The sequence below is a fragment of the Osmerus mordax genome, chromosome 24, assembly GCF_038355195.1.
Source record: "Osmerus mordax isolate fOsmMor3 chromosome 24, fOsmMor3.pri, whole genome shotgun sequence".
Taxonomy (NCBI): Eukaryota; Metazoa; Chordata; class Actinopteri; order Osmeriformes; family Osmeridae; genus Osmerus; species Osmerus mordax.
In genome coordinates this window covers 7,796,054-7,932,979 of record NC_090073.1, presented here as the reverse complement: position 1 = coordinate 7,932,979, position 136,926 = coordinate 7,796,054, and the positions used below count along the sequence as shown (strand labels likewise).

The 136,926-nt window shown below is 48.0% G+C and overlaps 11 protein-coding genes across 14 annotated transcripts in view; 7 read left to right on the top strand and 4 right to left on the bottom strand.

Moving 5' to 3' along the window:
• The first annotated feature begins 2,477 nt into the window (after positions 1 to 2,477).
• On the top strand, positions 2,478 to 4,606 carry lrrtm4l2 (leucine rich repeat transmembrane neuronal 4 like 2). The gene is made up of 4 exons (XM_067228501.1): positions 2,478 to 2,481; positions 2,994 to 4,124; positions 4,165 to 4,225; positions 4,282 to 4,606. The coding sequence occupies exons 1-4, from the start codon at positions 2,478 to 2,480 to the stop codon at positions 4,604 to 4,606; spliced, it is 1,521 nt and encodes a 506-aa protein (XP_067084602.1).
• A 10,230-nt stretch (positions 4,607 to 14,836) lies between these two features.
• On the top strand, positions 14,837 to 18,803 carry vsig8b (V-set and immunoglobulin domain containing 8b). The gene is made up of 8 exons (XM_067228112.1): positions 14,837 to 14,920; positions 15,304 to 15,395; positions 16,249 to 16,418; positions 16,620 to 16,821; positions 17,195 to 17,347; positions 17,724 to 17,846; positions 18,029 to 18,167; positions 18,308 to 18,803. The coding sequence occupies exons 2-8, from the start codon at positions 15,323 to 15,325 to the stop codon at positions 18,546 to 18,548; spliced, it is 1,101 nt and encodes a 366-aa protein (XP_067084213.1). The 5' UTR covers positions 14,837 to 14,920; positions 15,304 to 15,322; the 3' UTR covers positions 18,549 to 18,803.
• A 1,081-nt stretch (positions 18,804 to 19,884) lies between these two features.
• tas2r202 (taste receptor, type 2, member 202) lies at positions 19,885 to 20,862 on the top strand. Its single transcript, XM_067228498.1, has one exon. It carries the CDS (start codon positions 19,885 to 19,887, stop codon positions 20,860 to 20,862), a length of 978 nt encoding a protein of 325 aa, XP_067084599.1.
• Positions 20,863 to 21,864: 1,002 nt separating this feature from the next.
• On the bottom strand, positions 21,865 to 44,158 carry dock5 (dedicator of cytokinesis 5). 2 transcript variants are annotated; one of them, XM_067227658.1, is made up of 51 exons: positions 44,018 to 44,158; positions 40,547 to 40,630; positions 40,262 to 40,302; positions 40,112 to 40,167; positions 39,776 to 39,872; positions 39,271 to 39,419; positions 38,992 to 39,127; positions 38,716 to 38,873; positions 38,353 to 38,434; positions 37,939 to 38,068; positions 37,308 to 37,380; positions 36,854 to 36,996; positions 36,567 to 36,692; positions 36,124 to 36,248; positions 35,865 to 35,963; positions 35,572 to 35,644; positions 35,171 to 35,274; positions 34,699 to 34,879; positions 34,482 to 34,579; positions 34,299 to 34,388; positions 34,091 to 34,191; positions 33,815 to 33,949; positions 33,614 to 33,725; positions 33,380 to 33,450; positions 33,153 to 33,259; positions 32,922 to 33,058; positions 32,703 to 32,798; positions 32,442 to 32,540; positions 32,016 to 32,186; positions 31,615 to 31,715; positions 31,457 to 31,515; positions 31,026 to 31,180; positions 30,774 to 30,859; positions 30,007 to 30,163; positions 29,775 to 29,815; positions 29,599 to 29,689; positions 29,339 to 29,458; positions 28,646 to 28,735; positions 27,802 to 27,906; positions 27,124 to 27,265; positions 26,811 to 26,892; positions 26,638 to 26,722; positions 26,436 to 26,522; positions 26,153 to 26,329; positions 25,875 to 25,958; positions 25,623 to 25,760; positions 25,222 to 25,385; positions 24,623 to 24,770; positions 24,365 to 24,515; positions 23,857 to 23,975; positions 21,865 to 23,711 (listed from the first exon to the last, which is right to left on the bottom strand). In XM_067227658.1, the coding sequence occupies exons 1-51, from the start codon at positions 44,058 to 44,060 to the stop codon at positions 23,628 to 23,630; spliced, it is 5,583 nt and encodes a 1,860-aa protein (XP_067083759.1). In that variant the 5' UTR covers positions 44,061 to 44,158; the 3' UTR covers positions 21,865 to 23,627. The 2 variants fall into 2 exon arrangements, with proteins under 2 accessions (XP_067083759.1, XP_067083760.1); XM_067227659.1 differs by having other exon boundaries at positions 24,623 to 24,767.
• A 5,583-nt stretch (positions 44,159 to 49,741) lies between these two features.
• On the bottom strand, positions 49,742 to 52,416 carry neflb (neurofilament light chain b). Of its 2 annotated transcripts, XM_067227910.1 has the most exons (5): positions 51,309 to 52,416; positions 51,022 to 51,146; positions 50,497 to 50,861; positions 50,361 to 50,411; positions 49,742 to 50,330 (listed from the first exon to the last, which is right to left on the bottom strand). In XM_067227910.1, exons 1-5 carry the CDS (start codon positions 52,413 to 52,415, stop codon positions 50,215 to 50,217), a joined length of 1,764 nt encoding a protein of 587 aa, XP_067084011.1. In that variant the 5' UTR covers position 52,416; the 3' UTR covers positions 49,742 to 50,214. The 2 variants fall into 2 exon arrangements, with proteins under 2 accessions (XP_067084011.1, XP_067084010.1); XM_067227909.1 differs by having other exon boundaries at positions 49,742 to 50,411.
• A 360-nt stretch (positions 52,417 to 52,776) lies between these two features.
• cenpe (centromere protein E) lies at positions 52,777 to 67,725 on the bottom strand. The gene is made up of 51 exons (XM_067227944.1): positions 67,626 to 67,725; positions 67,244 to 67,353; positions 66,893 to 66,982; positions 66,669 to 66,787; positions 66,467 to 66,586; positions 66,286 to 66,367; positions 66,125 to 66,192; positions 65,970 to 66,044; positions 65,820 to 65,871; positions 65,638 to 65,725; positions 65,420 to 65,549; positions 65,201 to 65,320; positions 64,937 to 65,077; positions 64,419 to 64,560; positions 64,195 to 64,294; positions 63,753 to 64,104; positions 63,601 to 63,657; positions 63,340 to 63,507; positions 63,180 to 63,254; positions 62,987 to 63,055; positions 62,767 to 62,898; positions 62,475 to 62,652; positions 62,210 to 62,364; positions 61,819 to 62,109; positions 61,546 to 61,692; positions 61,227 to 61,467; positions 60,670 to 60,749; positions 60,398 to 60,544; positions 60,147 to 60,216; positions 59,806 to 60,050; positions 59,601 to 59,711; positions 59,054 to 59,467; positions 58,860 to 58,955; positions 58,693 to 58,776; positions 58,466 to 58,561; positions 58,186 to 58,374; positions 57,995 to 58,078; positions 57,704 to 57,787; positions 57,500 to 57,595; positions 57,283 to 57,363; positions 57,036 to 57,170; positions 56,581 to 56,775; positions 56,278 to 56,487; positions 55,672 to 55,884; positions 55,126 to 55,329; positions 54,742 to 54,918; positions 54,453 to 54,562; positions 54,129 to 54,226; positions 53,657 to 53,795; positions 53,270 to 53,562; positions 52,777 to 52,910 (listed from the first exon to the last, which is right to left on the bottom strand). The coding sequence occupies exons 1-51, from the start codon at positions 67,679 to 67,681 to the stop codon at positions 52,843 to 52,845; spliced, it is 7,077 nt and encodes a 2,358-aa protein (XP_067084045.1). The 5' UTR covers positions 67,682 to 67,725; the 3' UTR covers positions 52,777 to 52,842.
• A 520-nt stretch (positions 67,726 to 68,245) lies between these two features.
• Positions 68,246 to 72,498, top strand: ddx51 (DEAD (Asp-Glu-Ala-Asp) box polypeptide 51). Its single transcript, XM_067228068.1, has 16 exons — positions 68,246 to 68,436; positions 68,559 to 68,881; positions 69,020 to 69,207; positions 69,308 to 69,458; positions 69,585 to 69,730; positions 69,817 to 69,888; positions 69,996 to 70,102; positions 70,193 to 70,301; positions 70,384 to 70,523; positions 70,648 to 70,849; positions 71,070 to 71,185; positions 71,428 to 71,544; positions 71,651 to 71,752; positions 71,848 to 71,911; positions 72,096 to 72,230; positions 72,364 to 72,498. The coding sequence occupies exons 1-16, from the start codon at positions 68,414 to 68,416 to the stop codon at positions 72,388 to 72,390; spliced, it is 2,022 nt and encodes a 673-aa protein (XP_067084169.1). The 5' UTR covers positions 68,246 to 68,413; the 3' UTR covers positions 72,391 to 72,498.
• A 437-nt stretch (positions 72,499 to 72,935) lies between these two features.
• Positions 72,936 to 106,946, top strand: cabin1 (calcineurin binding protein 1). The gene is made up of 39 exons (XM_067227854.1): positions 72,936 to 73,085; positions 73,239 to 73,275; positions 73,564 to 73,656; positions 73,796 to 73,909; positions 74,018 to 74,152; positions 74,293 to 74,473; positions 74,622 to 74,751; positions 75,047 to 75,196; positions 75,302 to 75,606; positions 75,842 to 76,013; positions 76,105 to 76,238; positions 76,462 to 76,679; positions 76,864 to 76,936; positions 77,061 to 77,248; positions 77,338 to 77,475; positions 77,608 to 77,802; positions 77,904 to 78,149; positions 78,374 to 78,527; positions 78,898 to 79,013; positions 79,226 to 79,387; positions 80,498 to 80,704; positions 81,018 to 81,163; positions 81,356 to 81,617; positions 81,885 to 82,055; positions 82,501 to 82,590; positions 83,133 to 83,296; positions 83,432 to 83,652; positions 85,515 to 85,574; positions 86,145 to 86,324; positions 86,551 to 86,954; positions 88,724 to 88,837; positions 96,833 to 96,996; positions 97,182 to 97,278; positions 97,400 to 98,122; positions 99,806 to 99,880; positions 103,372 to 103,633; positions 104,798 to 105,010; positions 105,194 to 105,396; positions 106,098 to 106,946. The coding sequence occupies exons 2-39, from the start codon at positions 73,273 to 73,275 to the stop codon at positions 106,260 to 106,262; spliced, it is 6,828 nt and encodes a 2,275-aa protein (XP_067083955.1). The 5' UTR covers positions 72,936 to 73,085; positions 73,239 to 73,272; the 3' UTR covers positions 106,263 to 106,946.
• A 5,109-nt stretch (positions 106,947 to 112,055) lies between these two features.
• Positions 112,056 to 115,357, top strand: tbx16 (T-box transcription factor 16). Its single transcript, XM_067228269.1, has 9 exons — positions 112,056 to 112,181; positions 112,447 to 112,603; positions 112,721 to 112,823; positions 113,366 to 113,530; positions 113,931 to 114,077; positions 114,181 to 114,251; positions 114,349 to 114,440; positions 114,565 to 114,781; positions 114,904 to 115,357. Exons 1-9 carry the CDS (start codon positions 112,166 to 112,168, stop codon positions 115,355 to 115,357), a joined length of 1,422 nt encoding a protein of 473 aa, XP_067084370.1. The 5' UTR covers positions 112,056 to 112,165.
• Positions 115,358 to 118,291: 2,934 nt separating this feature from the next.
• klhl22 (kelch-like family member 22) lies at positions 118,292 to 123,993 on the bottom strand. 2 transcript variants are annotated; one of them, XM_067228363.1, is made up of 8 exons: positions 123,667 to 123,993; positions 123,222 to 123,522; positions 122,963 to 123,128; positions 122,454 to 122,765; positions 121,508 to 121,917; positions 120,933 to 121,125; positions 120,389 to 120,622; positions 118,292 to 119,975 (listed from the first exon to the last, which is right to left on the bottom strand). In XM_067228363.1, exons 2-8 carry the CDS (start codon positions 123,440 to 123,442, stop codon positions 119,628 to 119,630), a joined length of 1,884 nt encoding a protein of 627 aa, XP_067084464.1. In that variant the 5' UTR covers positions 123,443 to 123,522; positions 123,667 to 123,993; the 3' UTR covers positions 118,292 to 119,627. The 2 variants fall into 2 exon arrangements, with proteins under 2 accessions (XP_067084464.1, XP_067084465.1); XM_067228364.1 differs by having other exon boundaries at positions 123,697 to 123,709.
• An 11,707-nt stretch (positions 123,994 to 135,700) lies between these two features.
• npy8br (neuropeptide Y receptor Y8b) overlaps positions 135,701 to 136,926 on the top strand; it is a 1,567-nt gene continuing 341 nt past the window's right edge. Inside the window, exon 1 of the mRNA XM_067227881.1 lies at positions 135,701 to 136,926. This exon is cut by the window's right edge and continues 341 nt beyond it. Coding sequence (XP_067083982.1) covers positions 135,753 to 136,844 — 1,092 coding nt within the window. The 5' untranslated portion in view covers positions 135,701 to 135,752 and the 3' untranslated portion in view covers positions 136,845 to 136,926.

The window sequence follows — 136,926 nt, the reverse complement described above, 5'->3', positions numbered from 1 at the left end:
AGAATGCACACTTTTCTTTTGTTACAACCATTCCTTGATCGATGGTCAGGCCTTGAGTTTCCAAGACAACCAGGTCACGTTTGAGTTTCTTACCTTAGACAGCAACACTGCATCACCTCACTGTGCGACCGACTCATCCACCAAATTGCCTCTTATGAAACTTTAATGTCTGTCTGTGACTGAGCCCTGAATTATAGAACAAGGCAAAGATCTGCTTCACTCCCAGATAATGAATCCCACTGTAACACATTATGGAAATAAATAAATAAGACTACAATAACAGTAAACAAAGAGGTGGTGAAAGATGGAGATGGGTGATGTACAGAATAGGCTCTGAACACGGTTGTTTTGTTCTCTTGCCATGAGCCATTCACGTGAATGACACACAGTACAACTTGAAAGATGGCAAGTGCTCCGGTTTGACGTTTACTCATCCAAACTGATCTGCTACAGGATGAACTGAAGATGAGCTTTCAGAAGGTTCAACTGTTCACTAGAGCTACTTGTGGAACACATGGTTTTGTTCCCAAAAATCCTTGCACTGCTCTGCGGCTTGTTATCAATGTGGTACATATGTCAGAAGAGAAGAGGGAAGATGTCTTTTGTTGATGTTCAGCACTTCAACCTCTATTTTGAGGTATGACATTTATGGTGACATTTTTGTGGATTAACACAATCCACATAAATTCTATGCTAGAGGTTGAAGGATGTTTTCTTTTATCAAAGGATTGTATTGCAGAGTTGCCTTTCAGATGTTACAACATTCATAATGAAAACACCCCAACAAAACACAAGATGTGGAACCTTCTTTAAGTGCAGGAAATCCCATTTTATGATCCCTCACGTCTGGAAACCAGTTTCTGTTCAATGTAATAGACTGTTGCTGATACATGAGTCATGTAGCCTATTGTAGAGATGTGGCACTCAAACGCTGACATCGTTTTTAACACTTTCACAAGGCATTTGGAAAACCTGACTACAACTACAACTTCATATTTTATATTGACATGCAGGGCACATAAACACATTATCCTTTAATACACAACATTCTAGTTGGATAAAGACCCATTTTATACTTTATAAGACTCGTATCCTTATGCATAGAATTACTGCATGTGACCTTCAGCAGCAACCTGTATAACCTACCAATCAGATCTCACAAGCTTGGTCACTTCCACGGAGTTCATAAGAAGTGACACGGTACAAGGCTGCCATCTACCGTCCTCATATTTAAAAACGAGGTAAGAAAAGTATTGAGTAATGTGATTTCACATATTGCCAAAAAAGTATTACAACCGCTTCCATCTCATTCCAAGAGTTCATTAATCTCTGTGGTTTATTTGGTAGTTCAAAATCAAATAAGCCACTTTTGAGTTTTATTATAACACGTCGCTTATACTAGTCAGGCCTATTTATTAGAAAAATAGCCTGATTATAATGAGAATAGTAATATAACTAATAATAAAAAACGCACGTTTCGCAGAACAGAATGCTATTTCTGTTAGCATTCATATAACGTTGCTGTCACTCCCCTCCCATATCTAGGCCAATCCGGGAAATAAACATTAAATTCAAACATTCAATCAAAAATGTGGGAAAGTTCGGCCCAATACAAAAGTATTTAATCAGTAGGCCTATTCACTACCAACAAAATAGGGTTCTCTATTTTTATTGATGTAGCCTACATAACGGACATATGAAATCAGATTTAAATTGAAAATAAGTGGACTAACTTTACGTAAGTCCTATAAATGCTTGCAATAAACAGTCTTCCATTTAGAAGTGGTCTGGAGTCCCATTGTGTAGCCTACTGTGAGTATGAGTTCTATTAAATCATGGACAATATGCTTCCATCAACTGCTCTATATATTTCTGCAAAATACATTCATGCCCTCGGCAGGGTATTGATGACCAAACTCGCACATGCAACACCTCTTTCTCTCTCTCTCTCTCTCTCTCTCTCTCTCTCTCTCTCTCTCTCTCTCTCTCTCTCTCTCTCTCTCTCTCTCTCTCTCTCTCTCTCTCTCTCTCTCTCTCTCTCTCTCTCTCTCTCTCTCTCTCTCTCTTTGTGTGTGTTTGCAGAGCAAAAGAGAGAATCGGGTGTATGACCAAGCTCACAAGGTATATCGCAGTGTCGCTTGTCCACCTTCCAACTGATTTCGATATTGCGCATAAAGCCGGTTAGTTAGAATGTCGTTGAAGTAGCCTAACATTTACCATCTCTGATTAGTGACAAGAAGCGCATCACTATGCATTGCCTCCAGTGTACCTTCCGCCGACTTCTGAAGCTCACTAGTTCGCACACCGCATTCCACTGTTCGAACCTGCTGCTTCTTCTGATAAATAATAGCATCAGAAATCAGTGTCAAGCGGATCTTTACTAACTTCCAATAGTTAGGCAATTTCAAGAAGCGGGTGCAGTGAAGGATTGGAGTTTCCATCTGTTCTCAAATTGGATGTCTGCTTATCCTCCAACGATGGGTAAGTGACCACTTAAGACTAGCCTGTGTGACAGCAATATTTCGTATATCTTATAACCTTTATAATGAACAAATGCATTTTATGGGCTCAGTCTGTTATAAAAATAGATATATTTGTATAGGCCCATGTCTAATTATGGTTAGAAGGGAAGTTCAGCACATTGAGTTTGTGTTTAAAGATTTCTAGTTTTATCGAACTGGCTACTTAAGCTAACTACTAAAAATTAATTATAATATTATCACCTATTTCTATTTGTGTATTTCATGATTCTTGACTGATAAAGAGTAACACTATAGATATATACTTTGCTGGATGTGGAGGAAACAGATCAAAGTCAGTCCATCACCATATATCGAAACGGTTCGCCCTGATATAAAAGATCACCATTATTAAATGTTAAATACATTCTAAAGCAACAGGCTGGCTGTCCGGTCGATATTACGGACATGCCCGATTGTGTCAAATAACCACGGGTGTGGAATGATGGCCCCTTTCCCTCTGCTTCCTCTCAGGTTCCCTGCTTTGGGACTGGAAGCTGTCATACCTTCTTCTCTATGTGTCTGTTCTGCTGCTGCTCAGCCAGGGGGAGAGGATGTGCCCGACCAGCTGCCGCTGTGAGGGAAAGATTGTTTATTGTGAGTCTGGCATCTTTCAAGACGTCCCAGAAAACATATCCACTGGTTGCCAGGGTCTCTCTCTGCGCTACAACAGCCTGCTGATTCTCCTTCCTTACCAGTTTGCTCATCTGAACCAGTTAATCTGGCTCTACCTGGACCACAACGCAATCAGCGCCATTGATAGTTTAGCTTTCCAGGGGGTGCGTAGGCTCAAAGAACTCATCCTCAGCTCCAACAAGATAGCACACCTCTACAATAATACTTTCAATGCTGTTCCGAACCTGCGCAACCTTGACTTGTCCTACAACCAGCTCCAGATCCTGGAACCTGGCCATTTTTACGGGCTTCGGAAACTCCAAAACCTACACCTTCGGTCCAACGGGCTGAAAAGGATACCTGTCCGAACGTTTCTGGAATGTCGTAGCCTGGAGTTCCTAGACCTGGGTTACAACCGCATAAGGACCCTAACTCGGACCACCTTCCTCGGGCTGTTCAAGCTGAAGGAACTTCATTTGGAGCATAATCAATTTTCGAGGATTAATTTCTCTCTGTTCCCTCGTCTTACCAACCTCCGGGCTCTCTACTTGCAGTGGAACCGCATTAGAACCATCAATCAAGGCTTGCCTTGGATCTGGCTCACGCTGCAGAAATTAGACCTCTCAGGAAACGAAATCCAGATCTTGGACCCTGGCGTGTTCCAGTGCATGCCAAACTTACAGACACTCAATCTTGAATCTAACAAGCTTAACAACGTGTCCCAGGAAACGGTGGCTGCCTGGGTCTCCATCACTACTATCAACATGGCGGGAAACTCCTGGGACTGCAGTTACAGCATATGCCCCCTGGTGGCCTGGCTGAAGACCTTCCGAGACCCGAAGGACATCAGCATGATATGCAGCAGTCCCAAGTCAGTTCAGGGAGACAAGGTCATGGACATAGTAAAGAACTACTCCATATGTGAGGACTTTGGAGATGGGGCACTTACTACAGGCATGATTGCCGGTCTGCCCACCTCAGCTGTTGTCAGTTTGGGGCCTACCTCTCCCTCTGACTCGGTCACAACAAGCCAAAGTCCCCCTGCTCCACCAGTCCAGACCCCCACCCCCCCAGCTGGCAGGCTTGTCACGATAGGCCCGCTCACAGGAGAGTCCACACTGATAACCTTCATCCTTCCACAACCCACATTTTCCCCAGAGTTAGACTTTGCGCACATGGCCTTCCATAAAATCATCGCAGGCAGCGTAGCCCTGTTCCTGTCGTTGTCGTTGATCCTGCTGGTGATCTATGTCTCGTGGAGGCGCTATCCCAGTTCCATGAGGCAGCTGCAGCAACAGTCGGTCAACCACAAGCGCAGGAAAAAGTCCCGCAAGCAGGACCTCAGCCTCAACTCTCAGCTCCAAGAGTACTACCTGACCTACCATGCTAACTCGGACACCATGGACACCCTGGTGAACGAGGCAGGCCCATGCACCTGCACCATCTCGGGATCCAGAGAGTGCGAGGTGTGAGGCGGAATCTGCGTCCCACATTGACACTGCGGCTGAGGGCCAGAGGTAAACAGCTCTGCTCGACGCCCTTCGTTTGTTCGACCTTCTCGTTCGTCGGTGCGGTTGTATTCTTATTTTTAAACCCTCCCGTGTCGTAAACTAAACACCACCAGTTATGCTCTCTACAGAAGTAATTGACAATGCCAATAAAGTTACAGTAACAACACGGTCTGTCGGTTTATGACAGATTGCTTTCGCGACACTTTATATTGGATCTGTTGTGTGTCGGTTGGTGGCATGATGCGTCACTGCCTGTGTCTGGAAGTGTAGATTGTGGATCACGTCACCCTGACATCTGAAAAGGAGGGTCTGATTCTTTTACTATTCACTCATTCGTGCTAGGTAACGTCACAATCCAGATGTGTCTCTTACCAAGCAGGGTGTTAACACAGCTACACTATTGTGGCTGACGGTATGGTGACCGGAAGGACAGCTGGTCAACAAACTGCTGATCTTGTATAAGATCTGTGAGGGGATGTTAAAGTAAATGTCTCGTGCCACTGCATTTGTTTTCCTCAACAGTTTAATCCAGTTTATGAATATAAATTCATAGTACACTAGAAATATTGAGAATTACAGAGCGATCCCTCTCTCCATCCGCACACATTCTCTTAGACCTCAAAAGCCATTACAGCACTTGGCTGGTGCTAAGGAGAAGTGGTTCCCTCAAATAAAATCAATTTGGAGCAGAGAACTCATCTGCTTAAAAAAAAAAAAAGAAGCTCTATTCATTTATTTTTCCATCAATGATTTGGAAGTAGCTAAAGTGGAACAATCTTGCAGAAGCACTTCCTGTGTGTGTTCTGAGCATTAAGAAACTGATAATTATTTCTGTCATCAGAAGAGAAACACTTTGACTGATGGATAGCACTCCCTTGTCTCAGGGGAGAGAGGAAGAAAGGGTTCACTTGAACCTTGCCTTGCCTATTTATACACAAGACCTGTGTTTTTATTCAGGGATCACATTGGGTTCCCATTCTCCTTTTAGGTCTATCAAGATTGTTTTGATGTTGTTTTGAAATGGAAGCTCTCGAAGAAGCCCTTGAAAGATGTTTTCTTGCTGTGCCAGGAATGTTATCTTGCTGTTTCAAGTGACAGCAGAACGTAAATTCACCCCAACGATTGGTATGAATTGCAGCAAAAACCCAAGGCTTTTGATTTATCATCATAGACGGATTATGCAGACTTGATTTGGTAAAAGATTAGTAATGGAATTCCTCTGCCAAGTCATTGTCCCTGAGATCTACATTATGATGCGGAAATAACTGAGTATAATCTCTGTTTTTTGAGTCATTGAGTCATCTCTGATGTTATTAAGTGGACATTGTGTTTTCCAGAATCAGAATCCATCCGAAGTTCGGAATCTCATTGTGATGTCTAAATTCAATCTCAGGGTTTTAAATAAGGCCTACTTAGGGCAACAGTAACTCAATGACAACAGGTCAATCCCACAATGCCACTTCCCTCCACCTCACTCTGTAACTGTCATCTCTGCCATCCTCTGCTGCCACATGGTTAATTCAGCAGTGCCCATGCTGGCAGCCCCGGTGTTGTTGTGTAGGGTTGTGTTCCTGGTGTGTGTGTAGGACTGTGTGCCTGGTGTGTGTGTAGGACTGTGTGCCTGGTGTGGGTGTAGGACTGTGTTCAGGGCTGTGTTCAGGGGCTGTGTGCCTGCTGTGTAAGGAGAGGAAGACAACAGGAACTACAGACGCTGAGGAAACAGGGACTCTGATGGGTCAAGGCTCCCTTTGCTGTTAGGAAAGTACAACACGCCTCCATCTGTCTCAGCCTCCTCATGGTAATAAGAAAATATCAAGTGGGCAAAGGGGCACGTGTGTGTGTGTGTGTAGGATTATTTATCTCCGTTAGGAGTGTTACCTTATCAAAAAGGTGAATTTCTGCAGCAGGATACCAGGATTCATTTTGAGCAGGATAATCCAATGTGTGTTGTAATCCTATTCTATGCAGATGGCTACTGAGCTGCACATGTAGGTGTTATATGCATGAGGCAGGGAATAGCCAGCTGGATAGCTTTCTGTTTTTTTTTATCAAACACAGCTCACAGCTCCTGTGTAAGGGAGAAAAATAAACCTTCACGAATGTTTATTCAGTGAGATTTATGGGCCCCATCACTCTATTCACTTAACACGGCTTGTGTTTCTGGTTTCCAGGCATGGGGTTACCTCCAGCAGAAAGATTTATATACCCATACATCATGCTTTCTGCACTTGCATTTATGATCAATCCCTTCATTTGGAAAGTCAATGTGAGCTTCACGTTGGACTCTAAGAGCGGCGAAATTGATATTCAACACAAATTGTTTGTCGTCTTGTATCGTCTGATTGTGGAGGGTCGTTAGATAGTCCTAGAACAAGTGGATGAAGTTTTTTTGGTGCCGTTTTTGGAAACAATGTACTGTACAGTATTGAGCTACTGCAGTGCCAGGTATGTTAAACTGTGTAGAAAACAATGGGCTTCTTTCTGATTTGTATGTGTAAGGCTGGGTGTCAAACCTGCCCCCACAAGGACAACCAATCAGACCAAATCTTGAATGGGGTGTGAGAGCCATCAAGTTGAGACCGTCCAGAAACTCCAGACTTTAGCATATAATAATAATAAGACTTTATTTATATAGCACATTTCATACAAGAATTGCAGCTCAATGTGCTTTACATGAAATCAATAAAAACAATAAACAATAATAATAAAAACAATAATACAAGTGATAAAAGTAATACAAATAAATAACAAAAAAATTAAAATGGAACAAAACAAAATACAAGCTGCAGTCTTTGCGGGAATCAAAAGCACATAAAAGCCGCAGTCTTTGCAGTGTCTCGAGTGAGAGGTGAGATGGATATGAGAGGTGGGGGCAGGTTTGACACCCAGCCTTACATAGTATGTCCAAATTGTCCATTGATGGCCTCTCAGCCTACCCCTTCACAAGGGTATGGAGATCATTTTCAATTATATATTATCTTGGTATTTTCAAGATATTATTTACTAATAACAAATTCTAAGACATCAACTCACTTGAGACATCAACTGCTAAAATATTCACTCACTACTTCCAAACCGTAAATTATCATTGAAGTACAATGATCTGTTTATGAGCCTCTGAATTCAAGAATTATTCTTCAGCATACTTTAAGATTTTTGTGTGGATAAACTGAATGGCCAATTACTTTAGCAATCACTTGAAATATAGGAGTCAACCAATACATATTCGCTGTTAGAGACTGGAAAAACTACTCAGTCTTTGTCCAACTAAAAATTAAGTCTTGACAGAAGCTGTCTAGCACTGCAGATGGCACTACTTAGTATTCAAAATGCTTTTAATTTATGTTACATTGGGATGAAGCAGGATAGCTTAAGTCCCTCAAGTAGAATTTTTCAGTGTAATTATTTCATGTCCTCCAATTCATCACCCAAGTTGATATGGTGAAATATAGAAGAACAATCTATATCTTAATTTGACAGCTGTAAGATTAGTCTGCAGGAATATATTCTCGTTAATTGCTTGGCTGTCAGCTTGCTCACGTCAAACAGCACTAAAGCCAGTGTATTAACATGGTAATCACAGAGCATAATGGTGATGTATTGTCTAGCATATGTTTTGTGGGTATACCAAAGCTTACAATGTTTGTTCTCTATTAATGTATTTTATTTATACAACCCACATGCATGTCTGTCATATTTACATTTACATTTAGTCATATAGCAGACGCTCTTATCCAGAGCGACTTAGAGTAAGTACAGGGACATTCTCCCCGAAGCAAGTAGGGTGAAGTGCCTTGCCCAAGGACACAACGTCATTTTGCACAGCCGGGAATCGAACCAGCAACCTTTGGATTACTAGCCCCCTGACTCCCCTCATATGTAACTGGTACTGGCTTCTCTCTTGAGGCAGTGGGCCCATACGTGGGTTTCAAAAAAGCAGTGAATGTATTCTGTAATTGTTCTTATTTCTCTTCTTTCTTCCCATAGGGTGAAACCTGCCTGCAATTCCCCTGCTTCTATACACAGAATATATATATAAATGTATAGCAGAAACTCTACAGACTCCAAGTGGTGTTGACGGACTCAGAAGACTCACAACATCAGAAGGAGCTGCCTCCGCAGGAGATCGCTGGATTGCTGTCAGGCTTTTGAAACAGTCAGGCTGTGTGGGACTTTCTCTACCAGGACAGAGGCGTTCCTGACCTATTGAGCGGTTAGGGAAGCGGGCTAGTAATATGAAGGTTGCCAGTTCGATTCCTGGCCGTGAAAAATGACGTTGTGTCCTTGGGCAAGGCACTTCACCCTACTTGCCTCGGGGGAGAATGTCCCTGTACCTACTGTAAGTCGCTCTGGATAAGAGCGTCTGCTAAATGACTAGATGTAAATATTGAAGGACCACCCCGGTAACCCTTCACCCTCGTGACCAACACCGCTGTTATTGTCTCCCAGATCATGCGCACATCTAACAGCAGAATGACATCCTTCATGTTCCTATTGCAACCTCCTCTGACCATGGAACTCGTCGTCACTCACGTTTAAATAAACTGCTGGTGTCACACTGGAACCGAACACAGAGAATTAAACGCTGAAAGTCAGTCTATTCACTGTACATAGAAACCATTAACGTTTGACTTTTTAGAGCGCATGCTGCCCCTCATTCCAGTCTTGGGGAGCATTTTTAGTCGAGCATAACTTGTGAAAGTGATTTCTGTTGCGTGGTTTGTCAGGGTAAAATGAAAGTAATCCCAGGTTTTGGGGTTGGGTGAAGTTTTATGCACCTCGGTCTGACAGTTTGTGTTGTGGGCCTCAGAGAAGTCTAGAATGTCCAGTCCATTTGTCTCTGTCAGAAAATATAGCACTGTGTTTGACTTCTTTGGATTTGCTGTGTTGTAGTGTACATCCAGTATAGTGCAAATGCTTTTTACATGAACACACATGCAAGAATGTGGATGATTTGTAGAACTTTAGCTACATGCTTGACAAAATCAGCATCAGGTCTAGCTTTGGTCTAGCCGTTGGGACTCAAACAATCGAACATTTGCCTTTTAATCTTGTGTATGTACTATCCTACCGTGTGTTTTATTACCCACAAATGTGTGTTCAAGTTAGAGTCAGTTGGCTGAGCGGTTAGGGAATCGGGCTAGTAATCCGAAGGTTGCCAGTTCGATTCCCGGTCATGCTAACTGACGTTGTGTCCTTGGGCAAGGCACTTCACCCTACTTGCCTCGGGGGAATGTCCCTGTACTTACTGTAAGTCGCTCTGGATAAGAGCGTCTGCTAAATGACTAAATGTAAATGTAAAGTTAGGTGAGTCATCACAGCTGTTTTCATTACCAAGTTGAGTACAAGGTACAAGATGCCCTGTGCTAATCTTAACATTGAAAAACTATTTGCTTAGGAATTTAAAATGGAATTCTGAATGGAATATGTATACATAACTGGATAACATTCCAGTCCTGTTTAAAATGCCCGATAATGTCAAATAAAGATTTTTTTTTTAAAGCTGAATGAAGAAAGTCTTGATATAACTTGTTTTTGTGAACTCCACAAGCTTCAGCTGTCTGTCATTATAAACACATGAAAGACCGGAGAGGCTATGAATATTTCAAATGAAGGTTTTATCTTAAATTAACAAGGAAGCCCAGCAACTTCAAAAGAGGAGACATTCTTCTTGTGTTTATTTTAATGTTTATTTCTCATTACATGACACTATTCTATCAGTTATGGGAGAAACCTGTACCCCAAAACTTGTTTTTCCAGGAGCTCTCACAAAAGATTATCTGAAGAAAATAGAAAACAGTAAGGAATGATCGAACAATTTGTTTTAAAGAGAAAAATAAAAAATGAAAACGTATTGAGTTATGACTGTGTGTGTTTCAGATGAATCATTCTGAGTTCAAGTTGCACTTTGCAACTTGCAGTGAGTTAACTGTCACGGAGAGCGTATGGAACAGGGACTCGGGTGGATTTTTTCTCTCTTTATCAAAATGTGTCAGTTCTTTCCTCCTCTTCTCCTGGCAGGGCTGGGGGGACGTCTCTCTCCATGGGCCCTTTCCCTGGGCCAGACTTCAGTGGTTTGGCATAGGAGCCCCCCATCCTCCAGGATTATGGCGTCCACCATCCAATAGCTTGAGGCAGTGTTTGTGTGTGCGTCACAGAGAGGGGGGGAGAAGGAAAGACAGAGCAAAGACAGAAAGTGACATAGAAAAAAAACAAATCTGGAGGTAATGGAACTTGGTCTTGCAACCACGCGGCATTTACGACATACCGATATTTTTATTTATTTTTTATCGACTGTTTTTCTGAGAATTAATTACTTTCTGCCCATTGTGAGACTGTTCGGAATGTGCAGGAATGTGGACGGAATCTTGACTCTTGGTTCAGGAGTCTTCTGTTGAATGCAGATTCAAACCATTGGAGCAGTGTCACAGCACCAGGCAGAGTGGTGCATATGGCACCCCTTTATAGATTTCTGACTTTCTCTTGTTCCAAATTACTTAAATTCTCTCCAATTGCTGTCCTCCGTGACTGAGCAGACAATGTTGTCTCTGTCTGTAGGGGATAAGGCTTGGCACACTTTCTGGTTTAAGCTCAGAGTAATCTCTCCTGATGAGATAAAACAACTCAATCAATGTCCAATCCCTAAGACACCGGGGAAGTGATTTATTGGCACAAATGTACACTCTATCTGTGTCCCTGTTCCTTATTCGATTTGCCTTCCCCTCAGACTCCATGAGTCTCTGACTGCACAGTGAGAGGACCATGTTCCTTCTAACAACACTCCCATATTAAAACTTTGCCCCCTCCCCTCCCTCATCCTTCCCTCCATCCAACCATCCATCCGTCCACAAAACTGAAGCCCTAGTAGGCACTCCATGCCCCATGCCTGTGATCCTTGTAAATGGCTGCTGAAAGCTTATAATCAGACTGCTGAACAAACACGGCAACCTTAACCTTTTTGTCCGTGCCACTCATTAGGTCTGGTCCTTTTGTGACGAGCAACATACTTTCTGTTAAGCGATTTCCACATTGGTGGGTATAGAAGGCCAAACACTAATGGCTACCTCCCAGGGACGCATCACTTCCTGCTGTGTAATACAACATCCTTGCGCCCCACATGCTGAGCTCTGTACGCTTGACTGGGGCTTGATGGGTGTTTCTGCCCTTCTGGCTCTCTCTGTGGCTTTGGATCACAGAGAGAGGGGGGGGAAGGGTGGAGGGGGGCAGGGAGTGATGGAGAGTGACAGAGAGATGTTGGGGGAAATAGAGAGAGAGAGAGAGAGAGAGAGAGAGAGAGAGAGAGAGAGAGAGAGAGAGAGAGAGAGAGAGAGAGAGAGAGAGAGAGAGAGAGAGAGTAGGGAGGAAAACCCCTCATATTCTCAGGCTGCTAATATATTCTACTTCTAGCTGTGGCACATGGATATCATGCCGTGTGGGCAGATTGGGCATGAAATGAGTCATGGCTGGAAAAACGACAGGCATAATCATTCAGGAGCATTTGCTCCACAGCACACTGAGACAGGGTGTTGGCACAAACAATGATGATTGACAGCCGACAAGACAAGGATACTGCCTTTGTGCTCATTAGGGCGTGATAGAAAGGGCCAAACCTGCCTGGACCAGGCCCACCCTTATGATTACGACGTAAAGCAGGAATGACAATGATGTCCATTTCTATCTCGTAAGCAAGGCAATATATTTAACCAAAATAGTCACTGTCATGGTGCCTATTACATTGAAAAAATCGAGATGGATGTGAATATCAGTATGGGCGTACAGGCGAGCCTGCACATGTTGCACCCCAGTCACGTAAGTCAGAGAAAGAGTGAATGACTGCAGCCCTCTGCTCGCGGCTCCCTCCTCCTTCCAGTGACATCCCACCTTAAAAAGACAAATATATGTGCTTAACTGTCGTCGTGACACGGCGCACGGCTGTGACTCGCACTGCCAGTCTGCCGCAGCACAGCTGCTAGCGAGACGCTCGGCTCCTCAGCCGCTCGGCTCCTCAGCCGCTCGCGAGGAGCGGGACAGTCGTTTGTTTGCTTCCCCTGCTAGGTTGTTTACTTGTAATTTGGAAATCTGTCAAGGAGGTTTGTTTGCCACCCTGCGGTGTGATTAGGGCCACCGTTGCCAGGTCCAGTGAGATAGATGGGGTTATCAAGAGGCTTGGCTGATAGACAGAACACAGTGTGTCTTCTCTGTGGCCTGGTGTGACTGTTTAGAAAGAGCAGGCTGCTCAGAGCATTGGCCTCATTTAGCCAGAGAAACACGGAGACATCCAAAACCACAAAGCCGTTATCTCTTGAACACATTTGTTGAAATCGTATTCCAAGATTTGAGGGTCCGAATACATTTTTTAGATTTCAGTGTTGTGAGTTTTCCTTGTGGATTTAAATGTTGTGAGTTTTCCTTGTAGAGGGAAACATTCTGTTCAACAGAGCTATCCATTTGCCAGAGCTTCTGTCAGATACAAGGGGGAGTTTGGGGCAATTAAACACCACCTGCTCACATGGCAGCCATACTCATAGAATACATATGCATACATACACAGTATGTGAACTGTATCTATTACCTGTCCGCATTCATGCGCACACAGACTCAAGCACACACAGTCGGTGGGTTGGAGGCAGTGAGAGAGGAGTGAAGCAGAGGCATGGTTCTTATCGGGCATATATATGAATATGTTCACATTGTGTGTTTCTTGCATATTTGAATTCAGGTCATGTTTCATGTGGCATCAGAGGTGTTACTTATTTATTCATCTTCGTCTTCACCATAAAGAACATAGCTTCATGACCGCATTACCGTGGCACAGTTAAAGTTCCCAGTGGGCACGGAGTGATCAAGTTCAGACACTCTTACGATCGATGCTGAATAATTTTATGTTCACCTCAGCCACGAACAATTAAGTCTGGTGGCTGATATCACCCTGTCCCTTCTAACTATCATCAGCCACGAGGAAAATCAATAAAAGACACAAATCACAAGGGCCACGTGGCTGTATTGAAGAGGACAGCTATAGGACATCCGAGGGATCCGATATCTGCATTTAGGTCTACAAGACAGGTAATTGTTGAGATGGGTGACATCAGTTCTGAGTCTGGCCTCTCACATGGACAGCCAACCAGACAGGCTGCAGGGCTCTCCAGAAGAAGGAGTCAAGTGGCTGAGCGGTGAGGGAATCGGGCTAGTAATCCGAAGGTTGCCAGTTCGATTCCAGGTCATGCCAACTGACGTTGTGTCCTTGGGCACGGCACTTCACCCTACTTGCCTCGGGGGAATGTCCCTGTACTTACTGTAAGTCGCTCTGGATAAGAGCGTCTGCTAAATGACTAAATGTAAATGCAGCCTATTACCCTCATGGTGGTATTTATCTGCATAGTCACATAACCTGTTTGTGGAAATCATGATGCATTCCAGTAACCCTGTTCCCCATGCTACCAGTGTCTGAAAAGTATAGAAAACTTGCTATTGTTATGAAAATTGCACACAACCTACATATAGGACACTTCCCCAAGTCCCTTTCAGAAGTGACATTTTTTGTAACACTTTGTACAAAGCTTTCTATATCAAACTGATTGTTCACATTGCGCAACCTCTGTTAAGAAGTCTAAGCAGTCTTTTTGTAGACAAGCCCAGAGGTGTGGCTGATAATGGTAATCATTCATCTCACCCCAGACTGACACGCCTCGAGAAACTGGAAATTGAAACACAACAGGAATCCACAACATGCTATAAGAAACATGACACAAATCAAAACATACAAAGGCCGGTCTGTTATACAAGCAATGTTATCAACGTCCACACACAAGTTGAGATGTAACCAATCACGATACCAAACACGATTCAATAGTTGAATGGGTTCATTCAGCGTACTCTTTTTAATCAAAGCCAGGTACAGGGGGGAGGTGAATCTCCAAATCTTGATTTGCAGTCAAATGCTCTTCCACTGAGCTGTACCTATCACAAATTAATTACATTAATATATTTGTACATGTACATTTGATGATGTTAAATGTTTTCATATTCTGCTTACATTTTAATTTATTTGAGTCCAAATGATGCAGGAATAATGTGTTTGTAGTCCTGTTGAAACGTAAAATCCAAACCTTCCAATAGAACAACAGTTTAGGTAGGGGGGGGCGTGGCCTCCAGAAATTCACCTGTTGCTGAGTTTCAAGTGAGACCGGAGACAGAAAGCACAACTTGTGCGCTTGGGCCTACTGCTTGGCCTCACAGGAATACTTTCTACTTGGATTATTAACCTTCTAACAGGTATTTGGGACTGCTTTGACAATTTGACATGGATCGTTGCAGAAATTCTTGGTATTGTGTTATTGTATTATCTGTTCTGGAGTCAGGAAACTCAGTTCTTACTTCACAGTGGTTGGCGTTCCCATTTGTTTACTCTAGTTAATCATTTATCTGGAACTTTAAAGAGAAACTTTAAAACCGTAGAGAAAGACGTACTTACCACAAGGAAAACAATGGCTTCAGGCCACTGCTTATCACAGTAGTTTTATGGTGTAGTTGTGTAGAAAGCAGTTTAATCAAGTTTCCCTATACAGAAATAGGCCTGGAAAAAGGGAAGTATTGTAGAGTTATTCAAATGAAGCAGGTAGTTTCAGAGATCTGTTTGTGTCATTTCTGTTCCACAGGTTTTCGAACAGTTTGGCCATGGGAACGCTTTTTACACACTTCTGGCTACAGTTGGCTGGGATGTTTGTTTTTACACACTATTTGAATTCAGGTGAGTCATTTTGAGTGAAATGTTCTGAGCTGGTATTTGTTCTTCCTTCATCCCAGTGCGTCAGACACAAGTCACATTGCACTTTACCCAACCGACTCTAATTCACTTGGTTTTCATAAAAGTGTTACCTTTTCAGACAAGTAGAGATCAACCTGGGTAATGGTGTTTACGCATCTAAAAACTGAGGCCGAACATACACAAACTCCTCTTCGTCGACTCAGCTTTGAATAATGCATTCATAATCATTTTCAAAGTCATTTCGAAGTAGCGACGCAAGCTCCAGAAACGCCGCCGCTTTTCTGCAGCTTGTTCAAAACAGAAGGGGCAGGTGACGGTGATGCCCAGCCACCTTAACAGTCTTGGATCTTTGTGTTTTTAAAATGAGCAGGGTGTCTTTTTCAGCGGGAGGGTGGGAAGCCTCTAGAACAATCTAAGATGGTGTTGAATGGTGTCCACACCAAGCTCAGAGCAGGTGTAACCTCCTGCAGTCTGGCGTTGAGGACGGATGTGTCCAGGCTGTGCTCACAGCTCCTGTCTAAGCTGTGGTTTGGGGGACATGAACTCACTTATTCATGTGACAGTAATGCATCTGGCCTCCTGTCTACTGTGTCACAGATGTCCAATTAATGTTGCAGAGGTGAAACAATGACGTGAGTCACAGAAAGCTAAGCCCACTTAAAGGAACATTTCCGGAAATAGGCCTACCGTGCAATTATTTGAATTGTCCCTTTTCTAAGATGATTAACTTGTCTCTGACTATCACCGTTTTTTTTTCATACACAGCTTTTCAGGATCAAGTCTACCGACAGTAGCAGTGAACCAGTCTTCATTATGTCTTTCTCTGAACCCTTAGGTGTGACAGAGGCCATGCAGGTGACATCTACGGGCCCCCAGACTATCCAGAAGGCCAAGGGGGAGTCTGTGACGCTTGGGTGCACGTACACACCTGGTTCCTCAGACACGGGGGAGCTGGACATCGAGTGGTCCAATGTCAGCCCGGACATGACCCAGAAAGACACACTGGTGAGGCAGCAGATCCGGAGGGGAAATCGAGGATGTTATGAGAATCCACAGGAGGAAGCGGATGATTGGTTTATATCGTTTAGACATGGGGGTATGCTACGGGCCATCGTTGTGCTAGTGGGAAAACCTGTTTTGGGAGAAATATGCTGAAGCGGAGGTTGTTGTTTTACTTTGTCACCGAACGGGATGTCTGTGTGCCAGATCTTATCTTACGCAGGAGGGAAGACGTTGCATTACGGGGATGCCAGCTTGTCCTCCAGACTGAGTTTCGTCGCAGATCCCACGAAAGGAGACGCCTCCGTTTCGATCTCCTCGTTACTGGCCTCAGACACGGCGACATACCAGTGCAAAGTAAAGAAGGCACCGGGCGTCGATATGAGAAAAGTCACCGTGGTGGTAATGGGTGAGAAATTCCTTGACTTGTCTGTCGCCCCACCCGACTGGTTTCTGTTTGGCCAGTTTCACCCTTTAAAAACGACCCCCCCTGCAACGAGCTCAGGCATCGTCATGAAGATGGAATTCTAACACCTTGCTTCTGCCTTAGCAGCCACACCTTGTAGCCTCCACCCTTTTGTTCCGAACATTCTGAAATATACACACAAAAATACAACGTTGGCAAGGAAACGGCACGCTATTTCTGTGGAGAAGCTAACAAAACAAGGCGAAGTGAAAACAAGACAAGACATATATGTGACAAATATTGTGACGGTACTGTAAATCGACGCAAGATTCCTTCTGTGGAGTGAGGTCTGACGTCCATTGTTTCCCTTTCTCAGTCCCCCCCTCCGAGCCCAAGTGCTGGGTGGACAGCAGTGAGGAGAAGGGGACCACGGTGTCCCTGCGCTGCAAGTCCTCTCAGGGCTCCACTCCTCTGAAATACGTCTGGAAGAGAGAGAGTGGAGGGCCCATCCCTCCCACTGCCACACAAGGTAGCATTCCCACAACACGTGCTACACATATTGCTATCACCCTACTCCCTGCAGGAGTCAGGTGGCTGAGCGGTTAGAGAATCAGGCTAGTAATGAGAAGGTTGCCGGTTCGATTCCCGGCCGTGCAAATGACGTATCCTTGGGCAAGGCACTTCACCCTACTTGCCTCGAGGGGCAATGTCCCTCTACTTACCTTAAGTCGCTCTGGATAAGAGCGTCTGCTAAATGACTAAATGTAAATGTAATGCTTCTCAGTTCGTCTCTCTGTACACACGGACACAGTGTTGCTTTGTATGACATGAGCAGTTTTTGAGTCAACGCTGAGGTCTGTGTTGTGCGAATGAACCCCGTTGAATGTTCTGTGTGTTTCCCAAAGACCCACAGACCGGGCTGCTGATGATAAAGAACCACTCGGAGAGCTACATGGGAAACTACCTGTGCGAGGTCCAGAATGCAGTGGGGAAACAACAGTGCAAATACACGCTGAATGCATACAATCGTAAGTCGGAACACAACCCCTTGGGTATTTCAGTGTTTGCTCAACCTCTTATCGACAGAACCAAGGTCAAATGAAATCTCCGGCCGGCAGTCTGCAGTCTACAGTAAGGCTGTGTACTGTAGGTAGGTCTGTTCAGAGTTGTCAGGTATGTGTGTGTGATGCTCCTCCCTGCCTCTCCGCAGCCACAGACAGAGTGGGGGTGATTGTGGGCGCTGTGATTGGTGCTCTGCTCCTGCTCCTCCTCCTGCTGTTCCTCATCTGGCTGCTGATTTGCTGCTGCCACAAGCGCCGCTACCAGAAGGAGCTCGCCAACGAGATCAGGTACGAGAGACCACGTTCCTAACCTCTCACTGACAGAGTCCTGTGTGATCTCTCCTCGTGACCCGCCTCTCACTCTCTCCCTCCTCCCTGTACCTCCCCCCCTCCTCCCTGTACCTCCGCTCCCCTCTCTCCCTCCCCAGGGAGGACGCCCCCGCCCCCGAGAGCCGGCCCTCCAGCAGGAACTCCAGCTACCGCTCGGTGCTGGGATACCGCGCCCACTCCGGGGTGATCTTCAGCTCCGCCAGGAAGGCCCAGTCCAGCAGAGCAGGCTCCGGCCAGGGCAGCATCCACACAGACCAGGGCAGAGGCACGCCCCAGCCTGCCCCCCGGCAGAACCCCCCTCCCCTGAAGTATGACAGTCGCTATGGTTACCCTGTGTAAACACACAGCTGCTGGGCTCGGAGGTGTGGATGAAGTAGGAAAACCCCTACTTTTTTTTTAGGACTTTCAGAAAAGACAAATATATTATATGTGCAGGCTATTTAAAAAAAATAATTGCCTAAATGTCTTTGACTTTGTCTTGTAAATGAGTTTGAATGAGATCGATCTGTCTATTTTGCTTGGTGAATACATTATCAGTAAAGGAAAGTAACGCTTTGTATATGCTTGTATAATAAAGATTTTACACTTTTTTTTTTATCAAATATGTTGACCATCCTATATGAGCAGGCCCTGGTAAGGATAATAACATTGCAGGTTGCAGAGTGAGCAAAACTACTTGGGTCTTCTAAGGATTCTCCCAAGTAGAGTCAAATGAATTATTTATAGACAAACCCATTTGCAACGATAGCATAATTTTCTATAATCCTGAACATCATAAAATTTGAAAACATATCGAAGAACACGGAATAACAATCGATGTGTGGCCCGCCAGACACAATGTTTTATTGATGTCCAAGGTTTAAGCCCACGACAACAGACCTTTGCCCAATATTAAATAAGAGCAGAGCCTGAAGGTGAGCCGGAGGTGGTTTCCCCCTCCCATCATGAGGAACGCTGTGTAAATATGTGGCCAGAACTTCAGGAAGGCCATTTGCATGGGGGACCCCCCTGGTTGGGAGAGGATGCTGCGGTCTTGCAAGGTTGTTATGCTGCACTAGTCTGGCACCGTAATGTCACTGGATATTTGAATACAGAGAAGCTCTTCACCTTTGGTCCTTAAGCCTTATACAAATGCCTAAACCACTACTGTCGGTTCATCTCCCATGCAAATAATGCTATGCGCAGAGTTTGCCTCTTTATAAACTGTAATCAGGGAGTGGTGAAATCAAAGGGTTGTCTCAGTGTGCTGTGACTAGCTTAGTAAACAACTCCAGGGAAGTTCTTAAAGCCGATCTGTGGAAAAATAGTTTTATTTTTCATCTTTAACCAGAGGCAAATCTGACATTGCATACCATCTTGAAGAATCAAAGAAGAAATTTGAGCAAAACGTTTGCCAATCATTTTTCAACTTGTTATATAAAAAGGCCACTTTCCTCAAGGTAAATTACATCATTCTTCCTTTCCTGTGGACTTGTAAAGAGTTTGTACAGATGAGGGTATTTTAAATGTGTGTTTGTGACATGAAATGTGCGTTTGGTTTTCAACGTGTTCTCGAAGACTCCCATCAGCTCAAAAGTGTGGCGTGAAACAGTTCAGATCAATTTTGATCAAAACCTTGGGAAGTCCTGATTTTTTTTTCTTTGTTTTCCCTGATTCTTGTGAAGCGAACAGCACAATGATCGGATCAACTCAGGTGTTCATCTGGGTGTTGACCGGTCTGATGGCCGTCCTTACTAGCTTCTTCAACCTGTACATCATCACGATGAGTCTTGCGAGCTACAGGCAGCACAAGCACTGGACCCCCTGTGAGACCATCATCACAGCTCTGTCCGTGGCCAACAGCGTCCACCAACTGGTCTGCTACTTCTGGATGACCATGGACGAGATCGACCCCTACTGCTACATGCCCCAGACGCTTTACTCCCTGATGCAACTGAGCATCTCCAGCCTCAAGTTCACCGTCATGTGGAACAGCGCTTTCCTGACCTTCTACTACAGCACCAAGCTGGTCATCTCTCCCATCCACTGCTACACCAAGATCCAGGAGGCCATCATGAAGCACGTGACCACGGTACTCCTCCTCATCCCCCTGTTGGGCCTGGGCGCCTGCAGTCCCATGCTGGTGGTCCTCCATCCACACAACCACACGGCAGTCGGCCTCGATTGTGGCATCGTCATGCCCACCGACACCTCGGGAGACGTCTACCAGGCGGTGCACCTGATCGTGGCTGACGTCCTCCCCGGCCTGGTGATGTTGAAGTGCTGCGTGTCGATCTCCGTCCACCTGGCCCTCCACCTGCACCACATGAAGGCGACCACCAACGGCTCCCACGTCCCCAAGCTTGGCACCCAGATGCGGGTGATACGCATGACTCTTATGCTGGTGGCTCTGGAGCTGACCTTCCTCGTGGTGGATCTCTACGTCCACTACCAGGTGTCTGCCAAACACGAGGACATCATCGGACTCTCCTTGCTGTTCACCTCCATTTATACCACCTTCAGTGCAGTGGTGCTGATCTACGGGAAGAAGACCTTCTGGAAGAATCTTCTCCACTCCTATAACATCGGCCTGGACGAGTTTCCCTGTTTGGTCTTTCTGAAGGTACCAGAAAACAAGACCAAAAGCAACCCTGCCCATCCAGTCAAACACTGACTTCACAAAAGGAGCAGTGGTCTGAGGTATTTCTTTATGTATTTTTCATCCTTCACAAATCTCTCGTCAGCTAGTTTTAAATAAAAATGTGTTTGTTTAAAAAAAAAATACGTTGGCATCCCTATCTTATGAATTGCTATACTATCGATGCTTCCTTGCAGAATGCTCTCTGGCGCCACCTAGTGAAGTCCAGTGTGAAACTGTACAGCTCAGGCCAGGGGCTTGTCTGATCAGATCCCTCCAGTTCTCAGGGTTGCGCTCGCACAGCATCTAGCCCCTGGTGTTATTGCTCCCTTTCATGGCTAGACCTTAAAGTTGTGTTTTCATTATATATTTCTACTGTAAATAAATAAACAAACAAACTCAGTTGAACCCGTATTTGATTTGCTGCTAATAAAGCACTTCAAGTCGAAAAAACATTATATTTATTCGTTATATCGTTTTTTCATGTCATAAGGACCTTGGCCCATGTAGCCTACAGTGCTGTGCAGACACATGGCAAGGCTGAAGATACAGACCAGTCCTAGCATTGTAAGAACTGCAGGAAACTCCCATCAATGCAGTTTGGAGGACATCACAAGACGACAGATCACCCAGCTGGAACGTCCTCTCCTCTCTGCCCATGTGGCAGAGAGAGCGGAGACTGATATCCTGTTAGAGAGTATCTGGCAGGAAGGAATAGGTCATTAGCGGCCTAGATTACCCAGACGTACACATATCACACAGGGACCACTTCTGTAAACAACACTCATTCTGCTCATTCCAACACCCGGCCTTGTGTCAAAGCAAGGATACACAAACTGAAGAGGTCTTACATTCCGAACGAGCGGTTTCTTTTTCTATAGGCTAATTCAGTGGTTCTCAACCCTGGTCCTCAAGTGCCCCCTGTCCTGCACGTTTTAGTTGTTTCCCTGCTACAACACACCTGATTCAAATGAATGGGTCGTTATCGAGTTATGCAGAAGCCTGCTAATGACCATTCATTTGAATCAGGTGTGTTGGAGCAGGGAAACAACTAAAACGTGCAGGACAGGGGGCACTTGAGAACCAGGGTTGAGAACCACTGGGCTAATTAGTACTCATAAGTATGTACTTGGAATTAGTATGTATGCACCGTAGGTACTTGTTGCCATGTTTTACTGCAGTTAAAGTATGTGTAGGATAAATGGTTTAGTGTGTAGAGAACAGTCTCATGCAGTACTGTAAGTCAACCATCCCTATGTTCCAGCTACTCTAAGTCTATTACTAACTACTGTATCCAGCAGACATTCACACGCGACACAGCAGCAGTCACGACCTTGCCAGACAAGAATCTTTTCATCAGGAAATTCTTTTTGTTTATTCAATCGTTTGGTTGGTTTAATGATGGACAAAACTAGATCTCTTCAAGATACTGTTAAAAAAAAAAGTATCTAAAGCAAAACATCTCCATGTAAAGATTTCTTCTGGTCTTTGTTAGAAATACACATACTAACGTTATTTCCTTTCTAAAATACATAGTGGTTTTGATCTCAAAAAATACAAATATATATAAAATACTGATGCACTCTGATATATTGAATTTTATGAATATATGAAATCAAATTACAAACAAACAACCATTGACATAACGCACAAGAAATATTGTACGTTGAATTTTCCAGCAAGTAATATTATTCACCTAAAGATTAAAATTTGATTTGGAAAAGTAAAAAATAAATTGACTCTATTCTGTACACATTGAGTGTGAAATTGTCTTTCACTGAAAAATAATTTAAAGCAGTTCAATAAGTCAAAAAAATTAACGTAAAGACAGACAAAAAGACAAATTCAAAGAGATAACTGGGTTTGTCCCACACATTGTTTAAACTGACTGACTAGACCAAGTTCATATGTAAGAAAACCAGGAAATGTATTTTGATCTTTTAAATACATAAACAAATCACATTGATATATTCCATCCAGTGCATGTCTCTCTCTATAATGTAGAAAATGCTGAGGTACTTGCATTTATTTGTGTGCCTTCATCGCCATAAAGCATAGTTACAGTACTGTGGATGACACGAGACAATTCTCACAGAAAATAACTCACCTCTTACCTCTTTAAGGCCATTGGGTGGAATTCACATATCAAAACAGCCAACATCCAGCATAACTGTGTTTTAACTCAGCACTGTCCACACATCAGATCCCAGCCACAGAAACCACACAATCCCTCCTCTTGATCAGTGAAAAGCAGACTCTCTCAAAATGTTTTTGTCAAATGTGACCATCAACATGCAGCTCATGTCCGCTGCTCTCTGAGAAAGCCGACAACAAACGACAGAAATGATTTACGGTCCAGTGTGAATCCAATGCATAAAAGATAATAGCAACATCGCAAGTGAAGCTTTGGTCATTCCCTTTGCCCAGCAGTGACACCCGAAATACAAACCCCAATATACAGAATAGTGTCAAATTCCCTATACAAACATACCAATGGCAGTTTCTTTTTACCGTGTTTAGTGAACATACAGCACTGAAACCAGCCTGCCCTACCTGGATTCGTACCCTTGTATACCAAATTCCATCCACCTGCTCCACCACCCTATAGCGAAACTAACACCATCACAACCCCCTCCTTTCACTTAGAAACAGAAAGGTCTTGTCTCACACAGGGTCCTGTAATCATACTTTTGTACAATAAAGTGCTACAGTACCTCAAAATCAACAATACCCTCATAGCAGGGAGTCTGTGGGGAGAGTTGTCTTTGTGGTGGAGCGATTCTTCCCTCAGGATTGGATTCCTAGGAGGGGAACATGGATTTCCTCACCTTGGGGGGTGGTGGAGGAGGCTTGCTTTCAATTTTCACTGGCAGCGGAGGTATGAACTTTGAGGAGACATAAAAAAAAAAACAAAAAAAAAAAAAGATAGAATTGAATCTTAAAAGTAAAGAAACTTTTCAGTAACGTTTTTGGGCTAAAGATAGATATGTAGACGGATGTATGTAGAGATGCTGCCTTCGGTCTGCTTACCTCAGAGGAATGCTGTGAGACGTCAATCTCGTGAGGGTGCTTCTTTGGGGGCATAGGAGGGGGAGTCCCTTGGGTTTCTGGGACAGCACCTTCACTGTCAATGTAGAGAGATGAATAACCTGGAGGGATAAGAAACACAACCACACTTTAAACTACAACTGTGTGTATCTGTGTGTGTGCGTTGAAGTTGGGTCTGGAAGTCACGAAACTGCAATCCCTACAGTACTGTCTGTGTGCATAGGTAGTATCTGTATCTAAGGGGAGGGGGAGGGGGGGGGTCCCTGGAGATGTGGTTGAGTGTGTTATTTAGAGGACAGGTGTGTGTGTGTGTTAGTCAAGAGGACAGATAGGCGACAGGTCAACACGGTGGCCAGACAAGTGACAGTGACGTAGCTGGATATAACCAGGGGTCCTTATGATTGGATTACGGGTTCCAGGGGAAATAGGTGTGTGGAGATGCACTGTACGTGCCAGGCAGTAACACAGCGCATCGGGTTTCAATACTCACTGGAGCTGCGGGGGGTGTGCGGGGAGGCGGGCAGGGGGCTGAGAGGGCTGGCGAGGCTGTGCTGAGACGAGCCGCCCTGGAACAGGGAGAGGGTGAGACGGCGGTCCCCGAGCTGCAGGCTCTTAGGCCTCTGCTGCTTCTCCGGGGGGAGCTGGAGGAGGAGAGGAGACGTGACGGAGACTGCGGCTCACAGAGGCAGTCGAGGGTGAGGTTTGGGGGGGGGGGGGGAGAGGGGGAGGGGGGAGGGGGTGAGACTACCTCGTCGGTGTCTGGCTGCCTCTCCAGCAGCACCTGAGACTTGCTCACGCTCCACTCTTTCCGGTTCCTTCTGCCGATGCGGGGGTCGTCGTCCAGCCGGGAGGCGACGGAGGAGCGGCGGTCACCGGGGCGGGACAGCAGGGAGCTGCTGAGAGAGAGGGAGAGAGAGAGGGAGAGAGATGGAAAAAGATAACGAGATGGAGACAGAGAGTAGGAGACGGAGAGAGAGGAGACAGAGAGAGATGGAGGGGGAGGAGAGAGAGAGATGGAGGAGGATAACGAGGTGGAAACAAAGAGTAGGTGTCGGGAGAGAGAGATGGAGGCAGAGAGAAGGAGACAAAGGGAGAGCGAGAGAGAAAGGTGAAGCAAGAGGGATATCTTGAACAATATAGATTTTGGCAATACATATGGGGTTCTTTAACATGAACTGAAAGATACTGTAAGAAAACGTAGCAATTAAATGACAGTTTCACGAAAAGCCAAACACAAGGAATGAAAGCGGATGGGGGGGGGGGGGTAGGAGGAAGGAGGTGAGTGGGGAGAGGGGGAGTTAGGAGGAGGACGGAGACACAAAGAAGGAGGCGGGGTAGAAAACTGACTCCTGCGAGGAAGGGCGGGAGGCGCCGTCGGAGGAGGAGGCGGAGCCGGCGGAGAGGGTGGAGAGGGTGGAGAGGGTGGACATGCGGCGCAGCGTGGAGGACAGGATGTAGGGCATGACGACCGATCCCACGCGGCTCTTCTTCCTCTCCGTGAGCGAGCAGGGCTGGGGACACGCAAATGGGATTACACTTCATCAGGGGACAACTTGGCAGGAGACGAGCGCAGCGACGGGCAAAAACACTGGCAGCCGCGGCGCTCGCTCGCGGAAGATTTATGGTCCTGTATCAATATAATGTACACTCCTCGTTGAATGAGGGGAGTTTGATAGGGGAGGCGAGGGAGCCAATAGCTAAAGCTGGCAACCTCCTCCATTAAATTGAGTTTGCGGTTGGCGACCTACCAGGGTTATGACGCCATAATGCTTCTCCACTTTCTCCCTCAGGTCGTGGAAGCAGGTGACCAGGCGGTTGTGAAGGGGCTTCAGCTGTTCTGTGGCCTTCTCGCCGTGGATACGCACTCCTTCTGCCAGGAGAGGGATCTGTGGGAGGCGGCAGAGGCAGTTCTCAGTGTTTCGCGACTGTACGTTTAGGTGTAGGTGTGTGTGTGTGTGTGGCGAGACTGTGTCAATGACAACTATAGAGGGATTACATACCTGCAGGGCGATGAGCTGTTTGAGGGTTTCAATGCGTTCAAGGTCCTCCGGGTGTTCGAAGATGTAGTCGTCTGTAAAGAACGCCTGCCGAGAGACACAACACAGCTCCAATCCACTAACCCACCCTTGCTGAGAGGACTAGATATTCTTTTTTATTTATTTTTTTAACTAACAGACATGCTTGGAGGTACACATTTGCAATTAAAAGGGGATAACTAAACCAGTGTACCTGGTCGTAGATGGAACAAGGTAGGGGGGGGGAGCAAACCAGGGCCTACCTTCTCGTAGTTGGAGAAGCCCCCCATGACGGCAGGGTCGATGATGCCGTTCAGCAGCATGGAGAGCGGGTGGACAGCCAGCGAGCGGTCACAAGCCTGCTGCTGCACCAGGTTGCTCAGCTTCTCATTGGTCATCTCCATGGTCTCTATGGCGTTCGCCAGAGGACTGATCTCCTCCTGACCAATAGAAAAGGCAGGGATCGTGGAGGTTGGGACGATGTCGGAGGCGGTGCGTTAGCGCTCGCGGGGTGTGACTGGCGGTTCCAGTCTTCGTGATACTCACCACTGAGATGGACTTCACTTCAAACCATTTGAGAATCCCTGGGAAGCAGTAGATTGTGACATAGGTTGTCCTCTCGATCCACATAGTCTGTGACAGGAGGGGAAAAGCCTTTGGTTACGGGTTTTTTCCCCCTTTGACTAAACAGTAACAGATGGCCTTTATGGTACTCTGTATAATGTGGTATGTAAAGTACTGTACTTACAGCAAACTCATTATCTGGATTCTTTTCACCTTTCCTAAAAGGTCTGGAATACTGGAAGCGGTCCACTTCATTTGTTCTGTAGTAGCTGAGCAAAGTGGAGGATGAGAAGTTGGTCAATTAAAAGGGTTCATTCAGCTCTGTCACAAGTGATCCTCAGCTTCCTGGTTCCTTACTTCAGAATCTGCTCAGGGACACCCTTGTCCTTGAACTGCTTGGGCACAGTGAGAACAGGCTTGACCATGAAACACTGGATGTCTGGCAGGCTGGTTGAGGATGCAAATACAAGGTAGTAAGCAGCAACCAATCTACCGCATTGCAGTAGCAAACATCCAATTCTCAACTAGAGGATTACAGTGATTACACGGCTGGATTGAAAAAAGCATTGCAAAACACAAGAGATAAATGAGTGGGATAGTGTTACAACATGGTATTTTATAATGGAAAGTTCTAGAATTCTGATTCTGAGAGCTCAACTTAGAAGGATACGTTGTCCTTGAGAGTTACAGATGCTGTCCCCAGGGGGCGCTGTGCTGGTCATTCTCACTGCATTGGGGAACTGGGAGAGAAGCCTCAGACTAAAGTCCTCCAGGAACTCGTACTCCTTACCACGGTAGATGAAGATCTTGTTCTGCAAGACGGGACACATTCGACAGACACGGGGTGACTGTTAAGAGCCTCATCAACCCGTTCATTATGTGAATCATCGTTCATCCATATTCTGTCATCCTCTTCAATTGTGGGGAGAAAAACATGCTGAGAGACCTTTCAAGTTAGATCATCTCTCGCTGTGAGTAACACTATTTAAAGGCATCATGGCTGACAGATGTCAGACTAGGTAGCAGCGAAGCTATTTTTGCAAATAACATTCTTTAACCTTGCGAGACAGCTGGATTTGCGAGATTACGACCATGCGAGAATCCATCTTGCCAAGCTACAAGTTATCCATTTGTGCCCAAACCACAGCGGTTCAGACCAATCGGAGTCCTATGAGAAACTACTGGCAGCTAGGGGCATAGATGAAGTTAGCCCGTGTCAGACAGACGGTTCAACCAAGCCAAGTTCTTTTTTAAAGTGCCTGCCCCATTTCCAAACAGTTTCCAAGGACGACTTCCCAAATGGTTATGTGTAACACGCCATCTGGCCATTCAGGTTAAACACACTTACCCTCAGGAAGAAAGGGAATCCAAGCCCATAGTATCCCACTGCAAAGTACTCCGGCTGAGGACGCATAGCATGCATTATGTTCTCATAGAACTGGGCTTGCTGTTTCTGTGAGCCAAAGAGGAGAAATTATGTTAATATGGATACCTGAACACAAACACTCCAAAACATAAATATATTTGAGACGGCAAAGTTTTTTTTTTTTTTACGTAATCTATTTTTTTATGCACTATATAATAGATCACGTATAATTAAAAGAATACGTGATAAAGTATTTACAATGAGTAATGATTTTCTTTTTTTTTTTGAGGGGGGGGGGGGGGGGGGGGGGGCTTACATTCACTAAACTTGTATCATTTTATTCAACATTTGGTTCCTGACAGCACAGTCTGTCAGAGGCGCCACTAAGAGAGGAGCGACAGCCCTTATCTCTCCCACATTTCCTCTTCTTAGTTCTGGAACCAACTGAACTTCAGCTTGCTGACACAGCATTCTTGTTTGGGTGAGACTTGGTTGATCTAAGCCCCCCCCCCCCCCCCCCCCCCCCCCCCCCCCCCCCACACACACACACACACACACACACACACACACACACACACACACACCAATGCTGAAAAGGACCAAGGTGCTGACAGTAGTGATTTTCTTTTGGAAAAGGGGAGGTTGTCTCAGCAAAACTAGAACAGAATGACTGGCTTCTGTCTCTTGGTCTCCCTGTGAGCGTGCAACACGTTCCCCATCGATGATTATCATGGGTCATTAAATTACCCTTTCAATGAGAATTATGAGTTATTTATTAAGTATCATAATGGTAAGAATATATTCTGGGGTCAGAACAGCGTCATACCAGAAGTTGACTGAGTTCCATGAAGTCAAACATCTGGCTCTCGTGCATCTTGGCCAGCTGCTTGCCCAACTCGATGGCCTTCTCCCACATCTGAAGAGACAAAAGCGTCCGTCGATAAAAACAAGGACACAGAATGGCATAACCCATCTGGCTGTCAGCCAGGCCGGGGCACAATCAAACACGTAATCGGCTTCCAGAGGTCGCTTGAACCCCCAGACTTATGTGCGGATTGCAGTTTACCACTTTCACAATGCTTACTTTGTTCTTGAATTCACAAATGTATTTGAGCAGCGCACGAGAAATAACATCCTTTACTTATCCCAGGAAATCTTGTAAACCGCTATATAGGGCAAACACTAACGGAAAACTCTGGCTAATCCTTCTGACGGCTCATACGGCGACCTCAGGGGCTACATAACATTTACATTTAGTCATTTAGCAGACGCTCTTATCCAGAGTGACTTACAGTAAGTACAGGGACATTCCCCCCGAGGCAAGTAGGGTGAAGTGCCTTGCCCAAGGACACAACGTCATTTTGCACAGCCGGGAATCGAACTGGCAACCTTCAGATTACTATCCCGACTCCCTCACCGCTCAGCCATCTGACTCGGCTAAGCAGGGTTAGGGTTAGGAGGTGGGGGAGGGGTGGCGGGGGGCAGGATATCGCAGGGTGAGACCAGGGCTATTACTTACTTTGCCCTTGTCGAAGTAGCACATGATCTCCTGGAAGAGCCTCTCCTTGAGCTCCTGCTGGCTCCAGACATGGGACCCGTCACGGGGGATGAGGTGAGGAGCGCAGGGCTTGTCGGACCACTGGGGGAGAAACACAGCGCACGCACGGTAGAAACACCTTCCTTCAGCCGCGGTAACGCTACAGGAGGTGTAAACAAAAACCCACCACAGAACATGTTGTGATGCGACACTGGAGCAAAAATGTCTTTTCATGCTCTGACCTCGAGTAGTTCGGCGTGCAACAGCAGGGTGTAGGCGGCTTCTGTGTAGTTCTCGCCGTCCAGGTGAAGATCCCGCAGCTTGTAGAGGTACCTGAGGAGAGAGGAAGTACTAAGAGGAAGTACTAACAGGAATAACTCAAGGGATCCCCAGGGCAGGTAGATTCCATCAGACTCACCGGATGTAAATATCCTCTCTCTTTTTCTCCTTGTAGAAGTTCTGTCAACCAAAACAGCTCCGTCAAGACCTCTATTAAACATTAAACTCCACAACGCTCCATTAGCCATTTCAGTTAAATATCTACTGTACTAACCACATGCCCTATTCATCTGTCACTTTGAATAAATGTGCCTGTGCTGGATGAATCATATTTAAACGGATACAAATATTGAAGCTGTGAGGTGGTTTACAAGGACGTTGACGGTGCAGCTCATCCGGTGTTCGGGGCTCTCGTCGTGGGTGATGGTGCGGTATGCCAGAAGGTTCTCCAGCAGGCTGCTCAGCAGCAGGGCCAGCTCTTCTCCAGACTGGGCCAAGTACCGGTGACGTCTGCAGTGCTCCAGAAGCCTGGGGAGCACACACACACGTGAGGGCCAGGAAACGAGAGGGCCCCTCAGTCACACGCAGACAACACAGGCCCCCTTAGGGCCCCCCTCAGTCACACGCAGACAACACAGGCCCCCTTAGGGCCCCCCTCAGACAACACAGGCCCCATTAGGGCCCCTCAGTCACACGCAGACAACACAGGCCCCATTAGGGCCCCTCAGTCACACGCAGACAACACAGGCCCCCTTAGGGCCCCCCTCAGTCACACGCAGACAACACAGGCCCCCTTAGGGCCCCCCTCAGTCACATGCAGACAACACAGGCCCCCTTAGGGCCCCCCTCAGTCACATGCAGACAACACAGGCCCCCTTAGGGCCCCTCAGTCACATGCAGACAACACAGGCCCCCTTAGTCTCCCTCTGGACTGTGAAGAGGTCTTCTTCAACTGACATCTCACAACCAACAGCGAAAAAACTAGATTATGATTCCAAGCACAGTTTGTAAGTTGTTTTGGAGAGAAGCAGAATAAAAGAAACTAAACGTGGAATGAATAGATAGAAGCAAATTTAATCTAAGTAAATGTAGTCTTCAGGGGTTTGGAAAAAGCGATGCAGTGGAAGAGCTAACTCACGTTTTCTCCAGTAAGATTTTGTACTGTTCATCTCCCCGGCCTCCCTCGACCTCCTGGTCCAGTTTGGTGATCAGCTCGTTCTCAAACTGCACGTACAGACAGACTCAAACATGCGTCACAGCTACAGCCGCTGCCACCCCCCCACCCCCGCCCATCACACACAGAGAAATCTAGTAACCTAGCAACTATAAAATGACGAAAACTAGAAAAGGAAAAAAGAAAGAAAAAGGGGTCCCCTCAGCCGTGTCTCACCTTCTGAAACGTGTGGCCAGGGCTGAAGTTGTGCTCGCACTGCATCATGTCAAAGAAGATGGGGATGGTAGCCTTCCTGAGGTCAGGCTCAGGCACCAGCGTAGCCTCCAGGATGGGCCCCACCATGGCTGGGATGAATTTCATCTTGTGTGGCCCTGAGGTAAACAAAGAGGAGTTATTGAGAAATGCTAGCCGCTTTCAATTGAGAGGGCAATAAGCTGTACCATTATTTGTGAACAACCGGACACAGAACTCATAAAGTGGCAAACAGGAGACGGGGTAAAACAGAAGGGCGCCGTAAAACCAGCAGTATTGAAAGTCTCCTTTTAGATCCAGTGGCCAGTGGGAAGGCTTTACTAGAAGGTAGAAAGTAACTTTCTACTGTTGTAGAATTCCTCTCAACCAAGGGAGCCCCCTCATTGGCTACTTACCAAGGTTATACCACATGTCTCTGATCTTAAATCCAATGTTCTTCCTCATATCTCCATATCTAAACCAAAGGATAAAAAAGACCAGCAAGGTTAAACACTCTTTCTTTAACCTTTAAATTGTCTAAGGTGCTGCTTCCCCAATGAACAAAAGTGCATACTTGTTTAGGATTTTATTGCGCTTCTCTTGAGAAAACGATTCTAGTTGAAGGCACTTGTGGGTAAGGAACGCTACTGTCAGGTGGAAGTATTTGGTCCACAACTAGAAAAAGAACAAAAGGAAACATGGTCACTAGCACAGCAATCCATAAATTATATGACATTAACATTTAGAAGACGCTCTTATCCAGAGCGACTTACAGTAAGTACATGGACGTTCCCCCGAGGCAAGTAGGGTGAAGTGCCTTGCCCAAGGACACAACGTCATTTTGAATGACGTCGAACCGACAACCTTCTGATTAATAGCCCGATTCCCTAACCGCTCAGCCATCTGGCCCCATACAGCCATGCTCGATAACATATATAAGAATGATTAGTGCCCCAACAGGAAGTGAGGACCCACCTGCAGCTCAAAATGTGTCTGATCCAGGAAGTACATATTAAGGACTTCTGAGTACTGGTTGATGGCCCTCAGGAAGACCCCTATCTGGAGGAGGTTCATGGTCATCCAGTCTGCAGGGAACACGTTCCCCATAAGGTCCTTGAACATGATGAACGTCTCCATCAGGAAGTCCTGAGGGCACACAGACATCACATGACTCACACCACATCTACAGGTTGACGGGATTGAAATGAGACCGAAAACCCATCCTCGTGCACCAGCACAGTTCAAACGAAGCACAGACTGTTAACTTGTCACTCACCCCAGTGAATTGTCTATAATCAATAGTTACTTAAGGAGTAGTAGCACGTTTCTAAGTTCAAAGCCACTTATTGATTAGATGATTCCGGATCCACCTAGACTACAACAGAGAGTTGGGGTACTTACAATGATGTCCTGTCTGGTCTTAAAGGTGCTAATGTAGTGGGCGTAGTGCATGTCATCCATTTGCTTCAAGATGGCGGTCATACAGGCCAGATAGGGACCCTGGCAGGGGAATAGATTAGACCCGTAAAAAAGAGAAAAGAAACAACTGCACCTTAAGGGTTCATTCTGGTGTCAATATCCATCATAAGATGGTTTTCTTTCAGAATTTATAATTAACTAAATGCATAACCAATCAACTGAAAGCACTTCCTGGTGTCTTACGATGAGAGGAGAGGTCCTGCTCATGCCAATGACCGTGCGGTTCACCCGACGCAGCAGGCGCTCCATGATCATCTGGACGTGACCCCTGGTCAACCCCTGGGGGAGGAGAAAAGGTCAAAGTTCAAAAACCTCCTCTCTGAGCATCAGAACCATTATTGTTTCTGGATATGAAAACCGAAAGAAAAATGATTGAAACGCAGAGCGACAGGCCTCCCTCACCACGTCCTTCCGGTCCAGGTTGTCGAGGACGGTGCTGAGGAGCTGGACGCAGGCCTCGTGGTCCGGTTTGTTGGAGTGGTCGTCCAGCTGCCCGCTGAGCTGGTCTGTGACCAACGGCAGGAGGACGTCTCGGCACTCTGTGGAGGTCGAGAGGGAGGGTTGTGTTATGGCCGTGACCCTGGGGGGCTCTACGCGGGAGGATGTAGAGGAGGGATCCTCCAAGCTGGTTACCTGGCTGCTTGAACAAGTCACTCTCCACCATCTTGCACATGCAGCCGATCTTCTGACGCACCAGCTGGGAGTCGGGGATGCTCTCGATGAACTTAGTCAGAAGAATGCTACAGAGAGAGAGAAATGAGAGAGGGAGAGAGGCAGAGATTGAAAAGATGAACGTGACTTTTCCTGTCATATTCAAGGCATGATGACTATTATGCAGTGTATAGACTCGAAGGGTTTACCTGAGTTCGACGGGATCAAAAACATTCTGGATGTCATTAATTATGGTCGGCAAGTATTTTAATATTGCCCCCTGAAAAAGATTTAAAAAACGGCAAGGGTCATGTGACTGGATTTACAAAACACGTTTACATTCTCTTACAATCGATCAACTAAACTTCGACCAAACTTTTAAGCGAAGCTGAGCAGAATCGTCTTACTTTGCGTTCGGACAGAGCAGCAGGCAAGCGACTCACCTTAATCTTCACCCCCTCATCCAGCGGCCTGTCCATGAGAGTGTTGAAGGAGAGGAAGAGCGTCCGTATGGAGTTGAAGAACGCATCCCCATCCTCACTGTTGCCGTAGAACCTGAAGAAGAAACAAAAAGGACCGCTCTTGTTTTTTCAGAAGGACGACCGTCGGGAGGCTGAAAGAGTAGCCGTGTTGTGGAGTCTTACCTGAGGTAGAGGACACGGGACTGCACGATAAACCTGAACAGGTACTTGAGGGCCTTCAGGGCCGTGTAGAGCCTTTCTGCTAGCGAAGATTCCTCGGCACGACCCACATAGTAGTTCAGAACCTTGGTCAACTTCCTGAGAGGGAAACGGAGAGAGCCAGAGAGGTCCGCTTTTGTGCAAAGTCGTAAGACGAAGGAAGGAACAGAGAAAAATGAAGGGAGGGGAAGAGAAGAGAGAGAGGAGGAGGGAGAGAACGGGAAGCGGAGAGAAACTCACATGTAGGCCAACGTGGCACTGAAGTGCTTGTCAATGTAGGTCTCCAGAACGGGGTTGAAGTGCTGGAACTTGATGTCCCCAATCAGTGTTATGATGAACACCTAGTTTGGGGTGACAAAGCAGAGCACGGTCTGTACATGACGTTCAATAAGCAGTCTGGATGTCTCGAGACAGAAACAAACACGCCCAAAGTCACGCACAAACCCACCAATGCATTGAACACCAAGGCGTCATAGGTGTCCTTCTCGGATGTCTCCATCATGATGGTGAAGAGGGCATCTAGTGTGTCCTGGAGGAACTGAACCCACAGGGAAACAAAACGTTACGGAGGCCGTCCGGCTAGAGCGAAGCCAGCATCACGACAGGGGCTCCGGCCGAGGTTGGGCCTCACCTTCACGATCTCTCCGCCTTCCACCTCCATCAGACGCTGCAGATTCTGCTCCAGTTCTTCCGGATTGGACCTCCAGTTCAGAAGACCCAACAAACCCACTAAAAAAAAGCCGACAACAGCAGCAAAACAAACAAACAAAAAACACCAGATCAGTATGAAGATGAGATCGATTTGAGGGTAAGACATGTGAACAGCTTTTAGCTGCTGTGGTATTCACCGTTCTGGGTGAGTTTAGTGGAGCAGGTGAGGGTGGAGATCTGGAAGCTGTCTTTGGTGACAGGGATCCCGGAGGTGTGGTGATAGGGCTTCCCCTGCTGACCTTCCTTCTCCTCCACCTCCACCAAAGTCCCTGGGAGCGCCAGATACGTTTTAGCCTCCTCAGCCTTCTTCACGTCCACCTGAGACAGAAATGGAGAAGCACAGCTAAGCGAACAGCAAAACGTATCGACCCGCGGGATCTAATTTGATCAACATTGACCCGGAGGAGTCTAATGGGTAATCCGCTTACATTGTCATCTTTTTAAGAATCGCATACATTTTTGGGGCGGCGTTCAATGTCAAAACAGGTTTGTTCAACAGGTGAACTTTAACCTTTGCATTACCAAGTAGCGGGAGATAGAACCTGGAACAAAACCTAGGACAAGGGGAAATGTGGGGTACTGTGGAACCCAGGGGTTCTGCCACCCCACCTTGTAGACGATGAGGTTGTGCCTGCCGTCCCTCAGTGTCGTCCCGTCTCCCTTCATCAGCCTGACGAAGGCCATCCCAAACGGTTTCTCAGACTTGTCTCGAGCTGGAGGAAGGCACGGCGGTCACAAAATAACCCATCACATTTACATTTAGTCATTTAGCAGACGCTCTTATCCAGAGCGATTTACAGTAAGTACAGGGACATTCTCCCTGAGGCAAGTAGGGTGAAGTGCCTTGCCCAAGGACACAACGTAATATTGCACTGCCGGGAATCGAACTGGCAACCTTCTGATTACTAGCCCGCTTCCCTAACCGCTCAGCCACCTGACTCCCTGACCATCATGCTAACCCCGTACTCTAACCAGGGCTTCATCGGAGGATCAATGAAAACGTCACTCACAGTCCTGGGATGACCTATGGCGAAACATGACCCTGAGGTGACACCGGCAGACATCCTCGATAGGAATGGTCACCTGGTTGGTTGACGGGAGAGGAAAGAGGATAAGAAGAGAATGCAGACGCAATTTAATAGACAGGCAACGATTATTTTTGTTTCGAGTGCCACATTGTGTGCCGGTAAACTATTTAAAAGAATGCTTTCTTGTGTGCCAAGTGTCAATTTTAATTAAATTGGGAAACTTGAGACATTGTAATTACAGTGCCGACCAAACCTGTCTAGTGAGTGTTCTGTACCTTGACTGTCTCATTCCAGCATGGCTGCTTGACTTGGTAATAAATTACCGACTTGTACTCCGTGATGCCATCGTAGCCAGCCCCTGGGAATATCGCTTTCTACACCGTCGTAGGGGGATAAAAACACCAGAACGTTGTTCAAGACTGCGGCCTACAGCCGCAACAGTAAAGCACCAATGCAACGTACAGGAAGTGGCAGACGTCTCATGATGAGGACAGGTCTGAGACATGAGGAGGACTGCGGAGGTGATTCTGTTACCTCCATGAGGTTCCCCTCGTTGTCCAGCACGCTCACCATCACCTCCACGTTTTTGGGCGTCTTCTTCTTCCCGCGGTCGAACTCCCCCTGCACCAAGGTCACGTAGATGTCGTTCCTCACGATTCCTAGAGAAGAAGGGACAGTCGTGAGACACGCATTCGATGAAAGCCTCTTATCGCAGCCCCATATCTGAAAGGCGACGAGAGAGTCGGCAGAGAGGCAGTCAGGCGTCGTCACTTCATTCGTCGGAACTCGGAAGCATTCCTCCTTCACTTGCCTACTTTCAGGGTTCCAAACTACAGTCCTTTGACTGGCGCACGCAACCGACCGACTTTAATAAATCGTCACCAAAAAGCTAGCGATTCAATGGCGCGGGTGGGCAGTGTTTATACTGAGGAGTGAGTTGAACCAGTTGGACTTGGGCTACAGCGGCTTGGAGGCACCTGGGAGGATGATCTCAGGGAAGCCCATTTTCCTGACGATGGCCGTGGAGCGGTCCACAAAGTGTGGGTACTCCTTCCTGACCTGGGTCAGGTCACCCGGAAGCAGTTTCAGGGTCACAAACAGTCCTGACAAAAAAGAAGCAGACAAACACACACAGGATTAAACAAAGGGAACACAACACCCACCCACCAACCGACCCACCCACACACAAACAAGCTGTCCTTGTTAACTTCGGGAGTTATGCCAGGCTAACATTCCCATGGCGACGAGAGCAGACAGCTCGTACCCTGGCCCTTGTGGTTGACCTCCCGGGTTGCGATGACTTTGTTGAAGACGGCTGTGAGAGGCTCGTTCTCGCCGATGACTCGGGACGGGATGAGAGGGGACATGATGAGCTGCCTCTGACGGATGTACGTTTCCATAGCGATTCTGGGAGAGCAAAGGAGGTTGCGAAAACCTGTCAATATCGCTGGTGTCTGACATGTGAAAAAGGCAACGACAGACGTAACCGTGGCAACTACAGTGAAGAGAAGCAGGAGCTTTATGTTTGTGTCCCCAGGGCATGCACACACAAACACACAATAGCAAAGCTGCCACACACAGACTCTCTTGTCCTTGGCCTGTACACAGATAACGTATGGCTAACGTGCTCTGAGTAAGTCCCTGAATGCTACATCCAATGCATTTTCTATACCTTCAAACAATTTTTTTTTAAAGACTGTCGAACAACAACAACTCACTGCTGAAAAGGGATGAAATGTTGCTTGTCTTCATCATCAGCTTTCCCATGGGCGATGTCGGTAATGTCCATGACTACAAACACAGAGAGCCACAACAGCACCGTGGTGCTACGCTTATCAGGAAGTCACAATTACACATGTACAGCTGAGCTGAGACCAAGTTCATTTGCAGCTGGAATGTTGAATGATCTGGTTATTGTCACCCGTTACAAAATACATCTGCTGTGGCAGGCCTAGGTGACCTTGTGCTACATGCTGTTTCTGCCTTCTACCTGGGCTTTTCATATATTACTGCCACAGGGAAAGCAGGAACTCTGTGCATCTCTTTCCTTCAGACTCTGGGCTCAGTCAAGTTGCAGTGACACAAGACAAAACTATTTCTTATCCAACCCTGAAATGTAATCCCCCGCCAAAACAAGGAGGCCTGTTAAGTCCATTTCCTCTCCGTCGTTTGGCAGGGCAGACCAAATCAAGGTATTTTATGGGTTAGCAGGGTACGCAGGTGGGCCAGATTGGAATGGATTCCTCGTCCCTTTTTATCTGCTTTACTATGATTCCGCTCAAACATGTCAAGAATGTGGTAGGATTAGGTTGTGCTGCAGAACCCGACAGACGAGGTGACGCTTCTCACCGGCCACGCCGAACGGCCTACGTAGCCCTGCCGTGTGTTTCTTGCCCTCTTTGAGCTCCATGCAGCCCACCCTGATGATCTGACAAACCAGGAAGAGGCGTGGCCTAATCAGATCGCTGCTGCTGAGATCCTGGATAGACGAAGACAGAGCAGGAAAGAATTTGATTCAGGGCACAGATCGCTATGACTCATGCTTTCTCCGCAATATTGTCCATTTGTAAAAACGTGTGTGTGTATGTGTGTGTGTGTGTGCGACGGAGGAGGGAAGTGATTCACACACAAAGTGCCTTGGCCAAAGAGAAACACGGCACACCCAGTCAAAGATCAGATTCCACTAGTGTCACGCTCCAGTGAGTCTCTTACATTAGACACAAAAGGAACAAAGGACAATGGAAAGGGATTTATCTTAGCTACCGTAAAGAGCGCTGGCAGATTGTTGAGTTTCTCAATCTCTTTGGGCATCCCCATGCTGTCCCAGCGAACCAGGAAGTTCTCACTGCAGAAACATCAATCATAGTTAGGAACCAGTAAGTTCTCACTGCAGGAACACCAATCACAGTTAGGATGCAGCCTTACAACCGTATCACCATCCATCAGATACTCTCCAGTGGATATTTATGATACAAATATTTGTTGTTGAATAAACATCCTAACTCTGCATTCATTCGTTCCTGCACACCTCTGCAAAAACAACCACAACTACAAACGCTGATTCGATCACTTGTTGGCATCTAGGGCTGTTTGTTGTGGAGAACACGGGAGACGGTGACCTCTGACCTGATGAACTCTGACTGGTCGGGGTCGTAGAGCGACATGAGGAGCTCGGCGTCCTCCCCGATGTTGCACACAAAGTTCTTGAGGTTCATCAGCAGGCTGTAGGTGTGCACCGTGCTGAAGAGGGACTGCCGCCTCATCTCCAGGTTCTGCAACCGCGTCTGGGGACAGGACCAGGACAACACGGGATGAGGCCCTGTGGAACGTTCTGGATCGCTAGCCCGTACGGTAGTAGTAGCTTAGGACCCCCTAACAACACAAACAGTAGCAGGTCCATGCCTTCTCCTCCTGGATCCTGTCGTCGATGCTGCGAGAGGACAACTCGTGGGCCCGGAACAGGCTGACGGTGCTGGTGCAGTCCGGGTCCAGGGTGTTCCCGGCCTCATCACGCACCACCAGGTCCAATCCCAGAATCCTGCCCGGCACACAGCGTCACACACAGCCTCAGGTCGGGTTTACAAGGGCATATTTTTAGCACCGTGACTCACTCACATAAAACTTTACAAGCACCTTCATGTCAGGGATGCACTTCAACTCAAGACAGAGACGAATTCATACCGGTTGCCGTAATCAATCTTGGCCGTGACTTTCTTCCTGAGCTCCACGAGGTCGTCCTTGGGCAGAGTTCCTGACACGATCTGGGACCGGTACTCTATGAGGCTGTAGGCCATCTGCTGGACGTTCCTGAACATGGTGGTCTTGTTGTTCTGTCGCGCGGAACAACCAAACACGAGCGTGTCAACACAAACGACACGACAAAACCAAACATTACATTACATTAAGCCATTTAGCAGACGCTCTTATCCAGAGCGACTTACAGTAAGTACAGGGACATTCCCCCCCCGAGGCAAGTAGGGTGAAGTGCCTTGCCCAAGGACACAACGTCATTTAGGCATGGCCAGGAATCGAACCGGCAACCTTCTGATTACCAGCCCGATTCCTTAACCGCTCAGCCACCTGACTCCCTTTCAAACGACATCAACTGCGACACCAGTTATCCTGGATGGCGGGAGGGAACATCGGAGGAGAGAGAGAGAGAACCAGAGAGATACCAGCGACGTACCACGTACAACGTATGCCATATCTGGGTCCATTCTCTCAGCGTGGCTCCCAGCTCCTGCACCAGTGGGAGATCACCAGGGATCACGATCTCTTGGTGGCTAGGGGACACACGACAGAGTACACACCCATAGTTGTAACGCCCGGTGTACCACACAAACAAAAACCATGCCCTCGTTTGTATGGAGCAGCTGCAGAATATCCCGAGGCTACATTTGAGCTCGGCTTGTTCGCTTAAATCGGCTGTGTGATCCTACAGAAATGTGAATGTACTGAATCCTGGTGCCTCAGATGAAGGTTCTCCCTCTTCTCAGCACATTATGCCGGCTGTCTCTCTTACCCTGTTCCCTCGACTTTGGCCTCCTTCAGGTGAACGTAGGAGACTGGGAAAATACCCTGTGAAACGAGCAGTATATACAAATCGGATTTTCGAAACCTTTTGAACAGTAAAGAAAGTAACTGAACAGCGGTGAACGGATCGCTACTGCACCTTCTGTGACTTGTCTCGTAGTGTGTAGCCTCTATACCAGCCTGAGTAGATTACATCAAAAGACACACGGTTATGAGGAGAAGGCCACAACATGGAGATAGGACGATTAATATGTGTATAGGTTGTAGGCAGTTCCACGGGGTTGTTCTCCGCAGCAACAATACTGTGCAGCGGTGATTCATGACATTTCTGAATATTACTGACTGCTCTTGGTCTTGCGACAGCTTGTTCGAAGTGGGGCTACGGTGATGTTCTAGCTGGGGCATGTTGGTCATGGTCTCTTACCTTCAAACGTCTCCAGTATGTGTACTGTGTCTCCCACCTGCAGACACAGCTCCTGATCTCCTCTGGGATTGTAATTATAGATCGCTAAAAGAAAGACAGGGCCCAAAACAACAATAGCATTTGTGTGTGTGTGTGTGTGTGTGTGTGTGTGTGTGTGTGTGTGTGTGTGCGGGGGGGGGAGGGTATACTTGAAAAATATACACGTGCTTATTTTGTTCACAAAACGCTCCAAACATTTCTAATACCCTGATATTGCAAATACCTGAAAGGTTGTACAGTGGGAAGAGATATAGACACTTCCCCAAATGTGTTGCATATTCTAACATTCTTTAATATACACCCTGTGCTGTGTAGGTCTATATTAGCCTCCCTCCAGGCCCTTTCTCAATCAGACATATTTGAAGGCATGTTTGAACTTGATTAGGCTGTTGAAAAAAAGGGTGGGTATCGAAAATGCAATTAGTTTCACAATGAAAGGTTGAAAAGAGACGTCTGTCTTTTAACCCCTTACCCGGAGTTTGTGTGACTCACTGCAAGAATCTAACATCTCTAGGAACCACTACAATTTTGACTGCATTGTTGTACTGTCAGTAGTTGCATATTCTGCATCTGGGGAAGTAAGTGAACCACAAGGATGAGTGATATCCAGGTGTATGCCAACATATGGGGAAGTTGTGGATTTGAAAAAGTACATGGAGGTGTGTGGGTTTCTAAATAGCTGTCCTACTTTTTGCCACTCCTTAGTTTGCTAAGGCAGAGGGTGTTCTGGGGCTAGCTGGGCTAAGGCAGAGGGTGTTCTGGGGCTAGCTGGGTCCCCCCCTACCTCCCTCTGAAGGACACGAGTGGAGGTCTGATACGACAGAACATCTGAAGGATTAACCTCTTCTCTCTCTCTCTCTCTCTCTCTCTTCTCTCTCTCTCTCTCTCTCTCTTCTCTCTCTCTCTCTCTCTCTCTCTCTCGTCCTTGTCTCCTGTCTTGCCCAGTCTCACCTGTATCCACTAAGTGTCCTGTCTCACCCCGTCTCCTCCATCTCCCTGTCTCTCCCAACCAAACCTCGGCAAGGTGCAGTATGACAACAGCAAGACCCTCTCAACCAAAAGCTGATTTACATTTTGACATTTTATTCATTTAGCGGACACCTCTATCCAAAGCAACATACAAACAGAGCATATAGTCTTTAAAGCAGTTTTTCAGTAGTTTCACTGGATTCCACTTAAGTAATCTGCAATGCAGTGCAGACAAACACATCTACGCCCTGATAAAGGGACTAGGAGTGGAGCTATGCCCTGACTTGCACGGTGATAATCCTTGTTGCTGGAGGCAACATTTCCCAACGTGCTTCAACGAGCTCTGCTCATTACACCTCACTGTTATATGAAAAAAAAACAAAAAAAAACCTGTTCGCTAAAAGTCTGCTTCTTTCTGTTCATGAGTATTCACATTATTTGCTTTAAAGACTGTTCCACATTGCTCCTAGGGGCACAAAGACTTCAGAAGAGATACAGGATTATGCTCTACATGCGGTTTAGCATGCTGCAATGGTTGAGCACAAAGTGAGCTCTCCTGCACACGCCTACAAGCCTGACATAAACAAGGATTAAGCAACCAAGATCAGGAATTTATAAATGAGATGTCAACAATCTGCCTGTGTTTTGCTTTGTCAACTGAGGAATTGCTCACGTCAGCATTTCATATGTAAACAGATCATCATACCCCAACATTGTCGTCCCTAACTGAAACTGCCCAAGACAGAAAAAAACTAAATACACAGTAATCTTGCACACTAAATCATAAGCCTTCAACTCAGAAAAGTTTCCACATTTTCAGCTGAAAACCCTCTTTGCAGCCAGAGACAAAAGCCTTAAAAAAAAAAAGAAAAAAAAAAAAACTTGAAATGACATCTGCCTCTGGTCATGCAGTGTGACAATGGCCCGCTTCAGCAGCTTGCCACAGCGTACAGGGCCAGTCACAACCAGGCAGGGATCCAGTGGACATGATCCAGTCCGGCATGACTGGATGGAGCACAGCGTGTCACCACTACAGACTTACTGCCTGGGACTCGGAACAGCTCACTACTGCACTTCCCCTATTCTGTTATAGAACAATACGGCTTTATTGACAGAATTATTTTTGAAGTGAAACAAGCTCTGAAAAAGATGGGTCGGTCTGTAAGACCTTAGCAGTGCAGGTGCATGATATATTTGCAAACTTTGCCAAGGCCTTAGCCGTGACACGTGCACACACACACACAAAGCAAAAAGCTCCAACTTCTATTTCTATCAGCACCATACAAACAGTAGTTAGACTCAATGGTCACTTCTGTCACCAGCATCTCATAAGAGAACATTAGACCTGTTTGTCTTTAATTAAGTCATTTGTTATTCTGACTTTACAATGGATGTGACAAGACAGATTCCAAACTGGTCTACACCAGTTTAAAAAGAAGACTAGTCTTCGGTCAGCTTTCCAGATTTGAGAGCTTAACTCGTCTATGTTTTGACCGTCAGGTTCAACCTAAGATTTCACGGAGAAGTGCCACTTCTGCGGTTCGTGAGCTGAGTCAATGTTTCCAAAAACGCTCATCTGATGATGTTACAATCCCATGAGAAAGTACAAAAACAAACCCATCTGTATTCCACTAAATCCACTGACTAGAAGCAACTAAAAGGCGGTGAAGACGTCCAGAATACAACCGACACATTTTATCTGTTACGCCAATGCCCCACATCCACTTATAGCAGAATGTATCAGGCACCTGAACTACATTCGAATTGTTTGCCAAGGCCAATGTTTCTGACCAGCACATTAAACAACGTTGTCAAGTAGAATATCGAGAAGAACAAACTAGTTGCACATCATAATGCAGCCTATTTGTTATGGGAGAACTGTATCCACGTTAGTTGCGTCTGGAGAGACCTGTGATAGCCTTGGCCTGCACCAGGACTACAGAGGAAAAATAATGACAACGTTCTGCATTGCCTTGATTTACCTTGAGGGCGTGTATTCTTAAACACACACACAGACGCTCTCTCACACACACACACACGCACGCACACACACACACACACACACACACTTTCACAGAAAGCGAGAGACAGAGACGGTGGGCGGTGAGAGAAGACTAACTTTACAATAAAGCCATTGTCACAAAGTATCAACATAAACGGCAAACAAAGCTGCATCTTAGGAAAAACTTGCGACATGTTTATCAACCAACTTCTGACAGCTCACTCCTTCCCAAAACATTGGCTGAGGGGCATACGCCCTAAGTATGTCGTTAACGTTTTTCAAAGTATTATTTCATTCATCCTCATAATCTATAATCAAAGATGATCTGTGTTACGTTTCCCTGAGCGTCTTTGCTACCTGTAGGCTAAGTTATGTGTCCCAGAAGCTTGTAGCAAGTTGGCTAATGGATCTGTTGAGACAAATACGAAAAGTCGTAACAAACATCAAAGTCTCTCACTTACCAACGCCATATTTCTCTTTTCTCGTTGGGATCCAGCGTGTCATTGCGGGTGAAATGATAGATGCATAAATAAATAAATATGTGTAGCCTTCTCCCGGGCGGGTGGGTCAGTTTTCTCGTCCACAGTACTACAGTTCCGCCATCATGACTTCAAATAGGGGGAAGGGAGAGGGCAAAGGCGCATTCGAAACAGGCTGGGATTGCCGAAAGCATTCACGTGGGTTTTCCCTCTGTCGGGAGTCACTTAAAAGTGTGTGCGAGCAGACACGAGGCTTAAATTGTTAATGAAAAAATCGTTTACAAATTATTTTCCATTATTGTTAATTTCCTTGTGATATGGGCGATTAGCCTACTGATAGGCTTATAAATTAATCCCATATCCAGTGTTTATAGCGTCGCGGGGATTGCCTCATACTTTCACTATAATAGTAGGCTACAGTTACTATCCATGTCTGTTACACATGGATAGTAACTGTAGGCGACTTTCCACAAGGTCAGGAATGCTGAATCTTGTCATTTTTGAACAGGGTGTAAACGTGGGCTAAGCGCTTGGCTTATTGCGATTGAAATATCGCGATAAAAATAGTATTTGGTAATTGTTGTTATTCATTTGACTGTGTACTTTTTTGTCAAATTGTGGCAATGTTCAATGAATTGCCCTTGTCATGTCTAGTGAAGTTATCGGTCATGATACAGTGACCGCAGGCCTAGTATTTGACCCTCACATCCCAACACCCCACCCTGAAATATGCAGCTGTTAGATCCCACCTGGTATCCTATTTATCCTATTATCTTGTGAGTCTGCCACTGCCCCAAGGCAGCCAAATGCCACTGTCACTCAGCCGACATCATTTGTTGTTTCCGTTTGACGGCTAGATTTTGTGATATTGTTGATTCATTTTCCGTGTGTATAGGCTTGTGTTGTGCTGAAGTCGGTAACCCAACGCTCTTGATAATGATTTCCCAGCCTGCATCAGATAGCCCATCTTATTGTGCTTTAGGATTACACAATTTGCAGACCATCTGTAGAGTTATGAAAGTTATGACTTGACCTATTTATGTAGCCTGATTTATTTTGGGCACCAATCTTGGAAATTTAGGAGATTTGTGTGCGACGGAGCATTTATTTGCGCCAGAATCTACAGGAACGCAAATGACCGTTAGATCGTTTCCTCTTCGTTGATAATCAATTGGCAATTCAAATGTTTTCATATAAAACACAAATGGAAAATGTGCTCGGATTTGCACCTTATTGGTCATCAGATTATAAAATATTTTACATTCTAACCCCAAAGGAAAGGTGAATAAGAAACACAATAGTGCCATCATGCGACTGGCTTGTGTTATGGCATACAATCCCAAAACAGGTGTTAGGTTTGAGACTTTGCACTCAGCAGTGTGTTCATCTGATCGTAAAACTGCCACTGGAAATTTTAATGCTGGCAGACTCAAAGTCTTAAGAATTCATGCTGAATCAATATGATTTTTGAAAAACATTAGATTAATTGGAAGTTCAGGTGGTGCTTAAGGCATTGAGTCAGTGAAGCGTTAGTGGGTTAGGGTTAGATCCCAATTAGATCCCGTTCTCGAATGCTGAAGACGTTTCAATTACAGGGCCCTACCGATCTGCCTCATTCACTGTCACCTGAAACAACAAGAGCCCCTTTCTGAAGAACAGGGAAGAGGGTGGCCATGGAGTAACATAAGGACTGAGCCCCCTGTCTGTGATGTCACAGAACAGCAACCATCAGCTTGTCTCTGTCTCCCTGACTGAGTGCAGGTGCCTCGAGGTACGAGGATAGCAGAACAAGGTGTGTGATCGGTGCTTGTGCCAGCGGAACATAGTATAAAGATCAAAAACGATCCCATCGGTCCGGTCTACACGGTGAGAGACAGCCTGGGAAAGCTAGCACTGTCATATAGTATCCACCTGTGGGAGAGATGGTACTGTTGTTTGTAGTGGCAGCTAAGGTTTGCGTCTCTTCCTCTCCTACTGCAAGAGGCTTTGGTGTTTTGGTGTTTCATGTGGTGAAGCAGCTTTTCTTTTACTGAACAGCTTCCACGACGCACACTTCAGGCTGGGGAATTGACGTCAACCATGATGGATCTTTAATCTTTTTATTAGTCTGTCTAGTCTGCTGGATTTATCTAAATAATCTGTCCGGGTTTTTACCATGTCTCCAAGTCAACTGTGTAATGAGGTAGTTTTTTTTAACATGTGTCGTTGTTTCCATGACAGAGTCCAACATTAAAGTACTGTAAATAGCTGAAATCAGGGTTCATACACTGTCTCAAACATCCAATTCTAAAACTTTCCAGGCCCAGTTCCCTCAAATTCAAGGACCCAGCATGTCATAGTTTGTAGCGTAGATCATGGTTAATTACTGGTACACTGATCATTTTTATAATGAGAACTAGCAGGCAGAATCTCACAGACAATACAAAGAGAGAGAGGATTGAATGTGTGAACACTTCTCAGTTGGGTTGTGTTACAGCGACGGCAGACCCTGTAGCCTCTTCTCTAACACAGCACAGCATTTCAATTTCTATTCTTCCACAAAATGTATAAAGTCAAGCACTTTCAATGACCCATGTCTATTTAAGTCTATTTTCTAAAACATTCAAGGCCTTGATTTGTTTTTGGTTCAGTGCACAAACTTTAAAGGATTTCAAGGGGCCTGTGGGAACCGTGTGAAATGCCCTGATTCTCTACGTCTGAGCTGCAGAGACTGTGTGAGCTGAAGAGAATGCTTAGTCTGCTGCTAATGCATCAGCAAAGAGGAGGTAGGGCTGGCAACAGGACACAATCCTAAACAGAGCCGGCACGAAGCGGCTGCTTAGAGCCCCCGTGGCCACCAGAGGGCCCCCAAGAGCACATTAAATTAAATCTTAATTCAAAAATTATATATATTATGTTAACGGTAATTATACAAATTTGGAGGGGCCCCCAAATCAATTCTGCCTAAGGCCCCATAAAGGCTTGGGACGGCCCCGATCCTAAACAACCCATGTCCTCCAACTAGCTTCTCCAAGATAACTGCAGTCCACAAGGCTCCCCTGTCGCTGCCCGGGGGGGGGGGGGGGGGGGGGGGGGGGTGCTTCGGAGTGTGACTGGCCGAGGAGGGCCGCAGTCAGCAGAGGGAGCCCAAACTCCTCTACAACATCTCATCCAGATCAATACTGGCTGTCCGACCACCGCAGACGCCAAGGGCTGCCTAGGCTGCAGTGCAGGTGGGGGGTTGGAGGTGGGGGGTGGGGGGTGGGGGTGAGACTTGGGCAAGGTGGAAACGCTCTTCCATGTCTGGGAGAAGGACCAGGTCTACTTCCTCATCCCACACATATGTTCTTCTTCTAGAATAGACTACATGAAAATGTATGTCCTTTTATTCTGTTATTTTAGCTTCAAAGTCAATTTGGTCTTGTTTACCTTTCAGGGACCACTTTCTGGCCACAGAGACAAACAACTCCACAGTACATCAGCACAGCAGGGTAACAGACGAGTGGAGAGACTTGTGCCTTGTTCACTCAAGCCCCTCTTGTGTCAGACAGAATGACTGTTGTGATAAACGGTGAGCAGGAAGGATAATGGAACTGCAGTGTATGCTTGTCTTAGAGGGAAACGCCAACATCACCCTTTTCTCTGTATTTAATTATTTGGCAGAAAGGGAGAAGGAGAAGGAGGAGGAGAGGGAGGAGGAGGAGAGGGAGGAGGAGAGGGAGGAGGAGAGGAGGAGGAGAGGGAGGAGGAGAGGGAGGAGGAGAGGAGGAGGAGTGGAGGAGAGGGTGGAGGAGGAGAGGGAGGAGGAGAGGGTGGAGGAGGAGAGGAGAGGGAGGAGGAGAGGAGGAGGAGAGGGAGGAGGAGAGGGAGGAGGAGAGGGTGGAGGAGGAGAGGAGGAGGAGAGGGAGGAGGAGGAGAGGAGAAGGAGGGAGGAGAGAGAGAGAGCGGAGAGGAGGAAGAGAGGGAGGAGCAGGAAAGGGAGGAGGAGGAGAGAGAGGAGGAGGAGGAGAGGGTGGAGGAGAGGGTGGAGGAGGAGAGGGAGGAGGAGAGGGAGGAGGAGGAGAGGGAGGAGGAGAGGGAGGAGGAGAGGGTGGAGGAGGAGAGGAGGAGGAGAGGAGTAGGAAGGAGGAGAGAGAGAGAGTGGAGAGGAGGAAGAGAGGGAGGAGGAGGAGAGGGAGGAGGAGGAGAGAGAGGAGGAGGAGGAGAGGGAGGAGGAGAGGGAGGAGGAGAGGGTGGAGGAGGAGAGGAGGAGGAGAAGGTGGAGGAGGAGAGGAGGAGGAGGTAGGAGAGAGAGAGAGCGGAGAGGAGGAAGAGAGGGAGGAGGAGGAGAGGGAGGAGGAGGAGAGAGAGGAGGAGGAGGAGAGGGAGGAGGAGAGGGAGGAGGAGGAGTGTGAGCAGGGGATGGGGTGAGCTGAGGACAGGTTAGAAAGAGAGGAGAGGAGATTGCAGAGCTGCAGTTGTTTGGGCGTTGGCTCTGATCTGTCTGGGAATGAAACAGGAAAAGCGGTGGATCGGATGAAAAGACTGTTGACGTTCTACGACGCGAAGAGGGAGTGAAAGTGAGATCAGCATCACATTAACAGTCTACATTTCCACTAAGATAAAGCAGTGGGATCTGTGAAACAGATATGAAGCTACCACAGTCATGACTGTCTGACCTTGAGTGCCTGTTTCAGTCTGGCAAACACAACTGCAGTGCTTCTAAAGGCCTCTCTGCCTTTGTTAGAAAAAGGGTCTGTCTGGCAGCTACTGATTCACACTTGAGTTCACCTCTGTTTGTAACTAACTTTGCAATGCGTATATCACTTTGCTGTGATCTAAGAACAATATATTCATGTTGAAAGTAGAATAAAGACTTCCAACAGGCATGCCATGTGGAACGATGACCCCCGATGGCTGGGGTATGGTCTCTTTTCTTCTCACATACTCCACTTGTGTGTGGACTATTTATAGGTCATTTAAAAACAGCCACACAAGCTTGGAATCTCGTTAACTCCCACTCAAACACACCACACCCATTCTAAATGGCTCATTTGTTTCTGTTTAGACGGCTTAGACAGATTGTCTGAGTGTAAAATACAAACTCTGCGTACGGTTTGTGTGTTGCATTTGGAACGTTTGATTCCAATACTGTAAAGCTTTAAATACGCCGAAAGGTTCAAGATCACCTTTCGTCAGACCCAAACATTATGTATTAAGGGGAAAGTGATCTGTCCTCTCTCAAGGTTCAGTGCAGTGAGATATTTTTCCCTCAGTGTTTCCCTCTAATGAAATTACTCTGTCTGTCCTCCGTCAGTGGACATTTGGCTGGATTCTAGTCTTGCTGGCCAACTGAGTCATAAAAGCTTCACAGGAGGGTGATTTATCTGAACGAGGGTGAGGCAGCAGAAATAAAAACACTGGAGTCAGCTCACTGATCAGCCCACAGTGAAGGTTAGGGTAATGGGACCGAGTGAGCAAGCTCAAATATGCAAGAGGAACCTGGCAGCCCAAATGCTTCTCTCGTGAACAGTTCTACATGGATACAATCTGCAGGTGCGGCTTGAATCATCCCCTGCTGACTCATGTGGGACTCAGATATCAACTACTGTTGATAGTAAGCATATCCTGTACCATAACTGCATAAACTGAAGCTCATTTTACTAGAATCATATGTATCGTGGAATTTGTTTGAAATATAAATAAATAACAAAGTTGAATAAAACATTTCAAAACAAGGCAGGTAAACAGGGTTCAAGTCTTTTATTTTGTTTCAGTGCAGAAGGGTTTCCTCTGAAGGGAGTTTATCTAAGGCATCAAATCATTTTTGAACTGGCTAATGTTCTTAAAGGCATATGGTGGTAACAGCATACAAACCTATTTAAACAGGATTTGCATAAAAAGAAAATTGCATGATCTAGCTGCTTCAGTCCTCAAATTCCACTCTCCATCTGTCTTGTACAAACAGTGGTTGTCATTTTTATTGCTAAAAATGTATAATTGAAAGTTAATCTCATCTGAGGAATTCATGCATCCAGGCATGCTCTGATCCAGTCACAACACATCACATTAAATCTGCTGCTTTTCATGTGGTTAGACAATAATTAGCTCCCAATCACAGTGGGTGTATTTTTATTGTACTTAATATTATCTATTTTAAGGGCACCATTATAGAAGATTCAGAGGAAAATCTGTCAGGTGTAATTGATCAGCGTTATGATTTAGGCCTTTTTCTTTTCACTTTTCAAGTCGGCTTCTTTGGCTTCTTCCTCATCTTCTTTATTCTCACCATCTTCAGTTTGTGTGGCTCCCTCCAGCTCTCCTTCCTGGCCCTCCTCTCCTTGGCCCTCCTCTCCATCCTCTTCACCTCCGTCCTCTTCACCTCCGTCCCCACCCTCTTTTGCGTCTCCTTCATCACCTTTCAAAAGTACAAACGAAAGACATGTTCTCACAACAGTAAGTTCTTGTAACCCATCCTCACTTGGAAGATAAACATCACAAACCTGCTTCTTCGCCATCTTCTTCCCCCCCTTCCTTCTCCTCAGTCTCCTCCTCTCCCTCTCCTTCCTCCTTTTCCTCCTCTCCCTCCTCTCCTTCCTCCTCCTCCTCCTCCTCTTCCTTAGCAGGGCTGGCCTCGGCCTGCTGCTGTTGGATGCGGCTGGCAGCTACGATCTCCTCCGCGGGGGAGAAGGAGGAGGTGAAGGTGCGGCTGCTGTGGTAGTAGGGCGCAGCAGAAGCCAGGCCTTGCTGCAGGGTGAAACCCCGGCGTCCGTATGAGAGGGTGCAGCTCAGGCCTGGGGAGAACACGCTGGACATGGCCCCGGGGCCACTGAAGCTTAGACGTCCCTCCTCGCCTTCCAGCAGCTTCCTACCATGATATATAAAGAGACATGTTACGTTTCCTATCTAGCAGTAGAAAATATTCCTAACGCGTTTTTCAGGTTGTTTTGTGATACGAATGCTCGTAAACACGTCTAGCCGATGACAAAGTGTGACAAGCCAGTTGCTTGTATTGAAGATCCACATACCTGTATGCTGCAATCTCAATATCCAGAGCCATCTTCACATTGAGAAGGTCTTGGTATTCTCTCAGGTACCGGGCCATCTCACTCTTGTTCATCCTCAGATCATCCTCCAGTTGGTTTATAGCTTCCTGTTGGGGAGAGATTACCTGCCTAGTCAGGACAAAGCCCGTCTACAACAGCACAACAACATTTGCACCAGTGGATGCCGTTTGTCTGACAGGCACTCGGCTACAGCGAAATAAATCAGCGTTAGGAACACAAACAGCATCCCGCCCTCCTCACTCTCCCACCTGAAGGTCAGACATCTCGGCGCTCTGTTTCTCCTCCACCTCCTGCAGTTGGTTGGCCAGGGCCTCGTTCATGCCCCTGCAGGCTTCGATGTCCAGGTCCCTGGCCTTGAGGAGGCGACGGTACTCGCTGGCCTCTTCTCGGGCGTTGCGCGCGGTGTCCGTGTCCCGCGAGCTGTCCACCGTCATCCCCGTCATCTTGTCTTGGAACCACTCCTCCGCCGACTGGCGGTTCTGCTGGGCCAGTTTCTCATACTGGCTCCGGATCTCCAGGAGGGCTATGGACAAGTCGGGTTTGGCCACTTCCATCTCCACGGACACCTGGGCGCTGTACTGCACCTGGGCCTGCAGCTCGGAGATCTCCCCCTGGTGGAGGTGCTTGAGGAAGGCCATCTCGTCCATCAGCGTCTCCATCCTCTTCTGCACCTCCAGGCGCCCCAGGGCCGCCTCGTCCGCCCCCTTCCTGGCGTCGGCGAGCCGGGCTTCCACTTCCTCGCGGCTCAGCGCCTCCTCCTCCATGCGGCCCTGCAGGCTCCGCAGCACCCCCTCCATCTGGTCGCGGTGGTTCTGCACGGCCCGCTTCTCGTGGCGGGCGTCCTCCACGGCGGCACGCAGCTGCCGGACCTCCTGCTCGTAGAGGGCCCGGAGGTTGGAGGGCGAGCCCTGCCTCTGCCGGAGGACCAGCAGCTCTGCCTCCAGAGCCTTGTTCTGCTGCTCCAGCTCGTGGACGCGCTCGATGAAGCTGGCGAAGCGGTCGTTCAGCTCCTGCAGCTGGGCCTTCTCCTGGGTCCTCACTGCCTTGAACTCGGAGCCGACCTGCGCCGCCTGGCTGAGGTCCAGCTCCACCATCGGAGAGGACAGCAGCCTGGAGGCGGAGCCCGCCCGGCTGTACGCGGAGCCCGCCCGGCTGTACGCTGGGTACTGGAGACGGGCCCCGCTGTGGGATGAGAGGGGGGAAGAGAGGCTGGAGTAGACAGACCTGGGTCCCGCCCGGCTCCCGTAGCCGGCACTGCGCACCACCGTCTTCCTCCTGTGGGAGGAGGGGACGTAAGCACCGTAGCTGATCGAAGCCATGACTCGTCCGGCTGGCCGCTGCGACTCTGAAGGCATCCGCTGGGTGGACTGCTGGAGAAACGGAACGGCCGGAGCTTTTATAAAGGCGGGGAGAAGCGTGACGCAAACAGTTTCTCCCAGCTCTGACAGAGGGGATCGATAAGGGTGCTTGCCAGGCAGGTTCTGAGCCCAGACGAGAGAGACGGAGGGGGGAGGAGGGATGAAAGGGGGAGGGGATAAGCGGTGGTAAGACGAGGGAGGGCAATGAGGACACTCTGGCTGTGCTTTGGGGAAAGCTTCAGCAAGGAAATAACAGCAGATATCTTTAGCGGACAATGACACAGGCAAAAAAATGACAATGTAAAATTGTATCAGTTGAAACAAACTCTTTATTATTGAAAACACAACATTAGGACGTTGAACAATAACAGAAGATTTGCTAAATACGTGTACAATTTAAAAGGTAGATAAAAAGGTCGAGAATTTATTGCGTTTTGCATGTTTCTTCTTGTTTAGGTGACAGTGGCCACCATTCTTCTTTTTTATCTTCAGCTGAAAAGAGAAATAACACGGTTAGTTACTGTATGCTACACGTGGACCATGACAACAGTCAGGGGAAAGTCTAAAAAAGGCAGACATTAGACCTTCTTCCTAACCCGGGAGATTGTCAAACACCAGTGCTGACTATTAGTGACTGAGACGGTAATGGTTGCACATGCAAGTGAATTCCTCAAGCCCAGACAGTGGGGATAGCATGTCACTAATTACCCTGCTCTGCATATTCATCTCCATAATCCACATCAGCTTTGACAGGAATGCATGCAATCTCTGGTAAAACATGAGCCTACTTTCAGTATGTTCAAGAGAAACTTCCCTGCTCTGTAAACCTCAGAATGAGTCCCGTTCGTTACCTGGAATGGTCTCCAGGCGGGAGTTATCGAAGAACTGGTTGGGATGGCTGAAACTGATCTCAGAACCCGGTCGAGCATCAAAAAACTTGCTTTTGGGAGAGTCGAGGATGGAGGGTTTAGTAGAATCCTGGCCTCTCTTAGGCGACCCGAGGAACAGGCCCTCGGACATGGCAGGCAGACGTGTCTTGGTGGGAGTGCTTGGAGACTTGTCTAACACCTCTCTCCTCCTCCCCTTCAGTTTAAGGGCTCTATCCTTCCATTTAGACATTTCAGTGTGTTGACTGGACACCAAGCTGTCAAACAACAGAGACACGTTTGCTTTTTGTTGCAGATTTCCTATATGACATCCCTAATTGGACCACGACAATCACCATTCCATATCCCTACCTCTCCAGGTCCTTGATCCTCTGCTGTAGCTGAGCCACTTCCTCCTCCAGCTTGCTCTTCTCCTGGGAAACGCTGCTTTGGAGAGTGCGCCCTCTGGTGGTGGTCAGTCGAGCGTGAAGTTCCTTTCCCTCCATGACGACTGCAATGGAAAGATAAGCGGTTATGGGTTAGGAGAAGCCAGAGAGAGAGAGACCAAGAGAGAGAGAGAGACCAAGAGAGAGAGAGAGACCAGGAGAGAGAGACCAAGAGAGAGCGAGACCAAGAGAGAGCGAGACCAGGAGAGAGAGAGAGACCAGGAGAGAGAGAGAGACCAGGAGAGAGAGAGAGACCAGGAGAGAGAGAGACACCAGGAGAGAGAGAGACACCAGGAGAGAGAGAGACCAGGAGAGAGCGAGACAGGGAGCTGAGGAGGGAGAGATTGCGGCCACACGGAGGAGGTCATGGTCTCGGGCCGTGTCAGGGCTTTACTAACATGACTGCTCGTCTTCCTGCTGGGTCTTCCTCAGCGTCTCTCTCAGTTTCCTCAGGGCCTCCTCCTTATGGTTCAGCATCGTGGTCATCCTCAGCATCCTGCCACAATGACACTCCCTTAGCAACACTTATCCAAAGGAGATCCAGAATCAATCCGTTTTTTTTAAACCAGGTACGGTACAACAACAGTGGCATTTCAAGTATAATAGAGTACGGTGCAACATAGATAGGAATGGTCTCACAGCAACCAGCTTCCAGTCCCTAAACACGATGTAACGTAAACGTGTCGTCGCGCGGTTCACGATGCAAAGCGGTTCTCTCTTACTCGTCTTGGTGTTTGGTGGACGACGCCGTCATCTCAACCTCCATCTTCACCACTCTGGCCTTCATCTCCATGACACTGGGAGGCAGCATTCCCTCAGCCTGGACCAGGACGAACATCAGGTAAACATAAGCCAGAGAGGTCATGCATTACAAGGGAATTTAATTATACAAATAAATCAATAATAATGAAAGCTGCAGGCAGCCTGGAACAAGGTCCAGGGCCGTGTTTAGGACTTTGGAATCCAGTACATTACTGAACGAGTAGTCTGTTCTCCATCTCTGGCGCTCACCTCGGTCTTCCTCAGTCTGTCTCTGAGGGTGTGGTTGGCGGCCTCCTTCTCCTGGACCTGGGCGCAGGCGTCCTGCAGCTGAGCCTGGAGCCTCTGGGATGCCCGTTGGTGTGCGGAGACCCTGTCCTCGTCCTTCCTCTGAGCGTCCCCCAGCTGAACCACCCTGTGCTGCATCACCTGCTGACACAAGGAAGGCCGTGGCTCAGTGGTAGAGCGTTTAACTGCAGATCGAGAGGTCCCGGGTTCAAATCCCGCCCCTGCAGGTTGCTTTTGGATACCAAAAACAAATCTACTGTGAAGTACGCCATCCAACAAATCAAAGCAACAACAAACAAACAAAAAAATCTGACGTTGAAATGAATACATTATTCAAATGAAAAGGACCTGGATTTCTGTCTCGGCTTGCTCCAGCTGCTGGGCCAGTCGCTGGTTGGTGTTGAGGAGCTCTACTTCAGTCTGGACGGGGGCCTTGTCCAGCCCCTGCAGCAGAGTGAAGGTCTTGCTCCTCTCCTCTCTCATTTGAACAGCAGCTCTCTCTTCAGCCTGCTTCAGCTCCACCCGCAGATCCTGGTGCTCATCTTGCAGTCCCTGAAAATGGAGAACAGTTTCAAACCACAGGTCTAAATAAGCAGTTGGATAGATATACCATTAATTGTGGTGCTGATACTGTTGCACTGACCCCCATCATCGCAACAAGGAGATATTTAAGTTGCAATCATGTTATTGTTGCACTGTGTCAGGTAAAGAAATTGAGCATTTCTTCGCACAAATCACTGAAAAACGACCCTTCTGATCCTTGCTCATCTGCTGGACTTGCTATATGCACAGTTCATACACATGTGACTTTGTATAAAATGTTTATGTAAATTGGCTTGAAGATAATCCAATGAGATGTCTAAATTTAGGAGGGCCAAATGATGGGGCATGTACCTGGAGGGCCGTCCTCCTGTGCTGGGCAGCAGAGGAGCGGAGAGGCAGCTCTCTCTGCAGGTATCTCTCCACAGCAGCTGGGTCCGCTGGCTGGATCTCACACACGGCTCTCAGGGCCTGGGTGGCCAGCTGCCATGTTCTGAGCTGCTCCGTCATGGCGCCCGTGAAAGCAGCAACGTTCTTTTCAAGCTTCTCCAAAACTCTGGTCATTTTCTAAGATACAGAATAAACAAATAACGTCATGTATACAGGGCTCGCAACTAACCTTTCTCCTCACTGTCCCAGTGCCGTCCCAAAGTGCAAAATGAACCGTCCCAAACTGAACTTGGTCTGTCCCAAAATGTAAATTCTTGGGTTTTTGCATTTTTCATGGGTCTAGGTTATTTGCAACACTATTTAAAGTAATCCATACAGTCGTGGGGCTGAATTTATGTCTGAATTTAAATGTGAATTCATACACAATAGAATACTAAATATTATTGCTTGTTTCATGGTGGGGCGAACACAATTCTTGGTGTGGCTGTAGTAAAAAAAGTTTCTAAAGGTTTGAAAAATATTTTTGAAAAAAGATCCAAAAGAAATGAATTGGCTTTTGTCCACCCCCACCTGAAGGTAATCTCCTCTGTTGTGGTTCAGCTTGGAAAGTCTCTGTTCCCAGCCCTGCTGGAGGTCTCCACCCCTCACAGAGTAGCAGGCAGCCTGGGCTCTGCACAGCAGAACATCCTGGAGTCTCCTCTCCTCAAACACAGCCAGGTCCTGCTTCACCAGGGCCTCGAAGCCACATCGGTAATCCTCAGCAATGCCTCTCAACACACTCTGCCATGGTTAATCACATGACACAAATATCAGGAAAAACCATCCCCACTAAGGAGGGCTAGAAAAGCACCGATGTCTGTAGGCCACCCTCACCTTTGTTTCAAACAGTCCGAGCTTGACCTCCGCTGTGCATCTGTACATGCTGCCGTAGCGCTTTTTCGTGGGTTTGGGAACATAGGGGAGCACCAGTAAGGATAGTTTGTTTTCTACCACGGTGGCGTCCTCCAGGGGTGCGAGTTCCGCCTGTGATAGCACATCCAGCACCCGCTGGAACCTCGCAAAGCAGTCCTAGGAAAGGCAAGCCACCATATGGTTACAGTTAAGTGACGGCGTCTCTACTCATTTCAAACAGGCTTGATATGACTATTTCATGTCAAATAATTAGTATTACTTATACATGGTTGATAGGGATCGACACAGGGTGGAAATTGATTAATGTCGAACTAAAGCGTTACAACCATATGCTCCTAAGGAACAAGACTTAACAATTCTGATGCCTGTCCTTGGACTACCGACAGACAAACGCAGAGCTTCAGGGGAGAGCTCACCTGCAGCTGCTGACTGGAGTCTTCAAGTCCCAGGCTCAGTCTCTCTCCCGGGGCCCTGGCAACGCTGGTGCTGTGCTCCAGGCTTTTCATCTGCTCCGTCAGGACTTGGATGGTCTGCTTGGCCTCGCTAAGCAGCTGCGAGGGGGGGGGGACACATGTTCATTAGGGAAAACCGCTACAGGAGACAGTCTGGAGTGGAAGGGCTGTGTGTGGTGTTTATATTGCGTTTGTGTGCTGGAAGACGGACCTGATGTGAGCTCTCCGCCTCCGATTCCAAATGGAGTTCGGCCTCCTTGAGGGCTTGTATGTTCTCCTCTAGTTTCCTCAACTATGGGAGATATACATAATAATTGTTTATCATAAGAAATTATACAGATCGACTTGATGTAACAGTTAGCCGAGGCCAAATCCTCCCCTTCAAAGCCCACCCCGGGTGGCCTACAGGCCCTGAAACTGAGCCTGACCTGTAGCTTAAACTGGGCCTCCTTATGTTCCATCTCAACCTGCTCCTCTTCTCTGACATGCTGCTGTTCTCTGAGGGAAGACTGGACCTGCAGAACCTGAGAGAGCACCTTTACGTCAGCTCAAACGCTTCAGTTAAAAGGGAGTGAGAAATCTCTCTCCGCGAGAGAGACCAGCCATTTTCCTGGAGCAGCGCAGTCTCTCACCATGTGCACGTTATCCTGCAGGTCTCTCTGGAGCTCGGCCTTCTCCTCTCTCAGACTCCCCTGCTCCAACTCCAGCTGCTCTATCTGAACAGAGGAAACACACACACAAGTTAAAACGTGATGAATCTAAACAGCAGGATTTGAATGTGTGCTAAGAGTCATTAAAAATAAATGTTTATTTAAGCAGACAATTTTTTTTCATCCAAAAGTGCCATATGGTGGTGGGGGTGGGGGTGTGTGAGGGTCAATCCTGTGATCTATTGATCAGCTGTCAAATACTCTTCCACTGACCTGCTGTTTCATTTGGACCTCTCGTTCTTCTCCTTCATTATGGAGATCTTGCTGCTCTCTCAAGTCCTCCTGGGCCTTGACCATCTGATAAAGACACCATGAACGTCATAGAAATATAAATCATGTGAATAAAGCTCCTAATTAAAAGCCTCGGCGATGGCTTTCTAATGAAGTACGGAAGCCCCTCTTACTCTTTCCTCTGCCTCCTCAAGGTCTCTCTTGAGCTGGTTCCTCTCCTCCCTCACTCCCTCCAGTATCTCCTGCAGCTGGTCTCTCTCCTCGGTGATGGAAGTCACTTTGAAGAGCAGCTCCTCCAGCTCGGCCTGGAGGCGGTCTCTCTCTACTCGGAAACCATCGAGCTCCTCGCTCAGCTCCTTCGTCTTCATTACAGAGAGAGAGAGAAAGGGTTCGAATTTGTACCTAAACATGTGTGGTCCGAATGATGCCGGCTGAACAGTCCCAGTTGTTTACCTGTTGTCGTAGCAGAGTCTCCTTCTCCTCGAGATCAGAGCCGCACTGCCTGTGTTCCTCTTGAAGACAGGACAAGAGTCCCTGATTCTCCCTGGCCTGGAATGACAACGTGGCAGACAAACTTTGAGGACACTAATAATCTTCAAGAGCCCCACAGTGCCATGTACCGTCGACACGGCAAAACTACAACTGGGTTGGAAGACTACACGGCCCAGGTAAACAATCACCATCTGCATATTCTCCTCCAGGTCAGTCTTCAGCTGGCTCTTCTCTGCCTGCACTGTGGCTAGCTCCTCTTCCAGATCCTTGATCTGTAGAACGTTCATTGGTAAATTAAGACTTCTTGATGTGTCAAGTGTGTTTACAACGTCGCAAAACTGTGTCAGAGACGTACCTGCTGCTGGAGCTGAACCTCTCGTTGCTCTCGTGCAGTCTGGAGTTCAGAGTTCAGATGCTGCTGCTGTTTCAGCTCTGCGTGGACCTGCACAACCTGTTCCAAAGACGGCATCTTTAGTTTTTCTATCTAGAGGATCACACAAATACTAAGTCAGAAAAGGTACACTTTGGTCAATAGCCCAGTTCACTCACAGACTCTATATTCTGCTCTAGTTCCTTCTCGAGTTGGTTTCTCTCCTCCTTCACTCCCTCCAGTATCTCCTGCAGCTGGTCTCTCTCCTCGGTGAGAGAAGTCACTTTAGAGAGCAGTTCCTCCAGCTCCTCTGAGTGATTCTGAGCACCGTCTGTCTTCTCAGACTGGAGACGGTCTCTCTCCTCGGTGAGAGAAGTCACTTTAGAGAGCAGTTCCTCCAGCTCCTCTGAGTGATTCTGAGCACCGTCTGTCTTCTCAGACTGGAGACGGTCTCTCTCCTCGGTGAGAGAAGTCACTTTAGAGAGCAGTTCCTCCAGCTCCTCTGAGTGATTCTGAGCACCGTCTGTCTTCTCAGACTGGAGACGGTCTCTCTCCTCTCGAACACTCTCCAGCTCCTCGCTAACAGCCTTCATCTGCAGAGAACACAAAACGATCGTTGGAACCAAATACGGGACCTAATGCCAATCAACCCTTTTGTACGACCATAAATCCTTCAAGTGATTATAACTGAAATGTTAAGACCCAGTAAGAGCCGGTATAAGTCACCTGCTCTTGCAGTAAAGAGCTGTTATCTGAAGTCTGGTTCTGCTGGTCAGAGGACAGCTGCTGTTTGACATTGTCCTCGCCATGACGGTTCAATGAGCTAGTCACCACACACTGCAAGGACAGGACGCAAGTGAAATAACGTGGCATCGGGTCTTCATTAGCATTCATGAAATGAAACTTCAGTAACTTCACAAAACGCCCTTACCATCTCCATCTCCTCTACGTCTCTCTTGAGTTGGTTCCTCTCCTCCCTCACTCCCTCCAGTATCTCCTGCAGCTGGTCTCTCTCCTCGGTGAGAGAAGGCACTTTAGAGAGCAGTTCCTCCAGCTCCTCTGAGTGATTCTGTGGAGTGTCTGTCTTCTCAGACAGGAGACGGTCTCTCTCCTCGGTGAGAGAAGTCACTTTAGAGAGCAGTTCCTCCAGCTCCTCTGGGTGATTCTGAGGAGTGCCTGTCTTCTCAGACAGGAGACGGTCTCTCTCCTCGGTGAGAGAAGTCACTTTAGAGAGCAGTTCCTCCAGCTCCTCTGGGTGATTCTGAGGAGTGCCTGTCTTCTCAGACAGGAGACGGTCTCTCTCCTCTCGAACACTCTCCAGCTCCTCACCCAACTGTCTTATCTGGGGTACAGACAAGATGATATCAGAATGTGTCTGGTAAAATACTATTAGAATACAAATGATCTGGTGTACTTCCTAAATGCGCTGTTTGTATGTCGCTTTGGATGAAAGTGTCTGCTAAATGAATGAAATATAGAGCAGAACACTGTCACGATGGGTGAACAGCAGTGATGGATCATACGCGAGTGTGCAGCTCCTCCAGCAGGCTGTCTTCACTGCCCAGGTTGCTCTGGAGAGGACTCTGGGCCGTCTCCAACTGTTTAATCCTCTTCTGTTGTTCGCGATTCCTCTCGAGGGCTGCCCTTAGTTCTTCTTGATTTTCAATCATCTGCCAAAACACAGTTTTTGAAATATTAGAAGAAAAAAAAGTTACATTAAGTTCTTAAATAAGTGCATACTTTGACAGTTGCATCCCAAGTTTATTCACCCCCCCCCACCGCCACTAGCTCTCACCATCTCCACATTTTCTTGTATGTCCATCTTAAATTGGTTACTTTCCTCCCTCACTCCCTCCAGTATCTCCTGCAGCTGGTCTCTCTCCTCGGTGAGAGAAGTCACTTTAGAGAGCAGTTCCTCCAGCTCCTCTGAGTGATTCTGAGCACCGTCTGTCTTCTCAGACAGGAGACGGTCTCTCTCCTCGGTGAGAGAAGTCACTTTAGAGAGCAGTTCCTCCAGCTCCTCTGAGTGATTCTGAGCACCGTCTGTCTTCTCAGACTGGAGACGGTCTCTCTCCTCGGTGAGAGAAGTCACTTTAGAGAGCAGTTCCTCCAGCTCCTCTGAGTGATTCTGTGGAGTGTCTGTCTTCTCAGACAGGAGACGGTCTCTCTCCTCGGTGAGAGAAGTCACTTTAGAGAGCAGTTCCTCCAGCTCCTCTGAGTGATTCTGTGGAGTGTCTGTCTTCTCAGACAGGAGACGGTCTCTCTCCTCGGTGAGAGAAGTCACTTTAGAGAGCAGTTCCTCCAGCTCCTCTGAGCGATTCTGAGGAATGTCTGTCTTCTCAGACAGGAGACGGTCTCTCTCCTCGGTGAGAGAAGTCACTTTAGAGAGCAGTTCCTCCAGCTCCTCTGAGTGATTCTGTGGAGTGTCTGTCTTCTCAGACAGGAGACGGTCTCTCTCCTCGGTGAGAGAAGTCACTTTAGAGAGCAGTTCCTCCAGCTCCTCTGAGTGATTCTGAGGAGTGTCTGTCTTCTCAGACAGGAGACGGTCTCTCTCCTCTCGAACACTCTCCAGCTCCTCACCCAACTGCTTGATCTGTTGTAGAAACACAGCAGAGTTAGACACGTTCCTCTATGGAGACGTTTGAGAGTAGAGACATGGAAGGAACTGTACCTGTTCTTCCAATATCTTTCCAGAATGTTCCTCTCTACCGCTGACAGATTCTCCATCAGCAATCTTCTCCTCCAAGACTTTCACAAGCTCTTGAACTTCCCCGAGTTTCTCTTCAACGGATGCTTGTTGCCTCTGACTCTCTTCAAGCTGAGTTAAATACACATAAATAACAAACTCACATGACGTGCTAAAAATAGGGTTAGGAAAGCATTTTCATTTTTACCAGACGCAGTCGATGTCACCCTCTTCCACTACAGTCAACCCCTAACTTACTCTCAAGTTGGATTCCTCCACGGTCAAAAGCTGGCTGTTGTGCGCCAAAGAGCACTCCAGTTCCTCGCGAAGATTCTCCAGCTGTGTGTTGGCCTCAGAGAGCTGCAGGTCGAGGCTGTTCTCCCTCAGCGCCGCGCTGCTAAGGTCAGCCTGGAGACTCTCCAGCTGCTCCTGACCAGCCTGGAGGCTCTCCCGGAGCCGCAGAATCTCCTCGTCACGGCCGGCGCTGGCAGACACCAAACCATCTCTCTCTGCCTGGACCCCGCAGAGCTTCTCAGTCAGGTCCCATACCTGGGGGAGCGGAAAGAACAAGCGAAAAGACAGGTTCACAGATCGTAAGAACAAACAACAACAAAAAACGGTGGACGTTATTACCCAGTCGTCTGTTCACCTGTTTCGTCAAACCGTCCACCTTATCCGGAAGGTCCTGGAGCCCAGCGAGATGGTCCAACTTAGCTTGCAGGGTTCCCTCTTCCTCACGACAGGCCTGAAGCTCCTTCTTGAGTTCAGAAACCGTTCTTTCAAGTTCAACACTATCTATGAGATCTGAGAGGAATAGAAGAAACGTGGTCAAAAAGGCCCATTAAGAACGGAATAACCAGAGTAAAACAAACTAAACACCGTGGGCCGGTACAGGAGAACGAGACATGCCGTACTTCTGGGGACTTTTCCGTCCAGCAGAGTGGTGAGCTTGGTGTTCTCGTCGAATACGCCCTGCAGCTCCCGTTGGAGGTCCGACTGCATTTTTTTGAAGCGAGACTTCTCCGACTCCAGCTGATGGCGAAGTCTGTTCACCTCCGCTCTCATCTTCTCATCATCGGCAGTCAGGGTCACCTAAGAGATGGCGGCAGAGCGGTTCAAACGTGGCAAACGGTCACAAACGGCGTGGTTTGGGTTTCGTTTTGCATTTGACTCCAATCTGTTGACAGCGAGGCGCGAGACGCTTACATCCCTCTCCTTGAGTGAGATGTTCTCACTGCGTAAAAAGGCCCATTCCTTCTTGGTGTCGAGACTCAGGCCCTCGGCGTCGTCCAGAGAGCGCCGCAGCTGCTTCACCTGCTGGACCAGGTCCTTGTCGCTCTGGAGAAAGAAATCTGATGGTTATGAGACAAGACAGGGCCTTGGTTGGGGGGGCACGTGCCAGTGAGTTTGAAGGACTTTATCATACCAGAATTTGCAGCTCCTCGGCCCAGTCGGACTTCTCCTTGAGCTCTTCTGACATGGTTTCCAAACTGGCCTGAAGGGATCCCAGGAGAATTACAAAATGGCAGTTAGGAAAGGTAGCATGCACCAACGGACAAACCACATGCAGTTTACTTTAAAAAATCCCCCTCCAACTTCCTCAACATTAGTAGTCTCACTTTGAGCTCTTGACATTTGAGTTCAGAGGTCTCCATGGTCTTCTTAAGAGTGGAGATTTCATTCTGCAGTTCTCTCTGGTGGATTACAAAACACACACAGGCGTCAGCAAAATATGTGTAGGGCATTTTCTGTGACGACAATATTGACTCCTAAGGTCACCTCGTATTCTTTTTTGCACTCCTCTTCCAGAGATTTAAATTCATCCATTTCCTTCCTGGCCTTCAGCTCCTGTTGGAGGGCAGAATTGTCTTTCTCCAAGCGCTTTGTCTGCTCTATGAAGATGCCAAGCTCTTGCTTGAGATAATCACACTCAGAAGAGGTAATTGCCTGTCAGCCAAACACAAGGAGAGTTAAAAGAATTCAGACTGTAGAAATGTTCACAAGTAAAAGTGTATAAAAAGAGGTAGAGTCGCTGCGTACCTTTTCAGCCATTAGAGTCTCACACAATTGTAAGGAATCCCCAAATTCTCGCTTCATCTGTAATAAATTGAGGTAGCTGGAAATTTAATTTTACATTCAATTCAACGTAGGATTTTTTTTTACATTGTTGTTACAGAACTGCAGAAACAAACCTGCGTCTCATCTTCGTTGGCCATTTGGGAATTTTCCTCCAGACGTTTCTCCAGATCTACCACTTTTATGTCCATAACCTGCAACTTTTCCATGGCCTCCTGTTTCTGATTGATCTCAGTTTCAAGTTTTTGCTCAAGATCAACCATTTTCAAGTCCATATCCTGGAACTTTTCCATGGCGTCCTGTTTCTGCTTGATCTCAGTTTCAAGTTTTTGCTCTAGATCAACCATTTTCATGTCCATATCCTGGAACTTTTCCATGGCGTCCTGTTTCTGCTGAATCTCAGTTTCAAGCAGTTGCTCCAGACAAGAGACCTTGTCAGACAACTCGCTGACTCTTTGAGGAGATCCACTGGTGAGGTAAAAAAGAGCATTGAACTTCGAGTTTAAATGACGATGCAGTGGAAACCGTGCTGGCGACAGGACACACGTGCACACTCACTTTTCTAAATGGCTGCGCATTGTCACGCAGCTTTGATCCATCTCCATATCAAAAGTCGACTCATCAGGAACATACCAACGCGAATCAATGTCCTCTCCGTCTGGGAGCACACACACACAGACACAACACACAAGCTTGAACACGATGAAATCAGATCAAGGCACAACACCGAATAACACGACAACACCGGGAACGCAGTCCTCGACTGCACATTTGCTGCTCACCTTCATTCTGCTCTGTCAACATGCTGGCTTTTCGCTTTTTGAAGAAAGGCTCTACATAACTGCCAATATTTCCAACTTTAAAGTCAAGTGGGTTTGGAGCCCTCAGTAGCTTTCCACCCCAGGTCTCTCTCCGTTTTGGAACCTGGGCAAAGACAGAACCCAGGTATAAACCCAGGTACATTTAGTCATTTAGCAGACACTCTTATCCAGAGCGACTTACATTTACATTTACATTTAGTCATTTAGCAGACGCTCTTATCCAGAGCGACTTACAGTAAGTACAGGGACATTCCCCCGAGGCAAGTAGGGTGAAGTGCCTTGCCCAAGGACAATGTCATTTGACACGGTCGGGAATCGAACTAGCAACCTTCAGATTACTAGCCCGATTCCCTAACCGCTCAGCCACCTGACTCCACTGTATAACCCAGGTATAAACCATAGAACATGACATGGAAGAGAGCGATGGCAGTGCAGCTACATGCGTCATCGTTACTGAAGGCAATTTAGAGGCAAGCTACCTTTTTGACTGGAACAAAGTTCGAGCTGGTTACAAGAAGTTGGGTCAGATTTTTTATCCTGTCCTGTTGTTCTCTTTGCAGCTGATCCTTCTCTTGCAGAAGCTGGGACAGCGACTCCGTCGTTTGAGTGCCCGAAGAAACCTGAGAAAGTCATTGCAATTAGTTGACTATATTTATATAGTCTTCACACATCCTCAGAAATAACATAAAGGTTGGTAATATGTCCATGCTCGTGTGACCTAGTTTCTCATGAGGTAGACTCACCTCATTAAGGCGTCGTTTGAGATCCACAATTTCATTCCTGTATCTTTTCAAAAGAGCGCCCTCGTCAGAGACTTCTGTGACGTGCGGGTCGTTCTTCATCTTCTTCGCTGCGCTGGCAAACTGGATCATAGGGGTGAGGGGCAAAAACTTGATTCATTCTAAAAAGTTTGAAACATGTCCGCCAACGATTTCTCCAGGGAGTCTACGTATTTTACCAACCTGAAGGGTGCTGACAGTTTCTTCGATGGTTGCTGGGGTGATGGTGCAGATGATGACCGTTTTCGCATTTCCACCCAAGGAGTTTTGCAGTATTCGCGTCAGCTTGCTGTCCCTGTAGTTGGTGAAACCCCTGTTTGAGAGCGACAGAAGGTTCATGTTACAATGCAAGAGCAACCACCAAGATACGACACATCTGCCTGAAAAGGGCTTTTTCCAACCTCTGGCTTTCATCAGACAGCTTTTTGATGACTTGACCAAGGGTGAACAGACTGCGGTTGATATTACATCCCTCCTTGAAGCGTGTGCCTGAAGCAGAATTCAAAAGCAGAACGCCCAGGTTCAGAAAGAACAGATTTTGCAAGCATAATAACAAAACTATTACCACTTAAACCTCTATTACCTTCAGCTCCAGTCTGGCTGGCCCGCTCAGTTCCCGCCAAGTCAACCAGATTCTACATGAAAGAGGGAGGGGGACAAGACAAATAAATAATTGGTGATTTGCACAATTCAGTGCTCACGAAACATACCGATTTGCAACTTGACAACTCACCAGATGGGATACAATAATAGCTCCATCTGCATTTTCACCAGACGAGTTGTCACTACTCTCACGGCTTTCGATGATCTGAACAAAACACATCCATTATTGCCAACAAACGTGCATCAGACATTAAACTCGACTAGCTGTGCCGCGGTTTGACTCACCATGCGAAAAATGGTGTGTGATCGACTGCTCCGTTGGTTCATCTTAGTCTTTCCGTAGTGACGGTTCTCTGACAGGGTGGACAATGTAGAGAGAAATGTAACAGGTGAAGCACACTTAAAGAACAGCCATTTGAGCTATTCACAAAATGTGAATATCTTACTTTCTCCTTTTCGAATCCACGCAAGAGCTTGGTTAGGGGATGTCACCAGTTCCTCTGTTAGGTCTGCCACATAAACAGTTTTCTGCAAAGACAAGGAATTTGAAGCCAACCAGCATCACCCCTGTATTGTAACAGCACATTACCCCCTCCATCACCACACAGGATTTTAACACAGGCTTACATTGTTCCCTTCACGGATTTCTAACGGCTTCCTTTTCCAACTGTCACATAGCAGATCTGTGACAGTTTCATTGTAGATTTCCATGTAGGACACTCTCAATAAGAACTCCTTCTTTGGCCACTAAAAGCAGAAAAGAAAATCCCAGTCAATCTTTTATCGTTTTCACATCTATTTCAATATAAAGAGTAAAATCATCACTTACATTTTTGATAGTCTGGAATACATCCTCCATGGCTAAGGGTATTACTCCTGGAATAAGATCGCTCCCCATCATAGTGAAAGTCTTTCCGGAGGAAGTTTGTCCATAAGCAAATATTGTTCCTGAGGATTAAACATTTATTCAACTTAATACATTTAGCTATATATTTTAAACAAAAACAAAAACATGTTATTCTATCATTTATGCATGTCACCACCAATCGTTACCATTGTATCCTTCGACAGCGGAGACCACAAGAGGTTTTGCGAGTTCTTGATAGAGCTGATCGGTTGTTTCATCCGAATTGAAAACTCGGTCTGTCACAGAAGGAAATATGATTGTAGCAACAGTCTCGTTTCAGTAACTTATACCAGTTTAATTGCTGTAGTGTAAGCTACCGGTCAGCTCAAAGAAAGAAAGAAAAACAACAATCGCATCTTTCTTTATAAACTTTCTTTATTAACATTTATAATTAGACGTCAGGCTGTATGCTAAATCGATCAATTTGATATATAAATTCATTGTGTCATCTCTAAAGTTATGAAGAACGGCGAAAAAGAAACTTAGCACTACAATACCAAAATTGAAGCTTTTAGAAAGATTTCCATCATCCAGTTGTTGAATTGAATGCTTATCAGCTTTCCAAAATACTTGTCCATGCTCTGTTGAGTCCGTTGACTCCTCTTCTCTGCAATAAAGGAAAAACGTTAGCCCGCTTGCTGAAATCAACACATACACTAAATCAAAGATTAGAAATATAACTCGCTATTATTGTTAGCCAGCTTGCCTAGCTGCCTCTCTTGGTTTGTTTGCGAGAGGAGCAAGGCTAACGACGCGTAAAATAGCTAGAGCTAGCAACTGTATTACTCAACAGTCAGTAGCTCTAGCACTTAGTCTAAGTCCTGTCTGCCATCTGCTAAGGACTAACGATGTTTGTTTATTTTAGTTGAGTCATTTTACCTTTCTATGAGAGGTCGAACACGTACACACACTTTTACAGCTGATTCTTCTGTCATTGTAATAGGTTTTCCTTTTGTCGCCACTACTTATTTTCTTCCCCCACACATAACGACAGTCTGTACTCTTACTGCCCAGACAAGTGTAATGCCTATTTTAAATTGTGCGCTAAAAACCTCTGGTCACTTGTGATTGGAAGATTGCTTCTTCTTCTTTTAGTTTTTATGACGCAGTACCGCCGCCTAACTGTTCGGGAGTGTGAACTGGTGGCTTAGTCTAATACATATTCAATATATCATAAAATAAACAAAGCAAAATATCCATACCCGTCCCCCTCACCAGTTTCCAGATGAAATGTGCAAATAGCCCCACAACTCTCCCTATCATCATCATCCCCTAATGTCCAGACTGATTATTAATTAAAAAGAAGAATTATATTGGTTTAAAAATCTCAAACAGCAGGTGGCAGTACAGATATTCATAAACGTTGGTAGCAATCTGCCAGAACCACAACAGAAGAAGTCTTTTTTATTATTTTTTATCATCTAGTACGTCATCATCACGCGTCTGGAATATGTTCAGAGACTCATGTGTGTGGATAGAAACTGAGGCACATTAGATTGATGAAGTATAGTTCGCTAGGCTTCAACCCCAGTATCTAACTTTGGATATTGCTGCCTCATGAAACAGCTTCAAAGAAGCTCCCGAAGTGTCTTGTTAGTTAAGTAACGTGTATGACAGTTTCAGTTAGGAAGATAGAAAACAGGTAGGCGCACTTGGGACAACTTGACATGGCCCTGTTTCTTATCAACAGGTAATTGAGCAAACCTCTTTCTTCAGCGGTGTAATCAGTCACCATATAATTCACCTACTTTTTGAGTGATGACAAAATTTATAAGAACTTAAAACTAATATTACATGCTGATCACATTCTAGGTACCTTGGAGAAGATGATGATGAGGAGACCAACAAAGAATCTAGATCTCAGGACTTGCTGGCTAAACTGCAGAAGAAGGCCAAAGAGAAACAGAAATTGGCTTGTCATAACGCACACGTTCAGGCAGAAATTGACAGTAAAAGTAAGGTGGACCACCCAAAGGAGACAAAACGCGCTAAGAAAAGGGAAGGTGAGGGGAACCAGGTTCTCCCACATGCTCCTGACGCTGTAGAACATGGAGGTTCCCCTGACGATAATAAACCACGTAAGAAAAAAAAGAAGGGCTCTGAAAAGACAAAGCTGAAATCAGACGGAAAGTCAGGTGTGTTTTAATTGTTTTGCTCTTACACATCCTCAGATTATACAAAAGATAATTGCCATAGATTTGACAGATATTTCATTAATATATCGTCATTGTTTTCTTCTTCTTTCTGTGTACACATTACTTCTTGGGTTTCAGAAGAGGTAAAGATGGCGAAACCTGATCATGAGCTTGTTGCTGTAGAAGAGCCAGAGGATGAAGATGGAGGGGAGCAGAGCATAGTGACAAAAACGCAGACTGATCCATCGGAACAGAACACCGAAAACGGCGTTGCTCCTACTGGGTTCACAATCCTTGGAGGACACGAGCAAAAAAGGATCCAGAAGGTACAGTGTTTTTTTGCGCACACCATTGTATATAAAACAGAGAATAAAATACAGTTTGCTTTTCACACGGAATAAACTCTCAATTCTTCAATCGTCATAGGTTCACAGAATACTACCACAGTGGCTTTCCAAGCCAGATGCGATTCAGAGAGACATTAAAAGCAACCTGGTTCCCATTTCTGATGTCCCGCGGATGAGCCCTAAGATTATGAAGAAACTGGAGAGTAATGGAATCCAAAATCTATTCCCAGGTTAGTGGACATAAACCATGACGTGGGCTGTTGGGTGTTGTTTTGTTATTTTAGCTTTGGTTAAACAAAGCTGTTCTGATGTTATTGGGTTTCCCGTCACTTACCCAAGCTGTTGTCTCGAAACAGTTCAAGCGGAAGTGATCCCTGCCATTTTGGAAAGTGTGTGCCATGGCTTCCTGATAGGAAGAGGGGGTTACAGGCCCAGGGACATCTGTGTGTCTGCACCGACAGGGAGCGGCAAGACTCTGACATTTGTTCTCCCTGTGATTCAGGTTAGAACAAAATATGTTTGTCACTTGCGTGGTACACATTCATTCAGGGTAAATTAACGGCCTTCGTTTTCCTAATCTCGTTTTAGGCATTAATGCAACGCGTTGTGTGTGAAGTCAGGGCTTTGGTCGTGCTGCCCACCAAAGAGCTTGCACAGCAGGTAACTCAGGACAAAACAGTATTTTTACGATTAAACATATGATCAATAAGGGCTGCCTCACACCTATTTAAAAAAACTAAAACATTCCAATGTCACCGTTCAAACAGGTTTGTAAAGTCTTCACTTCGTATGCTGAGGGCACCACTTTGAAAGTGGTTATACTTGCAGGTCAGAAGTCTTTCGGTGCAGAGCAGGCTTCCCTTTCTGAAAACAGGTAAAGATCAAGTTCTTAGTGTTCTTCTTCTAGTGTTCTATGTAAAATGATTCCAACGGGGCGTTGTATTGTTTTGGGGGTTCATTACAGAGGCGGCTACAGCTGCTGTTTAGCAGACATTGTCGTTGCCACCCCAGGAAGACTGGTTGACCACATCAACCTGAACGCTGGCTTCAGTCTTGAGCATCTCCGCTTCCTGGTGAGGACATCACTTCCACCCTTTGTTATACACTGTAGGGCAGGGAGTTGTGAATCTAAATTAATTCATGGTCTGATTGCAGGTCATTGATGAGGCAGACCGTATGATTGACAGCATGCACCAGTCCTGGCTGAGTCAGGTGACCAAGGCTGTCTACAAATGTAGGAGTGGTCCTGACGCCATCTTCAGGAGGACTGAGCCCACACACATCACAGCAGCGAGGTAAACCTCCTCTCACCCTGATACAGAAATCAAAATAAGGGCTTTCTCCATGGAAGGATCACAGTGAGGTGTGCCTTGTTCTGAGTAAGGGGTTGACATTTCATGGTTCACGCGTGTGTTGTAGTTTGTCACCACCCCAGATGCCTCTGCAGAAGCTCCTGTTCTCAGCCACCCTCACCCAGAACCCAGAGAAGCTCCAGCAGCTGGGCCTGTACCAGCCCAGGCTCTTCAGCTCCATCCCCAGCCAGCTGGCGTCAGAGAACCCATCCAGCGACACTGACGTCTCCCAGCCTAATGAAACGTTCAACTTCCCAGAGGGGCTGACGGTAAGAGCTTTCTTTTTCCATGGAACAGTGGAAGAAGTGGAAATATGAAGATGAACAATGTTTATTACAATGCAAGAAATGTATGTACAATAAGGTAAGACTTGATCTACAAATTAGGATTAACTAATGCCAATAATTAATCCTTCAATTTCTCCCACGTTCCCCCTATATTACAAGTAAAAATTATGTGAAATATAGTACGTTTTTGTTTTGTCTGTAGGAATACTACGTGCCATGCACACTCAATAAGAAGCCCCTCCTCCTCCTCCACTTCCTATTACGTTTGAAGTTTAGTCCTATTCTGTGCTTCACCAATTCCAGAGACGCGGCTCACAGGTTAGTAAACCTGGGGAGAAGTACAGTATATCTCTGGGGTAGAGCATTTCCCTCCAGATTCAGAGGTTGCCGGTTAAAATCCCATCATATATGCCACTGTTGATGGGGAAAAGTGTGTGCTACAGGAATAGATTATTATATTACTACTATTATTATTGTTTCTGTCATTATCGGGTATGAGTATGTGTGTAGTTATTTGTCAGTCAGTGATGATATTGATGTGGTGTCTTGTGTGTTGGTAGGCTGTATGTGCTAGTGAAGCTGTTTGGTGGAGTGCAGGTGGCTGAATTCTCCTCACGGCTCTCACCCAATGAGAGAAAGAAAACCCTGAAGGACTTTGACCAGGGGAAAATCCAACTGTAAGTGTGAAATCCACCATTTTCTTTACCTCAAAACAACATTAACGTTCACTAATTTGGCACAATATAATATGTTGACAGTTGTTTTGTTTTTTTTCTATTGAAGTTTGATCAGCACGGATGCTGCTGCAAGAGGCATTGACGTTGATGGAGTGAAATGTGTCTTGAATTATGATGCACCACAGTTCATCAGGGCATATATCCACAGGTATCTCTTTCGGTATTTCCTACTACCAATTTTAACCCTCGGTACCATCCCAGTTACTGGTAAAACCCATAATCTGACATGTCTTTTTGACACAGGATTGGAAGGACTGCAAGAGCAGGAAAAGCTGGGCTGGCGTTTACATTTCTGTTAGGAGTGCAGGTGAGACTATACATGCTATAAAATGTGTAAGATTGTCAACAAGCCAATCCAGCGAACCAGCATTACTATACTGTACAGGCAGCATAATAGTCAGTAGAGAGGTTTGGTTGAATCTAGCTATTAGTCCTTTGATGTTGTAATCTGGCAGTTATTATAAACTGTGTATGCGATGTGACTTTCATAGGAGAAGAACTTCCTGAAAATGGTGTCTGATGCTGGCAGCCCAGGGATCCAAAAACAGATCATCATGCCTAACAACCTGAAGAACATGGAGTGTCGTTACCAAGAGATCCTGCAGGAGCTGGGGAAGACCATTAAGGTACTAAACACACGCGTTTGTTACAGTAACTGCAGGGTATGGTTAAATAAAACACAGACTTGTTTGTTTGGTATCATCGGTTTTGCATGTTAAGAGATGGGATCTTCTAAACACGCGCATTTTTCCTCCACAGAGTGAAAACGCGAAGAAGCGGGTCTGACATGGAGATGACAAAGGAGTCTGCGATTGTTTTTTCATCACTATTATTTTTTTCAAATAAAATATTTACTATGTCTTCACGTGCATTAATAAACGGTTTCTTTTATCCTGAGGAGGTAACAGTGAGTTAGAGTAGTGTTACTCAACCTGGTATCCAGAACGTTATATTTGATGAAAAAATAGAAATGTTTGGTGATGTCATGTTTTGTCGAGCGTATATGCTGACCCGTTCAAGTGTTTATTTATTAACAACGTCACCCTTTCTTCTACTACACTATCCACACAACATCAATGAGCGAAAATAAACTTTAATAGGGCTCGTCACAATTTCGTGAGTACCAAACATGAAATACCTTTGTGTAGAGAAACGGGAAACGCCGGCTTATCAATCAAGCTCACTTGAATATCTGCGTTTCGGATTGGTGGTTTGAAAGCGCCCGCGTTGCATTAACCAATAGACCAAGTTAGTACTGTCTATCTGGCAGCAACAAAGAATATCAAATAAGTTTCTATGCACGGGAGCAGACAACTAGCTCGTTAGCTACATATTTGACTGTGTTTATTTGTTGGTATCAAAACAAGAGCTCTCATTTGCAATAAGTTTGATTATACCATCGGCAATGGATACACGGTTGGTTATTCACCTTGCAGCGTAGTTAAATGAACGCTGGATGGCTAGCTAGCACAACAAGGCAGGTAGATTGAGCTATTGTTAGATAGCTTACAAGCTATATAGCTATCTTATTTTTAAATTTATACAGTATGCTACACACACTGCTGAGTTGCAGATGTGAAGTGTTTGAATGCATTTCATGCTGATCTCTGACGTCAATTCGGTGTTCCCGACAGCTGGAGTTGAACGCCATTGTGGGTGCTGATAGAAATGGTACAGTGTCTTTCAAATTACCTTTGTGATGCATCTAGATAACTAACATTAATAAGATCTAAACGTTATATTTTGAGAGTGATCAGTAATGCATTGGAGGCGCTATAGCTATCTTAAAAACCTGGTTTATTAGTCGCAATTACGAACGTTAGCTAGCTAGCAAGCCAACTATCTGTTGGTGTGAGTTATCAGTCTGCTACAGTATAGTGCTTTTCACAGCACTGTACCACAACACCCCACGTTTGCAGGCCGTTTTCCTATCAACTAGGACTGTCGTCTTTATTCTAGATCCGGATTGCAGCTCTTAATGCAGCAGCGGCTGCTGCTGATGAAACCGAAGACCATCTGAGAAGCAACAAGAGTCGAACTAAGGAAGCCCAGGTGTGCAAATCCACACGACACGAGAGAGAACTTTCACGACACGAGAGAACTTTCTAAGCTGTGATTGATATAGTTAGCTTGTCATAGTAGCTATAACCCTATTCAACACCCTACTTACCAAGACTCTTTACCTCTACAGGAAGCCGAGGCGTTTGCCCTATACCATAAAGCTTTAGATCTTCAGAAGCATGACAAGTTTGAGGAGTCTACTAAGGCCTACCATGAGCTCCTCAAAACCCCACTCCTCAAAGAGGTAAAATGTTCAGATACATCATTTAGTTTCTAATTGTCATTTCCCATGGACATGAATACTACAGTGCCCCATGAACTCTGCTTACTGCAACATCCTCTCACCTATCAGGCCATGCCGTCGGATAACCAGAAGATCGGTCTCAAACACCCAGGCCTCATGCTTAAGTACTCCACCTTCAAAAACCTGGCGAGTCTGGCTGTGCTGAGGGACGACCTGCAGACCGCCATGGAGTTCTACCTGGAGGTGAGATCACGCACGCGAGTCATACATCACGTCATGCGGCGCTCAAATGAAATCTAAACGTTTTCAAATCTTAGACAGACCTAAAATGGCATATAAGACATTCATAACATGGCCCCTTCGTCTTACGTGACGTCTGTCAGGCTGTGATGCTGGATTCCACGGATGTGAACATGTGGTACAAGATCGGCCAGGTGGCCGTGCGGCTTGTGCGTATTCCTCTGGCCCGGCATGCGTTTGAGGAGGGCCTGCACTGTAACCCAGACCACTGGCCCTGTCTGGACAACCTCATCACCGTCCTCTACACGCTCAGTGACTACAGCTGTGAGTCACATCCTTGGTGACATTTTCCATGCCCTTATGAGTGCCCATAAAGTTCACTACATCTGTGTTGATGGGTGGAACAGTCGCTCGTCTTGAAATCGTTTTTGTTTTGTTGGTGAAATTTGTGTGTGGTTGTTCCTGTGTTCAGGCTGTTTGTACTTCATCGGCAAAGCCTTGGAAAAGGATCATTGTTACAGCAAAGGCTTGGTGTTGAAGGAGAAGATCTTCGAGGAGCAACCTTGTCTGAGGAAGGATACCATGCACATATTCATGAAGTGGTGAGTCTGTACAGGGAGTCAGATGGCTGAGTGGTTAGGGAATCGGGCTGTTAATCAGAAGGTTGGCGGTTCGATTCCCGGCCGTGAAAAAATGACATTGTGTCCTTGGGCAAGGCACTTCACCTTACTTGCCTCATGGGGAATGTCCCTGTACTTACTGTAAGTCGCTCTGGATAAGAGCGTCTGCTAAATGTAATGTAAATGTATTGTACTTCCACCAACCTTTGTCCTTTCAAGCCTCGCTTTGGGAAACGGTGACGTACACGAAAGCTAACACGCTCTGTGCCATTCGCAGCAACATGTCCGTCCACTATGTGAAGGTGGATGAAGAGGAGAGCCAGGCTATCATCCAGGAGACCATGGACCTGCGACTCCACAGACAGGCTTTCTCAGTCCAGGAGCCCAAGCCAGACCTGGTGCTGGTCCAGCCAATCCGCCGCTTCACGTGAGAATCCTGATCCTCTCCATGTCGATCCGTGGACTCCTCAGTCCCTCGTTGAGCCTGTTTTACGTGTAGGATTGCTTACACGGATGCTGAATGTGTTTTCAGTTGGAAGAACATAGGCGAGAGCTTCCTGGCTATGTACAGACACCAGACCACGTGCGAGGCTCCTCGTCCCAGTCTGGGCCGCAGGATCGACCTGTCTGAGTACCAAGACCCCAACTGCCTCCAGGGCATCCCCCAGCCCGCCAGTCCGGCCAGCGTGAGCCAGACCGTGCCCAGCAGCAGCCCCTGCTCCTCCCTGCCTCCCCTCCCTGCTCCAGAGCCAGCCACCCTGTCCCAGCCCAGCACCCTGGTCCACATCGCCACCACCCAGGCCACGGTGGAGGTCACCACGACCGCCCCACCCGAAGGTCTGTTCGAAAACTCTGGGTTGAGACATACGAATGTGTTTGATTTCAGAGTACGTTTTAGTTTTTACATTTATGTTTTTGTCCTTGAGGTCCTTGATGGTTTAGGTTGGTTGAGGGGCAGTTCTATGGGCGTATGTGAAGCCCTATGTGACATGCTTGCGTGTAAAAAGGGCTATACAAATACATTTTGATTTGATTAGATTAGATTTATTTATTTGAACCTGCTCTGTCACAGCGATGGACACGTCCCTCACGGAGAAGGTGAAGAAAGCCACTAAGAGGAAGAGGGTCGTTGAGGACAGCGGGGACACGGCCAAGCGGCGGTCTGCTCGGGTCCGAAACACCAAGTGCAAGAAAGAGGAGAAGATTGACTTCCAAGAGCTGCTTTTCAAATTCCTGCCTTCCAGGTGTTCATGAAACCACAGCGGAGGCGCGCAATTTTGAATGAGTCTTTTCGATTGGTATGGGATCGGAACTAATCGTGCTTGTTCATCTCAGACTCAAGAAGTTCGACCCGGAGGATGATGATGAGAGCCTGAGTAACCTGGAGGCCCGGTGTGACGTCAAGCAGGACTCCCAGTTCCTCAACGGCAGCTGTACACCTCTGGAATCCATAGAATACATGGAATCAGGTGAGCTTCCACAACACCTAGCATATATATATACATATTATTATCACCCTATATGCTAGCAGTACCCCTGCTTTGACGCTAATTATTGGTGGGAATGTTTCAATGGTCTCTTGACATTAGTAGGGACATGTCCCTATTGTCCACCCCTAAACCTAGGCCTTTATCCCAGCTAATATTCTGAACACCATCTTCCAAACGTGACCGGGTTTCTTCTTCTGCGCAGAACAACAGGATGTCCACAGCTTCCTGCTCAACAACATGACCAACGGGGGGATACTGGACCTGATGGTGCGCTACCTGAAGGCCGTGTGTCAGAGGTTCTTGGAGGAGTGGCCTCGAGGGCTGGTTGCCGTGGTGCTGGAGGTCTATCAGACCTGGAGGAAGCACAGCAGCGGTGTGCCCAACCCCTTGCTGCGAGACTGCAGCAACCAGCACATCCGGGTAGGAAGCAGGAATACTCCAGCGTTCCAGTGTCGTCCTCATTCTGTCACCCCTGGTTATGTAGTCCTTGTGTCCTTCCTACAATGGCTACAGATCAGCTTTCTTTGAAAGTGCGACCCCATTTTTTCCACAATCGACCTCTTCCCTTTTCTAAACGAGGATGTGTTTGGTGTTTGATGCCCAGGAGATGCTGGTGATGAGCTTGTCCTGCATGGAACTGCAGTTGGAGCAGTGGTCACACACCAAAGGCAAAAACGGTACACGGAAAAACAAAGCTCTGATTTTGTAAAAAAAAAAGAAAAAAAGTGGAACGTTCAGATCCGAGCTTCTGAAACGTTTTCATTTCACCCTCATCCCATCTCCGTGTGGTTTACCTCCCAGCGTCTCCCAGAAAGAGCGGCGGAGGCCAGAGCGGCGATGCAGGCGTCCCAGACTTCCCTGGGCAGCACTTCCAGGCTGACCTGTCCCAGCTGGCTCTAGGCTCCTCTCAGAGGGACCTGTTTGAGGACGGCTGGCTGCCAGTCGGAGTGCGCGTGTACTGGCTCCAGGCACACTTCCTCACCCTACAAGTAAGATGTTTATTTGCTGTTGTACTGATTCAGGATCAACACCAAAATGATGGATCGCCACTGAATTTCGTTCTGGTTTCCTTTTCTAGGGTGACATGGAGCTGGCGCTGGAGAACTACGACATGTGCGCCGGGCTGTTGCAGAGCCGGCCGAAGCCCACCGAGGGAAAGGAGTACACCATCTACCTGCCCAACCTGAAGGTGGACGCGTCCATCTCCCTGGAGGAGGTGGGGATCGGCATGACCGACATACAGGCCGCCGTTGGGGATGCAGGAGGTCGAAAAAAGTGCTCCCATGGAGTGGTTCTCATGTGAAACTCTTCTCTCTCCCCTCTCGCTCTCGCTCTCCCCGTGGGCCAGATTGACAAGAAGCTGAAGTCTCTGGAGCGCTGCCAGTCCCTGGAGGAGATCCAGCGCCTGCACGAGACGGGAGACCACCAGGCGGTGGTGCGCCTGCTGCAGGCCACGCTCCCCTACGGGGGCTCCGGCCGGGGCAAGCCTCCGGACTTCGTCAGCTCCGCCCCGGAAAGGCCCGCCCAGCTGCTGCTGCTGCAGGTCAGGCCCGCGCCTCTCATCAACCGCGGGGGGGGGGATCCAATAACGGCGATGGCTCGATTTGGACGGGAATGACGTTTTTCCTCCTCCCTTCGCCCTAGAACTCTCTGCTGAAGCTGAAGGACTACCAGCAGTGCCTGGAGAGCACCGAGGTGGCCCTGAACGAGGCCCTGCAGCAGCTGAACTTGACGTCGGGCAGCTGCTCTCCCTCGGTGAAGGAGGAGTGGGTGTCCACCATTACCCAGCTGCTGGGGGGGATCAGGCTGTGCTTCTCGGAGGAGCCGCAGCTCCTGAGCAGCGTGCCTCGCTGCTCCAGCATGGCCCGCCTCGCCAACAACCTCATCCAGGTCAGACGCAGCCCGAGTGTAGGCTCGCTGGTGCTCAGGGCACTTGACGGCAAATCATGAGGTCTCAGGTTCAAATCCCCCCCTCCCCCTCCTGCATGTTGCTTAGGATGGTCTGCAAAACGAAGACATTTAAACATCTATAAACTTGGGTTGATTCTCCCTAGGCCGCCTTTGTCGTTTACGTAACATTGGATTTTTATCTGTTTGTTTTTCCTCTCCTCCAGCTGATTGACCTCAGCATGGCCATCCCGGACGATCCCAAGGAGCCTCATTTCTCCTCGGTCGTCCCCTGGGTCCTACTGCACCACATCATCAAGCATGAGGAGGCGGCCTTCGACTGCATGCTCCGCCAGCACATGGCCGTAGGGGACGAGGAAGGCATGTCCACCCCCCCTTCCATCCAAATCAAAAGAGTCAGGTGGCTGAGCGGTGAGGGAGTCGGGCTAGTAATCTGAAGGTTGCCAGTTCGATTCCCGGCCGTGCCAAATAACGTTGTGTCCTTGGGCACAAGGCACTTCACCCTATTTGCCTCGGGGAGAATGTCCCTGTACTTACTGTAAGTCGCTCTGGATAAGAGCGTCTGCTAAATGACTAAATGTAAAATGTATTTGTATAGCCCTTTTTACAAGCCATGTCACAGAGGGCTCCAACTCAATGCCATCCCCACCACCTTCCCTCTCTACCCCCTTCCCCTGTCCCTGTTCACATCTACCGTCGGTGTTTGACCTTTGACCTCTCCCCTTCCCAGATGACTCAGACGTGCCCATGCTGCCCTCGTCGCTGATGCTGCTGAACACGGCTCACGAGTACCTGGGCCGGCGCTCCTGGTGCTGCAACTCCGACGGAGCCCTCCTCAAGTTCTACGTGAGTGTGTGAACCCTAGTCCCCCTCGACTCTGACCCCCACCCCCCCCCCAGTTTAGACTGGGATCAAACTGACTGGTGTGGGTGACTGGGACAGTTTTGATTTTGTTAATGGTTATACTTTTTTGTTCTCAATGGGTACTGTTGAGATCCACAGTTCGCAGGGGTCGAAGTAAACAGTTTTGCCTCTCGCGTGTGCGTTCCACCATGCAGGTGGAAGTTCTGGAGAAGGAGCTGGCGGCTTCCAACAGGCTGGACTCCCACCCGTACAAGGAGGAGCTGGAGATGGCCCTGGAGCAGTGCTTCTTCTGCCTGTACGCCTACCCCAGCAAGAAGAGCAAGGCCCGATACCTGGAGGAGCACTCGGCCCAGCAGGTCAGACATCCTGCTCTACAGGTCACACATCAAGCCCTGGTCATCTTCATGACACTGCTGTTCAGGCCAGGCTGTTGGTGAACGTGTCCACTGTACGTCCGCTGATCAGGATCGACAGGAAAGTCAGATGGCTGAGCGGTTAGGGAGTCGGGCTATTAATCAGAAGGTTGTTGGTTCGATTCCCGGCTGTGCAAAATGACATTATGTCCTTGGGCAAGGCACTTCACCCTACTTGCCTCTGGGAGAATGTCCCTGTACTTACTGTAAGTCGCTCTGGATAAGAGCGTCTGCTAAATGACTACATGTAAATGTAAAGCCGTCGGCTATGCAGTGGAATGCTAACTCATTCCTAGTAGTACTGAGTAATATTTTAGACATATCTCCTGTAAGTATTTCTGGGGTATTCTTGTTCGAGTATGTGTGTGCTGCAGGAAGCCACTAGAGGGGGTGTCTAATCACATCTGACTCTCGGGACTGTCGGTTGGCAGTGGTGATGCACGGTAATGTGCAGTAACTGCAGGATTGGAGAGAGAGAAAGTGCAGAGTCCAGGTTTATTTAATAATGATGTCAGCCCACCTTCTAATTACTGGCTAGTCAGCAAAGTCACAAGACTAAGGGTTGCTGTTAAACAAGTCAATATATGCAAGCAATTGATTCACTTTCAGGGAGCCGAAATTAGATTTATGGTCTCTGCCTCTGCAAAAACACTGCCTAAAACTCACGTTCTGTTTGTAATGCCGAATCCCAACACCGCAGCCCTGGGTCCTCCTGTAAACATATAATCATCTGTACAAAAAAACATCATATTTTGATAATAAAACATAGACATTAACAAACGTGTGTCTCATACAAAGCGAATGAATCAGACCCTGAGTTGGGCTGCCTCTAGCATCATACTGTCTACCCCCTCATCAGCTATCTCACTCTAGTCGTTGCTCAGGTACCCTTCCGCCTGCTTGACCAGCCGTAGCTCAACGTTTCCCCCCCTCTCTCTCCCCCCCCCCCTCTCTCTCCCCCCCCCCTCTCTCTCCCCCCCTCTCTCTCTCCCCCCCTCTCCCCCCCCCCCTCTCTCTCTCCCCCCCTCTCTCTCCCCCCCCCCCCCCCCGCAGGTGGAGCTGCAGTGGGGAAACGCCCTGTTCATGTTCCAGTACTTCAAGCCCAAGACCCTGCCGGAGTTCGACAGCTACAAGACGAGCACGGTGTCGGCCGACCTGGCCAACCTGCTGCGGCGCTTCTCGGGCATCGTGCCCTGCGGCGACGCCCCCTCCCTCAGCATGGACGAGGTGGCGGCCTACATCGAGGGGGCCGGTGATAAGGTTAGCCCCGGGCCGAGAGAGCCCACGCAGGACAGGAGAGAGCGGCGTGATGAGTCACATTTACATTTAGTCATTTAGCAGATGCTCTTATCCAAAGCGATTGCCAAGCGGCAATTGTATTTATTTGATTCAAAGGCGTCATACTAAAAGTACAAAGTACGCCAGCAAAACCGAGGAAGAAGTGCGTAGTTCTACCGGTATTTTGGTGGAACGGAACGGTCTTTGTATTCAGACGCGTTCAGGTAGAGAGTGCAGGTGTTCAGGTTACAGAGGGTGTGTTCAGGAGCTGATGCCCGGCTGGTTTTGGTCCCAGGTGCCTGCTCTCCCCGAGGGAGGCTCTCCGGCTCCCCCCATCGTGGATGAGATCTATTACCTCCTGGGGGACTACCACTTCAAGAACAAGGAGCAGTTGAAAGCCATCAAGTTCTACATGCATGACATCTGTGTGTGTCCAAACAGGTCAGCATTTGCTTGTGACTACTACTTTTGAGAATAACATGTCAAATACATTCATATTATTTACACCTTTCCGAGCGTTAGAGAGCTCACAGGTAAGAAAGAAAGAAGGGGCTGGTGTCCATAACCTTTGGTGACCGGTTACTGGTGTGTGCGTGTGTGGGGGTGTGTGTGTGTGTGTGTGTGTGTGTGCAGGTTCGACTCGTGGGCAGGCATGGCCCTGGCCAGAGCCAGCCGCATCCAGGACAAGCTGAACTCCAACGAGCTGAAGAGCGACGGGCCCATCTGGAAGCACTCCTTGGCCGTGCTCAACTGCTTCAAGAGGGCCCTGGAGATCGACGCCTCCAACCTGTCTCTTTGGATCGAGTACGGCACCATGTCCTACGCCCTGCACTCCTTCGCCTCGCGCCAGCTCAAGCAGTGGAGGAGCGAGCTGCCCCCGGAGGTGGTGAAGCAGGTGCAGTGGACGCCTCCTCCCCCCCCCCTCCCCCCTGGCTCCCCGGACCGCCTCCCCCTCACCCAGTCTCTTAGTGCAACACGGCTTGTGCTCGGTTTCCGCCCCTCCACACTAAACAGATGTCCCATCCTGTCACTCTTGGTCATGTGACGTGTGAATTGACCGTTCGCCGAATTGGATGTGTTCTCTGGATTCAAATAACAGCTGACAGTTGTGGACTAATGTGTGTCCGTGTGTGTGTGTGCGTGCGTGCGCGGGGGGTTCTAGATGACGGAGAGGCGAGACTCCATGCTGGAGACGTCGTCCCAGTGCTTCCAGGGCGCATCTCGTTGCGAAGGGGACAGTGACGAGGAGGAGTGGCTCATACACTACATGCTGGGGAAGATCGCCGAGAAACGCAAGCAGCCGCCACGAGAATACCTGCATCTCTACAAGCGGGTAGGCTTCCACGCCTCTCTGCGTCTGGCCATTTTGCAGTGGAGGTAGATGAGGAGAGGCAGGGGGAGGCCTGGGGCTCTGGGCAGGGGTTGCTGGGAGGGAGAGGGGGGGGGCTGCAGAGGGAGGAGACGGCTCCGTGTGTCTGTCTACCTCCAGCGGCTGTCCTCTGCTCTCCACCTCAGACACGGCCTAATCTGGCCTGCCCTGCCTGTCAGATGGCCCTGGACTAATCCCTTCTCCACCCTGCCCTCGCCTCTTTTATTTATTATATATTGCTCATAAGAATGTGCGCTGGCAGAGTAATAGGATTACTTGTGGAGAAAAGAAGATTTAGAGTCATAAAGGTTAGACTGCTAGCAAACGGTCAAGAGGAGCAGAACTAAAAAGGCCAATGTACTGGTGCCCTGGCAAATACAATTTATTTTCTCTGTCTTTCTCATCACAGGCAGCACATTACCTGCATGAGGAGGCAGCCAGATACCCACGCAAAATACACTATCACAACCCACCAGACCTGGCTATGGAAGCCCTGGAGGTACAGTACATCACAACAGCCTGAAGAACTAGAACTAGTACACACCAGTACACTAGCACTAGTACACACTGGCGCTAATACACACCAGTATACTAGCACTAGTACACACTGGCGCTAATACACACCAGTACACTAGCACTAGTACACACTGATGCTAATACACACCAGTACACTATCACTAGTACACACTGGCGCTAATACACACCAGTACACTATCACTAGTACACACTGGCGCTAATACACACCAGTACACTATCACTAGTACACACTGGTGCTAATACACACCAGTACACTATCAGTAGTACACACTGGTGCTAATACACACCAGTACACTATCACTAGTACACACTGGCGTTAATACACACCAGTACACTATCATTAGTACACACTGGCGCTAATACACACCGGTACAAACCCTGGAACTCTAGCAGAGGACCGTACAGGCACTTATCTCCCCAGATGGCTGTGATGATGTCAGCATGTTGCACTTGAAGGAGCCTAAACACCCCCCCCCCCCCACCCTCTGCTCTGTCTGCGAGCAGCTCCACTTCCGTCTGGGCGCCTCCATCCTCAAGCTGCTGGAGGCGGGCGAGGCCGAGGGCGAGGCCGAACTGGAGCACGAGCTGCTATTCACTCTGCTGGCTGAGGCCGCGGCCGGCCCTTTCGCCCGGGGAGCGGAGAAGAGCATGCCCAAGTCCCAGGAGAAGTGAGCTACGGAGCCCTGAGGCTAACCTGGGGGGATGCGTCACACATTGCTTTTAGAGTTTTTGTTTAAGAGGACTGTTGAAGAACGTGAAGTGTCCAAACTGTCTCCGGTCTGTGTCGTCCTCCCCTCCCCCAGGGAGAAGCCCCCCTCCATGATGGACGAGGACTCGCACGGTTCCTCCGTGTGCGCGGCGGCGGGCGGTCACGCCGGCGCCCCCCCGCCCCCCTCCAGCGCCCCAGGTCTGACATCCCCGCCTTACACGGCCACACCGGTCGACCATGATTACGCCAAACGTAAAACCCTGCGACGCCAGCAGCAGACGTGGCAGCAGCAGCATAAGGAGCAGCAGGCTGATGGTACAGTCCCCAGTCCCGGACCCTGTGCCCTGGGGAGCGGCTCTCACCCAGGTCCCCACCGGGGGGGGGGGGTGGTGGTGGTGGGGGTTGGGAAGCTAATCACCATGCTAATGGGTCTGATTCCGGTAATTACCTCACAAACACCCGGGTGCTTGGGATGTGGTAAAATGGGCAATATGGCTACTGCTGGTTTCTCTCAAGGTCATGCCTGTGTGTTGGCGGCGACGGAGGGGGTGAGGGTGGGGGGGGAGATGACAATGTTTAGGAGTCGAGAGGTAAGAGGGCAGAGAGCGTTTTGACCCGTGTTTGTGTTGGGTGTTGTCGTTGCAGTAGATCCAGATATCTGCTCCTGTGTCTGCCCTCCTTCATCCCTTTCCCCTTCCGTCTCCCCTCCTGGTGTTAACGCCGTCGTGTTTGACTTACTAGATCATCTAGCCTTATCTCAGCCTAGAGCTTTTCCCTTATTTGTTTTGGATCGAGTTTGTCTGGGTTTTTCCCGTCTATGATTTTCATATTACAGCGTCTTTTGCTTTATTTAAAAAAAGAAACCTTTTAAGAAAGGCTCAGACCCAAAGCTAATTATATTTGATTGTTCTCTCTCTCTCTGTCTCTCTGTCTGTCTGTCTGTCTGTCTGTCTGTGTCTCTCTCTCTCTCTCCAGATGTTGATAGGAGTGAGGTTAGGCATAATGTTTCTTCCTCATGAACATCTTCGTCACGTCCTTGTTATGCATACTAGTCAAAGTCAGTCGTGCTTGGCGTGCGTAGATATACATAATGAATCATTTGAACCCCTAATGGTCAGACACAGTCCAATCTCAGTTAGTATCTCAATCTGCAATTGTTTTGGAAGTTACTTGACAAAAACCACTTAGCAGAATTGCACAGTGTAGCCTTCAGTAATTTTCCTAGGATCCAGGCTGAGCCTTCATTGAAATTATACTCATTGTTTGTAGTGTCGCAAAGAAATAAAGGGGGGGGGGAAACACATTTCCAGAGCAACAAGGCGGATTGAATGCCATCGTAAATACGAAAACATTTGAACGTTGAGCACAAATTCAATGCTAAATCGAATTGGCGCTAAATGCTAAAAGCGCTAAATGCTAAAGCGCTAAATGCTAACAACAACAGCCTGCTGTGTTTTGGTTTCCTCTCGACGTCCCCCCGTTTAACTTCCACTCCAGGACGCTGCAGCCATATTGCCCATGTTGCCAGTTTTTCTGTCACCCTTTCCAGATTCCTTCCTACCTACCTGCCTGCTTCCTCTGCCTGCTTGCTTCTGCCACCTGCTTTGTCATTTACAATGTGCATGTAGACCCCTCAGGGGGTGAACGTCTCCACGGGTGGACTGCCACAGCCTCTCCCAGTGCACCGGCTGCCATGCGGTGGCACTCGGGATGTAGGCCGCTCTTTTGGCTTGGGGGGATTTTGAAGTCGGGTCGGGGGGGGGGGTTCTGCACACGTAACACGCTAGAATGTTCCTTAACGAGGGATGATAACTAGGCGGTTGAATATGGTGTTAAATTGATGTCGTGTGATGCCTTGTCATGAGGAGTGTGCTTGCCCCCCCTCCCTCTCCCCCCCTCCCTCTCCCTCTCCCCCCCCCCCCCCCCCCCCCCCCCCCTCGTTGGCACACGTCTGCGGAAGCTGATGGCAGAAAAAGACCGCCATGTGCAGGTTCGCCAAGGGGGGTTTGGTCCCCCCGACGTGAGGCCTGAGGTCAGAGGTGCATCGTGGGGACGGGAGGCTGTTAAGACACTGATCCTGAGGGGGGAGAGGAAACGACTGCACTTTATTGTGGTGCAAGATTCATGCTTAAGAACACACAACATTGTTTAAAGTCCCCTTCCAATATCTTCAACAGCCTCACCAGAGCTTGACCACGATTACTGCCTCCCTCCAAAGTGCCTGTCATCCCTGAATGGTACTGCCCATGAACCACCCACCATGTGTGTTGGTACAGTCCACTCGGAACACTACAGTACTACAAACCAATAGGACTAGATCGTAACTACTACACATGTTGGTTACACACTTGATATGTGCCCAGAAATTCCTATGAAGTGCCTCAATTTCTCCAGGTGATTTAATTGACACTGATTCTAACATGTTATCTGAAATGCGCAACCTCAGTGGTTGTCTTTGTAGATCAGTGATCTTGCAAGTGAGTTGACCGTCAGCCTGTCGTCCTCTTGGTAAACATGTTAATCCCTGCACTCTGCTAAGGACGTCAGGTCAGGGGGTGCTGGTGAAGGGGAAAGCTGATGATCATTTTCAGGCAGCAAAAAAAAAAAACACTTTGCTTAAAACACGATTGACCCTGTGTGTCGTTTACAAAAATTCCCAAACAGTATCACCGCCTGGAAGTTTTTCCTAAGTAACCCGGGGGGTGGGGGGGGGGGTGTCGCTGGCCACGGGAGTCCGTGTGGCCGGCAGCCCAGCTAGGCAGCTGTGGGACATGACGTGTGTGTGTGTGACCCCCCCGCCCCACCAGAGCGCAGTCAGGACAGCGAAGTGGTGATGCTGTCCGACTCCAACTCCACCCAGGATGCCTTCACGGACCCCGCCAGCTCCCAGGACAGCAGCCACAAGCCGCCGTCCGGCAAGGGGAGCACGTCGTCCTCCGAGAACACCACGCCTGTCAAGCTGACCCAGCCCTCCGCCGAAAACGCAGGTACACAAGCCGCCGTTGGTTGCCTTGTATCGTACCGGTTGCGACCTTTAGCCGCTGCCTTCCTGGGTGTACTTTTTGCTGCTTTCGCGGCGTCTTTTGTCCCCCCAGCTGCTGTAACAGTGCTCCTTCCCCTGAGACTACATCCCATGTTTATGCTGTAGAATACAACTGAAAGGATAACCGCAAAAAAACGAAACGTACGTAAACGCAAACCTTATTCTCCCAGGCTCTCCCGGGGACAAAAACACGGGGCTAGGCCACGCGGCCACGCAGCAGGACAAGGGTGTCCAGGAAGTCCCCGACGCTTCGTCAGGGACCCCTCCGGACACCCCAAAGCCCCCCGCGGACCCTGGCCCCCACCCCGTCCCCGCCACGCCCCCCAAGACGGCCGTGGGGCCCCAGGGCACCCCCCAGACCCCCGTCAGCGAGGGCAAGAAGAGGGCGGAGCCCCCCCCAGAGGCGGCGGTGGTGGAGGTCCCCAGGACCCTGCCCGCGGAGCGAGCGGAGCAGCGGAGGATGCTGGTGGAGATGTGCGCCGACGCCCTGTTCCTCTGCCTCGGGCGCTTCCCCCAGCACTACAAGAGCCTGTACCGCCTGGCCTTCTACCACGCCAACAGCAAGACGCACCAGGTCAGTCAGGCCCCCGCCCCCTTCTCCTTCAGACCCGCTCGCGTACCCCTAGCGCTCTTCGCGGAACTACTCACCTGCTGCTCTACACACCTATCATCAGTGTTTCCTGTTATTATTTCTGACATTTAAAGTAGAGTACTGCCTGGGGGGGGGCTGTTTTTCATGTTTTAAATGTGAGTTTCTCATACCCTAACCCATACCCTAACCCAGAACAGTTGGCTGACCCCTTTGTGGAGAGGCATGACTAAGACTGTGAGTGTGTGTGAGTGTGTGAGAGTGTGTGAGAGTGTGTGTGAGAGAGTGAGAGTGTGTGTGTGTGAGAGAGAGGGAGGGGGAGACGTCCTGCAGAGTTCTCGGTGCCTGGAGTAGGCACTCTGCTCTCTGCTCTGCTACAGGAGGTGAGAAAGCAGCAGAGCGAGGCTGTGAGCTTGTCAGTATGTGACCTCGTGAGAATATTGAGTACTTTGCTTGTGTGTGGGCCACACGGTTCTTTGGGCATAGGTGTGTGTGGGGGGGGGGGGGGGGTGCAGGGAAGGTACAAAGCTCTTTAGGAAGAAGTGTGTGCTTGTGTGGGAGGCAGCTACCGCAGTGTTCCCGTGTGTGTGCCAGGTTTGGCTGAGGGAGCCTGCGTACTGTAGTGGCGTCCTGCTGCCAGCATTCTGCTGCTGGGTCCCTGTTCAGGGGATGCTGGCTTGGAGAGGGCTGCGTTGTGGCTGTCAGAGAGCCCCTCCAGCCCTGTCTGTGGCCCACGCATAGCATGGGGCACGTTTAGGAGGGGTTAGGCCTTGTTATGGAAGAAGCAAACCCTGGCAGTTGGCTTGATGCACTGGTACAAATGGAAAATGTATCTTGAGGAAAGACCAGAAGCTTCTAAGTGCAGGAGGAAACCCGGAGGTAAGGACTCGAGTTTGTTTCTGTGTTATTCTCATTCCTGGCGGAGGAACGCGAGGACGTTATTTAGGTGGCCGAACGCGTCAACGCCCTGCCGTGTCGGAACAGTGGCTGCATTGTCAAGAGACGAGACCAGGAAACTCCCATTGCAGATGAATAAGTGATGAGGCCATTTCTGTATCGTGTGTCACAGTCTATTGTGAATGGTTCATACATCTGCATGACTGCAGGATGGTGGTCCTTTACATAAGGCCCTGGCCGCCTGGAGACCTCTCCTGACCAGGGTGGTTATCAGACAGTCATGCTTGGCAGGAGAGCCAGGTATCTTGTATCATTCGGTGCAAGCTGACTGGCTTCGTAAACAAAGCGGGGTGAGAGACAGTGCTCGCAGACCCGAGGGAGTGGGTTCTGTTTGGTGGCATTCATGATCTAGCATGCTGCCAACATGGTTTCATTCTCCCCACTGTCATGGGTTTTGAACATGTTGTTTATTGAATTTTTCCTCCCCCCCCTCCCACGTTAAGACCTATAGGTTTAGACGTCAGGTGGTCTATATGACTGCTCTGCGTGGGAGAAAGGAATGCATGCTTTGCGAAGCTAAGTTGCTGTTGTCAGGCAATATTTAGTTTGTTAGCATGTAGCCTGTTTTCATCTCTTGATTTGCTACTGGATTCACTCCAGCCACACCATCATAGTAATCACCGACCCACGTATTTCAGGCTTAAAGGAAATGAACTTTTTTTTTTCTTCTTCAGTTTCGGTTGGCCTGTGGTTAGTCTTTTCCTGTTCTGTAGCTCAGGGGCTTCCCCTTGTTTTCCCCGACACCATTTTCAAATATATATATATATATAATAATACTTTTTTTTCCCCCTCCACAGAATCTGCAGTGGGCACGAGATGTGTTGCTAGGAAGCAGTGTCCCATGGCAACAGCTGAAGCACATGCCAGCACAAGGACTTTTCTGTGAGAGGAACAAGACCAACCTGTTCAACGTAAGTCCCACAGTTCCCCTGAGCCCGTTCTACTGTCACAGCCAGGCTGCAGTGGTCGTGTTCCTACTCCTGTTCTCTCAAACCCACAGCATGTGCTCATGTATTGCTTACATGGATAATTAGTAGACGATTCAATCTCAGGGCACCTATAATTCAAATTATAGAATATAGAAGGAATCCCCCCCCCCCCCCCCCATTTGAGGACTATTTCCAGATCTGTATTCCCTGAGATTAATTTGATACACTGTCATTATTTTATTGCCGCCTAATTGGTTAGCGCCACGCGGCAATCTCATGAAAGCAGAAGCATGTGGGCTCTTGCTGTATTGTTTAACGAGGCCTCTGCAGGCTGCAGGAGATTAGTGTGTGTGTGTGTGGTCCCCGTATATTACACATTTACCTACTTTGACATTTCCTCCCGTGAAATCCAAATGGAATCAGATCCCGTTAATGGATTTCATTATGTTCACGAAAAGGGGAATGCTCTCGGCTTTGTTTCCCCACGTCTTCCCGGAGCCTGTTGCAAAAGAAGGCAGGCGATTCATCTTCCCATCGAGTCGCGGAGGTTCGTCTTGCCTATTTCGGTCTGTGTCGTGTGGGTGGTGTGGGTGGCGGCTGACGACTGACCCCGCTCCAGAAGGCCGCTGGGAACAGCTTGTATGCGAGGCTCCGTGTTGAGGCTGGGCCGGGGCTCTGCAGTGGCCCCGCTCCCACTGGGCCCTCGCGGAGCCCCCTTATGGAACCAAAACCTGCTGCCTGGGTTCAGCCAACTGTCGGGGCTTAGCTGTCGCGGGCGAAGGAATCAAGGAATCTGGCTTCCGCGGAGGGCGGGCACAACAAACAACGTCTCTGGTTTATGCAACAAAAAGAAATACGCTTTTGTTGACGGCGCGCTGGTCTGGAGTACCATGTGTCTGGTTTGGATGCTTCTGGGGCTCCTCTGCAGTCAGAACTCCAAGTTGTTAGCGGTGTTGTAGTCTTGCCGTACAGCGTATTCATTCAGCAGATGCGTTTACCCACAGCGGCATACTAGCTGCAGATTAGTGACCTCGTTATCAGCTGTGAAAAACGCTGAACCGTGGCTCTGCGGGGCGGGTCTACAACCCTGGAGGTTCACGTGCGGGCCCAGGGGGCCGTCGGTGTCACCAAGCCTCTAATGGGTGCTCCTCTCCTGGGCGGGCATCCTCATCGAGTGCCTGCTCGCTGTGGATCACTCAGTCCTGTAACAGTATGTGGGTCATGGTGCCCTAGTTCTTCCTCCTGGTTTCTTTGGCTAGGTTATATCAACTGGGCACACATGAAGCATAACCAACCTAACCTATATTCTGGTGCTTTTGACATGTTCCAGTTCACTTGAGGCCGGGTTGCATAATTTATTGCGGTGATCGGTGCCAGTGTTTTGTGGAGGGGGTGCCGTGCCCTCAGTCAAACTGACCAACGGATTAAACCATAGCTCTTAGTTACCCCAGCTTCTGCCTTATATATTGAGGAATATGAACCATTTTCAGAAGAGTATACATTTTTCTTTTTTACGTGACGATGCTAAATATTTGTGAAGAGAGGTTTGTCCTGCTACAAGCAGTACTCCTTATATTTTTGTATTGGTGCTTGTCGAAACATTGACCAAACAAGGCAGGGTGGTATCTCTAGTTTTAAGTATTGTGTCAGGACATTTTGAGTGCTGGCAGGTGTTGCTCTGCGATTCAGGCACGGTTGAACTTGGATCCAGTTTCCCACAGAGCAAGTGTGAGTGATGCCAGCCGGGCGTCCCTGCCTCTGCCCCTGTAGCAGGGCTGTCCTCTGCCCCTGTAGCAGGGCTGTCCTCTGCCCCTGTAGCAGGGCTGTCCTCTGCCCCTGTAGCAGGGCTGTCCTCTGCCCCTGTAGCAGGGCTGCCTCTGCCCCTGTAGCAGGGCTGTCCTCTGCCTGCCCTGTAGCAGGGCTGCCTCTGCCCCTGTAGCAGGGCTGCCTCTGCCCCTGTAGCAGGGCTGTCCTCTGCCTGCCCTGTAGCAGGGCTGCCTCTGCCCCTGTAGCAGGGCTGTCCTCTGCCTGCCCTGTAGCAGGGCTGCCTCTGCCCCTGTAGCAGGGCTGCCTCTGCCCCTGTAGCAGGGCTGTCTCTACCCCTGTAGCAGGGCTGTCTCTACCCCTGTAGCAGGGCTGCCTCTGCCCCTGTAGCAGGGCTGTCCTCTGCCCCTGTAGCAGGGCTGCCTCTGCCCCTGTAGCAGGGCTGCCTCTGCCCCTGTAGCAGGGCTGCCTCTGCCCCTGTAGCAGGGCTGTCCTCTGCCCCTGTAGCAGGGCTGCCTCTGCCCCTGTAGCAGGGCTGCCTCTGCCCCTGTAGCAGGGCTGTCCTCTGCCCCTGTAGCAGGGCTGCCTCTGCCCCTGTAGCAGGGCTGCCTCTGCCCCTGTAGCAGGGCTGCCTCTGCCCCTGTAGCAGGGCTGCCTCTGCCCCTGTAGCAGGGCTGCCTCTGCCCCTGTAGCAGGGCTGTCCTCTGCCCCTGTAGCAGGGCTGTCCTCTGCCCCTGTAGCAGGGCTGTCCTCTGCCCCTGTAGCAGGGCTGCCTCTGCCCCTGTAGCAGGGCTGTCCTCTGCCCCTGTAGCAGGGCTGTCCTCTGCCCCTGTAGCAGGGCTGTCCTCTGCCCCTGTAGCAGGGCTGTCCTCTGCCCCTGTAGCAGGGCTGTCCTCTGCCCCTGTAGCAGGGCTGCCCTCTCCTCCTGCACACAGGCACAGCAGGCTCGCTCAGGCACAGTGTTGCCCCCACACACACATGTGCTTACATATTCCTCCACCCACCCACGCACGCACGCACACGGCTGCATGCTCCGGAGGAAAGCTGCCTCTTCTGGTAGACGTTCAGCCATTTCTTTTGTATTTGAATTTAATTTTTTACTTGTTTTGGGTATGTGTTGTGTTGTTTTATGGCTTTTGCTGCTCTGACTGTACAGCACTTTGGTCAACGGTTCTTTAAATGTGCTCTATAAATAGACTTGACTAGAATTGAATAACATCCGAAACCACTCCGAAACATCTTATGTTGAGACCATGCTTACTGTAATAGCCTGCAACGTGAGTAATACTAGTACTATTCATCCACTGGTAGGGGACATGTTTTGTTTTGTTCATCTGTTTCAGCCCACTGTAGTTACTTTTTAACTTGACATCCTTTTTTTTTCTTTTCTTTTTCTGCTGTTGCGGTAGACCAGAACATTCTGGTGTTTCTCTGCCTTGTAGTGAAGAGTACAGACACCCTGTGATGTGTTTTCAGCTGAGAGTGTAGGAGGAGCCTAGTCCAGGACAACCATCCACTATTTGCAAAGGAGGAGTGGCAGGTCTACATGAATACATTTGAAATTGTTGAAATTCCATATTTTGGATGTGGGCGTCTCTCTAAGGATCTCGCAGGCGTTTGGTCCACCTCTCTGTCGTGCTGTTTACCTTCCCCACGGATTGCCTTTTTTTCTTTCTTTCTCTGTAAAAAAATCTTGGTTTAACAACAGGAAGCAAGGACAAACAAGATGCGTTTGCTTAGGATGTTTGTTGTGGTGAGCGGGCTGGCCGTCAGAGCAGAGCGCCGGGAGGAAGGAGGTGAGCTTGTTGTTGTGTGAGGAAGTGCTCCCTGACCGCCTCGGTCTATCCTGCAGGGAGAGAGTCCTCTGACTGCATGGAATAGCATGCTCTCTCTCTCTCTCTCTCTCTCTCTCTCTCTCTCTCTCTCTCTCTCTCTGTCTCTCTCTGTCTCTCTCTGTCTCTCTCTGTCTCTGTCTGTCTCTCTGTCTGTCTCTCTCTCTCTCGTATGTTCCACCTCTCCTTCATCCTCCCCTCTGCCCTCTCTCCTAACACCTATCTGGCTGGCTTTGTCCATCTGTTTCCCAGCCGTCCAACTCTTTCTCTCGTTCTTTTCCTGTTGCTTTTCTCTCTGTCGTGTGAGCGTGCTCTCCCCCTCCCTTTTTTTTCTCTCGCTCCCCCTCCCCCCCCTCTCTCTTTTTCTCTCCCGTGCTCTCACTCTCTCTCTCTCTCTGTCTCTCCCTCTCTCTCTCTCTGAGCTGCTCTAGATCTCTCTTTACTCATTGCTCTCTTCCCCTTCGGTTTGTGTATGTATTGTGTGGGCGTGTGATTAAGGGGCGGGACCTAACTCGGCCTGTCTCCGATTGGCTGTCTGGAGTGTGAGGGGGGGGGCCGGTGGTAGGCTGTGGTTGAGAGCGGGAGTGAGAGGGGAGGAGGGAGCCAGCCCCGTAGCAGGCTGGGGTCATGGGAGAGCGGAGCTAGAGGGAACGCGTGGGTGTTTTAGTGTGTTTTGAGATGGCAGGGTTGGAGAGCGAGCGAGGAGCAAGTCATCCTGCCTGTCAGTGGCACGCCGCTGACTCTCCAGGCCCCGACACCTGCGTCGTCTCTGCTCCCCTTCACGCTCCTCTCCTCCTCCTCGTCGTGCTCTAGCCTCCAGTCCTCAGCCCCGCTTCTCTCCCGACCCCCCCCCCGGCACCCCCGAATGCAGCCCGCCTCTCTCTCTCGCTATCTGGGAGGGAGTTTCCATCGGGGTGGGAGTGCTGCCAGGGCCGCTGGAGCCGTTTAGCGCCAGCGGGAATCCAGCCAAAAAGAACACCAACCCAGGCGTCGGCGCGGTAACGTTCCCCCGGTGATGGTGAGTCCTACTCCTCCTGGCCGCGTTTTAGCAAGCGAGCGCGTGATTTAACGATGGGTTTACGCGAGCGGAATTCTCCCACAGTTTGCAGGAGTTGTCGGGTGTTTGTACTCGCGGGGGAGGAGTCTCGTGCGGCGGCGGAGCGCGTTCTGTTTCTCGTCAACGCAGACGAGTCCTCTCTCTCTCTCTCCCCCGCCGCGTGTGTTTTCTCTACATAGCAGCATCCCTCTAGAGACCAACTGACTGTTGCCTGAGGAGAGGGTTTCTCTGTGTGGTTGTTCCGGTGTATGTGTGTGTGTGTGTGCGTGGTCGTGATGTCGCTGTTTCCCTATGCTGGGCCAGTGTATTCCCTGAACGTACTGTTTGCGATGTACCCAGGGTGTTGAGGTTGGGGTGATGTTGGCTCCATCCTGCGGGGCTGTGTGTGCTTGTTCTAGCGAGGGGGGGGGGGGGGACAAGGGGAGGGGATTCATCGGTTATGACCAGATAAGGAGAGAGGGAGAGGCATGGGGGAGGTCCCCCCCCCCCCTGGAATCAAAAATCCCTCGTTTTAATGATCGTTGTTTGGTACACTTGGGCAAGTGGTTCACGTTCTTAGTTTGTTACAGGTGGACAAAGTGATGCATGTTTTATTAAACCCTCATTTCGGTTGGTTCCTGATTTCCGGTCCAGGGCTGGCTGGATATGGTGTTCATTAGTGTGGCGTACTGGATCTCATAGACATCTGGAGAAGGAATAAGGAACAAGGGAAATAACTCCCTTTGTTTCCATTTTTATCCTCCAGAAGAAAACTAATTAATCAACTTCTCTAAAAGACATGGTTACCCAGACTAAGGTCCCACATGAGCTGGGGCTGGAGGAAGGAGGAATTTGGTGTGGAGGGGGGGGGGGAGGGATGCATTTACATGTAGTCATTTAGCACACACTCTTATTTAGAGCGACTTACAGTAAGTACAGGGACATTCCCCCCCGAGGCAAGTAGGGTGAAGTGCCTTGCCCAAGGACACAACGTCATTTTGAAACGGCCGGGAATCGAACTGGCAACCTTCAGATTACTAGCACGCTTCCCTAACCGCTCAGCCACCTGACTCCCCTGGGATACATCCCATGCCCTGGATCTGAGTCAGGACCCTCCACATCGATGTGTTCTCCCCCTGGGAAACACACCGGGGAGAATCTCTGTCTCTGTTTGCATCTAGCTGCTGCTGTTGTTTTCTTGGCTAGCAGAGTGAGATGACGGCTGTTCTCCAGGCCAGTCATGCGACCTGTAACAGTCGGGATTTTGTGATGTGTAATGACTGAACTAGTGATGCATAATTGCTTCGGATGTGTGAATGCGTAGGCCGTAATCGCTGCCTTCTCCTCGCTGTCTCCCCCTCCAAAACATCTATTGTTTACAATTTAATTCAAAAAGCTGCGTGGTGGGGAGTTTCAGTGATGCCTTTAAGCTCTTGTGATGCTTGAACCTGGTTCCATAGCCTGCTGGAGTGATACACACATCCCCCGTCAACTATGGGTCACATATCCCCACTGAAAATAGGAGAGGGGGGAAAAAAGATGCTATTAAAATAAAAAAAATCCATGCTGGTAAAGTCTTCCAAATCTGCTTTATCTGTTGTGCTACATGGTAATCTGTGCAAAGCTGTGGTGCAGCTCTCTCTAAACAGCTTTGCTGTGGTTGGATGTTTCTCGGCTGAGGAAGAGGCCTCCCTCCATTAGGTCTGTTGATCCCCCACCCCACTCCACCAAGGCCAAGGCCTAGACCTAGCCCTGTGGGAAGGCTTTTGGTAATCTGTGCATTGAAAGGTTCAAGCCTTCTCTAGTCCAGCACGATTGAGCTCCTGCAGTAAGTCACTGCTATGCTAGATTGTGCAGGTCCACATTGTCCTACTTCTGATTAATATTGTTGGGATCAAACTGGCATCCCACTGTGCTTTCTACAGTTTATTGGATAAGATTATTGGAGATGGAATGAGTCGATACGTCACAATGCTCTTCGGTCGATTCCAACTTCAAGAATGCATTTGAACTAGGGAGTCAGGTGGCTGAGCGGGGAGGGAATCGGGCTAGTAATCCGAAGGTTGCCAGTTCGATTCCCGGCCGTGCAAACTGACGTTGTGTCCTTGGGCAAGGCACTTCACCCTACTTGCCTCGGAGGGAATGTCCCTGTACTTACTGTAAGTCGCTCTGGATAAGAGAGTCTGCTAAATGACTAAATGTAACTTGATAGGCAACGACCAAACAAACAAATCTTTCTCCTGTGTGAAAATTCTAAATGACAATGCAGGGCTGGTAGTTATGGTGGAACGAAGGCCGGTAGTCGGTGTGATTATTGGTGTGATAGTCAAGAGGAAGCGGTAGACTATCAGCCTCCACAGACACTCCACTGATTAAAGAGAGCTCATTTGTTTAGTTCCATTGCGATATGTGTGGCTTTTCTGTCCTTTCTGTCACTTGCTCACACACACACAAACACACACAGAGTTCTGAAAGCATATCTTCCGCTAAAAGGCAATCATGCCGTAGAACCCAGCACCCTGGCTAAACAAGCTGGGGAGCTGGGCACCCCTTCGTTTGCCATGGAGACTTCTCGCATTCATGGTGTGTGCACAACCGAAATGAAAAGTCAACATTCTCACTACTGCATGAGAGTTCCCTGTACTTGCATGAACCCATATACATAACAGTACCCTAATGATCCAGCCAAGGGTTGTCTGCCTCCAGACACACACACACACACCCACACACTGCAGAGCAGATATTTCCATTCTCTCATTAGGACTCTCTCTTTTTGTAATGCCTTTATTTTGGCCCAAATAAAAAAAATCTCCCTGCTTTCCTGGGGGTTGTCCAATTCTCACTGTTGGGTCTAATTGTTTCCTCGTGTCAGTATTATTCACATTGCACAGTCCCTGAAGGAGCTGGCAGCAGACTAGCATGCAGTAGTGCACATGTCCGTAAACAAAACGCCGCCGAAAATTGCCCAAAATTAGCTTACCCTTGTGACCAAGGCACACAATGAATGAACCACTTTAACCAACCAGAGGCCTCATTTTGTATTCCATTGTCTGTGATGCTGTGGGGAGGGTAACCTGTGGCGTTCATGTAGGGGCACTAACAATACTTAGGAGCGCCTGCATTATATCCCGCGCCAGTTTGCCGGCGCTTATCGCAAGCTCGCTCTCGACAGATTTGTGCAAAGCCGGACCAAAACCCGACACAGCCGCGTTCTTGGAAGTATCAGCAGCAAACGCCACGGTAACGCGTGTCGTTACCTGCCTGGTGGAGCAGAGTTGTGGCTGACTAACGTCTTGGCACTGTCCCTAACCCTCCCTGCCTCCTCCTCCTTCTCACCGCCTCCAGGGCATCTGGCGTATCCCAGTGGATGAGATTGATCGCCCGGGGAGTTTTGCGTCGCATATGAACCGTTCCATCGTCCTGCTGCTGGAGGTGCTGTCTCTGCTGAAGGACCACGACACCCTGCTGAAGGTCTCTTTCATGCTCCAGAGGACGCCTGACCAGGGAAAGTAAGAGATGATGCGCCGCTACACCACCTCCAGCAGGGGGTGCACCACCTGGGCTTCAGAACAAGGAGCGTGTGTGTGTGTGTGTGTGTGTGTGTGGATATTTGGAGATGTTATGTGCTGTTAAGTATATTTAACTGACATGTATTTCTCTCTCTCTCTTTCTACCCAACCCCCTTGTTTCGAAGGAAATATTTGCGGGATGTGGATCGGCAAGTTTTGGCCAAGAGAGCATTTTTCCTCAATGTGAAAGTCCTGGAGGACAAGCTGAACAGTCTCACAGGGGTAGGAAGCCAGGGGCCTCCTCTCACACTCGCCAACCAGGAAGAAGCCCTGGGGTTCATCTCTCCGGCGTGTGTGTGTGCTCGTGTTTTTCAAATGGTTGTCTGCTCTTTCTCACTGTCAGGTTTCAGAGCAGCCTTCCAAAGCGCCTTTACCCTCCATGGGGGAGATGACGACGACCGACACATCCAGCAGACCCGGTGCGGACGACGGCAAACAGGCCCTGCCTAAGAAGCCGGGGCTCTCTGACGGAGCCGCTGCCCCAGGCCCTGACCCCGGCCCCAGGGAGGCCTCCCTGGCACAGCCCCCCCAGGGCCCCGACAAAGGGGACCAGGCGCCAGTGCTCCCCGCGGGGAAGGCGGAGGGGGTCAGAGCAGGACCGGACGAGCCCATGGAGCTGGACGTCAGCCTCTGGGAGAGGGCGGCCAAGCCCACGGACCCTCAGGGCAGGCTGCTGAACACCGAGGCCCCCAGAAGTGGGACTGAGCTCGGGGAGAAGGTGCCGGAGAGCAGCCGGGCTCCGGAGCTGTCCCTGGAGGAGCTGAGTATCAGCTCCAGGCAGCAGCAGGCCCCTCACGCTCCCAGAGCCCCTCTTCCGGGGTACGGGGCGGAGCAGGGGCCGGGGCTGGGGCCGGGGCTGGGCCTGGGGCAGGGGCCGGGCCTGGGGCCGGGGCCGGGGCTGGGGAGGAGGCCCAGCCGGAAGAGGAAGATGCTGGAGGACGTGGAGTCCGGGAAGACGTTGCTGCTGGACGCTTACAGGGTGTGGCAGCAGGGTCAGAAGGTCATGACCTATGACCTGGGGCGCATCGAGAAGATCATGTCCGAGACCTACATGCTCATGAAGCAGGCAAGTTCACAGCAACTGTTACACACCGTGACATCTGAAAGGACATCAATTATTCTGCAGTGTTACACTTATTTCCTACGCCGATACTATACATTTACATTTAGTCATTTAGCAGACGCTCTTATCCAGAGCGACTTACAGTAAGTACAGGGACATTCCCCCCGAGCCAAGTAGGGTGAAGTGCCTTGCCCAAGGACACAACGTCATTTTGCACGGCCAGAAATCGAACTGGCAACCTTTGGATTACTAGCCCGATTCCCTAACCGCTCAGCCACCTGACTCGTCTTTTTGAATGTAATTAGGTGTGTTTGTGCCTTAGCTCTGTGTGAGTTTCTCGCCCTCCTGCTCGCGGCACTGTTGAGGAGGAGGAGTTAGGGGGGGAAGTGAGGCGTCGGCGTCAGTGGTGTTGTATCAGCCTTTGTGGACTCATTGAGCTGGGGATCAATGCTGACTGCGGGGTGTGGGTGGAGGGGTTAGAGAGGGTGGGGGTGGAAGGGCTGTCATTGGCTGTGTCAAGCCCCGAAGGCTGCAGCTGGAGTGGGAGGCTGCAAGCATGCGAGAGCAACAGAGTGGGCCGAGAGAGAGAAGGGAGAGAGGTGGGTGGATGGATGGGGGCTGCTGTAGTTGTGAATGTGTGTTTTATAAAAAAAAAAAAAAATTATACTACCCTACGTACACTTTGTGACACTACCTTTATGACGGCCTTGTTATCGGTGGTGATCTCGTCAGCCTGACAAATCACTGGTGTCTTTAAATAGAATGTTATGACTACAATGACAGGCCAGTGACCTGAATCACGTTACAATGCAGGGTGGGTCTGGCAGCCAGTCTCTGGCTATGTGACTGGCAGGCGTTACCAGCATACGCGTGGTTGTGATGGCGACGCGCGTCTTTCGCTCTTGTCGACGGTATTTTCTCGAGTTGAATATGGGGCAGCTCCTCTAGGCGCGAGCAATTACGCAGATCCCATCGTAGAGATGCCAGGCCTACGAGCCAGGGGAGACGAAACGCTGCGGCGAGGATCAGTCAGGTTCACCTGGCGTCCTCATTAATCCTCCACCTGTGCTCTGCAGCAGAACACACAAGCACGTCCTGACAAGTCTCACTCCGTCTCTCTCCACCGTTCCTTTACATTTAGTCATTTAGCAGACGCTCTTATCCAGAGCGACTTACAGTAAGTACAGGGACATTCCCCCCGAAGCAAGTAGGGTGAAGTGCCTTGCCCAAGGACACAACGTCATTTTGCACGGCTGGGAATCGAACTGGCAACCTTCAGATTACTAGCCCGACTCCCTCACCGCTCAGCCATCTGACTCCCTTTACAGAGCGGTTGGGGCCGGCTCGGTTTCTGTTCAGTTGTTCGGGTTCGGAACAGACCGTCTTCCCTTTCCCACTTCAGCCCAGCACCACAGATGTAGCGCTAGCCTAGCGTGCAGGAGAGGAGAGACGGACATAGCTGTGGAGGATGTTGCTGGGCAGCAGCAGCTCTCTCACTCCCACACACAGGATCCTATCTGCTATCTGTGGCCTAATGAGGGCCTTCGTCAGTAACACCCCCCTCCCCCTCCTCCCCCCCCCCAGACGAGGTCATCCTTAGATCAGGCCTCTGGGAAGACTGCCAGGCCCTGCCACTCCTAACCCTTTCTGCGTTCCCCTCTGCTCTTCTCTCTCTCCTCCCCGCAGGTCGACGAGGACGTTGCTTTGGACCAAGCGGTGAAGTTCTGCCAGGTCCAGCTGGCCGCCTCCGCGCAGAGACAGGTAGGTCCGCAGGTTGCACCCACGCCCCTCAACACACGACCAGGGCCGGGACCAGAGAATCTGTCTTCTGTTTCATCAGTGACCTCCAGGCGGGGGGGGGGGGGGGGGGGGGGGGGGGCTGGTCAGGGGGTGCTCGAGCTAATGAAGTCTCTCCCAGTGTAATAAAGGAAACTTCAGGTCCCTGCCATTATTCTTCCCCCTTTTTAAACAACATGTCAGGCTGTGACTCACCATCCTTGGCTCGACCCCCTCCCTTTCTTTTTATCCACACTTTTGGACAAACATCCTTTGCGCGATGTGTTCTCTCTTTTCCATCTGCCTCGGGCAGTCTGGGCTCCTCGGTCTAGTTCGAGAGCTTGTCGTGAGCCTCTCTCTCACTGTGTCCTTGTTTAGCGCCCTAATGAAGAGGCGACGGGCCTCTTGTCCAGCTCATTATATTTCGGGCTTTTTCTTATTCATCGGCTGTCTTGACTGTCTGCGGTCTACAGGTTGTTGTGAGTGGCCAGCTCGGTCAGTATCCGGGGCTACACGTTTAAGTTTCGAGAGTTCATTAGCCTTTTGTCACGGGGCATAGGAATTCTTGATCCTGATCTTCACGCGTTTCCAGGCAGTCCATCCTGATCCTATAAAGAAAGAAATCCCAATCCTATGTGAGCGATCTTATCAACAATATATCATGATATGTAAAGAAACGATGAATATAGGAATACATACTACAGTCCCTGCAGGGGCTAGCAAGCCCAGAAACTCTATAGAGCGTTTCTACACCGTGGGCCGAGCGCGTGTCATGAACAGGCGCTGTCTGTAGTGAAACGTGCGGCCGTCGCCCCGCTGACACACTCGCAGGGTAATTCCCCAGGTCTTTTTGACATGTTCCTCGCTCCAACCTGGCGGTGCTTTTAATAGCCCAGAGAGCAGTAAGAACAGACCCCCATTGTCTCCGCTCAGGAGCTGCCAAACTCGCTGGGTTGAGACTAGAACGTTCTCTGGTGCCGTACGATTGTTGCTTGTTTGCATATGAAAGGGGAAAGCACACATGATTATCCAGAGATATAGTTCCTTCCTCAGCAGCCCCATGCTGACATATGATAATCTGAGATTCCGAACGTGTGAAATTGGCGATAAGATAAGACGGATAAGACATTCAGCGTTTCGTATATCAACCCCGGGGGAATTGCTTTGTTTGGACCGAGTGCGAGGGAGCGAGTGACGTTCGCTCAAACCTATAATCATTGCAACCGAGCTCTCTGTTGATGTCTTACGCATTCGGAATCCAGTCGTCAGTTCCTCTGACTTGTCAGTGGGTAGCTACTGAGCTTCCCCCCCCCCCCCCCCTCTCCTCCCAACGAGGGCTTCTCTCTTCACATCCTGTTGTCAAGGTGACGCAAAACTCAGAACACAGAGTATCTATGGGAATATCACTAGACCACATGTGTTAGATGGGATACTAGGTTGTGGTGTTTTGGGAAAACAAAACTATTATATTGTGATGTCATAAGCTGAGTGTATCATGGTGTACAAAGACTAACTCAGATCCTAGTCCCTTATTTCGTAGTATCGTATTGCTGGTACAAATGTCTATTTGTGATGGAACCAGGTACTATGAACCTTTAAACAGATGTATCTTCATTGGATGTATAAAGATCTGTCTGATACGTGCGTGTGTGTGCTCGAGAAAGCAAGCGGGCTTAATGCTGGGAGTGGTTCCCTGCCCCCTCCTCAGGTCAGCTGCTTCTTTGCTCATCCAAACCAGAGCGTGAGTGAGTCATCCCAGAGAGCAGTTCCCCCTCTCGGGCTACATGGGAAAGATGGATTGGGGGGGGTGGGGACAAATACACATTCTCCTCTGCTTCCTGTCATCTCCCTCTGATTATTCGTTTTTTTTTTTTTTAAGATTCATTTATTAACTGGATACTTCCGTTTGTGTTGTCAGGGAGTTGTTTGCTGTGTTTTATAACACCACTGTCCTCAAACACTTCCTGACCTCCCCTGGTGTCGCCATGGGAATCCTCCGAAGGTCCAGGACTAGGTGTTGAGGTGATTCATGATCCTGTCTACAGGCTGGGGCTGTGCACCCACAGCTCGCTCTCTCGCCTGCCTGACCTTGGTGTCGTTACGAGTTCTGGCTCCCAGAGCGAGCTGTCTCACAGCCCAGTACCTGGCTTGCCACAGGAGAATACCAACCGGCAGCTCTCTAACGTAAACAGTGAGGGAAGTCTTAAGCTGGCCACTTTTATATAAATAGAAGGGAAAATTCCTGGATTCCTACTGAAAGGTGATGAAAACAGGAAAGGCCATGCACTGTTATAAGCCTCTTTCCAGCCACACACACACACATGCCCCATCTCAGTGTTGACGCGGGGGGCCATCGCTGTTGGATTCTGAGTCTGAAAAGAGAACCACCTGGCTGGTGGTGGAGCAGTCTGAGTCGTTTCTGCTCACAGGCTGCAGGAACGCTGCAGGAACGCTGCAGGAACGCCTCAGACGCACAGTGGATCTCAGTATGCCTCTGCCCATGCAAACGTCCCCCATGTTTAATTCAGAAGGTAGGAATCTTCAAAGCTTACCCAGGAACTGTGTTGAGCCTCTGTAGCGCTGGTGTTTGCCGAGCGAGGGAGCGCGTTGGGAGACTTTTTCCTTAGCTGGTGTGTTTGTTTAGACGGCTAAGTGAATTCCTCTGGGAGACTCCCGATTAAACAGCTCTGACTCACCGCAGGATCTGACTCCAAACCCAAGCAGTTGGATCCTGCAGTGGGAAAATAACCCTGCAAGCTCGCCCGCTCTCAGCGGATCAATAGGGGGTTTCTCTGAGTGTGTTGTGTTACCATAGTCACGGTTACGGTCAACATTTACAGCAGAGTAGAGAAGCTAAGCTGTTTCAAAAATCACCTCAAGTGAACCCCTCACGTTTTGAATATTTTGTGTAACTGACAAATACTCTTCCCGGGCGATGCTCGCGGCAGGCAGGCGCTCTCCTCCATCACGGAGGGCGAGCTGAATGGAAACCGCGTCGGCTCGCCTTTTCGACTGTGCTCCTCCGCGTTGCCATGACAGCGGCTGCGGGAGCTGTCACGGGGTTGTTAAGCGCAGCTCCTGTCGCGGAGTGGTCCTCCTGACTCTGGCCTGCGTCCTCCCGTCTCCCTCAGGCCTGTTCCCTGTAGGGCCTCTGCCCGAACCCCCCCCCCCCCCCCCCGGGGGCGGCCCCGGGGCGCTGAACTAGCCGGCAGCCCAGGTAGCAGGAGAGTCATGAGGTGTCATTTCCTCTTCCTGTGGGAGAGAGGTGCGACAGCGTAGCCTTGTGACTCATCCTCCTCCGGTTGCGACTCCTGAACAAGGAGGATGTGCGCTTTCTCGGGCGCTGGGTTGCGTACAGCGAGACAGGGTTCGGCGGACGAAGTCACCCAAAGGTCCGCTTCTCTACCTTCTTAAGCAACTCTCTCTCCTCTCTCTCTGTCTCTCCATTTCTCTCTCTCGTTCCCTTTCATTCCCAGTCTGCCGGCGAGACTCCCACAACACCCAAGTACGCCAAGGAGCACCGAGACATCTTCTTCCCAGCCTCGCTGCCCACGCCGGTCCTCCTCAGCCACGCCGCCTGCCCCCCCCTGCCCTCCCAGGACAGCCTAGCCAAAGTGGGGTACGAGCCGCTGGGCAAGACCCCCAGACCTGCCCCCTTCGGAGGCCACGAGCAGCCCCAGCCCCGGAGGCCCACCGTCAGCCTCTCTGCAGCGGCCATGGCCTTCCTTCCACACTCAGGTCAGTAGCTTCCCTCCTTCCACACTCAGGTCAGTAGCTTCCACACGCTCAGGTCAGTAGCTTCCACACACTCAGGTCAGTAGCTTCCACACACTCAGGTCAGTAGCTTCCACACGCTCAGATCAGTAGCTTCCACACTCAGATCAGTAGCTTCCACACTCAGGTCAGTAGCTTCCACACACTCTAGGTCATGAAAAGCGGTCGAGCGATGTACTTAAACTCTTGCAAAATGGAACAAATAGGGTGCTTTAAATCAAGCAGAGAGCTATACATCTTGAGGGAGCACCTTTTTAGAAAGCATATTGGTTGTCCAGTCAGAGGAGGGTGTGTGGGTGTGTGTGTGTCAGTGCTGCTGTCATGGCAGCCTGTTCTATAGGGCAGGTTGCCCTGAGCTCTGTCCTGCACTGCGACCACACAGCCAGCAGGGGGCAGGCTTGACCTCTCAGCTCACTTAAACGCGGTCAACTCTCAACCATGACCCGGTTCACTCCTTCCTTTCCAGTTGAACAGTTTATCCTTTAAGTCGCACGTTACGCATGTCCGTGTCGCGTTCCCCCGACTCGCCGCGTAGGGGCTGGAGACGGCCGTCGCAAAGATATCGAGAGTTCCCACGTCAGGGGTCAAACCTCTCGCCGGCAATTTAGCGTAATCGCCGTTTAAATCGCTTACTCGGTGTTTGCTTGAACACGCCGGAGCCCTGTGATATAAACACACTGGAAGGGGTGGGGAATGTTCAAGGCGACGCTCTGAATCAGACGGCTCTGAAATCGACTAGGCTAATGGTTTCCCTGGCAACCTGGAGGAAGAGGTCGTGGGGAGAGGGATTGTATTTACTATCAGTCAGAGAAGCACACTGCTACCTGGACTCATGTCTCTGCTGGAATACCTGACAGTCAGATAAGGGGAATGATGTACTGTCTGCTGCAGGGTACGCATTTGAATGATTTGTTTTGAGGTATTTTGATTGTCTATCAAAGGAAAGAATGCAAAACGGTCTTTATATTCGGGAACGGAGACGTCTTATAAAACCCCTTCTGGCAAAGGATGACCTGTTACTCTCCTCTGATACTATGTGGTTTGATCTCAGAGTGATATCTGGATATCTAAGTGCTCTCCGTGTGTGTGTGTGTGTGTGTGCGCTGCCCTTCTCCGGTGTGGTCCCAGAAGAGCGTGACCAGCTCCCAGAGGGCCTGTCGTACCGACAGCAGGAGTCTCACCTTTGCCACAAGATGAAGCTGGCCAGCGTGTCCCCCGGGCAGGACGGGGGGGCCTGGCGTCACCAGGAGCCCCCCGCCTGCAGCTCCTCACAGCCCTACCCGGGTCAGCACGCGCCCAGCTCCTCACAGCCCTACCCGGGTCAGCACGCGCCCAGCTCGGGTCTGCTCCCTTCAGCCAGCCTAAAGGACATTCAAGCTGGTATTGTTACAGTTTTTTTTTTTTATGTATAAATGTGTAAATCCTGTAGCAAAAGCAGATGCGATGCAAAATTCAGTTTTTTAATGTATTTATTTATTTGTGTACATCTTGGAGACGATGCCTGATGACTGTTCTTCTGTCCAGACCAGCAGCTGTGCGGCGGCAGTGACCCGTCCAGGCTGTCTGATCCCAGTCGCATCCGCTCCCGCATCCCCGCCAACATGCCAAAGCTCTTCATCCCCTCCACCGTCACCAAGTTCCCCCCGGAGATCACCGTCACGCCCCCCACTCCCACCCTGCTGTCCCCCAAGGGCAGCATCTCAGAGGAGACCAAGCAGAGGCTCAAGGTACACGCTACTGACGGGGCTCTCTCTCTCACTCTCTCTCTCTCTTCTCTCTCTCTCACTCTCTCTCTCTTTCTCTCTCACACTCACACTCTTCTCACTCTTTTCTCTCTCACTCTCTCCACTCTCACTCACTGCACTCTAACTACACTCTCTCTATCCACACTTCTGTCACTCTCTTTCTCTCTCACTCTCTCACTCCACTCTCTCTTTCTCTCTGTCTTCTCTCGCTCCACTCTCTCAACTCTCCTCTCTCTCTCTCTCTCATTCCCTCCTCAGAGATACTGCCCTCTCTCGCTCTCTCTCCTTCCCTCCCTCCTCAGATATACTGTCTCTCTCTCTCCTTCCCTCCCTCCTCAGAGATACTGCCCTCTCTCTCCTTCCCTCCCTCCTCAGAGATACTGCCCTCTCTCGCTCTCTCTCCTTCCTTCCCTCCTCAGAGATACTGCCCTCTCTCGCTCCCTCTCCTTGCCTCCCTCCTCAGATATACTGTCTCTCTCTCTCCTTCCCTCCCTCCTCAGAGATACTGTCTCTCTCTCCTTCCCTCCCTCCTCAGAGATACTGCCCTCTCTCGCTCTCTCTCCTTCCCTCCCTCCTCAGATATACTGTCTCTCTCTCTCTTTCCCTCCCTCCTCAGATATACTGTCTCTCTCTCTCCTTCCCTCCCTCCTCAGAGATACTGCCCTCCCTTGTTTTCCCTCCAGAACGTCATCCTGTCGTCCCAGTCTGCCGCCACGGTGAAGAAGGAGACGCTGAGCCAGCCGGCCCTGGAGGTGCAGGAGACCTCCAGCCAGGAGTCCTCCCTGGAGAGCGAGTCCGAGGAGGAGGAGGAGGAGGAAGAGGAGGAGGACGATTACATGGACGTCTGAGATGCTAGGCAGCTTGGTTCCTTGGGTCCCCCCTGGTCCCCTGCTCAGAGCCCTGGGACACTGGAGCAGCCAGGGCCTGGGCCAGGCCTCGACCTTCAGCTGGACCCTGACTTCCTCAAGCTTCTCTAGTGGGTCCGGGTCCCACCGAACGGAGCGCCACTGCAGCCGTTTGTCTCTGTGTGGCCGCAGTTGTCTTTCCATCTTGGACTGTGTATTCGCAAACAGAGTGAGAAGGACATTCTGGAGTGATCCGTGTGGGTCATCCTCCCACTGTTGTGTGGTTGGACATGTCAACGCTGTGTCCATGGGCTGTAATTAGTTTAACAGTAACAGGTTTACAAAGCCACATTCATACAGAGCACACTTGCCAGACAACAAAAGTTCACTCGAATATTTCATCAAAGAAAAACAAGAGAGGGAGATATAGTGGGATTTCACTTCAAACTATGTTGTCCAAATGAAGTTCACTATGCAGAATATTTGTCTGCAGTGCCGCCAAACCCATGACTATGCTTTGTGCATAGGAAATGAATCTTATTTCAATCAGTTTATGCATCTTTTTGGCGGGCTGCGATCTGGCGGCTGTAGCTACGTCCCAATGAACAGCTCAGCAGCCAACCAGCATGGCTGCTCCCACAGGCCCGAGACTCACCTACGCAACGAGCTCACATTCAAAAGGACGTTTGTGTGGGGGGGGGGGGGGGGGGGGAGCTGCACACAGGGCTTGTCTTGGAGCTCTCCAGAGCTTTGCACTAGGACAAACACCTGCAGTCTTCTAACTAGTAGCAGATTGGATATGTTTACACTTTCAACATGTCTCTTACCGGCTGATTCGATTTTTGGTTTCTATTTTTGTACTCACTTTTTGGTTATTATGTGTCGTGATATTTCGTCCTGTTTTTTCTTGGTGAATGTGTAGCTAACGAGGAGCGTCTTCAACCAGGAAGCGGTCCTCTCACCAGCATGGCTCGGTCTCTTATGATATAGCATGTGTACATATCGTACTACAACTCTCTTTTTCCGACAAGGCAACTCCTCAAGGAGGTTTGCCTTCCGGTCAGTTCCGAATATAGATTGAATTGCAGCTCGTGAATAGATGAAAGGATTTGTTTGATGTTTTCTGATTTCAGTGGTTTTGAAGTGGAGAGCGTAGACATGAGACAGGTGCCTTTCTAATGGATCCGTTTTGGTAGGAAAAAAAACTGAATTGTAACTGAACTCAGAGGAAGACGAGGGAATGTTTTTACAGATTGTTTTCTATAAAAAGAAGGATGTCGCTGTATGTTTTGCAAAAAGTACACTTTTTAAAATGGATAAACGAAATGTACAAATAAAAAACACTGAAGGGACATCTCGCAACAAAAGTCTTGCTTGACTTCCCCCGAAATAGATGTTTGTATTTTTGCGTGTAAGATACTGTTTTGTATTCTTCAGCTGAGCTTTTTGGGATGCACCATGGCTAAGGAGATGCACTGGGTTCAGGGTGCTTGTCGTGACCTCTGACCTTTATCTCAGGTCTTCTGGGAAGGGTTCTTGTTGTTTTCACTATAATAAAGATGTCACAAACCAAAAAATATATTTGACAAACTCACCTGGTCCCATGGTTTTTATTACACGTTCTACAAGCACTTGTTGCACCATACACAGCCTATACATGAGGTTTTTTGTTTTTCAACAACCAACTTGGTCTGGATTGAAGGTCATCTTTTTTTAAATTTGCTAGTTAGGGCCTCAGTGAAGAGCTACAGTATATTCTGTAGACCATTCTCTCTGGTCCGCCTCAATCAAAAGTAACATTTTAGTTTTTCTCCCATCTCTAGGTCCCTTGTGTAGCAATCATGTTTTCCTCTCTGAGCCGCGAAAGACCACCCCGCTACTCCTTGGTGTTTTTGACGAGGAGCTTGTACACTCTGGTGTGAAGTCTCTGACGCCAGGGAAGTCATTAGCCTTCATTAGCGATTTCCAGCAGTTTCTTATGAAGTGCTGTGAATGTGCCCCTTTGCCAGGCAAGCTAAATGTGAGGTTTGTTTTCTTATGAAGTGGAGCAAATGTGTGCTCACCCATCCCTAGTTTGATTCATGTCCCCCAGGGTTAGCTAGGGAAGTTAGGTTTTCCTCAAGGCTGTTCTCCTAGATTTTGCTGTGCATAGGAAGGTTCTATAATGAAAAAATCTCTTTGCTGGCATTGTTTAAAACAAGATGAATTCTCATGCTGAAATGAAAATTACAATTATATCCCAAAATAAATCCTGAATGCACTGTGTTCCCTGTAATAGACAAATGTGGGTTTGTTCTCTTATTTCATGAAGAAAACGTTGCTTGCTTTTACTTTTTGCGACTTTGCTTGTCAGGTAAAGTCGTGTCGCGTTAGGTTTGGTGGTTTATACACTGGGTTGGAGAGGACTGAGGTTCTTGTCAAGGTCCAGCCAGAGACCAGTTTGTCTCCCAACAGTGTCCGCTACTTCTGCAAGCCCCTCAAAGTGGCCAATTAAGGCATCAAAAGGCCATGTTGCATGGCTAATGTGAGGGAAAGGTGTGAGATTTCACGTCGACCCACTCCAGGGGCTCTTTACTAGGCTGTAGGACAGCCGTCTGATCCTGCGGCCTGCCTGTGTATTGGCAGCTGTTAGCGATTGAGCAGGAGGAGATCTGCGCAGTTAAAGCAAATGGCCAGGGACTGACACCTGGGAGGTAAACCATCAGTGCTAGAGGTGATCAGTGGCCAGCCCCAGGTCTGCTGGATCTACTGGGCTGGAGAGAGAGAGAGAGAGGCTAGGTGTAGAGGGAGAAGACTCTCCGCTCTCTCCCTTTCAGCAGAGTCATGTCTGAGTCATAGGTCTGGGGGTCTTGAAATAGTGACATCTCTGCCTTGTTAAATAGGGAATGAAACCACTGTCTTAAAAACTGTATTGGCGCTTGATAACACCTTTGCTAAAGTGCATTGCTGAAAAGAAGCGATAGAGTTTGTGGGTTCGTCAGGGTTTGTTATTTTAGTTTTGTTTCTTTTGCATTAGCCTGTCTGCAGACTGGAATATATGAAATGTGTTGCCCAGGTCTGTTTCCCCAGACAGCAGCTGTAAAGTATGAGGACAGACATTGGCCTGCTCAGGCAGGTCTGTGTTTTCGGCCACGTACAGCGACACATCACACCTGCTGCCTCCATTTTCACTGTGTAATGGGACTGACACTGATGCTGCTGAAATGTTCACCTTATCTCTGTGGCGTTGACACACACACATACACACACACACATTAAACTTCTCTCAGCCTTTAAACAATGGTGACAGACAGGACTCACAACATCCAAATCGGTTCCTCATCCATTACCTGAAATACACCCACTAATAAACACAACAAAAAAAGCTGTGAGCTTTCTGGTGTTTGTGTTCCGGGACAGTGAGTGCTGGATGGCTGGTTATCTCTGGTTGGACCAGAGTGCGGAGCAGAAGTGCAAAGTGAGGAGAGCAACACTGAACCTGTGATTAATAACTCCTCGACAAACACTCGCTTTCACATGAAGAGGATGAAACCACACAACACTTCCTCCATCCCAGAGTGCTGCCATCAGGTTGGGTCTTCATGCTGGGCGACTGCTGGAAGAAGCAGTTAAAATCTACATCTGTTTCCCAGCCCGACAATAGACGGCTCGAATTAATATGAGATCCTGCCGTTTTAAAAGCCAATATGGCTCCCCAGGTCTTTGCTTCTACTTCACTAATGGCACAGTGATAGTACATCACCTCAACATGGCCTCTTTAAACCAGCCAGTCAATATTCTCACAGGCTAGGCTTTCAAGTTGTAAACATCTCCGGACGTTTATCTAACTGCCAGGCCTTTACAAGGACCTGCACTCATCTATGGAAATGGATTGTGTTTATCAATCAATTGTTGAACTTTAACCCTTGTGCTGCCTTCGGGTCACATGACCCAAAGGTTCATAACGAACCATCGTTGTGTTTACCCAATTTGACCCAATACAAAAACAAATAAAAATCTTTCTTTTAACCTTCGCAATGTGGAGGGTCTGAGACAGCCCGACGGTTAAAAGAAAATGCTTCACTTTGTTTTTGTATGCGGTAAAGTTGTCGCAATACGACGGTGGGTCACAATGACTGATGGGTCAGAATGACCCGAAGAGAACACAAGGGTTAAGTATGGTCCACATCTTAGCTTTAGATTGCACGTAATTCAAATGAGACCTTTTGAGAAACTGAAACATGTATTCTCAAGGCCTGACACAGGTGATGTGCCTCTCTCTGTGAAAACAGTGTAGACATCAAGGGACTGTATGCAGTAGGCATCCGCATATAAAGGGACATTGAATGTAAAGCTTTTTGCCATGTTCTGGCAAAAGACTGATAGACGTCACATTCAATGGACACTGTCGCGGAAGGAAGTGTATTGCTGTAGACCCGTCGAGGGTGTTTCAGTTCCTGTAAGCGCTGTAGGAAGTGAGGACAACAGAGGACGATTGTGTTTAGCATATGTGAAGCCTGTGGTAACAGCAAATGATATAGGGGGGTCAGATGGCTGAGCGGTTAGGGAGTCAGGCTATTAATCAGAAGGTTGTTGGGTTGATTCCCGGCTGTGCAAAACGACGTTGTGTCCGTGGGCAAGGCACTTCACCCTACTTGCCTCGGGGGAATGTCCCTGTACTTACTGTAAGTCGCTCTGGATAAGAGCGTCTGCTAAATGTAAATGATATAAGTTGAGACTGGGCCTTTGGACGCCTGTGGATTTGACTGGATGGCGAGGGTAGGAGGACAGGGTTGTTGCCTGGACTTCTCTCTCTGGCCCTCTGGTCTCTTTCAGGCAGTGAAGTCTTGGGCCTGTGGTGCTAACTGGCTGTTAATTGCTCACCCATACACCACGCTGCCCGCATGCAGAAACAGGAGCCTGCAGGGGAAACAACCCTAATGAGATTATCTATTGAAGCATTGTCCTGTCTAGACACCCCAATACACAACCCCACCCCCAAACTGGAACCACTGTCTCTGGATGGCCCCAGGTGAAGACTCACCTGGAGAAACACTGGATGTTATCACGCAATTATAGGTTTATGCAGTATGACCCACCCACTGATCAGTGTCTGACAAAATGCAAAAATGCAAGGAACACAAATGAAGGGAATATTGTGTAAATTATTTGGCCTGAATTATTATGACAAAATAAAGAAAACAATGTCAATCCTTGGCTTTATCCTTTGCAGTATAAAAGGAAGCCAATCTGTGAAAGCTTGTATCTATATATTTTTTGATTTAGTAAACCGCATATAACTTGGAGCTGAAAAAGTTTCTGTTGTTCCAGTGGTTGTATTAACTGAATGATGATGGATGATTAACCAGATTGCAAGAGGACACTAAATGTGTTTTTCTGTGTGCGGTAACATCAGTGTGAATGATATTTACACAGAATTTGGTGCCGACGGAGTCCCTGTTCTCCAACAGGGACTCCTGTCCATATTTGTTTAAAAGTCTCTTAGCAGTTAATAAAGATGCATTTCCTCATCCTTCTTCCTGTGGGGACGGTATCAAGGCTCTGTTAAGTCCCTTTGATTTCTGTCACCCTCCAATCACAGCAGGACCCTGACTCAGCATTGTGGCACTTCAAAGCCTGGGAATGGCCCTCCTAGCCCCTCCCACCTCTGGGCTCCCCTTAAAGACCAGGAACACCCCATCCCTGCAACTCTGCAGACGTCTCAGGACACCGTTGTTAGCTCGCCTTTGGACTTACCTCTCTCCGCTCATGCCATCGTACTCCATTGGAATATACTGATTGATCTCCACAGATGAGCAGGATTTAAGGACTGGGAGCCAAATTGACCTCTGGATAACATTGGACCAGTTTGCTGATTCATGATAGTTTGGCAGCACATCTGTTGTGCTACCAGTGAAACCTGAGAAATGCAATCTCTTAGAGGTGAGTGTTGTTTCCTTCATGACAAAACATCTGATCTGAATCATTGGTATAAGCATATATGTATACTTCTGTTCCTTCAGTACTTATTGTGCTGTAGGCCAATCGACAACTAGACAACCAAAATATGACTGTGTTCACATATAACTATTTGTTCACAGGCTATTCAGATTATCTCTCAGATGTCTCTGGGTCATTTTGGTCATATCATTATTTGTCGTCTGATTGTTTTGGCTTGATTCATCTGATCCAACCTGTGAACTTTTAGACATGAAGCCCAACTTCAGTGGCCCAGCCCAGCCCCCCTTGTCTGGGGGTCCAGATGCTTATCTCCAAGGCAACATCAGGATGACCCTGGAGGACTCGGAGCTCTGGAAGTCTTTCAGTGAAATAGGAACTGAGATGATCATTACCAAACCTGGCAGGTAAGACAGTCACAAAAATATATCTTTACTTTTTACTGACAGTTCATCATGTATTGAATGGAAAACGTCCTGGTATTTTAACGTTTTGGACACTGATCTCACTCTTGCATTTTTCAGGAGAATGTTCCCTCACTGTAAGATCAGCCTGTCTGGTCTGATTCCTTGTGCCAAATACATCTTATTGGTGGACATGGTACCCGAAGATGGCTTTAGATATAAGGTAAGTCACATCTGTTCCCTCTGCTAAACCTCCAGTAGCAGAACCCAACCGTAGAAACCCCCCAGACTTCCATGTAAGTTCCTGACATTAGTCAGGATCAGGTGAGGTCCAGCCACACTAGCCTCTCTATCACCTCCCTGATGTTGGACATCAAAGGCTGTTATCTCTTCCTGTTTTTCTATCCCCTGTTGAGGACCTACTGTACTGGCCCTCCTCTCTCTGTGGGTGGTATAAGCCAAACCAGCGCTCTTCACTCTGTCTGCCTTCTCTGGCTCTCTGGGAACTGAAGCCAAAGTTTCCCTGGTTCTCACCTCTGCATGATAGTCTCTATCCACCAAAATACTGTTACGAAACTGGAACTGTGCACATCTGATCGTTGATTTCCTTTTGGACTTTCTCTAGGCACTATTTGCACTTCCCTTTTGGATAAATAAAATAAAAATCGCCTGCTCAATGGCGATACAGATTTATTCACCGGGAATGTATTGATGAATAACGTGTCAAGGATGATGTTGGTGTATTGACTGTCTCTCTGTCTGCAGTGGAACAAGGAGAAGTGGGAGGTAGCAGGGAAGGCTGAGCCTCAGCCCCCCTGCAGGACGTACCTGCACCCAGACTCCCCAGCCCCCGGGAGCCACTGGATGAAACAGCCCGTGTCCTTCCTCAAACTGAAGCTCACCAACAACACCCTGGACCAGCACGGCCATGTAAGTGCACGCGTATATTATTTTTTATTATTATTTATTTTATTAAATATTCGTTTTGCTTAAGCTTAAAACAAGTGTATTTGGATGCCAGTGCGGGAAGATAATTTCACTTGAGATTTCTCAAATTAAGTCATTGGATAAGCCGTTTATATGAGAAGAAAGTCCAACTAAATTTAAAATCTAAAAACAAGATTATCACACTTAGTTAGATGTAGAGATTTTACAGTGGGGAATTTATGTTCCACTTTGTAATCATAAATAGTAGTTACCCTGCTAAGGAATAAATATGCTACGGTCAGGCTGAACAGACCCTCTCCTCCTGAGAGATCACGGAAGCATTTCGGTTCAGACTGTGATTGTTGATCCGACCGTTAAACATGGTCAACCGTGCCTCTTCCAGATCATTTTGCATTCCATGCACTGCTATCACCCTCGGTTCCACATCGTCCAGGCCGACGACCTGTTCAGCGTTCGCTGGAGCGTTTTCCAGACCTTCATCTTTCCGGAGACTTCCTTCACCTCCGTCACTGCTTACCAGAACACCAAGGTCAGTCTCACCCACCGCCGACCAGACACTGTGGCAAGACAGCCATTCTGCCTCCCATGTCGTGGGTATAAATTATGTTTTAAAAATAAATGTTTCCCGACAGATAACCAAGCTGAAGATTGACCACAACCCCTTCGCAAAGGGCTTTAGAGATGAAGGAACCAATTCGAAAAGGTATATCTGGCTTCCATACTTTTCACATGGATTGCAGTTCGATGTTGTTGATTCTGATCGTTTGGTCTAACAAACCCCGCTGTGATTCCCTCCGCAGACGAGCGAGTAGAAACCCAGCTTGCTCGGAGAAAAAATCGAAGAAGCCAAACACACAGAGCAGAGACACTGACGACGAGGACAGTCCTCCAGGTACTGATTCCCTCCAAATTGCTAGCATCTCTTTCTCAATGATCATCACTCTCTATCTCACGAAGGGTTAGGGTTATCTCTTTTGTACTCGAGTCGTTCTGACGCCGTGTGTGTTTCCCTCTAGACTTCCGCCAGTCGTCCTACGACGGCTTCGAGGAAGAGCAGGCCGACCTGTCCAAGAGGAAGGAGGGAGAGGTGAAGGAGGAGCGTTACTCCCCCTGGGCCTCCGAGAGGGAACACGCTCACGGCGGGCGGACAGAGTCCCCCGTGGGCGCAGACACCAGGGACCTGTACAACACGGAGCAGCTCGTCCCAGCCCCGGCCTCCTACCAGCCCTACAGGTGAAGCACCACATCTCAGGAGCGATCTCTACGTGAAAAAGACAACTCCCAACATCGTTGTTTTTGTCGAACGCACAGACTGACCCCCCCCCCCCCCCCCCCTCCCCTCTTTATTCCGGCAGGTTCCACGAGCACGGCAAATCTCCGTCTCCGCCCTCCAGCGTCGGCAGCAGCAACGGAGGATCCGTACGCTCCGGCTTCGAGTCCAGGATCCACGACGTGGCCAGGGTCCCCGAGCACGAGGCCTCCAAGCCCCCGGCCGAGCAGGGGCCCTCTCCCTGCCTCCCCCAGCCCCCCCCGAGCCACCAGGACTACGCTGGGGTCCTCAACATGGCCATGGCCCAGACAACCAAACCCGGGGGGGTCCTGGGCCACCACATTTACACCCCCTACAGCGCCGAGCAGTCCCTGGGCCAGTGGGGTGGCCCCGGCCCCGTCCAGTACCCCCCCCCTCCTCCTCCTCCTCCTCACCACCTGCCGACCGACTACACCACGCCGGCTGTCCACCACGGCTATCACCATGGCAACGTGGCGGAGTGGAGCCAGTACCCTCTCTTCTCCTACTCCTGCTGGTGAGCGCTTCTCCTGGCCGAGGGAGAGTACCGACAGAGACTTGACGAATGCCCGACCCCTCGCTTCTAACCAGGCCTCGCAGACGACTGCTGGCTGTGCCGTGTTCACTGCTGCTGCGTGAGAATGATGCATGCCCAGGCCAGACTGGGGAGACAGACACTAGAGAGAGAGAGAGAGAGGAGAGAGAGGAGATCTTGGAGCAGGTCTCGTCTTCCTCAGAGATTCGTTCGTCCGTGCCGTACCGTTACTGCTCACAATCCAATGTGTGTTTGTTGAATTGTCTATTTATATTGTTTTGGGGTTTCATCTCCTGCTGGTCGTAAATATTATTTTTGTAAAAAAACAAAATAATAATTTGGTGTGACAAATTGCTTTTATGAAATTGTGATGTGATCTGTATATAAAGAAATGACATAATAAAAGAAACAGATTTTGAAGGCTTTCTCGAAGACATCATTTTCTTGAAGTTAACATGAACAGACTTACCTGTCTGTATCCGTGGCTACAGGTCAATGGAGAGATTCCTACAACAACAACAACAAAAAAACAACTTCCTGCAGTGTTGTTTGTTTATATTTTGTCTTTGTTGATCTAACGAGGACCACACTCTAGCTTCCACAGACCCAGCATGCATTAAAGACCCGAGTCATTGTGCCCCTGGCCCAAAGAGACAGCTAGCCTGCTGGGTTTACACACCAGAGTTATAAACCCTGCCCTGGCAATCTTTCTCTCCCTCAACGAGCGGTAAACAGCAGGAAAATGGGGGGGGGGGGGGGGGACGGGGGGGGGGACACACGACTCGGTTCCTTTTCACCATTAAAAAACACAGAGAGGTCTTCATTGCCCCCCTTGGTGGATGGGAACTACTAATGACTGTCGTAAAGGTCACGGGTGGAGGAGGGAGGGGACGGGGGGGATGGGGTGGTGTGGAGGGACAATGAGGATGTGGGCGGCTCAATTCATTAGTCAGTCTGAACATTAGCGAGCCGAATCTCATTCTTTCCTGCCCTTTCGGACCCTGTTGATGATGCCGATATGAACACTCATTGTTTACTCAGTCTAAAAGTGAGGGTGCTGGGGGGGGGGGGGGGGGCAGACCTGGACAGCCTCTATAGATGAAGCTCGGTGAGTCATGTCACAGGTGACTCATCCCAGTCATTACTCATTATTAGACGTCAGGGGACTGAGATGTCAAATGAGGCCGAGGTAATGAAGTTGCAATCCCGGCCAATCACACATCGCTCAGGACTGGGGTCCTCGAAAGAGAGCAAATGAAAGTGAGTTTCCTCAGGAGATGATTTGAAATGATTATTCTGTTTCTCGTTTCTCATTTCATCTCAAGCCACGGTCACGGCCTGGAATCAGAGCCACCCTCTTTGCTCGCGGCTGATGGCTTCCGGAAAGACGTTATGATGAGAGAAAACAACAGAGAAAGAAAAACTTAAGCTAAAAACAACAAATGGCTGATGGAAGAACGTTAAATCTCCATTAAATCTCATCTAACACCATTTAAATACATCTGGCAAGCAGATTGTTAATAAAACCTCTCCAAGGAATATGGAAATGAGGAAATATAACAATGACCTGCTATTACAGTTTGGGTGCATCAGGCGGCATAAAATGCAAATGGACGGCACTCCAAAGTTCATCATAAGTGCCAACAGCCCAGAAGCCAGTGATCTGAGGACCGTTGTGTGCTGGAGGTGTGACGGCCCAGCCCTCCTCCTCCCATGACAGACGCGTCTCGTCAAATGGTCAGCGGAACCCTTCTGGAAGTGCAGAGCTCTTCCTGACTCCTTGGAGGTCACCTCTCACGCGCCCTTGTATTTCACCCCCAACCCCTAATCCTCCCCCCCTCCTCCCTCCCCCCCTCCACCTCTGGTTCCCATCTGTGGCTGACTGGTGGGTTCTGTCGATGTAGAACTGAACCGAAACACTTCCAGAAAGCCCCAAGACCCTCGTACCATAGATTTGTGAATCAGCTTTCCAAGACTGCTCTATTGGGTAATACGTGTATTTTTTGGTTGTGTTTTTAATTGCTCCAATAACGTATAGCTAAGAGCGCTACATCGACCAGCACTTTAGAGCCTGAGAGGACTTGTTAGCGATGTTAAGTGCAGTACAAATGTCTTGACAGTCCCTCTGGGAATCTCTGGTGTTGAAATGAATAGGTTCTATTCACTGACACTATGAAAACATGGCAGGCTGTCCAACCTGCGTGTGGAGCAGAAGAGGGTGACCTCCTTGAACGACGCTCTGGGGACTGGCACGGCAGTGTGAAATAGAGAGGGGGGCACCGACGAGGGGCTGGAGAGGGTCTGAAGATGAAACAGACTGAGAGGATGAAGCAGCCGTCAAGCTTCATAAAGTCAAGGGTCTAAAGCACCAAATGGAGAGGAACCTCTGGAGACGGGGCGGGACTAACACCGTGAGACAACAGCAGCCAATCACAGCCACCACAGCCCACTCGGGCATCGACCGATGTCATGTCACTCAAAGCCAATTGAGGAAGTAAATTAGCCATAGTAAAAAAAAAAAGCAATCCATTTCAACAATCTATTTGTTATTGTATGGTCTCTAAATACCCTTTTATCTGAAAGACAGTCAAAGGATAGCACAATTTACAAAATTCTAAATTTAGAGACACTTTTATTGTGTTGGGATTAAAGATGTCAGTTAGTAAAACCTACTTTGTAATTTATTGTAGAAATTAATTAACTAATGTTGTGTCTATTTCATATACTGTGTACGTATTTCCCTTCGGGTTAGAATATAGTAATTACAGAAACTGTCAACAATCTATTTGACAGTAATAGAACGTATGACTCACACAACATGTAAATATTTGTGTGTTGAAAGTGACTTGAAGGCATTGTAGTAACAGGGAGTGAACCTGAATGATTGATTCAGTAGGTAAATCACGAAAAACTCAGAATCAAAAGTATTATAATGTTCTTTATTAGAGACATAGTACGTCTTATAGGTGTATTGTAAACAGTGGTCACGTTACTTGTGATTTGCAGAACAGAGTCTTATATTCTTTCCAGATATGTCTGGTGGGACACTGTTCACTGTTCAAATACAACCTGCTGCCGTGTTTCGAACCGCATCATACAAAATATCTCAAACTCCTGCAACACTCTTTTCTACATTACAAATGACCTTTTTTTTTATAATAGAGGAGATAGAGGAGGCACACCACCAAGAACAAATAAAAGCAAATGTTTTTGCTTGTCGATATGAATGATGAAACAAGGCAAGACGGATGAACCCTCCAAAGTGCATGAGATCATCTTCAAGCAGGGTTCTCCAACCCTGGTCCTCGAGGGCCGCTGTCCTGCATGTTTTAGGACCAGGATTGGAGAACCCTGTCTTAAAGCATGCGGATCCTGAAGTTGCCAGGCCAAATCAGTAAACAAACATTATTACTTTAAAGCTGGACAATCAAATTCTTGATCAAGGCTTGAATGCTAAGCATTTTTACCACAGTATTGCAACATGAAGTATAACATCACACCTAAACAATATTAATGAATTGTTAAAACAAATAAAAAAACAGGAAAATAATATACTTTTTTTTGTTGTTGACCCAAACTTCTTATCACCAGTCCCAAACAAATAAATCACACACTAAAACTAAATAAAAGATATTAAAAGGATACCAACCCGTAAAAAAAAAAAGTGTTCTTGCATAGCCAATGCCAGCGCTGTATGTCATTAGAGCAAGATGACTTACGCCAACATGACAGAGCACTGCATCGTTATCAGGATTTCTCTTCAAGAAACAAAACTGTTCCGATTCTCTATGTGCTTCCAAAACAGATCTTTCTGTTCTCAGCTCTGCGGCGGCAACAGTGCACTGAGAAAGCCAGGAGAGTGCCAGGAATGGGCCAGCATAAATAACATCCCTTACGTTTTTTTTTCAAAAGGGACATACCCACAAACTTAAAACTCAGGACAGGCTTGATGGACAAAACGTTGGGGTGACACAAACACACACAGAGGAAAAGGGCAGAAGGCCTTGATAACCACCCTGGTTCAGAAGCACTCTGGTCTCAAACTGGCTCGCATGCAGGGGCAGAACCCATCCTCCCCTCACCAGTCCATGAAGAAGAAAAAACTAAACAAAAAACCAAGCATTGAAAGCCTACCGTCACCATCACATGCCAACACACGGAACACCCTGATGCTCTGAGGACCCTCAACCTCCCGTGGAGAGACCAGCGTCACCGCCCGGCCAGCCTCACCCCGTCACCCCCGAGGGGGAGGATCGTCAGTCCTCGTAGTCCGTGGACTCCTCCGAGTTGTCCAGGTCCACCTCTTCCCAGGACGCCTTGGTGCGCTGCTCCCAGTTCTTGGCCTGGTGGAGGACGTGGCGGGGGAGGAGGGCCACGCACGCCGCCAGGCCCGACACGCGGTCCTCGAACGCCGTGCCGCTCTCCCACAGGTCCTCGTCCACGTCGTACACGTGGACGTACTTCATGCGGTTGCTGCGGTCGTGCGAGCGCCCGCCCAGGACGTAGATGCGGTTGTCCAGAACGGCCACGCCAGGCTCTCCGTGGCCCAATTGGAGCGGGCTCACCACGGACCAGGAGTCAGCCCCGGGGCTGTAGCTCGCCACCTGGAAGGGGTTAGATTAACAGGCAAATGTCTGAGCGGTTATGGGAATCGGGCTGTTCATCAGAAGGTTGCGGGTTCGATTCCCGTGCCGTGCCAAATGACGTTGTGTCTTTGGGAAAGGGACTTCACCCTACTTGCCTCGGGGGGAATGTCCCTGTACTTACTGTAAATGACTGTAAATGTAAACATCTTTAGTCTTCCAGACCCCTAGGTCAGTTATTAAACCCCCCTCCTTTGCATCGCTTTGGATTTTAAAGTCAGCTGTATGAATCATTTGACATCTATGAACTGAGACTATGAACTGAGCCTGACAGGGTTGTGGATGGTGTGTTGATTCACACCCCTCATGTTTGCTTGGATAAAAGCGTGTGCTGCAGTACAACAGTGCAGAGAAGCAGGGCTGGGCCACGATACCTTGAGGACGTCTCTCCTGTAGCCATGTTCATCGTTGCTCCCTCCGATGACGTAGGCCCGGCCCTTGGCCGATGCCATGCCGTGCCACGCCCGCTCCACAGGGCCCTCGGCGCACGCCGCCCACTGATTGGCCTGCGGGTCGTAGCAGTAGGTCTCCTTCAGGTAGGCCGAGCCCCTCCGCCCGCACGTTATATAGATCCTGTCGTCCACCACGGCGCCCGCGTGGGCGTACACCTACGGACGGATCAAGCGGACCCGCTCAGACGCAGTCAGACTCGATCGCTCTCCCTTCCTCAGAGGCAGCCGAAAGTGAGGTGACGGCGTTTGTCATCAAAACACCGCAATAGACCTAACATATGGTGGTCTGGTTGTTTGACTACATGAAACATTTCACACATCGCTGCTGTGCCTCTCACATTTGTCCTAAAAAGGACTGGCGGTGCCTCGGCACTTAAGTGGTAATGTAGTACCCTCTAGTGGACGGTGGCAGTACTGCATGTGGATTATTTCCGAATATTTTGAAGGATCGCAGCGGTCGACATACCTCTTTCCAGAGGGCGGCCACGTACTCCCAGGTGTTGGTGTGGGGGTCGTAGCGCTCCACGCTCTTCAGCTCGCAGCTGTAGTCGCGTCCGCCGATGGCGTAGATGTGCCCGCCGGCCACACATACGCAGTGGTCGGCGTGCTGCTGTAGCAGGGGTTTGATGGAGGACCAGTTGTTGTGGCGAGGGTCGTATCTGAAGGGGGACAGGCGGTGGTCATCCAGAGAGAAATCACTTTCTTTGGTGGTCAAATTCAATCAGCGGTAAGCAGATTTCAGAGCGAATTAAAAGGTCAAATTGAATCAGGCGCAGGGCCGTCTGGATAAAGAAAACCACAGACCATCTCTTCAGATCAAAAGACTTGTTTGTGTATTAGATGGCTGTTGCATGACAGAAACGTAAATAACATCTGTTTCACAGTGTGTTTCGGCACTATCCCGGGTCTCTACCAGTTCAAAAAGTCATGTGTGTATTATTCCAGAAGCCTATGACAACAGAGCGACTAAGTAAAAGGTGGACCTCTCTCTGTCTATCTAGATCACATTAAAACGTGTCTGTACCGGCCCTGTGGTCCTACCTCCAGCATCGAGTCTCCGCCCGGAAACCACCAGTGTTTTTGTCGCCTCCGATGAGATAGACGAAGTTGTTGAGCACGGCGATGCCCTGGTTGGACATGTGAGGGGCCTGGGCCGCCGCCAGGGACCTCCACTCGCACCAGCTGGGGTGGTAAACCTGGAACAGGTCCTCGCTTTCGGTGAGGGAGCCGGAGGAGAACATGCCGCCGAAGGCCAGGAGGCAGTGGAAGCTGGAACGGGGCTGGGTGAGGGGGCCCTGGAGGACGGGCTGCCACACCTCCTGCTCGTGGTAGCGCAGGGCAGCCGTCACAGACTCCTTGAGGGGACAGTCGCTCAGGCGGCCCGAGAGCCTCTGCAGAACCTGCTCCTCCATCAGGCAGAACCGCACCGCCTCCAGCATCTTCAGATCGTCCTGCGGGGGGTGGAGAGGGGCAGGGGTGGCCCAGGGAGGAGGGGGGATCAGGGTGGAGGTGTGTGTGGGAGGGGGGATCATATACTCCTGAATAGACAGTTTCATGCTTTCCTTCCAAGCTCCATCAGCGAACCGGTTAGAAACTTGTTCTTCCGTCCACATAGCACATAGTGCAGCAAACAGTGACGTAATGACGTGGCTCTCCATCGCCACGGGAACATATTCTATCGGGGGGGGGGGGGGGGGGGGCTGGCAGCAGGGGGCTTAATGTTGCGGGGCGGTGCCGCGGTGGTGGATTTTCAAGTCATATCATTTTTAATTCTCGTTCTGTCCTCAGGGGGCGCTGCTGCAGAACCCTCAGCACCCCTAGTTCCCGCCACCATTCAGCTCTCTAGCCTGTGGAACACAGCCAACCTGCTCTCCCAATCTTCCCAAGTTGAACCAACCGCAAACCGGCACAAGGCCACAGGGAATGTAGTGTCTGAGAGGGGGGGGGGGCGGGGTGGGGGGGGGGGAGGTAGACAGGACGGCCTTACCTGCAAGCACACCTGGTCCGTCTCCACCTGCTCCGGGCTGTAGTGGTAGTGCAGAGCTGCCTCATACACCTCGTTCTCCGAGGCCACCTCCAGCTCGTTGCTGCACAGCACGCTGAACACTCTCTCTGGGGGCAGCTGGCGGTACACCTCGGTGCGAGAGAAGGTCTGGATGTTGCGGAGGATGTAGGAGTGCACCTTGGCTCCCAGCTGTCGCAAGCTGTAAATGTCCGCCAGCTTGTCCACCTCCAGGATGTTGCTGTCGTCCAACCAAGAGAAGAGGAAGTCACAGCAGAAGCCAATCACGTCTTCGATCTATTAAAGGAACCAGGAAGTGAGGTCAGTGGAAGGGTCACAGGTCACAGGCTACGAGCCATAACCTCCACAGTTACCCAAACGCTTGGATTTCCTTTTGGGGGATAATAAAGTTAATTTAATGGATACCTACATTACATTCACATTTATTCATTTACCATAGGATACCTGTGACAGCTAGAAGGCTGAGAAGATACCTGCATGAGAGTGGCGGCACACAGGACCTCCTGCACGTTCTCCAAGTCCAGCTCCAGCTCAGACGTGTAGATGAAGTCCAGAAGCTTGGTCATGGCTACGAACGTCACCCCGTGTAATGGGATGTCGGTCTGTTGAGTTTCTCTGAGGCCTCCGGCAAACATGCCTCTGTAGAACATGAATGCATGGTCAGCAACACACCCAGAGTCAATTTCAACTTGAACTAAGAAGGAAATGTCAGGTGGGTGGCAGCGAGCCTACCGGAAGTAGTCACATGACGCTGCCAGGAGAATGCGATGGGCTTTGATGGGCTTGCCCTCTACCAGTAGCACCACGTCAAATAGGATACCGTTCTCCCTCAAGGCAAGCAGGCCGTCCAAGAGACTGCGAGAGTGGACACTGCTACGGTACGTCTGACGGCCACAGTTGCTTGATGAGCCGGCAGGTCCACCCATCGTGCTCAGCTTGCCATCATCAGCCATTACTGGACAATCCTTCTACCTCACATTACTGGATAGTAACCCCTGGTCACATACACTGACGTCCGTATGGGGTTTACATCCTGCGGTTTGGAAAGCAAACATTAAGACGTTAATCTTAACAACTATATGCACATGCATTTAGCACTCACAAAGCACCGAACTGCAAGCTACTGAGTAAGAGCTAGGATAGGAAAATAAACATTATACTGAGATGTGCGACCTACCACGTAGGACAACTAGATCTTGATAGATACCTAGAGAATGGCTAGACTAGTTGAGCTGGTTTCAAACAGGCTGATTTACTCTATCTAGATAGCTAGAGCTAACAAGTTAGCCAGCTAATAGACGAAAGCGAACTTTTGAAGTCACACACAATTCGACTATGAACAAGCAAAGGTTATCGAAGAAGCCACCGACCGACATTGAAGTCGGATCGGTTTAGAAGTACATTCAAGATCAACTACAAACGCGTTCGATTTACAGCGAACTATTTGTCTTCATTGTGAGAAACGTTGTTGGTTTACTGTACTACACAATAATAAATAACCTGTGTTTACTTCTTATGTTTTCACCAGCTGGTACCACACACATACGCCCATTCAGTGTGAGATCACATCCGCCCAAAATATGTTATTTGCGCATTTTTCTCTCTCAAAGGGTAAATATTACCTGGTCGTCTCGGACGTCCTCCAAGCACCAGAAAGTAAGGAATATTATGTATAACTGATGATTAATCTAGCTTAATGTGTTTGCCACCCTAAATTACAGGGTATTGTTATTGGAGCTATCTGTTTGTTTAAGTTTTCTGAAGTTGTCATTGGTTAGAAATAGCGTTTTCAAGCAGCGTACACCAAACTCATTGCAATAATATAGGGAGTCACTGGGCATTATATTTCGTTCTTTCCTCTTTTTTCCCTCCAAGGGCAGTAAATGTCGCACTGTTGCTCCCCTGTTGACCAGAAGAGGACACTCTTTCTACATTAAACATGAACAGTTTGATTAATCTGTTTATTTACCATCTGTTGGCCAAAGAAAAAAATATGACATTTTAGAGCTCAAGATACAATTATCCTAGAACTGTTACACATACATTTCATTAACAATGACATGCTTGGGCCTTGACTATCCATGTACATATTTGCTGGTTACCTACAGTGTTTATGACTTAGGCCAAGTCATAAATTACTTAACCATGTTCTACCATGTGATTTATACTATGACCTTTATTATATGTCACATATAATAATATCATAAAGGTCTTGTTGTGAGACCTTGTAGTGAAAGGCTTGCCATCCTTGTAGATTAGCAGAGTATCAGAGGTGTTTTTATCGTCATTCATTGTATATCTGAATTTGTTTTGGAGCAGCTGTCATTGTGTCACAGCGTGACAGATGTTGAACCATGCTTCGGTTTTACAGTTGCAAACGCTGTCTGTACTTATCTTCGCTGAGCTGTCAAACAAAAGCAAGACCTCTAATATTAGACATATCTAATCAGCTTGTTTAGACAAAGGGGTTTTTCCATAGCTTCATATTACGAGTACTGCACAGGCTCATAAAGAGTTTTCTCCTGACCTGCTTTTCCTGTTTCATCAAGGCCTTCGTTTATGACATCATTCATCTTCGCGAGAAGCACTTTTACATACTGCGTGTTGTGACACAGGGTGTACATTTTACACTATAAAAAAAACCCCGGACCTGATGTGTTCAATCGCTTACTGCACTGGATGCTTGACACCATAAACCATGTTATTATTGAACATCGTTTCTCATATTGTGTCCTTGTCTTCTTCACTTTCAAATATGTTTGAAATCTAATCTGTAGGTCTTGTCAGTTTTATTATCACGATTTTGCCTTTTCCCAGGACCATGTCTACACCCAGAACAACTCCTTCCTCAAGTAAGCTCGAAGGCTGACAACATCTTTTGTTTGGTCTGAACAAAGTAATCAAAGCGACCACAAATGATTGAAGGGAACATAATTCAGTCAATATTAAACAGTGTTAATCTCTTTGAGTCAGTTGTCAGGTTCCTGCTGTGAAATTACAAACTGATATGGTGTTTTGCAAAGATAACAATGACCCAATTCATAGTCCTTATGAAATATTGTCTTATTATACACGCTGTCTATAGATAGTGATGAGAAAGGCACATGTTATAACTGGTATAGAGAAGCACAATGTCTGATTCCTGGAAATTATTTAATTAGATTTGTTTCCATGATTAGTTTTATGGTTGATCATGTCAGAAACATAAACTAGCTCTATCAACATAAAGACAGCCAGAGTATTTTCTAAATTGTAAGCATTTGACATGTCCAGCATAGCATTGTTAAACCTGTAAAATACAGTCTACTTTTGGCTTGAAATTCAAATATCAACACCCTGACCATTTGACCAACTGCATCTGTCCCACCTTTGTCCACTCTCCAAGATCTCAGCAAAGACTTATGGGTAATTTTCCTCAGTTTCAGAAAGAGAGGCCAGAGGTCACGGGGAGAGTAGGAAAATATCCTGTCAACTCAAATCCATCTATTATGCCCTCAGGCAATACAATATGTTTTTCTTAGGTTAAACAGTTGCTGACGTCGGCAAGTTGATATCAATGACTAGGAATAATGGGGTTCTCATTGCATTGATGTGGACTGTATTGTGTCTGCAGGCAGAGCATGTTCTGTCATGTGTGTTTGTAGAGTTTGTTATGATGAGTGTACAACACAATCTTATTCCTTTAAGGGCACAACCACATTAGTATTTGAATAACCCTGATGGATATCCACACTTTCTACGTAACTCTACATTTAGAGGATCTATCGAAGGATAATAAGAGAAGGAACATAACCAGTAAGGTCAGACTGGGGTCACTGAGTTTTGAGTTACAAGTGTCCTTCCATTACATTTTATTGTTGCTGTTCTTTGAGAAGACTTGTGCGAATATGCTTGAGTTGTTTGTTTATGTTGGGCCTCAGTCAAGGTCAAAGTACATCTGCTATTGTCATTAATATCTGCACTGGTCAGGAAAGGGACAGTTCAGCCCACTTAGCAATTGTCGTTGTTGAACATGAAGCAGACATGAAAGACAAAGACAAACTAGTTTGGGTTCTTTAGAGGGACTTTCCTGGCCTTGACATCTTTAGTGGAGGTTTAGTTTTTTTTAATGCAGTAGCTGTTTTCTGGGATTGAAAAATCTGTCTTTAAAAAAAAAAAGTGGAATCTGTAATATAATCCTTAAAGAATTAGGGAGCTATCCATGAAGTTCCCTAAATCGCAATGGCCATCGCACGCAACCCAGAGCTTTTCCCCTTCAAATTCCTCTCAAGCTTAAAGTATAGCGATGGTTCTGGGAATAACTGAACAGAGTCTTCTCAAGCTACAATAAGAACTAATAACCCAGAGAGAGGCCCCAAGGTCATCGAGGAACAGGCAAACTAACCATGCCTCACAGCACGGTGGTGCTGCTGGAAACAGGCGCAGGAAGTTTCTATGAAGAGGAGGTGGAAGACTTATGGACAATACTGCTGATTAGCACAGGGCAGGTTGGCAGCGCCGTCGTTCACTGTCAGCCACGGAACACGGTTTCCATGCCAACCAGAAGGCATGGATGAGCTGACTGTAAGAGTGTGGTTTTATTATTATTTTAATTTTTTGCTATTTGGATGAAAAAGACCATATACCTCACACCTCATACTGCTTTCAATGCACGTACTCAAGACAGAAACACCCAAGGAACATATCAAAGTATATGAAATAGGAATGGAGGGAGGAGTACAATCTGATTGCCTGAAATTGTTTGATTTAAATGTTAAAATGAATAAACTTATTATCTCTTTGTTGGTGAATCAGAGGAAGAGTTGTGTGGAGATTTAAATATGACTCCGAAAGGTTCTCTGTACAGTTTGGTGATTGCGAACATGCAATCAGTTTTCCTCCACACTAACATACAAAATCCCAAAAGACTGTGTTTGATTATGGCTATTCTCAGTCTCAGTTGACATTCTCAGACTGTTAGATGATTCCCTCTTTTTAAATGATATACAATGTGTTCTCTACCATCTTTTACAATGTAATCTCAGCCATGATTTGGACCAATGCGCCTGGTATATTTTCACGATCATAAATCACCTGGTTAAAAACTTACCAGCTATATTCCCTTTGTGATTTCTTATCTGTTCAATGTTCCATAGAGTTTGAAGGTTTAATTTATTTTTTTACTGTAATGATTTTACATATGGATCATCCATCTAATGGTATTTTGGGTGTGTTTTTTTTATTATTGAAAATTCTGTATTGAATCAGTTGATAGTAGAAGATATGTAATATGAAAATACTATTCCATCATTGTCATTTGGAAATATTTTTCAAATATTTAGGGAGTAGACACTGTATTTCATGGTAAGAGGTTTCTCTTCCTTTCTGAAATCTGTGTTTGTCTTTGGCCAAGGGGGTCAATGCTATAAGCCTGTGTCATTCTTTGAAAGGCCAGGACATTTCCATGTCTCACAGGGGAGTTAAAGAAGGGGGAGCAGTTAAGATCAGTGTCACAGAATGAGTGGCCAAACATTTATCTTATCCTACAGCAACAATTCAAGGCTATTGAAGATTCGAGGAATATGTGCTTTAGTCCATTCATCTTGAGGCTAAATTATCATTACATAAACAAACTAGTCATGCTATTGTGAGAAGGCTATTGTTTCTTTAGAAATCCCTACGGTGTTAGTGTGTTCCCTGTGTGTCTGAGGCTTCCTTGGCCCTTTCGCAAGCCTTCTCCACAACGCCTGCCCTGATTGTAAATTGCTAGGCTGGTTAATGACTTCCCCGAGAGAGAGGCGCTGCATTGCAAGGTGGCTGATGAGTTCTCCTTTGGTAAATTTCCGCATAAAGGGACCATGTGTGGCAGGAAAAGGACATTTCCCTGTGGAAGTGTTAAATGAATTGCAGAAGGCGACAGGCAGATTGGTCCAGACTTCCACAGCATATGGGGAGACGGGTGAAGGGGAATACAGGAAAGGGCGAACAGAAGGGTGGGGTCTGAGAAACGAGGTAACCAATGTCACCCTTTCCTTGTTTTTCCCGTTTTTCCCATTAACACTTTGGCAAAGCTCTGTTCATTGAATCGTGAATCATTTAAATGAATCATGTATTCAATTTGCGTAAATGATATCTAATGTAAGAATTCTCTTTGTGAAACATCCGTCAAGTTATTCTCTAATTTTATAAATCGTTGTGTCTTAACATGCACCAGAGAACCATTATTACCACCAGGCCTGCAGACTCCGGCAAGGAAGCAAATTATAAGATTAGACTGATGACCCCTTAACAGTTCTCAGGTGCTAAATAGCTTTTAATTTTCGCTGTGCCAAGAAACATCAGTCAGCAGCTGATAATATCTCCCATGTGTCAGCGGATCTGGAATCAAATCTAACTTCTTCCTGGGATCAATAATATCTTGTTCTCTCCACCTCCATCATAGCACGCTGCCAGACAATTCAATTCTCACCCCTCTCTGTTGGAAAAATGCTATTTTCAGATCTTTGAAATGTATCACCTTATTCACAATGGGGGTGACACAGTTTGGTTGGAACACAATCTATTCAACAGAATCAAGTTGTGAAACAAGAGATTTACAAAGATAAATACGGATCAGCAATACAAATGGAACATGTTTATTCAGAAATTAAATGTATTCCTTCTCTGGTTCCATGGAATGCTTCTGTAGGCTTTAGAGATCAGGTAGGCTGTGTATAACATTGATATATAGTACACAAGGGGAATCAGCAGGGCTAATACATGGTATTAGCCCTGCTGATTATACCTTTCTATTTGATAATGTAATTATCTTTTAATAAACCTAGGATTGCTGTTTGACTGCTCTCTCTCTCTCTTTAAGTCTCTCTCCCTCCCTCTCCCTCTCTCTCCCTTTCTCTCTCTCTCCCTTTCTCTCCCTCCCTCTCTCTCTCTCTCCCTCTCTCTCCTGTAAGTCCTACTTTAATTCCACATAAAAAATGTTGCGGTGCTCCATCTCATCTCTTCATTGTGCCTTTTCATTTCAGAATATTGAAAATGATTTATTACACAAGTCTGTAATGAGGCATGATTACAATAAAGTCATCTAAATTAATCTGTTCTATTACAGAGCACTATAACATGGCTTGAAATCTTTCCTTTAATGATTCGTCATACAGTAGTAGCTGATGTGTGTCTGTCGGTTGACTGAGGGTAGGTCAAGTACAATGTATCTGGAGTAAGAAATTCAGGAGGCAGATGTAATGTAAAGAGGGGAGAGGGCGGCTGTATTTGAACCTGCAACCTCTTAGTAAACTGCAGTTGAATGCTCCACCAAAAAAAAAGACAAAAAAGTCTGCTTGTTTCCCAAACGTTATTGCGAGAGAACTTATTTTATTTTGTTTTCTACACAGGAACAATCAGGTAAAGGCACAATGTGTTGTGTGTTCTGGAGGCCGCAGGGGAACAAACTGGGTCGGGGTAGGCTCAATGTCAGTCGGCATCCGCACGCCTGAAGGAGCTGTTTGTCATCCCAGGGCACAGGAGGCACCGTGGCCTCTGTTCTAGGCCAGGGTAATTTACAGCCTCGTGGGATTTATAGGACAGAGTGTCTGAGAGCTTGTGTCGAGGATAGTTTTCAGCTGGGGTCCATGGATGAGGTTCTGGGTCTTTAGTGCTGTGCTTCTCCTATCGGAAAGTAGCTGTTTGTGGATGCAGTTACCACGAATCGAGGGTGACTGGAAGGAAGTCAGGGTTTAAGAAAAACAATGTTCTCATCGTTTTTACAGTAAGTGTCGCACAGAGTTCATTTGGTATCGGCCAACCAGGCAACCATCATTAGAAGCCTATTGATTATGTGTTCCTGTCTTCAAAAGACTCATTAGAAAATGAGAAATTCAATTTATGAGATCACGCCTGTGTGAATTTACGTAATAGGCTAATGGACATTACACTAATTACTCATGCACCTAATGTTGCAATAGAACACAATACGTAATGACACTCATGGGGCTTAAGGTGTAATTGTAGGGAGTAGTTTGAAAGTGTTGTCAAATAAATCAGGTGAACCGTAGCATCCTGTGGGATTACAGAATCGTGACCTGTCGGCAAGAAGTGAGAATAATCGGTATCTTGGGCTGCTTGGAGCATTTTAATGTCCGTGGGGGAGGATACATATTGATTTACACAGACGGTGACACTAAGAATATCTTATCCCACTCGAACTGCATGTTCCACCGCTTGCTTGTGTAACATGTGTCCTCTCCCAAATAAGGTCACATATTTCAGAACAATCTAAATGTGAAAAGGAATTTGCAAATGTTTGGTGGGCAGCCTTTGAAACAGCTGATGGAAATCTTTAAACAAGATTCTAAATGTTTCAAAATATTATAAAATATCAGAACATCTCCTTTCATTGTGACAGAAGGCAGCCGACGCTTGTTTCAAATGTCCTGTGTGTTTAACTATAGGACTTGCTGATAAGTATGGCTGTAAGTGTAATATTTGGATAAAATTGCAAAGTTTACATAAGAAAGATATGTGTGCCTCTATATTTACTGAGTACTTAGTCCTCAACGCTGAATCATTCTAGAACCAGTTTAGTTTAGTGAAGGGTCCTCTCTTACCCTGATAACAAGGTATTCAGACAAGATAAACAGTTGAATTGTACTTCATTCCCAAGAATATGGATGAACTGTTCAATGATTCAATGATGTTTTCAAACTATTCAAAGTCAATGATCTTCACTCACACCATCTCTTTTCAGATTTAATGAAACAATTTTTTTTTTGTTATCCCCCTCAGTACTCCACGATGTGGCCAGTTAAAAGCAGTGTGTCAGGACCGAGGGCTGCTTGAGTGACAGGTGTGGAGATTGTGCAGGGGAGAGGTTCAGCACTGCAAGCATCACCTCTGCAGTTCATTACTGGAGATATTGAAAGCTGGCTCATTGGGACAGCATCGTCTAGCGCTCCAATAACCCACCTGCAAAACAACACACAGTCACGCCCCAGTGTTCCAAAGAAAAGCTTCCTCATCTGAAGAAAATCTCAACCCGTCTTCCGTTCATAATCACATACTCAAAACTTCCAATGAATTGATTATATCGTATGTGTACCATATAGCCAGCATGTTTTGGTTCCCCGTTACAGGATCTGTGGAGGCTCAGTGTGTCTGTGTTTCAGACGTCTTCCCAGTGTGACTCACATAGCAGTGCCTCCTCATCACATCCCACTGCAGGAGAGAGAGCGTGGGGACGGTGTGAAACTGTCATCTTCTAGCTTACTGAGCCCCAAAAATCTGTTCACGTCGCTGCTTCGCATCGAAACCGTGGGGGAAACGCTGTTCCACACCAGCACAGATGTGCGAATGAAAATGGAAAGAGGATATAAGAATCTCCTAAATGAAATTGGCCAACATTGGTATGGCAATTTAGAATTTTTATTGGGAGGAGGCAGGTTGGGAAAATTGTTGGGACGAGATAGTTTCTGATACATACTGCCAGGGCTGACAATATGTCAGAACTCTTGCTCATGCTTCATAAACTCAGACCGTATCCACCACAGCTGTTACCAGTTGATGGATGTTGAATGGGGTAGACTAATGTGTGTACACATTAGTGAAGGAGAGGAGATTCGAACCCTGAGTGTGAAATGGTGTATAGCAAAGTGTTTCAGAAATTACAATACAGATTGTTAAATACATTAGATGGAAAAGGACACTCAGTTCCAAACTATGTGCTTTTCAAACTGTGTAAGTCTCACTATAGAAATTCTCCTGAGGTAAAACATTGAACTTGAGTCAAAGACCTTTCAGAGGGCTTAGCCCAGTGGTTCTCAACGTGGGGTCCCCGGACCCATAGCGGTCCGCGAACCATAGCCAAGGGGTGTGCAAAATAATTTTCCATAAATTATAATGTCAAATTGTGCTGTATCATTAAAAAGTGAAAAATATATTATAATCTACAGATGGGGACCATTTGCACCAATAAAACAATCATATTGTGTCCAGTTAAGAGCACAAAGGGTATGCTGAATGGGTGTTATGATTTTGGGAGGGTCATTGGAAAATGTTCACCCCTGTAAGAGGTCCCTGGCCCCAAAAAGTTTGAGAACCCCTGGCTTAGCCTACCGCTAGACTTTTCACTTTTAATGTTCCTGATGTGCAGTTTTAAAACATATGGGCTCTGGCTGTTCATGTGAACCGCTAAAAAACAGCAAGTTGATCTTCTGGCAACTTATCTATATAGTCTATATCGTTTTGAAACCCCCATTCTCTGCAAACGGACTGGTGGGTTATTAATTCCCGTGCTATAGAGTAGAATGACGTCATATCCTACTAATCTGCAGTTTTGAAACGTTTGTTCTCTGATTGGTCATATATAGCAATTTTGTCAAAATACGGTCTAGAATATAATAATAATAATAATAAGACTTTATTTATATAGCACGTCATACAAGAATTGCCACTCAAGGTGCTTTTTAGTCATTTTACGTCATTTAGTCGCTTTACATAAAATCAATAAAAACAATAATACAAGTAATAAAAGTAATAAAACCCTTCTTGCCAAAGGATTGTTTTGAAATGCATCGCACATAAAACGGGGAACGACAACGCCAACAGCATGGTAAGCTGCAAGCTGCACCAGACGCCTGCTACAATTGATTTCTTGCTGTATAGGCCTACCCCGCTGTGTCTAGCTCGTCCACAGAGGATCGTGTCTGAAGTTTGCATGAAGGGATGAGATGAAATAGTATACTAACATCACTGTACCTGATGCCGTTTCTAGATTGAGTAATGCAGTACTCCATGGGTTGTTTACTTGTGTTTGCATGGACCAAATGCAAGAGCTGCAGTTGTTGTAAACTGTTATCTTGATGAAACACGTCACGTTCTCCTCGTAGCCGTGACAGAGCTAATTAGGCTGGGTTACATTCAGGTTTCGCTTCATTCTCACTCTTTCCTGCCGGTCTTTGCATTTATAGGAACTTGTTGCTCTCCGGATATTGTTCACTAGTCCAACTGGGTTAGGCTAATTATTGACAGGTGTTGGAGAAAAAGCCCATATTTATGCCCCATGTGATGTCTTTGATTGGACCATTGCACTATAAACGATTCCCACTTCACCCTACTTGCCTTGGGGGAATGTCCCTGTACTTACTGTAAGTCGCTCTGGATAAGACCGTCTGCTAAATGAGTAAATGTAAATGTAAATAAACGGATGTGTACAGTCTGCATTGCCATAATAGAGGGGGGAGGAAGCGGGAGCGCGAGCACGAGGCGCCTCAGCGAGTCAAAAGCATTCCTTCTCGAGCGTCTGCTTCATTTGGTTAGAGAAGACAACCTCGGATGGAGGCAATGAAAGCGCATTCCTGAGAGAAGCAGTGAAGAGACTCGTCGAACGAGGGTATGAATGAGTCTTTTATGCACTTTTACTCTTACGATTGTGGCTGTAATTGTTATAATGTTGACTTCAATAGGGTATAGGTGATTATCGTTTATTTTGTCTTTGTATATTGTGTGAATGATGTTTTCTTCTCTTTTTGTATGTAATCTGAATCGCCATGGTTGTCATGTTTTATGACATATCTTCTCAGTCACAGAGCAGCTCGTTGTTTCTAAATTGTTCCTCTCAAAATCTGAACTCATCTTCAGTTAGCTTATCTTTCATTAAGTAGTGCCAGTAAGACAATGAAATGAGGATTGCATTCAAAAGTATGTTGAGTCTCATGTAACAATTATATTCAAATATTTAATACTAATTAGTAATTACCCACTTGTATAAACCTCTTGAAGGACCTTCTCATCAAGAAGGCGTCATTTAAGGTGTGTTTGAGCGTGCTCATAAATCTTCACCCTTGGGGTTTCTACGGGGTGTAATATGAACACATATCACTGAGAATGTAGAAAACATCAATTTGGGCGTCATAATTTGATCATAGCTCTGAGCAACAGCTCAGAACTGGCCCATGAATAAATAACTAGCAGTGGCAGCATAATAATAATGTGGCTGCAAAAACATCGTTCACTTCAGGGTAAGTAGCAGCGTTTGAATTAAACTTGTGATCCCTTCAAGGCATGGAAGCAAAACAACTATATCCACAGAAGGATACAAATTAAAATAAGCAATAGACAGAATGTTTTTTTGTTGTTGCATTCAATAAATTCTAATTTGAACAGAATCAATCTGTTATATTAAAGCTTGCAGTACACAGAACACATAAAGGCACCATCTGGTAGAGACAGCTTTTTTTTTAAATATGTTCCTTGTAACAAAACTTACACATGTTGATTATAATCGTGGATACTCTGACTGACATTGCTTGCAGGCCTAGAATGACATTATGGGCCTTTCCTGAATTGCTTGTTCATTAAACCAATTGTTCTCAAAAGCAGTTGCAGAGCCTTGGTTTCAACATCCTGGTTATCAGTTTTACGTCCATCTGAACTCCTGCCTTCCTCCCTCTCATCCTGCATGTAGAGTCTGGTCAGCCAGTCGCTGTAACAATGTAGTGTTTCCCCCGAGCTCTGCCCTCCTCTGGGACCGCACTAACCCTGAGGGACCCATGATGACCAGGGTTTGATTTGTGTTACGAACGCGAGTTAGAGCGCGTTTTTAAAATAGAGCCTGCAGGGTTCAACACGGTCGACGTGTTGGGGTATGAAGGGGGGGAATTGGCTTGGAGCAGCCATGGTGTTGGTGGTGGTAGTAAATGAGATATATCATGTACGCATCCCCCGAGAAAGGGGGAAGAGAGTGAGGAAGAGAGGGAAGTCATTAGCATACTGTAATGAATGTTAGGATGTTTGACTGATGGGGCCCCTTGCCATGATTACAGTCACTGGCATCGTGGTTTGGCTGCCATTGGCATTGGCCACCATAGGACCTCTTTAATGACTTATATCTTGATCTACAGTCCAGTCTAAATTCCAGTCTAAAATATTTTTTCCAGGTTTGATTTCAGACGGGTAACCCTATAACAATTTGATGGCACATACTTGTTCTAAGACAGCCTATAATATCATTAAACATTTTACAACCTTGGAATGTGAAGTGTTTTTACTGTCAAACTCCAATGGGAACAGATTTACAGTGTTGTTCATAATTTTCCCACATCTAAAAATTGACTTTTGTTCTGTTTTCTCTTTCAGAAAGTAAACAAAGGCTACAATCCATGTGGTTCCAATAAGTGTATGATGAAAAAGTAAAACACACAACAAAGACTGAGAAAGTAGTTCCCTGGGGAGCTGAAACCACAGGCGACTCGTTTAGATTCCAGCCTATGAAATCACAGTTGATGCTTCTCTAGCATGGAGTTAACCAATCACAACCTGTCCTTGATTGAGGAGGCGCCATGGGAAGACAAATGTCCCACTTCAGTGGGCGGCACCACTTTCCTCATCATCACCTACAGCACCATGATGGCAGTGGGCATTATCGGCAACGCAAGCCTGGTGTTTGTCATCACACGGCAGAAGGAGATGCGAAACGTCACCAACATTTTCATCGCCAACCTCTCCTGCTCTGATATCCTGATGTGCATCGTGAATCTGCCCACCACCATCGTCTACACCCTGATGGATCGCTGGATCCTGGGCGAGGCTCTCTGTAAGATCACCAACTTCGTCCAGTGTTTATCCATCACCGTGTCCATTTCCTCTCTGGTCCTGATAGCCTTGGAGCGCCACCAGCTCATCATTCACCCCACTGGATGGAAGCCTGTGGTGGGACACTCCTACCTGGCTGTGGCCATCACCTGGATCTTGGCCAGCCTCATCTCAGTCCCTTTCCTCTCTTACACAATCCTCCATACGCCTTTCAATAACCTGAGCATTCCATTTAACCCCTTCACTGACTACCACATTTGTATGGAGGAATGGCCGTCCCAGCACAACAGACTGGCCTACACCACCTCTCTCCTGCTCTTTCAGTACTGCCTTCCCGTCCTCCTCATCGTGGTGTGCTACCTGCGCATCTTCCTGCGTCTGCGGAGGAGGAGAGACATGGTGGAGAGGGCCAGGGACCCCAGTCAGAGGAAGATCAAGGGGTCCAAGAGGATCAACGCCGTGCTGGGCTCCATCGTGTTCGTGTTCACGCTGTGCTGGCTGCCACTCGTGGTCTTCAACGCCGTGTTCGACTGGAAGCATGAGGCCATCCCGGTCTGCCAGCACAACGTCTTGTTCTCCGCCTGCCACCTCACGGCCATGGCCTCCACCTGTGTCAACCCTGTCATCTACGGGTTCCTCAACAGCAATTTCCAGAAGGAGCTCAAGTCCACCCTGTATCACTGCCGTTGCTGGAGGTTGACGGAGCGCTACGAGACTTTCCCCCTCTCCATCGTCAGCACCGAGGTGACCAAAGGGTCCCTCCTCAGCAAAGGATCCATCAGCATCAACACTTAGACACGATCGATACGACTCTTCCTGACCCGTGGCGTCGGTCACCCGCTGAAGCTTGTGTGTTTCCGCTAAGGCTGGAGGAAGG

What these genes read in the sequence shown, in the direction of transcription:
- cenpe (XM_067227944.1), bottom strand. Translation starts at nt 67,681, where the DNA reads ATGACAGAAGAATCAGCTGTAAAAGTGTGTGTACGTGTTCGACCTCTC. An exon ending in GTTCGACCTCTCATAGAAAG is followed by an intron (nt 67,354 to 67,625) that starts GTAAAATGACTC and finishes CCTTTATTGCAG; the next exon opens with AGAAGAGGAGTCAACGGACT. An exon ending in AGGATCAAGGACCTGGAGAG is followed by an intron (nt 53,563 to 53,656) that starts GTAGGGATATGG and finishes GTTGTTTGACAG; the next exon opens with CTTGGTGTCCAGTCAACACA.
- vsig8b (XM_067228112.1), top strand. Translation starts at nt 15,323, where the DNA reads ATGGGAACGCTTTTTACACACTTCTGGCTACAGTTGGCTGGGATGTTT. An exon ending in TGACCCAGAAAGACACACTG is followed by an intron (nt 16,419 to 16,619) that starts GTGAGGCAGCAG and finishes TCTGTGTGCCAG; the next exon opens with ATCTTATCTTACGCAGGAGG. An exon ending in CCCTCCCACTGCCACACAAG is followed by an intron (nt 17,348 to 17,723) that starts GTAGCATTCCCA and finishes TGTTTCCCAAAG; the next exon opens with ACCCACAGACCGGGCTGCTG.
- dock5 (XM_067227658.1), bottom strand. Translation starts at nt 44,060, where the DNA reads ATGACACGCTGGATCCCAACGAGAAAAGAGAAATATGGCGTTG. An exon ending in CACTAAACTCACCCAGAACG is followed by an intron (nt 34,580 to 34,698) that starts GTGAATACCACA and finishes GCTTTTTTTTAG; the next exon opens with TGGGTTTGTTGGGTCTTCTG. An exon ending in GCACACCCCCCGCAGCTCCA is followed by an intron (nt 23,976 to 24,364) that starts GTGAGTATTGAA and finishes TTATCCCTCCAG; the next exon opens with GTTATTCATCTCTCTACATT.
- klhl22 (XM_067228363.1), bottom strand. Translation starts at nt 123,442, where the DNA reads ATGGCTGATGATGGCAAGCTGAGCACGATGGGTGGACCTGCCGGCTCA. An exon ending in GCGGAGACTCGATGCTGGAG is followed by an intron (nt 121,126 to 121,507) that starts GTAGGACCACAG and finishes GTCCCCCTTCAG; the next exon opens with ATACGACCCTCGCCACAACA. An exon ending in ACAGGAGAGACGTCCTCAAG is followed by an intron (nt 119,976 to 120,388) that starts GTATCGTGGCCC and finishes AACCCCTTCCAG; the next exon opens with GTGGCGAGCTACAGCCCCGG.
- ddx51 (XM_067228068.1), top strand. Translation starts at nt 68,414, where the DNA reads ATGGCCCTGTTTCTTATCAACAG. An exon ending in GCCCTGTTTCTTATCAACAG is followed by an intron (nt 68,437 to 68,558) that starts GTAATTGAGCAA and finishes ATCACATTCTAG; the next exon opens with GTACCTTGGAGAAGATGATG. An exon ending in CATTTCTGTTAGGAGTGCAG is followed by an intron (nt 71,912 to 72,095) that starts GTGAGACTATAC and finishes TGACTTTCATAG; the next exon opens with GAGAAGAACTTCCTGAAAAT.
- neflb (XM_067227909.1), bottom strand. Translation starts at nt 52,415, where the DNA reads ATGCCTTCAGAGTCGCAGCGGCCAGCCGGACGAGTCATGGCTTCGATC. An exon ending in CCGAGATGTCTGACCTTCAG is followed by an intron (nt 51,147 to 51,308) that starts GTGGGAGAGTGA and finishes TCTCCCCAACAG; the next exon opens with GAAGCTATAAACCAACTGGA. An exon ending in ATTGAGATTGCAGCATACAG is followed by an intron (nt 50,862 to 51,021) that starts GTATGTGGATCT and finishes ATATCATGGTAG; the next exon opens with GAAGCTGCTGGAAGGCGAGG.
- tas2r202 (XM_067228498.1), top strand. Translation starts at nt 19,885, where the DNA reads ATGATCGGATCAACTCAGGTGTTCATCTGGGTGTTGACCGGTCTGATG.
- lrrtm4l2 (XM_067228501.1), top strand. An exon ending in GCCCACCTCAGCTGTTGTCA is followed by an intron (nt 4,125 to 4,164) that starts GTTTGGGGCCTA and finishes GGTCACAACAAG; the next exon opens with CCAAAGTCCCCCTGCTCCAC. An exon ending in CAGCTGGCAGGCTTGTCACG is followed by an intron (nt 4,226 to 4,281) that starts ATAGGCCCGCTC and finishes TCCACAACCCAC; the next exon opens with ATTTTCCCCAGAGTTAGACT.
- tbx16 (XM_067228269.1), top strand. An exon ending in CCCTGGACCAGCACGGCCAT is followed by an intron (nt 113,531 to 113,930) that starts GTAAGTGCACGC and finishes TGCCTCTTCCAG; the next exon opens with ATCATTTTGCATTCCATGCA. An exon ending in GCCTCCTACCAGCCCTACAG is followed by an intron (nt 114,782 to 114,903) that starts GTGAAGCACCAC and finishes TTATTCCGGCAG; the next exon opens with GTTCCACGAGCACGGCAAAT.
- cabin1 (XM_067227854.1), top strand. An exon ending in AGGACGCCTGACCAGGGAAA is followed by an intron (nt 96,997 to 97,181) that starts GTAAGAGATGAT and finishes CTTGTTTCGAAG; the next exon opens with GAAATATTTGCGGGATGTGG. An exon ending in AGCTGAACAGTCTCACAGGG is followed by an intron (nt 97,279 to 97,399) that starts GTAGGAAGCCAG and finishes TCTCACTGTCAG; the next exon opens with GTTTCAGAGCAGCCTTCCAA.